The 121,896-nt window shown below is 38.8% G+C and overlaps 1 protein-coding gene across 3 annotated transcripts; it reads left to right on the top strand.

Annotated features, from left to right (window-relative positions):
• Positions 1–6,215: 6,215 nt before the first annotated feature.
• On the top strand, positions 6,216–108,091 carry COL12A1 (collagen type XII alpha 1 chain). Of its 3 annotated transcripts, XM_086743766.1 has the most exons (66): positions 6,216–6,663; positions 9,145–9,252; positions 17,583–17,699; positions 18,445–18,588; positions 19,489–19,545; positions 20,254–20,517; positions 20,631–20,795; positions 21,264–21,437; positions 22,274–22,564; positions 22,790–23,392; positions 24,780–25,052; positions 27,341–27,613; positions 28,562–28,834; positions 40,073–40,342; positions 42,677–42,943; positions 45,282–45,474; positions 46,190–46,311; positions 48,971–49,120; positions 49,208–49,327; positions 49,883–50,047; positions 50,238–50,384; positions 51,028–51,167; positions 52,377–52,506; positions 53,551–53,696; positions 53,975–54,104; positions 54,925–55,064; positions 55,822–55,951; positions 57,390–57,529; positions 57,772–57,904; positions 58,005–58,031; positions 58,341–58,483; positions 59,695–59,824; positions 60,696–60,835; positions 61,916–62,045; positions 62,759–62,901; positions 63,828–63,957; positions 64,889–65,031; positions 66,575–66,704; positions 66,882–67,001; positions 67,642–67,788; positions 68,603–68,719; positions 69,175–69,321; positions 69,522–69,596; positions 70,147–70,286; positions 71,785–71,908; positions 72,112–72,255; positions 74,497–74,661; positions 75,545–75,583; positions 75,677–75,815; positions 77,952–78,094; positions 78,478–78,587; positions 84,643–84,792; positions 85,979–86,056; positions 86,687–86,773; positions 87,651–87,704; positions 88,233–88,328; positions 90,280–90,333; positions 91,585–91,638; positions 92,879–92,932; positions 94,055–94,126; positions 100,331–100,366; positions 100,476–100,542; positions 102,076–102,264; positions 103,351–103,419; positions 104,468–104,638; positions 107,007–108,091. In XM_086743766.1, the coding sequence occupies exons 2-66, from the start codon at positions 9,180–9,182 to the stop codon at positions 107,186–107,188; spliced, it is 9,369 nt and encodes a 3,122-aa protein (XP_086599892.1). In that variant the 5' UTR covers positions 6,216–6,663; positions 9,145–9,179; the 3' UTR covers positions 107,189–108,091. The 3 variants fall into 3 exon arrangements, with proteins under 3 accessions (XP_086599892.1, XP_086599891.1, XP_086599890.1); XM_086743765.1 differs by lacking the exons at positions 17,583–17,699; positions 18,445–18,588; positions 19,489–19,545; ... (10 more) ...; positions 45,282–45,474; positions 46,190–46,311 and adding an exon at positions 7,339–7,488; XM_086743764.1 differs by lacking the exons at positions 17,583–17,699; positions 18,445–18,588; positions 19,489–19,545; ... (10 more) ...; positions 45,282–45,474; positions 46,190–46,311.
• Positions 108,092–121,896: the final 13,805 nt, after the last annotated feature.

Genomic DNA, 121,896 nt, shown 5'->3' with positions numbered 1-121,896 from the left:
AAGAAGCCATTCCTCATTATAAGAGGTCAGACTAGTGCTGCTCTCTGAATACCAGCTCTGAAATGAAATTATCTGAATAAATAAATACCAGACTGAGTTCTTCTCGTGCCACCGACTGGAAATCTCTCAGAGAAGGCAAGGCTTGGAGGAAGCCATTTGCTGTGTTTTGTCCTTCTGCATTTTGTGGTGGATGCAGATATAATCCTGTGCAATATTAGCTTTACGGCTAATTTAATAGGGAATAAAAAATACACTGGAAAGGCTGTCCTTTGTGCTGTGAGGAACAAATGGGCCTCCTAAATTACTGTACTAAGACAATGTCTAATTTAAATATGCTGTAGTGATAGACTGACCGGCAAAGTAGATCCTGGGTAGACGTAGTTAAGTCACTGGTAGCAGCACAGTTTTGCCTGTATAACAGCATTTAATGCTGAATCTATCTGTTGTTTAACATTCAAAGAGCTGACACTTGTTTTCATTCTTCCTTTATGTAAAGCATATACACAAATATATGTATATACACATATGAGTAAGGCATTTACAATTTTCATATGTAAAGCAGATGCAGCTAACCGTCAGGAAGCCACAGAGGCCAAATCGAGTGTGATATCCACATAGAAAATGATATTCAAGGTTGACAGTGCTGAAACGCAGAACGTCCTGTTTTATTCTGCCCTGGCAATGAAGCCTGAGGAAACAAAAAAAGGGTGCCAGAAGCACAAAATATCTTGCATTACTCTAGACCCAAAACTAGTTCAAAATTTCTAAGACATTCCTGGCTACCTGCAATATTACTATCACATACCTACACCAAAATATACAATATTATTAAAAGCATAAATAGGAATTAAAATCTTGATTTGAATCTTGATTTTTGTATTTGAATTTGTCACTGTTTCAATTTATCCAGCTTACATAGCACAGAAAATTGCAGAGCTGGAGTGCATGGTCCTAATGTGTTTAACACTTGTCTAAGAAACAAGCAGACAGGAGAGTGTTAGTAAATGTTTATGCATTTCAGAAATGCCTTCTGCATCACACATTATGTACTCAGACTATGAATGTACATAGCAACAGAGCTGATTAAAAACAACTTGTTTAATTACTGTGATGTACGGAAGCACACACTCTAAGTGCAATTTGTTGGTGTATTTTATGTGTAAAAGATCTTTGGAGGAACATGGTTAGAATGGTTAGAACAAAGAGTTAAGAATGAAATCCTGCTGCCCTTAGAGTCAATGAATTGAATTGAATCTTGGGTCAAGATTAGAGGATGGGGACGGACAGGGGGCGTTACGGTGGGGGTCTGTTACAGGCTGCCTGGCCAGGAGGACAGAGCAGATGAAGTGCTCTATAGGCAGATAGGAGCAGCCTCACGGTCACAGGCCCTGGTTCTCATGGGGGACTTCAACCACCCTGACATCTGTTGGAGAGACAACACAGCAGGGCACAGGCAGTCCAGGAGGTTCCTGGAATGCGTGGATGACAACTTCCTCCTGCAGGTGATAGAGGAGCCGACAAGGAGGGGTGCCATGCTCGACCTTGTGCTCACCAACAGGGAGGGGCTGGTGGGGGATGTGAAACTAAAGGACAGCCTTGGCTGCAGCGACCATGACATGGTGGAGTTCAAGATCCACAAGGCAGCAAGGAAACTACATGGCAAGCTCTCTGCCCTAGACTTCAGGAAGGTGGACTTCGGCCTCTTCAGGGACCTGATGGGCCAAGTGCCATGGGAGGCGGCCCTGGAGGGAAGAGGGGCCCAGGAAAGTTGGTCCATATTCAACGAGCACTTCCTCCAAGCTCAGCAGAAGTGCATCCCAACGAAGAACAAGTCGGGCAAAAAGGCCAGGAGGCCGGCGTGGATGAGCAAGGAGCTCCTGGACCAACTGAAAGTAAAAAAGGAAGCCTATAGAGGGTGGAAGTGGGGACAGGTAGCCTGGGAGGACTACAAAGAGGCTGCGCGAGTGGCCAGGGATAAGGTAAGGAAGGCCAAAGCCCTGGCAGAATTGAATCTGGCCAGGGATATAAAATGCAACAAGAAGAGCTTTTGTAGGTACATAGGGGACAAAAGAAAGTCCAGGGAAAATGTAGGCCCCCTCCGGAAGGGAACTGGTGTCCTGGTTACCCAGGACATGGAGAAGGCTGAGGTACTCAATGACTTTTTTGCCTCAGTCTTCACGGACAAGAGTTCCTGTCCAACCGCCCAAGCTGTAGAAGGTGCAAGCAGGGACTGGGAGGATGAAGAACTGCCCATTGTACTCGAAGAGCAGGTTTGGGATCATCTGAGGAACTAGAAGGTGCACAAGTCCATGGGACCTGATGAGATCCATCCGCGGGTCCTGAGGGAACTGGTGGATGAAGTTGCCAAGCCACTGGCTATCGTATTTGAGAAGTCGTGGCGGTCTGGTGAGGTCCCCGATGACTGGAAGAGAGGGAACATAACCCCAATTTTTAAAAAGGGGAATAAGGAAGACCCAGGTAACTACAGGCTGGTCAGCCTCACCTCTGTGCCTGGCAAGGTCATGGAGCAGATTCTCCTGGAAACCATGCTAAGGCACATGGAGAGCAAGGAGGTGGTTGGTGACAGCCAACATGGCTTCACCAAGGGCAGATCATGCCTGACCAATTTGGTGGCCTTCTATGACGGGGTGATGGCATCAGTGGACAAGGGACGAGCAACTGACATCATTTACCTGGACTTGTGCAAAGCTTTTGACACTGTCCCGCACGACATCCTTCTCTCTAAACTAGAGAGACATGGGTTTGATGGACGGACCACTCGGTGGATAAGGACTTGGCTGGATGGCCGCACTCAGAGAGTGGTGGTCAACGGCTCAATGTCCATGTGGAGACTGAGTGGCGTCCCTCAGGGGTCCGTGCTGGGCCCGGCCCTGTTCAACATCTTTGTCTGCGACATGGACAGTGGGATAGAGTGCACCCTCAGCAAGTTTGCCGAAGACACCAAGCTGTGTGGTGCCGTTGACACGCTGGAAGGGAGGGATGCCATCCAGAGGGACCTTGACAGGCTGGAGAGCTGGGCCCGTGCCAACCTCATGAAGTTCAACCAGGCCAAGTGCAAGGTCCTGCACATGGGTCATGGCAATCCCAGGCACAAATACAGGCTGGGCGGGGAATGGATTGAGAGCAGCCCTGAGGAGAAGGACTTGGGAGTGCTGGTGGACGAGAAGCTCAACATGAGCAGGCAATGCGCCCTTGCGGCCCAGAAGGCCAACCGCATCCTGGGCTGCATCAAGAGGAGCGTGGCCAGCAGGTGGAGGGAGGTGATTCTCCCCCTCTACTCTGCCCTGGTGAGACCCCACCTGGAGTACTGTGTCCAGTTCTGGAGCCCCCAACACAAGAAGGACATGGACCAGTTGGAGAAGATCCAGAGGAGGGCCACGAAGATGATAAGAGGGCTGGAGCACCTCTCTTGTGAGGACAAGGCTGAGAGAGTTGGGGCTGTTCAGCCTGGAGAAGAGGAGGCTCCGAGGAGACCTGATAGCGGTCTTTGAGTACCTCAAGGGGGCCTACAAGAAAGATGGGGAGAGGCTGTTTAGTAGGGCCTGTTGCAATAGGATGAGAGGTAATGTTTTTAAAATAGAGGGGGTAGATTTAGATTAGAAATTAGGAAAAAATTTTTTACAATGCGAGTTATAGAACACTGGAACAGGTTGCCCAGAAAGGTGGTGGAGGCCCCATCCCTGGAAACATTCAAGGCCAGGCTGGATGAGGCTCTGAGCAACCTGATCTAGTCAGGGATGTCCCTTCTCCTTGCAGGGGGGTTGGACTAGATGACCTTTGAAGGTCCCTTCCAACCCTAACCATTCTATGATTCTATAATTATTTGCTTTCGCCAGCTCTGAATCTTTTTTCACGTCAGGGAATTAAGCAAAGCTGGTCAGCTGAGAAGAGCGGGAGCTGGTCCCCTCAGCAGCACCTAAGTCTGTGTGAGAGAGCCTACGAGATTCTTGCAGCCCTGCAAGACCCATTGGTTTCAAAGTCCCTGCTCATGTAAATCTAATTGTAGATACAGTACCAAATTATTTAAATATTTTAAAATAATTGTTCTGAGTGATTTAACTTTTAAATAGAATAATACATATTTTCTTCCCTCCTCATTATATGTATTAATTGATTTTAACTATTAACATAAAGACTCAGTTGTCCTATGATGAAAAAATCCACAGTACATTGTAAAAAAATACCATTGCAGAGCACAAGTGATAAAAGTGCCTCATTTGCATTAAATCACTTCCTATGGAAGGGTATTTCATTGTGATCCCTGATGTCCATTCTTCTGAAACTATTGTTCGCACCACACTTGTACCGGTGCTCTTGGTGTGTTCACTCCGGAAATTAAATTACAGTTTTAAAAAAGTATTAGTTCTTAGAAATATTGCTTTTATAGATCGGATCTGACTAGGAAGAAATTAAATTCCTTATGCTAAAATACCAGAGGAGAAAATCCAACTCAACAGCTGGGCAAGGGGGTTAACAGGTCAAGAGTATCTGAAAGGTTATCAGTGGAGGAGATACTGCTTTTGGAAAATGCATTTTATCAATACCAGACAGCTGAAGCTGCGGCATGTCCCTAAGAGCAGCTGACTCACTTCCAAAGTGTCTGGAAATGTCAGCGCACATCTTCTGGTTATCACTTTCTTTTCAGCATTTGGGTTCTCCTGCAGATAACTGGACTGTGACAGAGATGAAGACAACCCGGTTCAGCTCAGGAGAGGCGAGTCCTGCTGTCGACATGTCCTTGCTCTCCCAATCCTGTGGAAAAGTGCCCAGGAGCCGTCCCCAGATAAACTATGAATCTCCACTTGCAGGCACTTCCACCCTGGCTGGAACGCATCCTGAGATCACTCCGAAATTCATGCTTGTGCAAAAAGCTGACACGGGGACAAGATGCCCTGAAACCTTTACCGACTTCTCCAACCCGCGGGATGCCAACCTCCGCACGGAGGGTTTGCCCCTGCCTTTCCCCCTCCTCAGCCCTCCGGGTCTTTTTTTTTTTTTTGTTTTGTTTTTTTTTGGTTTTTTTTTTTGGTTTTTTTTTTTTGTTTGTTTTTTGTGTTGTTGTTTTTTGTTGCCTTCTCGTCCCTTCACCCTGTTACGTTGCTTTCTAACGGCAGCGGCCCCCGGGGGGGGCCGGGGGGGGGCCGCGGAAGCCTTGGCGTCGGGGCGGTGGGACGGCAGCCGGCACGACTCCGTTGGGCTCCGCGCCCACCCCTACCCGCCGCCGGGGGGCGCCCCCGCACCGCGAATGGCCCCGCTCCGCTCCCGCGCGGGGCTGACGGGAGGGAGACGGCGGCGCCGCGGCCGTCGGGGATCCGCGGCCGTGAGGGGCGCGCAGCCGCTCTTCTCTTTCACCGTTCAGCCCAGCGCCTCGCCCATCTCTGTTCCCTCTCCGCCTCCCGAGTTTGCCGACCCTCTCCGACGGCCCTGTATTTTAGCCCGAAGGGGTCCCGGAGGAGCCTCTTCCGAGAAGGTTACCGGGGCTGCCGGTCCCGACGGGTGCGGGAGCGAACCCCCGCCTGGCCCGGGCCGCTTCCCCCAGCAGGAAAGGGGCTGTGTATCCCGCCGTGTCACCCGCTGGGACGCGCGAGGTGCCACAGGCAGACTCCCGGCAGCAAGAGACAGGAGACCCTGGCGCAGCCTCTTGCCCGATTTCGGAAGGTGCCGCTTCTTTTGAAGGCACCCGGTGTCAGGCAGGGACCAGGGGCACGGGCTTGCTTGCAGGAGGAGGTGGGGACCGTGCGCCCCGTCCCCGCGGAGCCCCAGGCAGCAGCCGGTAGCGGCGGCCCTTTATGCCCGAAGCAGAACATCTGCGTGGCGAGGGAGGCAGTTTGATCTATGTCGGCTGTGCAGGGTGGAGGCCAGACACACCTGAACTGTGTTAAAATGACTGTATTCTCTGTGCCCCTGAGGATCCCGGACGCGGCACCGGGGCTGCCCGCTCCCCTCTGCAAGGCTGCCCCAGGGACCGGCCCCGGGGGGGCGAGCGGGCCCTCAGCGGGGTGGGTGCGGGAACTGCGTGGAAACCTCCCCGCGGGGACACCCTCCGCACGCGCCGCCGTGTCCGGGGACTCAGATTTTCCACTGCCCTCCCGTATGTGTCCCCCTCTCGCCCCCGCCTGGTTTGTGAAGCCGAGGGGAGGGAGGGGGCGGCGGGCCGGGCCCCTGCCCCCGGGCGCGCTGCCGCGGCGGCCGCCCGCCTCATGCCGCAGGAATGCGCCAGTTTCCAGAAGCGGATTCCCTTCTTTGCTGGAAGCCCGGCAGCGCATATATCACCCGGTGGCAGCAGTCCACCTTCCCTGCAGTTTCGTAACCGCTTACGAGGGTAAATTGAGAGTTGGGAACAGCCCTCTATTAAGTAGCAGATTGAGAAGAGGCTCTTCCCACTTGGAGAAGGCAAGTCTTCCCCGACGGACGCCTCGCACCGGGAGCTACAGGAATCGAGGCGCCTCCTCCGCTCCTCGGCTATTGCCGCTGCTTCTGCTCCTCCTTCGCCGCCGCTGCTACTTGCTGCTCCCTCCACAAGGTGCCCCCGGAGCTTCATCCTTTCTCCTTCTCCTCCCTTTATCCAGGTCCGACGGCTGCGGCTCCTGCTGCAGGCACCGCCGGAGGAGCTGCCCCGCCACCCTGCAGCCGCCCCCCAAGGTCTGTGCCCGCGCGGGAGCGGGGATTCCCTGGTCCCCCTCACGTCCCCTCCCCGCTGCCTGCCCGTACGCACCCACGCACGCAGCCCCTTCTGACGATGCTTTTTAGACTGAGATGCGCTGGGCTGAGGGGCTGCCACTGGAAGGGGGAAAGAGCGTGTGCGTGTGTGCGCGTTGGGCACGGCAGAGCCGGCTCTGGCAGGCGTGGGGCCGAAAGGGTGGAGGAGCGGGGATCCCCGAGGGGCTGCGGGCAGCCAGGGCACGGGGAAGGCACGCACGAGGGAGGCGGTGGTCCCGGTGCGGGTGTCCCGGTGCCGGTGGCTCCCTGCGGCCGCAGGCTCCAGGCGGAGGCCGGTGCCAGCGCCCGACGCGCCTGCCCGCACCGTACCGCTGCGGCTTTGGCAGGAGCCGTCGCTTCCCTCCCTTGTGCCTGCAGCTGCCGGTGATGCTTCCTCCTATTTCCATTTTGGTTTTTTAATGCCTTTGATAGCTCGTGGATTTTCCCAGTGGTTTTTTTTTTTTTTTTTATGCTTAGATTAGTTTTTCTTTTTGGAAGTGGTAAATACCATGCACTGCACGCTTTGGAAATGCTTTAGCTAAGGTTTTGTAGGTTGAATTAGCGTGAGATTGGACTGGCAGTGGTGACAGCCTGTTGGGTTTTTTTTTTTTTCTGAAGTGGTCTCTAAAGATCAGCGAGAAAACCTCTAGTCCTGAAACAAAGTCTGCTTGTGTTCCTGCTGAGCCAGCGAGAGGACCTTTCCTCCGCCACCTCCAGGCTTTCTGTCTAACTCCTAAGTTTGCGAGAAGGAAACAGAAGTGTTTCTAGGTGGGCAAATGAATGCTTTGGCTGAGATGTTTAATTTCGTGAAAGAAAAATGTGTATCAGGAGTGGCAGACTCGCAGCAGTAGCGAACTCCTAGATGCCTTTGTGAGATGATTAATTTCTGTTGGTCTTCAAAAGGATCAAAAGATGGCACTCCAAGCCCAAACAAGATTGCCGTTTCCGATGCAGAGCAGTGATATGATTTCGGAGCTTTCAGGACAATTTAATGCTAACCTTGGTCTTTCTTATGTTAGTATCAGCGAGTCGTTATGGTCAATATTAATCCTCTGTTTACCCGCTGGAGGTACCATTGGACTGAAACCATTGTTTAGTTTTTCTTTGATCTCGGTATTTTTATGTGCAGTAAAGGCATTTGGCGAAGGCAAGTATATACAGCTGCCTGGCAGAAGCCTGTTAAGTTCAGTGTCAGTAACTGGGAAATTCCTGGATCTCCATAGTGTCTACCCACTAAATGTGCCTTGCTGGTTAGTTCTCTAGATGGTGGAAGAATATTTTCGCCTTTAGCTGTTTCTGCAGGCTAATGATTTATGCATTTTTCTTTTGTTTTGCTCTTGGCACCTTCCTGATAGAATCTGTTGCCGAATTGCTTTTTCCAGCCTAATTATGATATATGATGCAGTTATGAGTTTATTCAAACAACTTACCCCTCCCCTACTTCCCGAGCTAGAAAAACCCAAACTTTAGAAACACTTACGTGCATATATGCTGAGGATTGTTCATATTAGCCTTTACTTAGACAAGGAAATAATTTGGAAGTTTTGCTGGAGTAATTTGGAGTAATTCGATGTGACCCAGAGCATATAGTTATGAAGGTATAGCTGTTTGCAATTAGGGACCATTAATTTGGCCTAATCCCACTGATTTTGTTAGACAACCTGCAGTGTCTGCGAGACTCTTTCACTTGCCTGCTTTTTATTGTGTATTTTAAATCTATTTTCTCTCAGGACATGTAAATGAATTATCAGATGTTGAAACATCATGGCTAGACAGACGTGTCAGGTTTCAGTTGTGTGTTAAACACACTTCTGTATAATCTATTTCAGACCTTCAAGAAATGAAGAATAGCACATTTGTAGGCAGAACCTCTCAAAAAAAGTTTTATTACAGTTTCCAAACTGCCTTGAGACCACTAAAACACAGCTAACTAAGTGCTTCAACAGTTATGAAAAAGGAGCTGAATAAAATCCCCAGCTGAAAGAGGCATTTAGTTGATCCAAGGCAGGAATGACCTCTGAATTAGCTATCATCACACTTGGCGATGAAGTCATGGAGCTCCCTCCTGGCTCCTGCCCGTGCGGAGGCACAGATCTTCACCGTGCTTCCCTGATCAAATTAACCCCAACTAGGTTAAAGCCGCGTGTGCTTACCGTGATTGGAAAGGGTTCAGCAACAAAAGGCACTTTATTGCAAGACGAGACTCTACAGTTAGTCATGCAGATCTGTCATCGTCTTGGACGGCTTTCAAGTCTAGGGGTTTCAACCTGGTCCCGTGGGTGGGGGCTGGGGATAAGGGAACAAAGTGAAATCCACAGTTCGTCTTTTTTATGTTTCGTGAATACACCCACGCAATCCTCTAATCCACGCGTATCATTTCCTTCTCCTTTCTCCCTTCCTCCCCCCCCACTCCCGTCACTGCAGATTCATTCATGTTGTTGTGATCTGAAAGGGCAGAAATGAAGACAGCGCTGTGCTCGGCAGTCGCTGCTCTGTGTGCAGCCGCCCTCCTCTCCTCCATCGAGGCTGAAGGTAACCTTCCCCTCCCTGCCCCCTTGCCCCTGGTGCCTTGCTGACCGGCAAACCTCCCAACCAGCCTTGAGCTACCAGCTCTCTCCCTCTTTGTTTTTGAGTGTAACTACTTCGCCTTCTCTCTTTCTCTCCTTCAGAGAAATGCCTCTCCTTTCTTGCTCAGCTCCTTCTGTGCTCTGTTTCTCCTGGCTAGTCAGCCGGACCGTAGCGCTCTCTCTCTCTGTCTCTCTGGTGTGCTGTCCACACCACCCCAAAGGCAGGACGTGGGCCAGCCGGCATGGCCACCCGGGTGCAATGGCCCGAGGAGCCCCACTGCCGCTGCCGGCGAGCAGCCCAGCATGGCCGGGGCCTGTGGTGCTGCCCCGCTGACTGACTGACAACGGCTGGGCTCTGTGCTGTAGAGTCTCATTTAGTTATGTTGAGAGAGGAAATGAAAAACCCACCACCCAACAACCCACAGCTTTGAAATAAAATGCTCCAACAGAGTCTGGTTCTCTGCGCCTGTGTGTTTTGTCCGAGCCGGACCCCTCGCCTCTGTCCCGCCGGCCTGCCGGCACACTGGCCTCCTCAGCTCGGCGGGGCGACCCCCGGCCAAGCCTTGGGGGAGCCAGACTCTCCCTTGGCAATACTTTGGCCTGCGTGGCGGGTCTGACCTGGGGGACACCCCTGGGGAGATGCTGCCACCTCCATGATATGTGCCCCGGGCACCACTGAAGAGTGGCTGGGCCTTGCTGTGGTGGCCAGGGCCACAAGGCTCTGACACGCATGTGGCGCCGTCACCCTCAAAGAGGCCTTTCTTCTCCTCATCCTCCTCATGGGGCCCTGGCCCAGCCTCAGTGGAGGTTGAGGTCCCTGTTAACCCATGGCAATGTCCTGCCTTCAGCTGCAGGGACAAAGACCTGGGGAGACCCATCGTGGCTACCATACTGGCCAGGGTGTGGCTCAAAATGGCCTGGCCCTGGCCCATTTACCTCCGTGGTGGATTAACAGCAAGTGTGGGGGCAACCTCCCCTATCACCCTCTGCATGACCTGAGCAGCTTTGGTTGTAGTAACAGTATTTCTGCCAGCAGTGGCTGCCAAGGGAAATAGAGATGCTGAATGTTCTTCACTGAAATGACTTGATCTGACCTCTGGGACCTGACTCCATCGCAGGGTGAACCGAACCGCTGGGTGTGATCTCCCTTGGATGTACTGGAAAAAAAAACAGAAGCCAGCATCTAATAATTCGGTTTCTTTCCCTTCCTTCTCTTTATGTTTTGAGTTGAAACAAATTCTCTGATTGTGGCCTGCCGCAAGCTCCTGTGTCTGGACCTGGTCACCTTGGCTGATGGCTACTAAAAGCATGGTGTTTCAGAGATGCCTCCGGAGCGTTTGCCCCCTTCCAGCAGCAGTGCTTGCTTGGGGCATGCAGATGTAAAGTACACTGGCTTTCTGGAAAAATACGACATTTCTGCCAGTAGTGCAACATCTGGTCACCCTAGGAGAGAATCAGTCTGCTGCCTCCCTCTTGCGCTGCATTGTTGTTGGCTGAGGAACCAAAAAAGGTCATTTGAAGTCATTTCAGGGTTGCATTTGAAATACAGGACTGCCGTGCCAGAGAAAGCAGAGAAAGTGTACAGTTTTGATGGAGGGAGTTGGATGTGTTTGTGTGTTCTTCCGTGTCTTAGGAGGGAGCTCACTTGAAGCTGGAGTAACTTTGCTGTTGTCCTGCACCACGGATTGCATGTACGGAGTAGGTTATTTAGAAATATAAGTGAAGGTGTTTTATTTAGCTATAGTGTGGACTAAACCAGTCATAGTTTGAGTAGTGTTAATGAAAGCTACAAAAATGTATTTGGAGAAGGACACAGTTATTTCATAATAGCGAAACTAGATGCCTTGCCAGACAAGCTGGCCAAGCTTGTTTAGATCTCATGTTGAAGGATGCGCCATTGCTAAGCGAAAGAGCAGCCAAAGCCTGATCTTATGAGTTGTAGAGTGCTCCTGGCCAGGACTTACATTACTCTGCATTCAAAAATGTGTATTAAATAAAATACTTAGTTTACAGTGATCAGGTTTCTAAGAGAAACTTCTAGAGAACTTCTCCAGAGTTTTGAAGTAAGAGAGAAAAGTTTATTGAATAGGAAGTGCAATGAGAAATAGTGGTGCTGAAAATGGAAGTTCAAATCTAGGAGTACCTTAGGACTTGCTCTGGTGGGAACTGCTTTCATAGAGCTTTTTGCAGTTTGTTTTTTATTTGTACTTTACTGGTCATCCTTCTGCACTGCTTTAATTTTGTGCTTCAATTTTGCATCATCTTGTAAATTGCACGTTAGATCTTATTTACTTTAGTTCTGCTATCATTACAACTTAAATCCTATCTGCTGAAGGAAGACTTTCTCCTGTGGACATTTGTCCTTTGGTCTCTTTTTCCAACTTTGATGTAGCATTGTGGCAAAGGTTTACCCCCTCCACCCTCATCAGTCAGTCCTTTTTTTTTTTTTTTTTTTTTTGTTTGTTCCTTTGGCTCTCCCTGTGGTGTTTGCAAGAGCTCAAGAGATGTAATTTGAATTTTCTTTCCCTGGGGTGTGAGTAGACTCTTGGTGGGATGAAAGAGTGAGAGGAGGATAAGGAAAAGGGCCATTTTATGTGGTAAAGATTGTTGATATGGGGAGGGGAGATGGAGTGAAAGCAGAAGGAAGGAAAAGCTTTGTTCTATTTTTCTGCCTTCCTTCAGCTTTCATTTTTCAGTCTCCCCTGGGAATAGATTTGGTGTTTATCTGATACTGCTGTTCATAGATTCCTAAATCTTCCAGGATGGTTCCTCATCAGCATCACAGCTGCTCTGTGCATCCTTCGTGAGAGCTATGTTCTGTTGCTGTTGGCAAGGCAGTGAGCTGCAGTAATGGTGTTAGAGCTTTTCTACAGAGATACAGCAATGCAGGGGTTTGTAGTTGGATGTTCACTGTAGCAGTAGAGGGGGTAAAACCAACATATAGTCTAAATGCATTCATGGCATTTCACTGTGGAAGTTTGTTTACCCTGGAAAAGGAAGCAAATCTGGTTTGATGCTCAGCGTTTTTGCTCATCTTTTACAGTGAAATTCTTGGTTTATTTTGCAATTCTTATGACCTCTCTCTCAGCTTAAACTTCTTGTGCATGATGCTGATGCTATATTTTATGCTCAGTTTCAGTTGTTTCTTGCCTTTTTAGTCCAGCACTGCAACGTTCTAGTGCATTCCCTGTGTCCTCCTGTCAGATTTCTTTCTGTCACAGTATATTTTCCATCTGTGATCACAAAGAGCCAGGGGGAAATCTATGTCCTCTGAATAGACAAGAATTTTTTCCATCATTTTAGTCATAGCTAAACCAAATAGATTAGTATGTGAATAACCTGTTAGTTATAATATCAAGGTAATGCTGTGATGATGTCATGGCTTGTGCAGTGTGTTGTGTTTCCTAATACAGAGGGATTTTCAAAGGCATAGGAAAGGAATGGGGAAATCCTTGGTTCTATGTGACCTCATTGAGCATATGAAGGTGCTGACTTTTCAATATTTCAGGAACCGGTTTGAAACTAGAAAAGTCTGTTTTCTGGGCTGGATGTAGAGAGGGGGGCCATCAATAAGCCAAGGACGGGACTTTTGTTTAGTGCTGAAAAAATCTGTCTCCAGGACATGCAATTCAGTAAGTGACAAATAATTGCAGCACAGCAGTTACAGAGGATTAGAAAGTTTCTCATGTAATAAAGCTTGTGTTGAGTACATTAGTTTTCATTGACTGAATGGTTTAGAGATGACCCTGAATAGCAGAAACTTTTAAAGTTAACCACCTATTCAGCTTTGGAACTGGTTGGTGGGACCATTATTTTATTATCTTCTGACGTGTGATTTCTGTCTTTTGAGATAGAAAGATTTTGCCGGTTTCCAAGTTTCTAAAGAGACAACCATGTAGATTGATCTGTGAAACTGAAATTTGTATATATGGGAAGGTGACTACAACTCCTGTTTTTCCTACTGCTAATCAGAAGCAAAATGTACATTTGTGTATATATATGCATGCACATACATATATATGCATAAACATATGTAAAATTTGGTAAATATTTATGCACGCAATGTGCGTATATATACACAGTTATGTTTAATTACATACATCTTTATATGTATAGGTATGTATTTAAATGTTTTTTTTTCAAAATACACTTATAAGCTACTTGTATTTTGAAGAAGTTTCAAATACATGTGTAAAACAACAAAAAAATGCAAACAGACAGGTGGCAATGTTTCTGTGTTGTGATTGGAAATGAATATCTAACAGGGCTGAGAAGCTGCTCTTTACCGCACTGCTAGGCTATAGCTCGTTCTTTCTCCCATTCACATTGGCAATGATGACTTCAAAGGAGCTTGTCTGAGGTCATAATCTGATTAGTTGTGTCAAATCCATGCCATATATGAAGAAAATAGTAAAAGAGGAGTTTTGGCCTCTTCCAGCCTCAGCAGGGCTTATCTCAGTGAGAGCAAGGCTGAGCTTATTTTTCAGCTTCCATGGCCTGTATGTTATTTTAACATGGGCTAACATGTTATTTCACATGCTAATTATTGTGACTCTTTTCCAGTGATGGAATTACAGGTTTTGTTTCACACAGGGATTGTGGATGGCAGCTACTTCCAAGTTCTATCACTTTTAAGTCTGGTTCTATGTTTAAATTGCTTAATCTTCTGATTATATTTCACTTCTGTCTGGTTAAGATATTCATTGAAATCCTCTAGCAGGCAGATTGTGTTATCTGTAAAAAGCTGTAGACTTTTGTCTACCTGTTAGGTAATACAAGATAGTATAAGACATACATAGCATGGGTAAGACGCCTTGCTCTGTATTTTTGTTTCAGAAAATACACTGTTATTATACATGTATATAAGACAGAGTGGCAATGAATTAAGTATATTATGTCTTATTATTTTTTTTTTTCTTTTGTGGTGCATGTGATAGGATATCTGATCAAGAAAGTTATCATATCATAGTTCTAAGAGTGGTGGAAATTAACACTGTGTAAACATTATTGTCATACAGCAAGTTATTTTTTTACTAGGCTGGAAACCTGTAGGGGAGCCATACATTTCTGTGCACCAACAGTGGAATCCCTGTATTAAGGCAATACTGTAGTACCATCACGTCTTATGGTCATGATCCTGTACCTTGACAAGCCAGTGGGAGGTCTGGCATGGATTTTCATAGACACAGGATCAAACTGATCCACAGCGTCACTACACTGTAAGCATATGTGAAACTCCACTTACGCAAGTAGCCTGACAGCAAGACTGCTTGAGTAAAGCTGTGCTTACACACAAGTCTTTGTTCAGTGGAGCTTTAAGGTTTGTCCCTGTAATGGGACAAACTCGCAACACAATCAGGGGCATTTTGTCCCTAGAAGTCTGATCTGATTCCATAGTGAAGCTGTATTGTTTTTGCAGTGGTGAATTTCCTTCTGGGAGAAGGATCTTAATAAGGTGGAGTAACAGTTAATCTGATTATCGCAATAAGGTTTTTATAATCTACACATTTTGCTGTACTTCAGGTCAATTTACTGCTCTCAGTCATACCCCACAGCTGGTTTCACATGGGTGAAATCTGACCCATGGGAAGGTCCATGGATATTCTGGATGTTCTGTTTGAGTATCAAAAGCTCACAGGCCATCCAGAAGACATTTTGGCAACATTGGATCCAAACTGGCTTTTTTTTTTCACTCAAGTAAGGTTCCCTTTTGGATTTCAGTGGGAAAAGCATTCAATGCCCGAGTTGGATAAGCCAGCCACAGGTTGAGAATGAATGGATGTGAAGTGCAGCAACGAAGACTGGGGTTAGGTGTCAGGAATAACTATGATGATAAAGGGAGTGAGGTGTTGGAATGATTTTATGGGAAGCTGACAGTCTTGCCTGCAGTGGAGGTCTTTAAAAATGATCTGAGCAAACATATCAGGAATGACATGGGGTGGCTGATCGTGTCTTGGCCATGGGATGGATGAGGGGAGTCTCTGAGGTCCCCTGCAATGCCGTTGCTCTAAAAGGCTATGAACACCTGGATGAACTGACACGTCATTTATGTATTGATGTGCTATTCTTGTTACCTGCCAAGATCCACTTCTGAATCTTCACAAAATGGATTGAAATCATTTAAAATGTTAAAGACTTTTCCTCACAGTCAATTTTTTCAGTTTATCTGGAATCCGGTCATTTGGATATCAACAAGTTGGGCTGCTGCTGTCCTTCAGCAGTTAAAGCCTAAAGTCTCTGCTGCAACATGCCAATTTACGTGCAAGGTTGGTGGTGCTATTTTTTCCATGTACTGAATTTTTTTAAAAAGCATGCTCAGGTCAGTTGTCTCTGCCTTTGCATTAAATTTGTCCTGAGCCATTGCTACTGAAACAATATTTTATAATGATATTCTTATCACCTAGATGTATTTTACTATTAACACGTGTTGCATGATTTTGATACTAAGTAACTACTCTGCTGTCTCTAGCATTGTGATACTCATAAACTGAATGATGAATAAACTATGCATGCAGGTTAATGGTCTAATCTCACTGCCTGTGTATGGACAATAGGAAAAATAACATTTACTTCAGTACTAGCGTATCTATTGTATCAGTATTACAAAGCCATATTATCCTATGGTTGGAAATGACAGTAAATTAAAAGGAAAAAAATGCCTACACAATTGCTTGCCAGGTTTTTTGAGCTCAGTATTGCTTATTGCAATTGGACAATGTCTTTTCATAAGTATACATTCTAGCATTTATTTCTTTATCTGCTCTTTAAATTATGTTCAAAACTGAAACAAAATGTGACATATGCTGGAGATCTTCCATGAAAGAGAAGATCTGTCTATTAAAAATGCCTGCAAAATGGTCTCACAAGTAGTTAAGGAAAGTATGGCTGAATCTAATCTTACTTTGTAGACCTATTTAAACAATAATATATATGCACCTACCATGCACTGACAGTGAGTCAGTAAAATACTGCATGAATAAGCATGACAAGTTTACAAAGAGAATATCATTATAAAATATTTATGAAACGTCTTTGTGTAATGAACCTTGTACATGGAGGCTTTTGTCCATCGTGGGAAGCTAAAAAAAAAATAATCAACATTTCATTTACATATGCATGATGCTGCAAAATAGCGTATGTAAACTATTTCTTCCTGTACTGTTCAGTTACTTCTGTCATCAGCTCCTACAAGTTTTATTTGCAGTCATTTATTCAGATCACTGGTGCCCTCTTTGCTGTTTTCTATAAATTCTGTAAAATAAATGTCCATAAATATACTTTGATGTTGTCTTTTCATAATTAACCATTGTGTTATTTGGAACCATACTGGCATTTTATGTTAAAATGCCACTACCAGTATGGGTACACCTGCTGCAAAGGGAACACGAAAGGAATGGTTTACACCTTTGAAATTGTACAGCAATCTGGTGTAAACAGGTAGAATCTTATTTTTGTGAACTTTTGCATCAGCTCAAATATTTTGGCAAATTGCAACGATTACTAACCCCATTTATTATCCCCTTAGTTTCTGAATCTTTTGCAGCCATATGCAAAGTACGTCACTTTAGTGGCTTCTGGGAACAAAGGGGTGGAGCTTGCTATATTTTGAAAAAAAAAAGATACATCAGTGTATCATTATTACTGATATACATTTCACATGTATATTTGTATCTAGACCCTAACATAATTTGTTTTACTGAACATTAAATGCCCAGTCTTTTCCTGTATTCTTTTAAATATTTTTTTCTCTGCCAAGTTTCTAGATTCAGTCAAATTGATAAGAAATATGACAATGCAGAGACTATATTAAAAATCTGATCAATCCTTTGATGTCTAATTAAGAAGAGTACTGTGTTCTCAATGTCCTAAATGATCTCATGATACTGTAAGCAGGTTGTGATTTGGCATGCTTGTACGGATTGCACCCAGCATGTAAAAAATTTCCTTTAATTGTTATGTGAAATGTTTGCATATGTGGTGGTTATCTGTGAACTCATTGTACATGTATCCAAATGTGTTTTCTATTGTGCTTGATTTTGCTGGCCATTCTTGAATGTCTTGGCAACTCAAGAGACATATGTTCTGTGCTGTCCTCTGTAATGCGTATACTCTTTGATGTTTGTCATATTTTGTCAGCTTTATTTTACTCTTTTTCCAACAACATATCCTTATATTTGTTGGAAACAAATTTATGCAAAGACAATTTTAGTAAGCTTTGCTCAACATTATTTTATTTATTCATTTGCCAAAGCTTGTTCAACTTTTAAACATCCACCTGGTATAAATCTTTTGCAGTTAATCCACCGTCAGACTTGAATTTTACAATTATAGATGAACATAATGTTCAAATGTCATGGAAAAGGCCACCAGATGCAATAGTGGGTTACAGGATAACTGTGGTTCCAACAAATGGTGAGTTCTGTAAAATTTTGTTATGTCATTGAATTTTTTTTAAAGCTTGGGTTTATTTTCACTCTCATACTTAGGTATGAGAGTAGCTATTAACATCTTTCTGACGTTTGTGATCAAGACTGGGTAGCAGCAAAGGGCATACAGGAAGGAGCAGTGATTATTCCAGCCATAGTATTTACCCTTTGGGGACTGCAAGTCATAAGTTTTAGATGCCTTTCCTTTGCAAGGAGCAAAAAGAAGGTAGAACCATCACTCTGCTCCTCTTCTATGCTTTTATCTTAAAGTCAGAGAATTGTGTTGTACTTCATTCAAGTACTTCTCCCAGGGGAAATATTGCGTGTGGCAGGTAATGATGCAGTGATATCATGTAACTTCCTCATAATGGCTGTGTAAGATGTCCATTATTGTATTTCACTTTGAGAAATAATCAGTGTAAAAATGACATTGAATCAGAACTGGACCATGATTTGTTAGATGATAGTACATTTTGTATGTGCATTTTAAGTTTCAAATTTCCTGGAATTTATTAAACCCTTCAGTAATTTTGTCCACTGCTGAAAACAAGCTAGTTTGAAGTTTCATGTTTCAAAATTCATACTTCAGGAAAAAAGAAAGTGTATCATTTTAAAATTATAATTGTTTTTTAGATAGATTATTCTCTGTTTCATATTTTTTTTATTATCAACTTGTCATTGATATTACTGGGTTTAAAGGCTGCATTAACTGTTTTATATATTTATTGCAGATGGGCCTACTAAAGAATTTACTCTTTCACCTAGCACTACTCAAACTGTTTTATCAGATCTTACACCTGATATAGAGTATGTTGTATCAATAGCTTCATATGATGAAAGAGAGGAGAGCTTACCTGTTTTTGGCCAACTGACAAGTAAGTACCTGTAATACAATTAGAAAACCAAGTAAGAAAACTGAGTAGTCATTCACAAAACCTGGCTTTGTTCCAGTTCCTCAACAAAATTGCCACATTCCTAAACTCTGATCACATTTAGCTGCTTGAACAGCCTTTTCCCATTAACCATAATTCCTAGTAGAAGCAGAGATAAATTGCAAGAGATAAGAGGAGACTAACATGGATATGTCGTGTCTGACAGCCCTTATAGAATTCTTTGCAGGAGGCCACTGGTTCTTTTGAGGTAAACCTATGTCCTATAAACTGCATCAGCTGAAGTTAAGGGGAAGACTCATTGACCTCAGTAACAAATGAATCCGACTGGCTTCCTGTGAGCCGGGGGAAAAAAAAGCTAACTACTTTCATCAAACAATAAAATATGACACAATATATCTATATGCATAATAGAATATGTAATTTATTTTATAAATATTTTATATTTACTAATTAATTCAAGCATAAAATTCATTCAAGTAAATAAAAATATCAAGCACACCAGACTATCTTCTGTGACGCATTTTGTCACATGTCTGAGGCTTCCCAAACACCCACAGGAAAATTGCTTATGATGAGTTCCCCTGTGTGTTAGAGAGGGATAATGTTATTTCATCCATGGATGTTAATTTTCAGGAAATTACTGTACAAGGTGTACAAATACAGCAGATTCTTAACTATTTGCATTTTCTGTATTTTATGTTGCCCTGAATGCTATGTTGTAAAAATCTGTAAGTACCAGTGATGTATTCATAACTTGCATTTATGACTTCATGTTCTGAGGCTTGTCAGATTTGTCTCTGGTTTCCTATATGCTTTTCTTTGATATTAACAAGTTTAACCTGATTTTCTCTGTTAATTTTCTTGATTTTGTGCTCTGTGCAGTTCAGACAGGTGGTCCAGGGATACCAGAGGAAAAGAAGGTTGAGGCTCAATTACAAAGTAAGATGTTTTGTCTCTCAACTTCTCTGACATTTTAGAGATAAGTGACATCTAGCTCTATGGCCCCATAAAGTTAAACTGTGTCCCTGTATTACCTAGCAATAAAGTTAACTTGTAAAAATGTTGAGAGTTAAGAAAGCTCGAGAAGGTACTGGGATGGAAGGAATTTATAGTTGCATTGAAAGAATAACATGCAAAGTTGGTACTGAAACCAGGAATTTCATGCGGCTAATCTGAGTAAGTCCGTGAATGTCTTAGTCCTATTAACAAAACACATTGTGCTGTGAATAAAAGAAGAAAGAACCTGTGCAGCTATTATGGGGAGGTAAAGATGCAAAGCTGAAGTGCTAACAAAACAAAATGCTTCTGTAACATCGAACTGTTGCAAGCCAGGTTTTTTTTTACATGTGAGTTTTCATCTGCTGTGGCATAACAGATCTTGTGGAATAGTGTGGGAGGTGTCTCAAAACTGAGTATCTAGGTGACAGTTCCCTTTTGGTAATGGCAGATAGAGGGCTCGTTCATTTATGTGAATAATGCTTCCCCAAGTAAGATATTCCAGATAATAATATCAGTCTATTAAATATCTCTTTTGGTTTTCACCTACTATGTTTCTGTCAGACATTTCTCACTTTTGTAAAAATGCCACTGCTCATTTGCTAACAGAGTTTTGTTATTTATTTTATCTTTTTATTATGTGTGTTCCAGGATGCTCCATAAGTGCAATGACAGATTTAGTTTTCCTGGTAGATGGTTCATGGAGTGTAGGGAGAAGTAACTTTGGGTATATTCTGGACTTCATGGTTGCTCTTGTATCAGCTTTTGACATTGGTGAAGAAAAGACAAGAGTTGGAGTTGTTCAGTACAGTTCAGATACAAGAACAGAGTTCAATTTAAATCAGTATTTCAGAAGAAGTGATCTTATTGATGCAATTAAAAGGATACCTTACAAAGGTGGCAACACAATGACAGGTACAGATTTCCCATATATGTGTTTATTCAGCATTTCTTGTTATAATTCAAATTTCCTTTAAATGCTAGTTCATTCAAGCCTAATAAAACACAACTTGTGGTGTTGGTTTTAGGTGAGGCTATTAATTACCTGGTTCAAAACACCTTCACTGAGTTTGCTGGAGCAAGAAAAGGCTTTCCCAAAGTAGCAATTGTCATTACGGATGGAAAAGCTCAAGATGAAGTTGAAATTCCTGCAAGAGAGCTTCGCAACATAGGAGTTGAAGTGTTTTCTTTGGGTATGTTGAGTTTTTCTAATGACTGAGAGATTAACATTCTTAAAGAAGCAAGTTACATGTTTTACAGATTCTGTGTTTCAAGAATTTTACTATGCCACTCATTCCGTGTGTATGCCCTGTATTTCCGTGTGTATGCCCAATGGGTTGTTTGTGCCCTCCAGAATGGAACATGCTAGTGTTAATTTGTTAGTAATTCCGTAGCTCCTACATGGAGATTAAGATGATTGATAAGCATAGTTTCAACCTTGGTCTTATTGAAAACACTACATTATTTTCTCAGGTTGAAAATGGAGTATATCACCTCATTACATTTATCATTATTTTGTAGTTTGATTACTGATAATGACAGAAGGCAGAAATGAACTAAATTCAGCTTTACCCCAGGATGTTCTGATACTTTATGAATACATTAATGAGTGTCTGTATTTTGTGGCCACTTAATGCAGTCCTGTCTATTGCAAATCCTAGGAATCAAAGCAGCAGATGCAAAGGAACTCAAGCTAATTGCATCGCAGCCTTCACTGAAGCATGTGTTCAATGTAGCTAATTTTGATGGAATTGTGGATATACAGAATGAAATTATCTTGCAAGTGTGTTCCGGTGTTGATGAACAACTAGGTGAACTGGTTAGTGGAGAAGAAGGTGAGATACTTTATAGAATATATTTATTGACTTCAATTTATTCTGATGCATATTTAAGGGACTATCCCTACCTCCTTTGCTTTATTTCTGGAGTTTGATCCATTGCCTCATTTAGTAAGCGTGGAAAACAGGTCTCAGCTTTCTGCATTTAAGAGCAGGAGAACAGAACATGTGACACAGTAGATTTGGAATAGCTCCATCATTCCATAGTTTCAAGGGTAACACAATCACGTGCAGTTGTCAGAATCTCATACAGTCAATTTGGACACAGGCATCACTCCTACAGAAAAAAATGTAGTAAAGGGAAAAAAAGCTTGATGAAGAGGCAGAATGTGTAATAGATTAAGAAACAAGGAATGAAAACTGGAGAATGCCGAGAAAAAAAAACAGACGTCAAGCTGTATCATTGCAGCTTTCTGGCCCTGTAAGATTCTAACTAATTAGTTATTCTTTGACCAAAATGGCAGCAGAGATGACTCCACTGTCATGCTGCTCTGCTCAGCTCTGCATTTGTTCACACTCTCTACTATGTTTCTATGGGTGTAGCTTTCACTTCTGGTTGAAACAGTATTAAAGCAAGGCAACGTTTCTTCTGGAACTTCTATTATACCCAGGGGACTACAAATGTATTGTTCATATTTCTGCCCTTTCACTGATGCCCCATTTGGAACGTCCTGTAATCCACTTCTGTTTACTTATGCTAAAAAACAATGTGATTTTTTTTTTTAGTAAAGATTAAGCAAAGATGACTAAATTTATTCCAGAGATAAAAGCCTGCAAGAAAATATGTTTATAATTGTAATTAATATTCTGAGTTAGCTTTTGATTTCTTTCAGTGGTGGAGCCTCCTTCAAATCTGGTAGCCACTCAGATCTCCTCAAAATCTGTTAGGATCACTTGGGATCCATCCACAAGCCAAATAACTGGCTATCGGCTGCAGTTCATTCCAATGATAGCTGGTGGAAAACAACATGTACTGAGTGTGGGTCCTCAGACTACTGCTCTGAATGTTAAAGATCTCTCTCCAGACACAGAGTATCAAATTAATGTTTATGCAATGAAAGGACTGACCCCCAGTGAGCCAATAACGATAATGGAAAAAACACAACAAGTGAAAGTTCAAGTGGGTGAGTTAGGATCTACTATGTTATTTTCACACAGTAGCTTTTTATTATTTAAACCTCTGATGCTTGTTTTAATATCACACCTTTATTATTTATGAGAAACAGCTTTACTCAGAATGGTTTCTTTCCTTTATAAGCAACCGGGTATGATAAATGAACTTCAGGATGTAATTGTAATGCTGTGGGTATTGAATATCCGTTGATAGTGTTAATTCTTTTTCCTTACAGAATGCTCACGTGGTGTGGATGTAAAAGCTGATGTTGTGTTTTTAGTGGATGGTTCCTACAGCATTGGTATCGCCAATTTTGTTAAAGTAAGAGCCTTTTTGGAAGTTTTAGTTAAAAGCTTTGAGATATCGCCTCGAAAAGTACAGATAAGTCTTGTCCAGTACAGCAGAGATCCCCATATGGAGTTTTCTTTGAACAGATACAACAGAGTGGAAGACATAATTCAGGCTATTAACACCTTCCCCTACAGAGGTGGATCTACCAACACAGGCAAAGCAATGACATATGTGAGGGAGAAAGTATTTGTTACCAGCAAAGGATCAAGACCAAATGTGCCAAGAGTCATGATTCTTATTACTGATGGAAAATCATCAGATGCTTTTAAAGAACCCGCAATAAAGCTGAGGGATGCAGATGTAGAAATATTTGCAGTTGGTGTGAAGGATGCAGTGCGTACAGAGTTAGAAGCAATTGCATCACCTCCTGCTGAAACCCACGTTTACACAGTGGAAGATTTTGATGCTTTTCAAAGAATATCATTTGAACTTACACAGTCAGTCTGCCTACGGATTGAGCAGGAACTGGCTGCTATAAGGAAAAAATGTAAGTAACTACTATTACTTAGAGAAATGTAGAAAATGCAATGAAAAAAGATCTGAACCAATGTTTTGTGCTTGTAGTTACCTAAAGAACTGATATTAATGAAATTGTCCATATACAAATGATAATTTAATAACTAGAGATTTTGTTCTCATTTTCAAACATGTTAAAAGCAATGAAGGAAATTAATGGAGAAATGTAGATGAAAAAATTATTAGAGAAATGTTTTTTTTTTCCCTCCCCTCCTAGGTACCTAGAAAGATATCAAAGTGTGTGTCTATCTGGAATGACCTTAGTGGATGTGCTCTGCTTTTACAGTCAATGTCTTAAGCAAAACAATTACGTACTAGGGCCATTCTTCTTTAGCTGTCCAAAATGAGGTAGCTAGTCTAAGCTTGTCTTTTAGAATTTCAAAGGCAATGGAGCAATGCCAACACCTCCAGAGGGTGATGTGATTAATTTTTAGGGTAAAATGAATGGCTCTCTGAAATGGGTTTAGATGAGACAATTTGAGACAGCAGATGCTAGGTGATATTAAACTCAATCTAACTGTAAAGAGTGAAATGAAATAGCCCATGAAAATCTTCACATGCATCCAAATTTGTCGAGCTTGGATAATGTTTAATATTTAAAAGATTTCTAAATGACCAACTTTTCGTCAGCTAAAGTTACTTATGATTAGTTGCAGCCTCAGTGTGCCCACCTATGTTTAGTAGAACACTAAGACTGAATAGTTCCCAGCATTGAAAACCCCACTGTCTTTAAAAATAAGCCTTTTGTTTCAGGATAGCTTTGAGGAACAAACCAGCAAAGCAGTCCTTGTTTTAGAGGGCTCAAGCAGTCTTAACATCCCCACTGTTAGGCTGAGTAGGCCAACCAAAACAAGCCCAGGACGTCAGGTTTGTGTTTGTGCCTCATGTCAAGTTCCTTGTTTCCCCTTTGACTCCGTTCCTGGAAAAATACTGGGATTTATTTTGTCCTATTTCTAATCTAGATCTGAAAAAACCCAAGGATTCTTAGTTCTCATTGAGGGAATAATGTTATTGCTGTTCATGGGACATGTGAAAGAGGGAAGCCAATGTGATCATCAGATTCTGACTTAAGTTTTCATAAGTACATTTTTTAGATGTTCTACTCTCGTTTGATCTAGAAATCACAAAGTTGGTGCTTCTACTCATTGTTGTATGATTTGAGACAACCTAGATATGCTCTTAATGAAATTTGATAGCTATAAGCAAGTATGGAAAACACTGTTGCATGTGCAACAAAACATCTGTTCAATTAGAATAAATCGAATTACTGAGGGACATTTTAAATTTATTTTAGAGATTTTGTGTTAAGAAGTATTCTAGCAAGTATGTCTCATCTGTGCATTTTTATTTCCACACAGCTTATGTACCTGCAAAGAATATGGTCTTTTCTGATGTGACGTCTGACAGTTTCAAAGTGAGCTGGTCTCCAGCTGGATCTGAGGTTTTGTCCTATCTCATTAAATACAAAGTAGCAGTTGGTGGAGATGAATTCATTGTTTCAGTACCAGCTTCAAGTACTAGCTCAGTTCTCACCAACTTGCTACCTGAAACTACTTACGCAGTCAGTGTGATTTCTGAATATGAAGATGGTGATGGCCCTCCCTTGGATGGGGAGGAAACCACCTTAGAAGGTAGGCTTCCCATTATTCTCAGACACGAAGAGTTGTATGTTCAAATAAGAATTTGCTTTGAGAGAATGGATGTATGTGGAGCAGCCAGCTGAGGCTGAGAAGCTGTAGTGGTAGGCAGGATGAGAATAAACATTGTTGTCTTTCAATGTATTTACTAAAGATATAAAATTCCAATAATAGGCCAACATTAAATTGTTATGAATTTATTTATTTTCCCTGAAAGTTGGATGGATGCTGTGTTTCTCTGCAGTGGCCTATTTTTGGATGAAGTGGTGTGTTGTCAATAATAAATTCATTGGCATGTATTAATCTTAATACACCCTTAAGTTGGACTAGATGATCAGTGTAGGTCCCTTCCAACTGAACTATTCTATTCTATTTAATAATTATGACTCTCCTGCAGGAATGCATGTTGACTTTAATACATTTCAAGTCAAGCATGTACCTAGGTAATTGACTGTCTATATCTAACTTGTATTAATAGAAATTCAGTTCAATATACCGTAAGCTTAAAGGGAGCTGAGTTTTCAGTCAGCTGTTTATCATCACAACTTCATGGGGCTGATCCAATAACACTGATTCAGAACTTCCACTGATGTCAGTGTGAGTTCATGTGATCAATGGCTGTAAATTTAAGCATGGTAGCTGTACTTTTTCTTAATAGAGTTGCCACGATGCATTTCCACTGATTTATAGGAGAAAGAAGACAGTAAATTTGCTTTGCTGTTCCAGTAGTTGAATACTCAGTCTAGCCTAAGTCATACTTTTTAAAATGTTGATCCACTCTTTTTCATTATTCCATGCTGTCATTTGTGACCTTTGGTGATGTAAATGGTTCCAAGGCAGCAAAAGAAACAGCATGGAAAATTGTTAATTGCTCTTTCCTCTTGGGAATGATAGAAATACATATTTATACAATAGCTTAGTTTGGATGTTAAGTTTGGAAGATACAGGTTTCACTGTTGGTGTGCCTATTTCCATGACAGTACCAGTCAGAATGTTTTGGCCACACATAACTTTCCCGTAGGAAAACAGACAACATTTTGGCTGATAGAATATGTAGCTTGTGAGCATAAGGGACAGAAGAAGGAATAGCTTTAATAAAAATAACCAGTGTTCCCATGCTGTAACTGATACTGCCTTAAATAATTGTCAGTGTCTTGATCTGATGAAATCCCAACATGTCTGAGAAGACAGAGTTCTTCTGCAATCATGTAAACATCAGCAGCTCTTCCTGCAGATCTAGCTAACAATTTGGGCCAGACAGCTTTCTTGGCAACTAACTTTGGTTTCAGCCTTTTAAAGAATTTGAAATGGAGTATTGTGTTTCTGATTAGTAGAAAACAAGTTTGTTTCTTTAAAACTAAGATTGTTAATTGCTCTGCTCTTAACAGATCTGTTACTTAACAGTGAAGAACAACGCTTTTGGCATATAATGTTCCAGTTGAATTATACTTTAGATAGCAAACAATAAAAACCCAAACTTTTTTTTTTGCCTAAATGACAATGCTGCATCCTTCTAGGCAACTTGCAGTACAATTGATCTTAACGTATGTCAGAAAAGTCAAGTCCTTCTTTGGTGTGCCTACTGAGTTCATATGAAATGACCTGAGCTGCTGTATTTTTTGTCAAGGAGCAGGCTAGATTGAATTATTCACCACAGTTTCTCCTTAATTTCTGGGATAACAAGCTATTTCTTGTCTTAGAGACTTAATTCAGAAGCCTTTTTAAAACATTAGATGCCACTCATAGTGCAATTAATGCATTTTTTTTTGTTGTGAAAATCTAACTTAAAGAAATAGAATTGTTTTGGTTTTTTTTTTTTTTTCTCGTTGCATTTACCTTGATCATTTAGTTAAAATAAGAGAGCTGCCTGTATGTAGTCAGGTGTATCCGAACAACTATCTGTAAATGGAGGTAGTGCAGAAGCAAATGGGCATGGGAAAGAAACCAGTATGATTTGTTGCGTTAAGAAATTTCCCCACTATGCCCAAATGTCCCTGACACAATTCAGTTCTACTGTTGCTGCTAAACACAGTAAGACAGCCTTAAGTTTCAGGAGCGGTTGTATAAACTGGGATTAGTGTACTTTTGGGGACAAATTTGTTACACTGTTGATAGTAACTCTGGCCCTAACTTTTCAGAAATGACTAGTGGTAAAAGGGTAATATAAGCTGCTGTTTTGATAAATTACATGAGTTAACAGAACAGTTGGAATGGTTTCACTTCGGTTTCTACTTGATTAAAAGCAAATATTTACAAATTATATCCGTATATTTTTTTTATAGTTAAAGGTGCTCCTCGAAACTTAAGGATAACAGATGAAACTACTGATAGCTTTGTAGTTGGCTGGACTGCAGCTCCAGGGAATGTCCTACGGTACAGGCTTGTATACAGACCACTTGCTGGAGGAGAAAGGAGACAAGTGACTGTCTCAGCAAATGAAAGATCAACTACTCTGCAGAACTTGATCCAAGATACAAGATACGAAGTGTCTGTTATTCCTGAGTATCAGTCTGGGCCTGGGAATTCGCTGCAGGGATATGCAAAAACTGATGAAGGTACATGATCAATGCTGTGAATGTAGTAAGCTTGAGAAGAGCTCCCTGCATGCTGACATATTCATGCTGAAAAGAGAATAACCCACATTGCCCATATGTATTATCCCAGATGAAAAGAGGATTACAAAATTATTCAAGCCTAGTTGAGAGGTAGTTTAAGACAATACAATTTACCAAAATTGTAATACTTTTTAAAAATAATAGTATATTGAACCTGCAACACCTAATACAGCAAGGTAACTTGAGTGAAGAATCTACCTGTGCATTTAGTTAATTGTCCTCATGATTCTTCATATTGTCAATGTTATAAATTGTATTTCTTTTCACCAAATTCAGACCTTGTTTGCACTTTGTTCTTAATGGCTAGAATGAATGAAACATTTAATTTACTAAAGTTATCATTGTAGCCTTAACTTGTGTGAAAATCTATGATCCTTTAACAGGCGCCATGCCGTATTAAACAAAATTTGAAGAGTACAGAGACATTAAGAATGTCCTGATCACTGGTGAAACTTCATAGAGATTTAAAATATTAGAAACTAGAAAAACTATCACCAACAAAACTCTGTAGGCAACCATAATATGTTAATTTCACATTTCATTGGTGATCTTTGACTTGATTCTGCAGACAGGGACTTCAACATGGATCTTGGAGAGTTGAAGTTGAGCATGTGTTCAGGTGCTAGTATGTGTAAGTGTCCCAAGATTGAGCCTGTAGTTTTAATAGCAAAAAAAATAGGAGCAAAAAGACTTTATTTTTGCCTAAGGAGAATGGGGACAGAATTGTGTAATCCTGATTACAGTAAAGTTATACTGTAGCAGTGTTAGTGCAGGCCATTCAAGAATTATTTTTTTTCAGCATTAAGTTCTACATTGTGGTAACTTAAAAAATAAACCAAGAATCGAAGCTTGCTTCAATTTGTTTTCAACATCTTTTGACATGTGCAGTCCGAGGAAATCCAAGAAATTTGAGAGTTTCTGACGCTACAACATCAACAATGAGGCTCTCTTGGAGCGCTGCTCCTGGCAAAGTGCAGCAGTACTTCATAACGTACACTCCAGTCACAGGAGGTGAAACTAAGGAAGTGACTGTGAGAGGTGACACTACCTCTGAAGTCCTGAGAGGCTTAGATCAAGCCACGAGGTATGCATTGACTGTGTCTGCCTTGTATGCCTCTGGAGCAGGAGAAGCCCTTTCTGGAGAGGGAGAAACACTTGAAGGTAATTATTTATTGTTTCTGTACAGTCATTCGTTTATTTGATTGATGTTTAAGGTGTCTTAAAGTGTACTGTCTTCCTGAGTTTTCTGTAGAAATAAATATGTGAATAAAAAATAGGCATAAAGACATTCTCCTACTTTACAGGGATTTTCCACTGGTTGTGGAGGGGACCCTGAGTCTCTTGAAAGAGGTATTGCCAGAAATACCAACCAAAACTGACTGTAACCAGCCTATTTTGTCTTGTAACTCCCAACTTCCGAGCAGTTTTAGTGGCAGGTTGTTCTTAATGTAATGAGATTAATTAATGTGATTAAAGTATCTCATCCATTTGAAAATTTGCAGAGTTTCTACTGTACTGAGACTGAAAGATGTTTAGGGACCATTTTTGCATTAGAGAAGCAACTTCAAGTCTGGGCATAGGAATAATGAATCATATCCTGCTTTTAACTAATAGGAGTAAGAACCTGGAGCTGAGCATTAACAGAATGCTGTCAAAAGCATAAGTTGAAGCCAAAGACTTTCTTACAAGGAGGGGAGGCTGCTCTCGCTCTGCCTTCGAATGGAGAATTTCCCACATGACTTCTCCATGAGCATTCTCAGTGTCGTCTGTTAATTGTCAGAGGACAGGGAAAGCTGCCTCCTAGGCCATGAAAGGAAGTGTGACTGTGCTCTGTGCTGGCCAAGTATGTATTGCTAAAGTCTGGCATTGCAGCTGTGTAGCACGGCACTTGAAAACATCTTACAGATGAATTATGGGGAATTAAAACTTGTCCATTGACGCTAATGGAGTTATAGTAGTGATATACTTGGCTCTTGGTTTCTCCATCAGTTTAACTTTTTGTTTATGACATAGGTTAGGAAACAAACCAGAAAACCTATTTTAAATAGGAAATGGTAAAAAAACCCCCCATATATATATTCCAGTGATTCACCGCTGAGCCGAATTTGTCCCACTAAAATTTAGGCACTTACTTGAACACTGCAGTTTGCAGCATGGACTCTCTAGGATTCTCCTGTGATTGATGAAGAAAGGCAGATACTTCCAGAAGGCTGGTAGTCCATTGGATATCTCATTTTTCCTTCAAAGGAACATTCTTCTGTCCATTGACTATAGAAGGAGCAACTGAGAGTTAGGCATCAACCCACTGCCTGCCCCACTACCTAAATCTCAGGCAACAATCCAATCTGCCTGCTTACACTGAGACAAGGTGCAGCCATCAGAGTATCATAGAACATCTAGTCCAACCCCCCTGCAAGGAGCAGGGACCTCTTCAACTAGATCAGGTTGCTCAGAGCCCCATCCAACCTGACCTTGAATGTTTCCAGGGATGGGGCATCTACCACCTCTCTGTGCAATCTGTTATAGTGTTTCACTACCCCCATTGTAAAAAATTTCTTCCTTATGTCTAATCTAAATCTACCCTCTTTTAGTTTAAAACCATCAGGCATCTTGCAGTTTATGCTGAAAGCTCCCCAACTCCCTTGCTTTTGCTACCCATGAAAGATCCAAAATGCTCTTTTTGTAGGAGAAAACAATCTGTCTCCTGCCCATAACACTACTGAAACCCATGTAAAGGAGAACAGGTAGCTGGATTCTGCCCATATCCTCTAAAGGGGGATAAGGATAAGAAGTGATCAGGACTTCATGAACTTTTCTGTTGGTGGTGGCGCTGCCACTTTCTTTTGTATAGTATTCTACTAGGTCTAATGCTTTTTTTTGGCGGGGGTGGGGGGAAGAGGGAGCATGGACATGTAGGCTTTACTCAGTCTGGGAGAGTTTGAATTCACATCTCCACATCCCAGCAGATTCACAAGGCTGCAGTGGCTGCTGAGCAATAGTCTTCTTTACTCTTTCCATTGAACCTGAGCCACTGTACATCCAGGAATGCAAATTTCACTCTGAGAACAAGAGCAGACTGGATCCCAAGTGGACAGAGGAGCCTGACATCCCCGCTTTTTTCTCTGTGCTGTCAGTGGAGAGAGGAATGCCCCGGTCTTCCTTTGCAAATCTTGAGAAGCCTCTGTCTCTCTGTTAAACAGACTGAATTGTCTACTTCCTTATGGAGGTGCCTCAAATTTTAGTGAAGAGTTGGCTAAGTTAATTGTTTACATTTGGTGGAAAGATTTTCATTGAGTATCTTTGTAGTAAAACCACGGGAGACCTTTTATTAACATGGTGCTCTGGAGAGATCAAATGTGTTTCAAATTCATAAAATAAGCTTAGCTTTTCACCCTGTCAAAAAAACTTGAGCAATAGAAAAGTCTTCTAAGGCATTGTCTAGAACTTCGGTTAAAACACATTCTAAATAGAGAGAGCAGTGAATGAAATACAGCAGAATCAAAAAGACAGTGTCATTAGAAAACCAGAACTCAGTCTCAGGTGGACTCTTGTCCTTTCAGTGCTCCCCGCCACAGGAGGGCTCTGATTCTGATTTGGTCTTTCTGCAGTGATAAATTGTCAATAAGAAGAGTCAAAGAATTTAAAGGCATAGTTGACTATAGCTCAGGGATAGGTTTATATGTAACCAGGTGGAGTTTAAAATGGATGTTGCACTTAAAAGGACAGAGGAGCATTCCTGTAAGAGTTTTTATTCTAAGCAACTGAATTAAAACCTTATGTCAAAAATTCTGTGACAGATTTTGTCTTGTGATAAATATGAATAAATGAGCATCCTGTCACTTAACTAAATCAACTTTTAATTCAGTTGCTCAGCTGAAAGAAAGGCAAATTAAAAATTACTTTTATTATTTTGACAGGTATAGCTTTGTGACTCAAATGCATATTCTTTGAACAGTCAGCTGGATTTGAAAATCCTATCAGGGTGCACTCCAGAAAACATTATGCTTAGCATTAAAGCTGTCTATTAAATTTTTCTTGGTCGGAAAAAATGTTAGAGCGTATACAGATGTCAGTCATTACTGAGTGATCAAAGGTAAAGAATAGAATACAAATTTCTGTTTGCATGATAGCAGGGGTCTAAATCATGATGTTTCTTCATGGAACATCCACTGTGTATTTCAGTAATCAGCATATCTGCAGTTTCATGGGCTAATAAAAATACTTGAATTAGGCCAAAACTCTTTGGACATGGTCCATAGATACTTTAAAAGACTCTCTGGTGAACGGTATGAAAGGTTCTCAGAATATCTGATGAAGTACATACAAGACAATATTTCACTGAATGGTACTGTCTTACCTCATTTCCTTTGAGGAAAAGCAGACAATTAAGAATAAAAGGGTTGCAATTTTGGAATTGAAAGGTAACATTCCAACATGAAAACCTAGTATAGAAGTTTACTTGAAAAAAGAAGTCACACTGCCAGTGAAGCTGAAATAAATATGATTGGACTCGCCTGAAAAGTTACCCAGGTCAGTGAAGCAAATACTTGACCAGCTATTAGCTGAAATAACTTGTCTGACTGAGGCTGGGAATGGGACAGATCTTAACTCCTGGAGAAATAAACTTATCAACAGTAATGACAAAAAAGCTGTGAAAGGAAGCATAAAAAAGTGTTTAGTATTTCAGCTAGTTTTTTTTCCGTGAGCCTTAGTGTCTGAAAACAAAATAGTGTGGTGTGTGTTTTTCATTGCCAACAGCACTGAAGGACTGAGCACTTTAGTATTTTCCTGTATCAGGAATCCCAGTGGGGCTTACTTGATGTCTTCACCATATGAATTTTCACCAAACCTATTAAGTCAGTGATGCCATAGTTGCTGGCCACTTCAGTTCATCATCATATCAAGAGCTAGGCTTGAGATTGCCTTTCAAACTGGGACAGTTGTTAGTTTATGGTATTGCTATGTGGTCTAAGAGAAATCAGTTCCGGTGTAATGAACACTTCAGCACTAATAGGAAAGTGAGAAAAGAAGAGCTGGATACAGTAGCTTCTCCAGCTACTGTATAGTCAAGTGGCAGGAAATGAAAAACCCAAGCTCTCAGATGTTTATGAAATTTTACTGAGTCACTAAGTGGTCCCCCGTGACTAAGTGTGTAAGACAAACATTCTTTCTGCCTTTGGGAACAATTTACTTTGCTCTGCATGTAAGTAGGAGAACTCACATGGGCAGTTATGGTATCTCGGTTGCAAGGGTATCCTTCAGCAGAGAGAGGAAAACTGATAATTTTTTACACTGCTCTAACATGATTTTCAAGAGCATGTCTGCCCAGGCAGACTGAAGGTCTTCTTCAGTTATGTATGTTATCTCCGAAGTATTTTGGAGCGGTTCCAAATTGCTCTTGGAAGTTCCCCCTCTTCCTCTGCACAGCAGTTTCTCAGTGTTTAGAAGTGGCTCATTTGTTTCAGCATACTCGGGGAAAATCACTCCTCACAAACCCACGATCGTTCTGTGTACTTGATATCATTCACCAGCTGGGGAGTCTGTGCTTCTCCTTTTGTTTTTCTTTTTGCTAAGTATATGCTTACACTTATTATTTCTCCGCATAAGACAGAGAGGGCAAATATTCTCCCAAATAACTGTAGATAGTACCTTCTATAAACTGTTTGCATAGCTCTCTGGTCCAGCCCACAGATAAACGCATGCCAGAGGATCAGAATTTTATGAACTGTTCACAGACAACATGATATAGAGAGTTTAGCAAATGAGTAATCAGAAAATTACTCATTTCTGAAGGTACTGTTCCATACGGTACATGTAATTGTTATTCAGAGAGAATGGGTTTCTTTCTTTCTTGTGTTTGCGGAGCGGGAAGAGGGAATCAATATTTTTGCCCTTTGTTGAAGGAGTGTGTTTTCCTTCTTCAGTAACCCAGATTTTAGGAAATTTATAGTGCTATGATCTTTTATACAGCCTTTTTCAGTCACTGGCTGATTTTTTTCTGCAGTTATGAAGTACCATCCAGAGGTGAAAATTCTGGAGCCTTATATTTCGTACTGCATTAAACATAACTGCGTGTGCAAAATATGTGCTGTAGAAAACTCTTGATTTTTATCCTCTCACTTTCAAAAGTGCATGGTGATCCATCAGCAGGCAGCTTTGGTTGGAGCTCTTCTATAAAGGTGCCATGGAAAAATTTTCCTGAGACACATTTTGTTGGCTGTGATTTGCCTCAGCTCACACAAAGTCATTGAAACCGCTAAAGTAAGTTAAATCAGTGTAGGCTGCCATTTGCCGTGTGATGGAACAAGGCTTGTGATGACTGGAGGAACTAAACAAATTAGCACTGATGATTATATTTGATGATACATAATGTAGATTGAAGAACAAACAAGAAACACCCACAGGAATGCCTTAGGGAAAAGTCTCCCTGTTATCTCCAGACACCCCAAACAAACCATTTAGCTTTCAGTTTTTTGGGGGATCGTATGATCTTACCCAAGTCATCATACACCAGCAAGTGAAATACAATGATAAATATGGTGAGGACAGCGAGTGTAAATGCAACAGACAGCGAGCAGTTTGTGAGAGCTACTGTTTTTCTAATCTGTTTTTTTTTAATAAGAGAGGTGGTTGCAAGTCTGGCAAGAATTTGGTTTCCTGCCCAAACGCATGCTGTCAGATGAAAAGAACATGCTGTACATTAGCTGCTAAATAGCTTAACTTTTGTAATTTCCAGTTGTTTTAAAGATAAACAACTTCATTGCTAGATTAAGCAATCTACAGTGAAGTTCATAGGCTAGAAACACTGTTGGTAAAAATGGACATAGTTATTTCAAAATAAATGAGACTGTTAGCCTACATTAGCAGAAATGTCAATCCATTTTAGTTCTTACCTTTGTACATTTTAGAATAAACAGCAAGAAATGTAGTGTATATTCAGGAGATAAATCTGAGAGATAATCACGTGATAGTTTTTTTTTCCTCTTTAGAAAGAGAATCTTTATGTTTCAGTGATATAGGGCCTAATCCTGCCATGCCATTTGACGGTTAGCTATTTGTGCTGTGTGAATTAAGCTCTACTAAAGTAAGATATTAAAAAAAAGTTGTCATGACTGAGTCGCTTCTCAGTTTTAATTTATTTTCTGTTGTATAAATTTCTTAGAGCTTAGGTTTGGAGATTTTGGGGGAGGGCTCTTTTTTTTTTTTCAGAAAATGGATAGTAGTTCTTTGGTAAATAAATGATTTATTTTTGCTGTTTCTATAGTAACATAAGAATGCTTTAGAAATGAATGGCCTCCTACAGGCAGAATAGTACAAATTCAAGTGACATTTTCTTACAATGAGGTTTTTAGCATATCACAGGGACTTTACGTAATGTTCAGACTGCGTAGTGCTGCTTCCGTCCTGACAGAAACAAGGACTCAGTGTCCTCAGGAGATTTAATGCTGTTTCATGCATTTTTAAAATTATACATTCCAAGATTTTTGAGTCTGACATTTGAAACCGACTTTTGATAATCTGTGGAAAATTTCCATAGTTTTATATAGGAAATTAAATATATATCAGAAAAAAATTAACACAGGGGAGAGCTGAATGAGTAATAAGAATGTATTTATAGACAGTTGAGAGTAGTGTTAACTGATTAACTGTTGGAAAAGACAGATAAAATATTAAAAGGACTGAGTATGAATTCCTGTTGCCTTTATCCTAGAGCAGGGACTCAGGAGTTCTCTGGCCAAAGTCCCTCTGTTTTGAGTCAGAACTCTTCTGGTGTGCATCTTCTTACCTTTCTGCATTCCTAGAAGCAGAAGAGCAAGAAACCTGCTCTAACAGGGCCAAGTGAACATTCCCTTTGGGTAGCAAGTCCTTGGCTCTCCCTTGCACCATCTCCACATTCCCCCTCTACATGCCTAGGGGCTGGTGCTCCAGGAATAATCAACTACTTTATGGCTCGAAGGGGAGGATATCAGCCAACCAAAGTGACTACTTCCTCCAATGCTGAGGAGAGTTTGGCCATTAGAGTAAAAACTTAAAGTGATTCTGCTACCATCTCATCTGACACATGGACTTGGATCCCTGGCTTGCAGCGACCTAGCCAGCTGACTTAATGGGCTACTCCTGATGTATCCCATTGTAAACAAGGCAGGACTCAGGCCATAACATTTAGGTATATGCCTCTGCAAGAGAAGGCTTATTTATTTAGTTGATTCTGACCTTTTAGGATGCTGGTTTAGATCAATCTTATGTTTAACTTAAGTGAAACATGGCTCTGCATGAAATCTACCACTGCAGGCCGATTTTGAAAGCTAGATTTAAGAGCACATACAGAAAATTGTTTACACTTTGGGCCCAAACTGTGTATACAACTCCCACTGAAATCAGCTGGAGTTGTGTAAGTGTTTCTGAGTGGAAAGACTTTTTTAATAAGGCCATTTGATTTTTATGAATGTCAACATTTTAATTTTAGCTGATTCACAGTCTTGTGTTCAATAACAACAGTGATTGCTGGAGAACTAGGAGAAGTGAGCCAAATGGACACAGGGGAACTGCTTTAATGTTATATCGTGTCTCTGGCATACTATAGTGCAAAAACTTAGTATGGGAACGGGACATTGCAGATGTCCATAACTGGGTGTAAAAGCACCTGACTGAAAGCTACCAAGTTAATTTTTGAGAGTGTGTCTGCACTGAGCCATGGTAGAGATGTACAAGAGACTGTAGGCAGACTGCAGCTCTGAGCTAAAGATGGTTGAAGAGAATCTTACAGCCCGAAACTGGTGACTGGCTTGCTCGACCAGGCAGGGGCTTGACGTCCGTGCAAGCACTTTGTTTTGCTGTGTACATACCAACCATGGCTTACAGCTGTGCTTACACTAGCTGGTTTGGTGCTCCAGAGCATTATAGGACTTAACGCCCATTAGGGGATAATTTTGAAAAAAAACAACTGCTTCCTCACTCGCTGATGACTTCAGTGCTGTATGAAGTGATGGGCATAATTTAACTTCCATTTCAAGTCAGGAAAAAGCGGGAATCTTTTGACTTAACCACTTGTGAGCCAGTCAGCTAGCACTTTTCTTTCTCACAGTGTGCCTTGTCTTTCCACGCTCCTTATCCATCCTGTTTAAACAAGCTATCAAGAAGCAAGCATTTCTGAACATGTGGACCAAAGAACAGATTAATTACTTAAGTGTTACAGTTGTAGATTTTGTTTTTTGTTTTTTTTTTTTTTTCCTGTGAGATGTAAGCAAGGTAACTAGGTACTTTGTTTAATCCAAGGGAAAAATGTCTCATAGGTCTAATTGTATGTTTGCTAGTCACTACATTATACTAATGTTATTGTGGAGCATAAATATGTTTCTTGACTCTGAGTGTAGCACCTTAGATAAAGCCAGATGCAATCCTAATAATTTAAGGCTTACAGTTGGACTGCATCTTAAACACAGCTGCTCCCCTAATACAAAAACACTTGAGGGAGATTCAGTGAAGCAGAAAAAAAAGCTGTCAGTGAACTTCCACCTCACACATGAGGTGTAAATCAAGTTAGTGTGTTATGTTAAAGAAATGTTCTCGGTTGCAATGTAACATATAAAAAGTCTAATTTCCTTTAGTAGGTAAGTTGTCTTGTCAGCAGTTTCCAACTATTTGAAGTAAAAATTTTCCATTTAGTTCTAGTGGTTTGGTAGGAATCCCAGTCCCTTTTCCCTCTCTTACCTTGCCTTATAAAAAAGACATTTAGTTCCAAAGGATATTTCTTTCAGAACCAACGTATTACACTAACTGGTGTTCATTACCGTCCATTCCAAACAAATTATTTTCCTCTGTTATTTAATAACTTCAATAATGACTTAATCGAGAATGGTTTTAAATATGCAGTTATTTTTGCAGTGTTTCCAACATATATCATTATCTGTAGCATTCAAGAGTAGACTTGCAAAAAATTGTGCTGTGGTAGCAGATACTTTAATACTGAAATCATGTTGTGGCAGAGCCATGTTTTAAAGTAGCCAAAATAAAGTGACTTGTATATTTATATTACATTAAAATACGGAAAGAAAGTTTTTTATTGTGAGACATCTGTGCATCCTATCAAGTTAGGTTTTCCATATTTTTTCCATTTGTATTGCCTTATTATTTTTTTTTTTTTATTGTATGAAAAAGCCAAGATTTGGGAGTAGAAGCTTAAGAGCAGGCAGAAAAATTGCTGTAACTTACTTTTGAAGGCAAATCTTTTTTCATTCTTCCAGGAAAATTGGGTCTTTGGAGTTTAGATTCTATCCTGGCTTTCATTTACTGCAGTCACTGAATTTAGTGAGACTGCATAAAACATGAGCTGAATCAGGCCTTTTCACTAGAACTTTTTCACTATATGCAACTGCTATTGTTATGAAATGATAAACAAGTGAACTTTACCAAAACCTCTGTATCTTAACCTGGTAAGGCACTGGAACGGCCTGCCCAGGGAGATGGTGGTCCCTGGCAGTGTTCAAGAGGCGGCTTGATGAGAAGCTACAGGATATGGTTTAGTAGCTGTGGCAGCAATGGTAGTGGGAAGACGGTTGGACTAGATGATCTTATAGGTCCCATCCAACCATGTGATTCTATGATTCTATGATTCTTTTTTTGAAGAGATGCCATAAAATGTGATGATTTGTATTGTGAGGCTAAAAGTTGGTTTGAAGAGTAAAATTGTAAGAACTGATGCAGAGTTAGGATGGAAAAAAAGAATTGCTTCCAGAAGAACGTGATGGGATGTCCCAAGAGTGTGAATTAAAATCAGAAAAACCCTACAACACAAAGGAATTCCATTAGGTGCTCTGTTAGCTATATTTGAGAGTCAGCTTTGTGATTGGAGTGATACCCTCTGATTCTGTAATCCGTGTAGCTGATGAATCTTTATTTTACTGTAAGCATTGTTTCCAGATAGGTTGATATTAATTTCCATTCATCATTAAGCCAAGTGAGATTCATAGGCTGTTTTAATGAAGTTATGCTGGCAATGAGGTATTTCCGAAATGAAGCCTTTCTACAGGTAGTTCTGTTTGCTCCTGTGGGGTTATGTTTGGAAATGTTGCAGATTTGTGGTGGACGTGAAAGACAAACGAATATGAAAAGTGCGAACACAGTATATGACTTTGAGCAACTTGTTGCTCAGTCTTGGGCTGAAACTGGTTCAGGCTTCGACAACAGTGAGGTCTGTTCTTGCAATGAGCCTAAGCCGTGGAAACTGGATAGGGAGTGAATTTCTCTGTATTCAAAGAATTTTGACTCTGGACCTGTGGTTGCTGTGGTATGGTATAGGGATATATTTTTATCAGTGCAGGTAAAACTTAACTGTGATGCTGTGAGGCCACCTCAAGTGTTTAAGTCCTCATGCTAAGCAGTCTCTCAGGAATGGGCAGTAGGCCACAGAGAATGCACGCCAAAGAACTCAGTGCTTCTGTGCGTATGTGGATTTGATTTTGTAGATCCCTTTTGCAGATTTTGCTGCAGTGAGGCCGTTGCATTAAACCCACCAGTCAGCCCTTCTTTCCTGCCATCAAAAGCCAGCCACTGCAATAGGAAAATTGAACATATGTTATAAACGTATGTTAAACATTAAACACAAGCACTCCTTTCCCTCCACCACGTCAGACCAATGAGCTCCATTTTTAAGCAGTGGAATTACTCTTGTGTATTAGGTGAGACTCATGCATCCAGCTGACAACTAGATTTCACAGACGAACGAACTGTTTCCTTCATTCCAAGCTGGAACAGACTACAGTGAGGAAAGAGGTACAAGTCTTATGAGTGGAAAGATAGAGACTGTTTTCTGTAACTGTAGCATAAAGTAAACACACTACAAATTAGTTGTAAACATAAAATGAAATCGCTGATAGATCTGGTAAGCGGTACTCTGGGAGATAAGAATAGTACTATTTAATAAGAAGATATGGTTGCCAGAGAAAGAACTATTTCACTCAGGTAAAAGTCTCCTTTATTTAGCCCCGCCACCCCCACACCCCAGAAAGAAGTTACACACATGAGGATGAAGATGAATGAATGAAATACAATTATTTACTTGAGAGTTAAAACCTACCTAAAAGAGCTGCAGCACATTTAAGCACTGGCTTCATGCCAAGTCTTTGATTAATGCCATTTTTATTTTGCATATTTTACAGCATAACTGCTAAGTATCTTGCATGGTAAAGGATAAGATCATTCATAGTCTTAAGTTAGCTTTAAGCATTTTGTTGAAAAATTAATCCATTTTCTCTCAGAACTACGAATGTATGTTATTGAAACTAATATTGATGGGAAAAGTTTGATTTTTCTCTGATGATTATTTTACTTTTCAATTTACACTTTGCTAACTTTTATTATTAGTATTTTAGAGACAATTTGCTGTTTTCTTTCTTGCAGAACGTGGTTCACCACGTAATTTAATTACCACCGATATAACTGACACTACAGTTGGGTTATCATGGACGCCAGCTCCAGGAGCAGTTAATGATTACAGGATAGTATGGAAATCACTTTATGATGATACAATGGGAGAGAAGAGAGTCCCTGGAAATACAGTGGATGCTGTGCTGGACGGCTTGGAGCCAGAGACTAAATACAGGATTTCAGTATATGCAACCTACAGCAGTGGAGAAGGAGATCCAGTGGAGGGAGAGGCTTTTACTGATGGTGAGTGTAGTACAATGTTACCACTACTTGTAACATTCTGTTCTTAATGATCATATTTTAAGACAACAGACCTTATTTTTCTTCTTTTTTTTTTTTTCTGAAAAGTCCCCTCAAACCAAAATGCCTCCTCACATCAGTCAATTCTGGCTTTTTGTTTGACCATTAAAAAGAAGTGTCATGTAGGTTTGGATTCAGCAAGAATTACTTCCAACTTAAGTTATGATTTTTGTCTGCAAATTACTCTGAAGCCAGCCTTGCATAGGTTTGGTGTGACTGCAGGAAATCAGGTGGAAGAAACATTTTGGATAGAGTAAGGAGGAAGGGTAGGGTAAATTCCTGCAGAATCAATGAATTTCCTTTCCAAGCTATTGCCTTATCCAGTCTTTACAGTCCTCAAGCTGAGGCTCACTGGGTGATTTTGATGTTTGTGATTTACCTTTCCTGAGTGTTGCGGAAACTCACAAAAATTAAATTAGATGAAGTGATACACTGAAATTGGATTTATTTCTAACAAATTCAAACTTAGCTCTACTTTAACCAAAATTGCTTTAAGACTCCGATATCACAGGTTGAAAATGTCACTCAGGTATTAATACTACACTCAGGAATTACAGTGATCCAAAATGTGCAATCACCTAAAAAACGGAAAGCTTTCAACCTCCAGCTCTTTCCTTAGGTGGTGTCCCAGCCTAAGGGGAGAGTCCCCAACTGCTGACCTGTTGCTCCAAAGAGGACGAGCTCAAGCTTGCCCTCTGGTGAGGGCTCCATTTATACCCTGGTTGAATCTGATCTGTGGTCATACATGGTCATATCGGTTCTCATTGGCTGAAGACTCCACTTTACAACAGCCACATGGTTCTATAAGCTTCCTAGGTTAGGGCGGGTATACTTGCCACACTGAGGCTCTTCTTTTTTTCTTATTTGATAAACATTATTTACTATTGGTCAAAGCAGGCACAAGCCTCTCCTGCAATGTAGGCAAACTAAAAAACATTGAAAGGCCAGGGATAGCTTGTTGCTGTATAGGAAGAACTGGCAAGTAGAGGAGACAGAATGAATTAAGAGATGCCCTGGATGTTTCTATTGTTTGCCTAAAGTGGCCATGTGAAGACAAAACCTGAGGGAGTGCTCTGGGCAAGCGTCATATGTGTTTACACGTTCTTGTACTGTTTCCCAAGCATCTGTTTTGACTGCTGTTGGACATAGGCTGCTGAACTGTGTTCACCTTTGTCCTTGACCCAGTTGCTCTTAAAGTCTCACTAAAGCAGTGGTGGCTGCCATTGGTGAAAGTTGACCCCCCAGAGTCAAAGCAGACTGCTGTCCCACATCTTCCCTCTTTCTTCAAGAACAGCAGTATTAGTTGTCCAATGTTTTCCAGGTTAAGCATGCAGCTTAGCCATATCATTTGTTGCTTCTCTTAATGCCTGAGTGATCTTGCTATCTGGCCTATCCGTAGACCCAGACCCGAGACTAACTAATATTGCATCTTTCTGTTGCAAACACAATTAGAAATTCTCAGTTCCTAGGATGGGGAGAGGATACAGTAGCTTGCAAAGCCTACCTTACCATGTGATGAAATACTGACTGATTCTGGCATGCCAAGAAGGTTCTGTTTTGCCAAAACTTAGATGACTTATTCCAGTTGACAGCCAGCATTACATACCTTTCAGTTCACTTCAGATCATTTGTACAGTCTGGAAAATATCTCTTAGAAGTCGAGTGCTGCAATTTGTAGAGAAAATGCTTTATTAGTCTATGTTCTTATTTCGGCATATATACTGTCCTGCAAATGGTGGTGAGTGATTTTCCAAGCATTTGGAAAGTCACTCGCACTATTTGCAGGATAGTTTGTATGGGGCCCAACAGCCAGCGGTTTAGGTAGTTACCAGTACCTTATCAGATCTGTAAACTAGAAACTTAGAAAATCTTCACTCTGTGGGACATTGTGTTCTTAAAAAAAATTAAAAAAAGTCTTTATAATTTATCATTTTCATTTGGGAGTGCTGAACCCATTACTTAACAGATTACTGAAAAGTGTGACTAAATAAAACTTCCAATTACACTGTGTCATCATGTATTTTATACTTTCCTCTTTTTTTTTTTTTCTCTGTAGTGGAAAGTACATTTATGTTTGTTTAGTCCATTACAGTTAAAAAATAATTTAACAATGTTCTGTTAGATTTCCCTGTGTCTTCCCCACAATCAAATACTGTAATTTTAAAGAGGGCAATTTTTTTTTTTTTTAAATACAGCAGAATGAATTTTGTAGGTGTGCATTTGAACATGTGTTTATGTGACAAAGTAAACGTTTATCTGTATTTTTACACTGAAAAGTGTCACCAAATGCCAGGACTGTGACAGTAGACAATGAGACGGAAAACACAATGAGAGTTACGTGGCAACCTTCACCTGGGAAAGTCTTATCATATCGTGTGTACTACCGACCACGCAGTGGAGGAAGGCAGATGTTTGGAAGAGTAAATGCTCCTGCCACAAGCATAGTGTTAAAGCGACTTAAGCCGAGAACTACATATGACCTCAGTGTTGTTCCAATTTATGATTTTGGGCAAGGAAAATCAAGAAAAGCAGAAGGAACAACAGGTATGTATCACAAGCTTGTACAGGATTTGATAATTAAAGTATTGTGCTTAAAGTTAGTAGTCACTATATGTAGAAAAGTAGAGTCTGCCAAGATCATGAATTAACAGGAAAATTGAAGAAAATGTTAGCAGTTGAGAAAAGAATTTGATTTGTTGGAAACTGCATTATGGCATAGCCTGAGCACAGCTTTTTGCTGTTAATATTGAGGGTATAAATATGGTGTAAAATCTGGTTGAAAATACTGGACTTGTTTTGAAACACTGTAATCAGAAGTTATAACAAGGTGGTTTTTGAGCAAGACAGTATATCAACAGATGACTTAATCAAGTGTTGTCAGTTGTTTAATAATTAGCCTTTTGATCCTGAGTATTCATTAAATAGCTACCCAGGATCCTGTTACTTACATTTGTCTTCTTTGGTCACTGTATTTCTGCGGAAAACCTGCGGCAATAAAAAGGGGCAGCAGAAGATTTTGAAGAGTTGTCAGTGGAAGCCTGACCTTGAAGACCATAGTCTTTTAGACAAGTTATCTTCTCTCTCAGAAGCTGAAACTGTAAAACATTTATTAAGTCCTGGTGAGGGAATCTTTGCAGTAAAAGCAAAACTTATTTTCTATTCTGCCTTTAGTATATCTCTGATGCTGATCTTCCGTTTTGTAAAGAAATGTTTTCTTGCTATCCAGATCAAGTTGACCGGATTTAGAGTCAATTTTTTGCTTTCATAGATAAAGAGCCATTATCAAAAGATAATTTTTTTCAAGATATTTCTGCCCATGTGGTACACTGTAAATACTTCATGCCATTCTCTGTTCTCTGAACATATGTCGTACTGAATGATGACAGGAAGTAAGAAGCAAGTCTCCTAACAGTGGAGATATTGGCACCTCAGCTACTGAAGGAAGATTAAAATGTGGTTGATGTAGAGGAGCCATGAAAACTTGATCAGCTCTTGACCAGAACCTAGTTTTTCAGTCTTAAAAATTATACTGAGATAAATCTCACATCATCCAGCTGCTTTTGATTTTTGACCTATTCATCTTTATATGGATATTCCTGTGTGTTTTCAGTGTAAATAATTGTGGTGGTAATCACTCTTTGGAAGCAAGTGGAGCTTGAGTGATCTTGTTAGTTGAAGCTGTCATGATAATTCAGGGAGGAATATCATGGGAGATGAGACAGGCTGTATTTTTCCTTATGAGTCAGAGTGTATCTACTGTTTCTTAGCAGAATTCACAATCTGAGGACATTTCTGGTCTTTCAGCTATAGTTAGACAATTGCATAAGCACAAGAATAAGACAAACACTTTTTGCCATCCACCTTTTCACTCCAAAGCTATAGTGGTGAATTTCTGTTTACTTCAATTCTTGTTTTTGCAATTTTGAGATTACACTGCTGCAGTATTTTCTGCGACTGCACTTTAGATTTACACAAAAGCAAAAGTGATGCAGAAGCTAGCAGCAGGCTTGTTAACCACTCTGTCTGTCTGTGAGTATTGACCTCCCCTGGGTAGCCATTAGTCTTCAGAGGAAGTTGCTCTTGATCTAAAAACCTCAAGCTGTTTGTCTGGCACTCCTCTGAAGAATTTTTTTTTTACATACTGCCACACCCTTGGTTGATGAAGTTGCTTGAGCTGCCGGGCCCTGAGCACATGAAGGGTGGGGACTGTTAGCAGGACCTTTTCTACAAAAGGGTCCTTGCTTCCACTCACTCCATGCTCTGACCTGTGGGACCCAGAGCTCTGAGGAAGCAGCTTGAGAAGTATTGGTGATAGAGTACTGGTTGGGTGTGACTTTTGCCTGCAGCAAATTCTGATTCTTCCAGTGTTGCTTTGAGAGGAAGCTGCTTCCATTTATCTCTTTTGGTCTGTATGGGTTGTTGTCATTTAAAACAGAGAGAGCTAGTCTAAGCTAGTCATCTAGTCTTTCTCTGTCGTTCATTGTCATAGTTCCCCCACCTTAGGCCCCCCCCTCACTAAACAAAACCACAACATTCATAGAGAGAAAGACTGATGGTGGTTAGTCTACCTATTATCAACATTTATTGTAAGATCAGATGGATGTTTAAGATAGGTGAGATGAATTGCTATCTATCCCTCAGTCCATTGACTGTAGAAGGAGCCTTGATAACAAACTTAGCTATTGGTTAGATAGCTAAAGTTAGGTGAAATTAATCTAATCTTTCACCTCTTGATACTTGTTTTTATGTCAAAGGAAAGGCACAAAAAGTCTAGGGCTGCCACTAATACTGGATTTGCATATAGTTTTTTACATAAAAACGTATTTGTTGAGTTTTTACCGTAACCAGACCTGATTTAAATCCTTTCTTTCTGTCCTTGCAGCCTCTCCCTTTAAGCCACCTCGAAATCTGAGAACTTCTGATTCAACTATGTCAAGTTTTCGAGTAACCTGGGAGCCGGCCCCAGGGCGAGTGAAGGGGTACAAAGTAACTTTCCACCCTACTGAAGATGATGGGAGTCTTGGAGAATTAATAGTGGGGCCATACGACAGCACAGTGGTATTGGAGGAGCTTAGGTATGGATAATAATGTTGGTTTGTGTTGTTTTATTTTTAATAACTTTAGCTTTGAATTTTGTTTAATCATGGTCTGAGATTGAAATGCCTGGCAAAATCTACTGTAAGAAAGAAAGTAATTTTGTCAATAAGCTACAAGGAACTTGTTATGCAGTCTCTGAAAGGCACCTGGCAAGGCTCTTTCTAAGATTATTTACATCACTTGTGGTCTCACAGGAACTGAAGGAGGCAAAGATGTGGGCAGAGGCTGTGTTCTGTATTTCGCATATACGAAAACTAATAGGACACTGGAGAAAGTTGAGATTTCTAGTTTCCTCCCAAAAGTTCCTTACATCATGTTGAAAAAAGCCTAGTTTAGTTCTTGATTTATTTTCTCAGAGACTTGGATTTATAAAGTAGGCTTCAGGCCACGTCAAAATCTGTTCTGCAAATACATGAAATATATTAAAAATAGAATCATTAATTAATTATGAGATCAGTCTTCATTAGTCTTCAATTACTTGAATGAAGAAGGCTATAAATTTAAATATAGAATCTAGAATCAGCTTTTAAATTGTCAAAACTTCACTGTCTTGTGGAAGAGTTAGTCTTTAGGCTTTGCGTTTTAGCACCTTTTCCATGGGAAATTTTTTTCTGTGAGGATTTCACAAGTGAAGTGTCAGCATTTTGCTAGCCAAATGACTTCAGTTACAGTACATTTGTTTAACTATTGCAGGGCAGGAACTACCTATAAGGTGAATGTTTTTGGAATGTTTGATGGAGGAGAGAGCAGCCCCCTGGTTGGACAAGAGATGACCACCCTTTCAGATACTACTTCGGAGCCATTTTTATCTAGAGGTAAACACGATTGAATTGAAGAAAAGGCAGCCTTGGCTTATGGATAAAAAAAGACCAAAAGTTTACCAATGTTTCCTTATAATTTTTCTAATGCACATAAATATTTATCTTTGGGATTCTGTATACTCCCTACTCTGATGACATAACCTCTGGTCTGAAATGACCGCTAAGTATGCCCTAGTTCAGGATTCTAGTCCCTGCACCCTTTAGATGATCTTACAAAGATGATAACTTAGGCAACCCATGTTTTGCTCATTACTCAAAGCCATCTGCATTGCATTTTCAAGTCATCCACATCTGTGTTAAATTACATAAGGTCAAATTCTTGAACAGAGATCATAGCTCATCTACAGGGGTGTTCACAGGAGTAGAACAAAGAATTTTAAGCAGATCTTTAGCCCTTAGCTTCTCCTTATGTGGTGACTTTCCCTTTTAAGACTAAGGTGGTATCTTTGAACAAAGATCTGATAGTTGGGAATGTCTAACCAATGTGTTATTGTGTATTATTTAAGTTATATGCAACATAACCATTATTTAGTATTTTTTTTTTAATTATAGAAGGAGGAGACTTAGTTCAGAAATACAATTGCTGAGTGCTCTCCAATATCTGTTTGGGAGTTTCTTCCTGTGTAGTTAAACCTTCCAGTCAAAGTTTCTATGAATGTTATTGTAGCAGGCAGCTCCCTTGGTGTGGTTAGCAGGCCTCTGCATGCTAATAGTTGTTCCTCGTGCCCATCATACTCTCAGTTAATACTGGATGAAGAGAACTTCAGGGCTCAGTCCTTCTTCATGGAAAGCATAAAGAAGGAGGCTGTTGCTTCTTAATAGTTAAGTATACATGTAGTAAAAGTAAAAACTTTTCCCCTCTGCCATTTCAAGACTTGCATAACCATCAGAGAATTTGGTGAGGAGAAAAAACCTAACTACGAAGGCCTTCAAGAGTTAAGTAAATAAAAAAAAAATTATAGCAGTTGACTCTATGTTCTTTCCGCTTAACCTCTTTGATGCCTGGTTTCCACACTGGGCTGTGTAAAAAATATTCACCTCGTGTAATTTTATTGACAACATTTTTAGAAACTTCTTAATTAGTTCCTGTCCCACTCTGTCTAATATAAGAGTATAAAACTGAGAAAAACTGTAATAGGCCATCAGTGACATTAGAGTAAAGCTGTAATAAGTCTGGCAGAAAAATAATAGCAGCAAGAGTGGTTTGCTACTTTTTATTACAGCAGCGGTCATTTCTGTCTCCATTAGTTTTACTAATGCATGGATTTGAGTCATGGTTAATGTGAAAAATGAATTTTATATCTGGGACTGCAAATGTAATAGTATATTATTTAAAAATGGGGAGGGGGTGGAAATCACTCTAGGTCTGGTGCCTTTGCTAGAATTTTCCATGCGGGGAACTACAGTAGTTGGAAGAAAAATAGAAGTCAAAATAGTTTAACTTTTATTTTGTACATAAAGCTAACTTTAACGTCCATATTAAAGTTATGCATGCAAGTTTTTGAACTAACATGGTTTTGCTTAAACCCTACTCCCAACTGATTTTATTGTCCTGACTAAAGACTAGATCTATATTTTCTATGCAGAAGAGGATCATGCTTTTAACCCCCAGGTACATGGAATAGTTATATTCATGAGTCTACAGTGTTGGATCAATTATGTGGAACATACATGAAATCACAATATCTTTCAACTGTGATGAGTGTGGCTGATTTTTCTCAATGGGATTTCTTCCATATAAAGACCAGAAGCTCTGATGGCAGGAAGCCAGAAAATTTGCAGCTGGTAACACAAGCTACAGGAAAAGAGAGACAGCGAGGATTTTTTTTTTTTTTTCTTGGAAATGGCTGCAGATAAAATCATTGTGTCTGTCTGTTTTGTATAAATATTTTGTGATTTTCCTTGTGATGAAAACAATATGATGCATATTTTATTCTTTAATTTGTAAAATGAAGATATCCAAAATAACTTCCTACCTTTTCAGAACGTTGCAGCTTTATATAAATGTTTGTTCTTGTCCCCTCTCTATTTCTTCACCTGTGTTTATGTTTGTGTGACTTCTTTAAATTTTGTTTTTTCTTTCCTGGATGTGCCAACTTCTATACCTCCTGTGTTACTATGTATTTTTCCCCTGAAAATTCAGAAATGCTATTTATTTGGAAGTGTTTGTAATATATGCTATTAATTCCACCATTGCATAGTTGAAAATTAAACAGTAGTTTAGCCAGTCATGGCAGACTAAAATACTGGACATTTGGATAATCTGCTAATGCTCACTGCCATGTCAGTGGTTAGCTTAGTAGTCTTTCACTCTGAAATCAAGTTATTAACTGTCCTTAAAGACCAAACCAGATAATGTCATGACAATAGAGAAGAGCACTGGCCTTAACATTTTTGAAGTCTTATTTAAAAAAGGAAACATACATGAAGAAATTTATACAGCTTTTGCCATTGAACCAGTGACTAGTATGAATAACGCTCACAAAGAGGTCATACTTGAGAGTGCCAGTGAATAAAACTAGAGCTATTTTGGAAGCTAACTCATGACATATATCATATAAAAGGATGTGGAAAGAAAGCTATCATGCTAAGGATATCTTTTCTGGTTGAAAGCTGTCATACTAAGGTTATATTTTTCTGGTTGACATGGCAGGTTTAGAGTGTAGAACCAGAGCGGAAGCTGATATTGTGCTGCTGGTGGATGGCTCATGGAGTATCGGACGGCCAAATTTTAAAACTATCAGGAACTTCATTGCCCGTATTGTTGAAGTTTTTGATATCGGTCCTGACAAAGTTCAGATTGGTAAGTCCTCATATGCTGGAGGGAAAATGAGGCATAACTACTACACAGCCACATAATAACTGAGTAATTATGGCTTTTTTTTTCCAGGTCTTGCACAGTATAGTGGAGATCCCAGGACAGAATGGAATCTCAATGCTTACCGAACCAAACAGGCTTTGTTAGAGGCTGTAGCCAACTTACCATACAAAGGAGGCAATACTCTAACAGGTATGTCGTGCTACCAGGATTTTCCTTAAGTTCGAATAAAATTAGTTCTAGTAGCTGACCCCAGTATTGTTCAGTAAGCTCCAATTTGTCCATGATGAAAAGGACTTACAGTTCAATTCAGTATGTTTGGAAAAGAACAGGCATAGCATGTAGACATATAAACTCAGTGGAACTCTGGAGAAAAGCGGTGGAAGAGAGCTTTGATGATGAAGAGCTTGGGTTGCTATTGAGCATATTAAGAGGGAGAAAAGGCAGTTCCATGTCAGAGCTGGGATGAAGAAAAAGTGAGAACCCAGAAGGGAGGCTAGGGGAGATCAGATCGGAGGATGATACATAAAAGGTAAGAGATCAGAAACTTTGAGAGGGCTGAAATAGTATCAGTTACTGATAAGTCTTGATGATGGGCTACAACTAAGTTCCGAGCACTTCTAGAAGGAACTAAATTGTGGAATGATGTTATCAGAGTGAAATCACTAGGATGAAATACTCTCCTTTACCATGACTGCTATATGGAAATAGTTTATAGTGATGGTTATCTTCTGTGTATCATGCTAGGAATGGCCTTGGATTTCATTTTAAAAAACAACTTCAAACAAGATGCAGGCTTAAGGCCGAGAGCTCGCAAAATTGGTGTTCTCATCACTGATGGCAAATCTCAAGATGATGTAGTCACCCCTTCAAGAAGACTCAGAGATGAGGGAGTGGAACTTTATGCAATTGGTAAGTATTATTTGAAGAGGTGACCTGCACTAGCCACCTCCTGCCCATCTGCTAAATGCACAGAGAAGAGGCCACATACATAAGTGTCTAAAAGGGTATTCAAAGAATGTCTTTAGGGACTTAAGTTCATGGCATTATGTTTCATGGCCATAATTTCTAATAAGTTTTGTTTTCATGTCTTCTCTGTAAGGTATTAAAAATGCAGATGAAAATGAATTGAAGCAGATTGCAACGGATCCAGATGAGATGCATGCTTACAATGTTGCAGATTTCTCCTTCCTGTCTAGCATTCTTGATGATGTAACCACAAATCTGTGTAACAGTGTGAAAGGCCCAGGTACATCGCATTTTCAGTCTAATTCATTCATTTTCAATTTACATGCTTGCACTGCTAATTCCTTTCTATTACTTATTGGGAACACTGTGTAGCCCTGGGCTGTTTTTTCAGCTGCTGGTGAGAGGAAGTTGAGCAGACCACCTGGACTACCCTGCAGGGGTTCTTCCTTTCCTTTCAACAATGACTGTGTTATACCTAACACAGCATGACATGGCTGGACATGTCTTCTTTTCTCCCAGGAAAATACGTTGCTCAGTGTGTCACTTGTTTGCTCATTGTGGCAGATTCTTTGATGATACTCATCCAACAAGGAAAATTTCAGCAGCCTTGCTCTTTTCAAGTATTTATTTCTGATAGCCCAAAAGCAAAGCCAAGCATGGAAAACTAGTAATGTTAGCTGATGATTCTCCAGTGAAATGTTGGCGTTTAAGGTGAAGTAGAAATTATAGGGAGCTTCATGGTCTTGAGGTGTGATGGTGAGCTATCTCTTCACACAGTTGTTTTAAAAATTCCTGAGGAAACAGAAACATAAGCAAATACGTAAAGAGGTGTTTTTTTTTTTTCCCTGAGAAATATTTTTTTTGGTTTTATTCCTGATGATATAAGACAAATTAATAATTTTTTAATTTGCTTCTACTTGTAGGTGATTTACCACCTCCCTCTAACCTAGTTATTTCAGAAGTGACACCTCGTTCTTTCAGACTGAGATGGAGTCCACCTCCTGAGAGTGTTGATAGATACAGAGTTGAATATTACCCCACCTCTGGAGGTAGCCCTCAACAGGTTAGTAGTGTATGTTTATCTCTGACATTGTCCATAGTAACCTTGGACTTCCACGTCACAGTAAGGTCATTCTGAAGTTTATGCTGTGTATGGCGTAACAGTAAATGAAAAAAGGCTCCCAAGGTCAAGAATACCATGCCTTGATAAATGATACACAAAATTACAAAAAGTAGGAGCATAAAGATGACTTTGGTTGTCTTAAAATCATAAATTCAGGAGTAAAACGTATTTCTTGAAAACAGTTGACTGATATTTCTAGTAATTCTTTTCTGTTCATATTCCATTATCATATATTGGTTTAAATAAGTCTGCAGTATAAATTTTCTGAGCATACTCATTGGTAGGTTCACGGTGCTTTTAGTACATTTTCTTGTTAATAGAACAAAAGACAGTGGGTGCTACAGGTTGTGAGATAGTGCTTAGATTAACAGTGTATGACGGTATTTTGAATCTGTGCCTAAGCATATCTTCCAAACTGTTTAATGCACAGGGTCAAACTCATCTTGTGATTATTTTCTACACAGAGAGCCAGTAACTGGCCACCCTTGGTTCTAGGCAACTTGAATTGCTCATCACTCTCTTCAACTAGGCAGAAGAGTATTTTGGAGAATGAAGTTAGGCACCTCTGTGTAGCTAGCTCTGAACTTCCCATCTCTGAATGTGGCTTTTAAATCTTATCTCAGATTTGACTCATGGAGAATTTAATCTTAATAAATTATAACCCCAGGATTTGGCCTTTGTTTAGGGTTGAAACATCCAGTCCAGTGCACGCTGACTTTGCAGCTTGACTGCTTGCTGACATTTCTGTTCTGCAAGGTGTTGCTAATGCATGTGCTGTAACCAGCTAGATTATTCTGGATGTTTAAAACTTTTTTTTCTGAAGTGGTAACATATATCTCTGTCACTTTCTTTATGTTGCTGAGTAATATAGAAGTGTAAACCATGTGTGAAAGTAGGATGCACAGTGAGTACTGCTAGATATATGCAGCTCTATTGAAAAGTGTCTATCTGAGGTTTTCCTACAACTTGCTTTGCAAAAATGATGGTATACTGTCAGACAAAATATGTAGAAGTTTAACTCCATACTTATTTTTAGTTCTGTACCATTGATTTCTGAAGAGTTTCACAAGGAATGATTTATTTTTCTTAGAGACAAGATTACAAATGCATTTGTTGTGCGGTGGTTAACACTGCTTCTCTTTTATGTAGTTTTATGTAAGTAGGATGGAAACGACGACAGTTCTGAAAGATCTGAAACCTGAAACAGAATATGTTGTTAACGTGTTTTCTGTGGTAGAAGATGAAAGCAGTGAACCTCTAATCGGCAGAGAAACAACTTGTAAGTTAGAAATGGAACTTGAATAACATGTTAACAGCCAGCTTGGCATATGGAGAACTGTCCAGTAGAACTTTTATCACTATGGGCTTTCTTCTTAGAGGAAACAAAATTTTTAATTTGAATGACCAAAATGTGTTATCTTACACTGATTGTTCAGATCTTGCCTGAAGAACTTCAACAAAGTGAAACTGCATTGTGGTAAAAAATGTTTGTCTCAGGCTTTGTGAGCTCTTTCCAGGCTCGTAAAGCACGGCTGTACAAGACTTGAACAACAGACGTGAATTACAAGATAGGGTTTATAAACTCCTGAAATCTGATTGTATACAAACACATGCTCCTTCGTTTTTATGCTAGATAATTAATTCCTGCTACTGGCAGCCAGAATACTATAGAAATTCATTCTAATTTCATAAGATTAACAAAAAGCCTGTTCAAGAAAATTACATCACTTCTATGAGACATAACTTAGCCATTATGTTTCTACTATTAGCTGGATGATCGATTTTAGGTGTATTTGTCCATAATGCAACATAGGAATGACTTTCCTGCCTCTAAGTATATTGAATGTTAGAAATTTATTTCACTTCTTTGATTGTTTCGCCTTAGGCTTGTCATAAAACCTTGAAGTATGTACATGACTTTTATGAAGTCTGTGGTATTTTTTAATGTTTATTTAATAATTTGAGAAATAGAGAAAAAAATAAGAAAGTACAAAAAATCCTTTTATAAGTATAGATCCCAAACCAGTCATGTTCTGTTTCATATTAGAGCATTCATGTGAGTTAATGTTGCTTTTTAGAATATTCAAGTGTTTCAGTGAAGACTTGTTAGATAGTTTTAGCTGCATGTAGCAAATCTGTAGCACATTCAAAATGTGATGACCATAACCTCATTCTTAAACTAAGCACCACTTAAAATACCACTGCTTATAGATCACCTTTCTGCTACCCGTAATGTAGCCTTATACCCATGTACCTGTGATGTGAAATGTGAAAGGTGAAGAAGGTGAAGGAAATAAATTAATATATATCTTTTATTTGGTAGTGCCTATCTCTTCAGTTAGAAACCTGAATGTTTATGACATTGGATCAACTTCCATGCGAGTGAGATGGGAACCTCTCAATGGAGCTACTGGTTATTTGTTAACATATGAACCTGTGAATGCCACAGTCCCAACCACAGAGAAAGAGGTAAGAGAATTCATCTTCACTTCCTGTGCTCTGCCCGAAATAAATTAAGAAAAACTGATAGATTTTCTTGATATATCATAATAGTTGAAAGACACTGGCATGTGCTTTTCGAAGTGCATTGAACTTACTGGGATACTGTATACAATGACATCAGTCAGGAAACTGTAAATATACTGTGAACCTCACAAACAAAATTCTGTTGAAGTTAAGTCATTGGTTGCTTTTCTGCCATTGCTTTCTTCAGTTTTTAAACATGGTGTGTTATTTTTCATGTGCAGATGCGTGTTGGACCATCAGTTAATGAGGTTCAGCTGGTAGATCTCATCCCCAATACGGCATACACTTTAACAGCTTACGTAATGTTTGGTGATATCACCAGTGACCCACTCACCACCCAGGAAGTGACATGTATGGACGCCTTCATTTTTGCATTTTTGCTTTGTTGTTATTGCTTCAAGAACATTTAACTTTCATTTTATTTAATGCAACAGTTTTTATATATTCTGTTTTACTTAGACGACCATCTTTTCAATGTTTTATGCACTTTCTAACACTCATACATTTCCAAAAGATCTTAAAGGCAATTTCAATGAAAAGGGACCAGCTATTAAAAGAGGAGCAAAAGGTTTTTTTTCCTTGAATAATGAAGGGAGTTGGCTTGACAATCTGAGGTTATAGTGTTTTTAAAAGGTCTCAATTTTGCTTGTGTTAACTTAGAAACCATGTTTCCAAATTCAGATATTCTCTTAAGTATAGACAATGCCAAGGAAACATGCCATACCAAGAAAAACATTGATCTAAACATGGATTCCTTTTTTAAACCTTTCAGTAAACCTCTTTCCTTAAACATTTCCTATCGGCAGAGGCATGTTTCTGGGCTAGATGCATGCAGTATGGTTATTCTTGTGTTCCTAAACATGTTAAACCCTGAATTGTACACTAAAAATGACTGTTATCACCAAAAGTTATGATCGTAAGCCCTGATACTTCTAAAAGCATTGTGCTCATAATGTATAACGGTGAAGCCACTGTAGTTTATAGTTGTTTTGCTCATTGCTGAGCATAAGATCTTATACTGTCTCATCTACTGGCCAGAGCAATGAACTTCACAGAAAGTTATTGCCTCTCTTTCAGTGAAATGCATAAAAAGAATTTAATTCCTTCTGTAAGAGACCTATAACTCTGTCATGAATAGCATTTTCACTTACTACTGTCATTATTTTTACAGTACCTCTGCCTGGACCCAGAGGATTAGCAATTCAGGATGTTACTCACAGCAGCATGAACGTCCTTTGGGATCCTGCCCCAGGGAAAGTTCGAAAATATATCCTAAGATACAAAATAGCTGATGAAGCTGACATAAAGGAGGTAAATGACAGGAAAATTTTTGAAAGTGTTAGAAGACAGTTTTATTTTGAGGAGCCATGTTACTAAAATAATAGTAAAAGCAGTATTATAAGACACTATTGAAAATAAAGAACATAAGTTCACGGTGATTGCAGAGAGGAAAGGGTACTGATTTATTGGAAACTGAATAAGCATGAGAGATTTCTTTGTGCAGTCTCCTCTTCCTCCTCCTCCAGAGAGGAAAAATCCTCAAACTAACTGGAGAACTTTCCTGTGCTTTGATCAATAGCCATTTCTACTCTCTGCCTAATAGTTATCTTGCCAAGCTCTAACAACAGCTTACAATTAGGACAGGATTGTGGAATAAAGGTATGTTAGCTCCTTTTCCCACTGTCAGAACATGTGTGAGCTGTTAGAGTTGTCTTTGAGTTATGCGAGAGCTTTCCGTAATTCACTGCTAGGCATGAATCAGCTCTTGGAGGATTAAATGTGTTTTGGTAAGGGAATAAGAATTTTCTGGAGATGCAGTCTGCATCCTCATTTCTGAAAGAATGAAGCAGTCAAAGATCCATAAGAAGTACTGGTATCTGAGACAATATGCTTTGCAAGGGAGTTAGCAGATAGCACTCAATATTCAGACGTAAATTTAGGGCTAAATGCCAAAATTTAGTGTGGAATACTTTTCTGGTTTTCATTATAGGAGTTTCTGCCCTGTAATCAAATACAGAGTTGGAAATAGAGCAATTTACAATTCTTAAGTCACTATTTTTACTCTTAGGTTGAAATCGACAGACTCAAAACCAGCACTACTCTCTCTGACCTTAGCTCTCAGACCCTGTATAATGTAAAAGTTGTTGCTGTATATGATGAAGGAGAATCCCTACCAATAAATGCTGAAGCTGTCACTCGTAAGTTTTCCTAATAACTTTTCTTGTGGTTATTTTTGCCTTATGTTCCACTTAAGCTGTGTGTGTTGCGATATATATTACTGACTTTAGCTGTAACTGTGATTTAATCTATCAGAGAAAAATTTTGCTTGCATTTGTAGCCTTATTTGCAATGTAATAAACCCTGGGAATCTTAGATGAGTTCAATGTTTTACTGCAGTAAACACCAAGCCTGTAGATTGCAGAGAGGTGACAGACCAGCAACTGAAGAAAAATTACTTGTATTTAGAAGTTGAAGGAGAACTGTAGGGGTAGAATTACTAAGAAAGTATGAAGGCAGAGGAAAGGTTTGGCAAGTCTATGCAGGAATCCAGGAAAATGACTAGGAAGCTGGGGCATATGCTAAAGGATTAGAGAGACGTGATCTTGCTTCTGATCCAAGAGAGTTTTTGTACCATGGAACACTAAACCAGTCTGTACTTTTAGAGAATCGTAAAGGCAGCGTTTGAGTAATCTCAACAAATAGAGGCAAGGAAACGGTGTTGCGCAAACAGTAAGAGCCGATCTCCATACAAGAGAGGTGACAGACTGAAACGAGAAAACTGATATCAGGGAAGCCCTCACCCTGATCTAGGCTTATGATTTAAGAAGACAGCTAACCAGAAGAGCTAGAATAGAAATGAGCAATGTTACGTTATCTCTGCCCCTGACTCTAATGTGAAAAAAAAAAAGAGAAAAAACATGCACATGCTCACATGCTCTCTCTCTCTCTCTCTCTTTTTTTTTCTTTTGATTTTTTGATTTTGTAGCCTGGTGTATTTAAAAATGTTTGTGAGATTTTTTTTTGCTTGCTTTTGTGCTAACCTTTCTTCTGTAGCTGTGGTTTTGTGGGAATGTGTGTGTAAGGGAAAAGAGGAAAGCTCTACCAAATAAACTATTTTGAGTTTAATTCTCTGGTTTTACCTATTTACTAATTTCTTCCAGTGGCTATAATATTTTTCCTTCTTAACCTACAGTTAACCTCAATTAATTTTCTAAATAAGTGACATAAATCAGTCATGACTTATTTGGCTTATATAAAGAATTTTAAGATCTGGGAGAAACTCATGCAGGAGCTTGACCTTTCTGTGTGGGAGTTCAAAATCACTCTTTTAAACTCCAAAATGTAAGAACTAGAATTTCAATTGTTGTGAATAGGCGTGTGAGTTGTGACTTCTACTGAGGTCACTAGAGCTGTGTCTGTTTTATCAGGTGATGAACCGGTGATGTGACCTTATGAAGGATGATTTGCTTAGTTTAGGTGGGCTGGGTTATACTGCAACATTTTATCATAGTCATTAGAAGTCACTGAGAGATGAATTTTCTACATAGTCTTCTAAATGTCTGAGTAATTCCTTGGTTTAACTGTATTTATTTTGTAGTTACATTTTGTGGAATACTTTTCCATTTCTCATAACAGAGCCTGTGCCAGCACCAGTCAATCTCAGAATCACAGATGTAACCCCAAATAGTTTCAGAGGAACTTGGGATCATGGAGCTCCAGATGTCTCTCTATACAGAATAACCTGGGGACCCTATGGAAGACCGGAAAAACAGGAGGTAAGAATAGGTAGTCACCATAAGATTTTGTGGGCAGCCTCTCAGAGGGTATATTTTAAAAACAAGAAATGTAATTAATAAATTGCCTGTAACTTGCAAGTCCTTCTGTTGCACTCAGTGGAAATTTAGCCACTTATAGTGATGTTGCTGTGTAAAAAGTTACTCAGTTATATCCCACTCTCTGTTTGCTTTTGTTTTGTTTTGGTTTTTTATTACTTTTTTTTTTTTAATTTTTCCACAAGACTATCTTAAATGGGGATGAGAATAGTTTGGTCTTCGAAAATTTGAATCCAGATACATTATATGACATCTCAGTTACTGCCATCTATCCTGATGAGGCAGAAAGTGATGACCTCATTGGCAGTGAAAGAACATGTAAGTAAATTAAGGGTTTCTGCATGTTGTTATTCAGAGTTATTAAATTAGAAGGCATATAAGTACAAGAATTCTGAAAACTCTTTCTACTTTTTTTTAGTACCCTTGGTACCTATCACCACACAAGGTAAGAATCTGAATTTCCAGGTATGGTATTGTTAAAGAAAACTCATAGCTATCTTTTTCTAAACTGTGAGGAATGTTGACATTAAAAAGCTGAGATAATTTAACAAATGTTATTGTGTATTTAGAAGAATACTAAACACTAGGTTAACACGTTTATTATTTTACAAACAGTACAGTTTATTTTGTCTTGTACTTAACACATTCTGCTCTTGATCAGGCATTCATGCAGCCCTAGAAGTATGAATGAAGTGTTTGTCCCTGCTTTTTGCTTGAATTAAGTATTTATTATTTTCTTTATTATGTTTCTCAGCCCCAAAGAGTGGCCCACGAAACCTTCAGGTGTACAATGCAACTTCACACAGTTTGACAGTGAAGTGGGATCCTGCCAGTGGTCGAGTGCAGAGATACAGGATCATTTACCAGCCTATCAGTGGGGATGGCCCTGAACAGTCGGTAACTCATTTTGAAGTGCTATTGTTATTTGACCGTAAATGATAATTCTGCAAAGTAAGCCATTAGAATAATTTATTTTCAAAGCACAACTTTTTCTTTCCCTTTTCAAATCCATGATAGAATGATCTTTATGAAGTAAAAATAGGTTTGGATGTAGCCCACTTTCTTGAAAAATCACATACTCTATAGATATAACTAGAATAAAGTTAAAATGTGTTGAGGAACAAGTCAATCAGCACATGAGACTACAAGTCACAGATATATAGTTATCACAACAATTAATAATATGAACTACCATGACTACTTCCATAGTCCAGAGTTTCCCATTGTTTTATAGTGTCTGTCATTCATGTGCTGTCAGAGGAACTTTGCTGTGGAACATACTGTGGACAGTTGAGACTCACTCTTACCACTCTAGGGACAGAGTAACCAGCCAGTAGCAGTAGTTGCAGAAATGAATCCATGCAAAACATACACTAGGGAAGTGTTTAAGGCATTTTAGTGTCTTTTAATGTGATTGAGCAGCTGTAATGGTAGGGAAAGCCAGTACTGTATGATCAGCCAGTTTTCCCTGCATCCTCAGCAAGAGTGATGTTGACTACTGGCAGCCTACGCAACACAGCCTGGGAATGGTAATTCAGTCAGCCTGTTTATCAGAAATGTTTGCTACTTAAAAATGCCCTATTCTGCAGTGGGAGGCTGTTGTGGTTACTGCCAAATGACTCAGAAGAACAGTCTCAAATGAAAACCACACTCATTTAGCTTGTTCCTGTAATCGGAGATAACACATGTTCAGAAGCGTATCTAGGGATGTTTACTTTAGAATTTGTTGAATACTTACTCACTCATTTTTGCTCTCTTCTGAACAACATGAATTTGAGTTGAGGTAATTGAACTGTTGAATGAATTGAGTAGTTGAATGCAAAAAAGAATTACAGGCATTCCGTTGAAAATTGTGCAAAGAATAGACTGAATAATAGACTTAATTATTCACGACTGGATAGAGTCCAGGAGTGGCAGTTGGAGAAGACACCTCTTTTTGAGGAGACCAGACAGAACACTGTCAGTGTCAATCACAAGAACATTTGCAGCATATGATATATGATAGCGTTTCCCACTGTGCATCAAATGCTTACATTCTTCACTGTAACAATAAGCATAAAAGGATCAACATAAAAGGAATTTTAATCTTTTCTTTTGCTTTACTGCAGACTATGGTTGGAGGGCGGCAGAACAGTGTGGTGATCCAGAAGCTGCAGCCTGACACACCATATGCTATTACTGTGTCATCAATGTATGCAGATGGTGAAGGGGGACGAATGACGGGGCGAGGCAGAACAAGTAAGTAACTTCTTGAGATCTTATTAAGCACAAAACTGTACTTATGCATTGCTTTTCAAATTAGCTGAGAAAAAAATCTTGTGGTGAAATTCATCCCATCTGTATTTTCTGTTTGTCCTTTGATGGGTTTCAAGTATCTAAAGTAAGAAGGCTTGTCAGTCTACTGGCTGTAGAGAAACCCTGGACCACCACCTTAGCCTGGATGCCCAGCGTTTAAGGCTGAGAGAAACTCTAATGCTGCTATGGAACTTCCTCATTTTAATCTGTTTAATTGTGTTATGCCACAATTTAGTAAACACCTTAAAGCATCTGAAGGCATATGAGTCTCATATAAGTGCTTTTAAGTATAAGGTTGAAATTTCCTGTCAGCACTTTCAGTTGAGAGGCTGACCTTTACAGTGTGTGGTTTCAGACTCTACCATTCTATGTTGATAGCATTGTCTTGATCCTGCTATAGAAAGAACTGAGTGATTTGCTAGCAGAGGCACTTCAGGCTTAAAAACCAATTCACTATTTTAAATTAATTAATTATTGAACTATAAATTTATTAATAAATTTATTAATTCATTTATACATAATTTACTTTTGAGCCTGTAATGGAAAGTCAGACATAGTAATGTGTTTGGTGAGGAACGAGGAGAAATATCCTAACGAACTCATTGTGTAATTCTAAAACAGTGTCCAGAAAGAAATTTTTCTTACTACATTTAGCCTTCCTTGGATGGGGCTGAGGTGTTTTGGTTAATGAAGACAAACAACATTTAACATGAACTATTTAAATTTCCTAATGATACGTTACTTACACATGATCTGACAGCAGAGGTGAGAGAACATTGTTCCACATTTCTGACAGCTCATTGATCTGTTTCAGAACCTCTCACTACAGTGAAGAACTTGCTAGTTTATGATCCAACCACCAGTACTCTGAACGTTCGATGGGATCATGCAGAAGGAAATCCTCGCCAGTATAAAGTGTTTTATGGACCTACAGCTGGAGGTGCAGAAGAAATGGTGAGTACTTTGTGTGGATCTCGCTAACCGTCTCTGATAAATTGCACCTCATGCTGCTAGTAAGAGAAATACTGCTGGATGAAGTGAGTTTTGTTTGCCTATGCACTGGCTTTTTTTTGTGTTCATAGCTACCCTGGAGAAAATGCAGAGCACTTCCATGAAAGTCAGTTACTCCCATATGTATTACAGATGTTTCTTTTTATATATTAGGCCTTCAGTGATTAGTTCTTAGCACAGGGATTTAATACCACATGCAATTTTTTGTTTGTTTGTTCTTAGGGCAGTGCATGTGAATGTAAAGCTGACTTCAGGGCTATAAAGTCAGCAGACTCTGTTTCTACCCGTTTTTAATGCTAAGAAGTCACGTCAATGTAGGCAGTCAGCCAGGATGATATTTCTGAAAGCAGAAAAATCCACATAGGTGTCTTATTCTAATATCTTAAAATTACTTAATTGCTAAAGAGCTGAAACAATCTTGAAAATAGGAACCCTTAACGCAGATTTGGAAAATATTATTCTTTTCTACTTGTGTTTCTTTTTCCACACCTGTGCAATATGGTGTGCCTGTAAAATGAAGAGTACATGAATTGCCACTGTTTCAATAGCATCTAGAGAGCTACTGATGATAAATATTCTTAAATACTGTGGAGTTTTACTTTCTGACATGAGCTGCTCATTACTTCATGTCATTAGCATGTTGTAGTGTTTATTTTAATGCTTTTTTTATTATTTCAAAAGTAACCTTTTAATGCCTTTGAGCTGCTAAATAGTTGTCATTAAAAAGATCACTAGATTCTGCCACTGTAACTAGTAGAACAGGATCTGGACTCAAAGGTGAAGATAACTGTAAGGGATTGTATAGGAGAGCACAGGACTTAGCAACAATTTTTATGTCCAAGACAGAACCTTCTTGAAAGGCAATTCCAGAAGATACCATGAACCTTCACCTTTTGTAAAGATTTTATCACATCCAGTCTAGAAATGAGATGTGGTGGAGGACTAAGGGAGACACAAAGAAGCTTAAACTTTTTGTATATTTATGTAAATGTCATGCCGCTACCTTTCTTTTTAAATTTGTAGACCACTGTACCGGGGAACACAAACTATGTAATCCTGAGGACTCTTGAACCCAACACACCTTACACTGTGACTGTGGTTCCAGTTTTCCCGGAAGGGGATGGAGGACGTGTCTCTGACACCGGAAGAACTTGTAAGTAAAATAGTTCTTTTCAAGAAAATGTTAGAATTTTTTGTGTGAGTGGCTTAGATCACTGGAAATTGATTTTACATCAGATGAAGAAGTTTATTTTCCCCAAAGCTAAAACATAAGTGTCAGAAGCTCTGTTTACCTGCTTAGTTATGGTTGCAGCTATGTAACTTATTCCATTTTTGTTGCCTATTTGGGTGGAGGTTTTCAGTCCACTGATCTCAGGCAAGCTCAGCCCTTATGCTTGTGCAGCAAATTTACTGTTTAATTTCACACAATAATGAAATCTTAATTATAGTGTCAGTAGCAATGCTGGTGAACAAATGGCAAATATTGGTCTTAATCCATGCTAATGTCTATACCATGCACTTAAAATTTTCCAGGGAGTTTGGACTCCTAATATCAGTATGAGCTAAAATGTGTAGTTTGTGGCTACTTTTCATACCTATCTGATCAACTATAGGGTAACAAAGTGTTATGATCATACCTTCAATTTGCAGTATAAACATATGTACTTTGCTACCTGACAGGCATGTTTGTAAAGACTAATCACTGAGATTCTTAGATTTTTACATTTTGGGGAAATAAAAGTAAGATGTTTATCTTGGGCTGATGTGCTTTTCGGCTTTCTTTGAGCACTGTTGTAAATTCAGGTAGAACTAGAACTTACATAAGCAACTTAAATTTAAACTTAATTTAAATTATCCTTGATCTAGTGGAGAGAGGAACACCAAGAAACATTCAAGTTTACAATCCTACACCAAACAGCATGAATGTCCGATGGGAACCTGCTCCAGGACCAGTACAGCAATACAGAATTAATTACTCTCCACTGTCTGGCCCAAGGCCATCAGAATCTGTAAGTAATTTAGTTTTTATATTATTCCTTAAAGGTGTGTGGAGAATATTGCTTCCTTCAATAATAAACTCAGGCCAATTGTCTGCCCAGGAGTGTCCCTGCTGATAACACTGTGTCTACAGGAATTTAGTCTGCTGTTAATAAATGCTTAATTTGGTGAAATAAAAGAAATGAGAAATAAGACTCTCCCTTTTTAAAAAAGAGAGAAGGAAAACCAACAAATATTTACTAGGAAATTTTAAATTATGAAACCAGATGCCAAGTTTATGTGATTTTAGCAGTAAACCATCTGTTTACGCCAAATCATTAGTGTTTAAGTAGGTCTTGGTGAGCAGTGAAGTCTTGATATGTGTAAAAATTTACCCTCCAGATGTGAAGTAAGAGTTCTTGGATTTGTGTAGAAATAGGTGCAGGTTTAGAGCTAAACCTGCAAATGTACTCACACCAGATGTACACGCATATTGCACAGGTGCAGATGAATATGTTGTTATGTAAGGACATGTAAGAATTTTAAATGAAAATTAAAAGTGAACTGCTGTAAAGTGAAACTGCATATTACTTCACACATGAGTGGGAACCTGTCTATTAGTACCTGTTAGAAAATATCCTTTATATGTCAGTAAAACATGACAGAGTTTACCTTTTTTGTTTTCTATTCCTGAATGTTTCTTCTTTTTTTTTTTTCTGAACTACTTTCACATAAAAGATAAAAAATAACAATTCCGTTTGTAGAATAAGAGCTCCTTCTCTATCTGTCTTCTTCTTTTTTTTTTTTTTCAGCTGCTCTTGAATTTTTATCAATATTATTTGGTATTTTAAACTTTTATTTCCCAGTTTCTCTATACTTCCTTCAAATTGTTCATTCTAACAAGACATGGTATAAATGGAAGCCTTTTTTATATAGGTGCCTTTTGTTTCTGTTTTAGATTGTGGTACCAGGCAACACTCGTGATGTGATGCTGGAGCGCTTGACTCCTGACACTCCTTACTCAATAAATGTGATAGCTCTGTATGCAGATGGAGAAGGAAATCCAAGCCAAGCACAGGGAAGAACATGTAAGAGGCAGTCAGTACTTGCTTTGTGAAATATGTCAAAATTAGTGTGTGAAGAATTTATAAAATTGGTTACAATTACAAATAGTGTAATCTATTCAATGCAACTCTGAGATCAATGCATCTGAGTTATGGCTGAAGCAGTTATAGGCCTCCATGGAGGGGAGCTTTTGCTATGTTGTCTGGCAGTTGTGGTACATGCATTATCACCAAAGCAATTTTAACCTGTGAAATAAGCCCAATTTGAATGTTTAAGAGTTTAAAAGCTGTTCTTTAAAATGTGATTACAAATAAATAGCAATTTGGCTTTTGAAAAAAAAACCAAACACATTAAGATGGGTAGATTTTTCAGTCAGCAGAAAAAAATGTGCTTAATGTTCTGTATCTTACATAGTAGTATATGTCAGTCTCCCAGATGTTTGCTTTTTGCTGGAGATGCCTAAACACCAAAACCTCCTTGTTACAACTTAGCTTGTGGGATTTTGGTTGGCTTATGCTTGGCTCCTTTAAAATTAATTCTAGAAATAACATGTCAAGAAACTGTCTGTGGCAATAATAGTTCACCTCTCTTTTGCTGCTTCTATGCTTTCTCTGTTAAATCCCCATATTAATCTAAAACTTGCAGATGTGACGGGCTGTAGTTATACTTGTCTGCAAGAGTCTGTGGAGAATGTATGTAGATGCTCACTTTGCACATCCCTCTGATGTTCTCTCCTGTCCATACTGCTCCAGTTCCTCCATTTAGGGCCCTATTTCTATTTAAGACTTTCAGGCACTGCTGTATTGTCATTGACTAAATCTACCTGTGTATGTTTATTCAGGTTTTCAGGGAGGGCCCTTAGCTTTGACTTCAGGGCAGCATTTGAATCAGTGAGAGTATCACTGAACTGGAAGAATCATGCTCTGTACAACCTTCCGTATTTTCTTTCTTTAGTGCCTCGCAGTGGTCCAAGGAATGTGAGAGTGTTCGATGAGACCACAAACAGCCTTTCTGTACAATGGGACCATGCTGATGGGCCAGTCCAGCAGTATAGAATCATTTATTCACCCACTATGGGAGACCCTATTGATGAATATGTAAGTTATGTAATTCCTTAGTAAGCACTGAGGTGTTTTCAGTTGATTCTTTAGGCTACCAAAAAAAACCAAAGACATCTGTTCAAGATGTAGTACACTTTGTATGCTCTATGGGTTCTTTGCTCATTGTTGTCAGTGCTGAGAAGCCATAGTTTGTATGAAACAGGTGGATTTTTTCCACAAAGTTGCAGAACATATACGGTTTAATGAACCAACTTGTGTGTAAAGTAATTTTAAACATGTGAGTCACACATTAATCAGAAGATTCTGAGCAGAACCTGTTTCCTGACATTTAGTTCAAATATTGTGCTACAGTGAATAGCCATCTATTACTTCATACTCTATTCATTATGAAGTCAATGTGCTAAGATACAGAATAAACATAGCTCTGCATTTTATAAATTGAAGACAGTTGGCAGAGTTTAATAAGAAAGCAATGGTAACTTTGATTCAGCATCTAACTTGCTTTTGTAAGGTTCAGTGTGAATTACAAGTGTTTGTGTTTAATTTCCTGAAGCTTAATGATAGCACAAGTTAATCTGATGCTTATAAAAATTCTCTGAGTGTTTGTAGAAAAGCCAAACTCAGATACTACAGAAGTCAACGGCAGAATTCCTGCTGATTGCCACCAGCCAAAATGTAAGATGTATAGAGCGCTATTTAAATACTATTACTGCTTATATATTATTGTATAGCGCATGCTGAAAATTCAGTGGTTGAAAATTCCCTACTGGACATGTTAATCAGAACACATATATTTTTCAATACACATATCTTTTTTTGCAGAAAATATCGGACATTTAATAAAAATAGCACGTCTCAAACAAATGAAAATTTTTATCAAGTTATAGTGAAAAATGTTGACAAGGACATACTTTTGAGATAGATACCTCAAGTTACTTTCTGTAGTTTCAGTGCTTTATGGCCATTTTATGTAGCAGTGCCACTTTTTGAATTATACCTACCTTTTCATTAGAAGAGAGCAATAGTGCATGGCTGCACCAGAAGCTGAGGAGATTGAGGAATGCATAAACAGCCACGCTTTTATGTATCAAAATATTTAGAGCTTCCTTCTCAGACTAATTGTTGTTTCTGCCAAGAAAATGATATCCTAAGCTGAGGATAATGAAAAGGTAGAAATGAAACTGATGAATAGCGTGAATGACTTTGGCTTCTGTTCCCATTTTAGAAGCTTTTTCCTCTTTTCTGTCTCCAAACACATAATCATGACTTTTTCCTTTCTATGAGGGAACAGTATTGAAATCTTGGTGACGAACTGCAACATCTCAGTCTGATGTGAGGGCAGGGATTGAAGAGTCTATTTGATTTATCTTTCTGTGCTGACCATAGTGATTTATAATTTAAAATAACAAATACTAATAATCATTTGTCACCTTAAGATATCCCAAATGACTTTATCTACAGTGGACATAAAAAAGTGCGCCAAGTGTCAATCCAATTTTTTTTTTGGTTCTAGTTACTGTCATTACTGAGCAGTTACAGAACTGTGAGTTTGTTTAACTCTGTTTCTTTTGTGTTCTAGACAACAGTTCCTGGGATAAGGAATAACGTGATACTTCAACCACTGCAATCAGATACACCATATAAAATAACTGTTGTGGCTGTGTATGAAGATGGAGATGGTGGACAACTGTCTGGAAATGGCAGAACTGGTAATTAGTTTTAATATTACATATTCTTTTTTAAATTTAAGACAGATATTACTTAGGCACTCCAACATTGTTAATTACATCTTTGACTTGATTATTACCTGACAGAGTTACAATGTAAGTTTCTAGAAGCTGAAAAACAGTCACTAATCTAATTGGAGTATTTTTCTTTCTTTTTAGTTGGCCTGCTTCCTCCTCAAAATATGTATATAACAGATGAATGGTATACACGATTCAGAGTTTCCTGGGATCCTTCACCATCCCCTGTTCTTGGCTATAAAATTGTATACAAACCTGTGGGTAAGAAAACATGTTCATTTTGAGTATAGCACTTTCAGAATAGGGAGTGCCTAATGGGAGATCAGAATAGAAATCATATGCATCACGAAATATTTCTATTAAAGGATTTATTATTTCCTTTGTTTACTGATGTTGATGGAAGCTTAAGCCTTGTTATCAGTATTTTACAAGAAGCACAAATTATCAAATACAGTGTTTCATACATTCAATTTGAGAGATTGAATTGCATAGTTGAAATTTAATACAGTGACTAGATAAAGTCCTGGACCAGACTTGGTTTTCCTCACTTTAATACCTCTTTTCCTTCTCAGGATATGAACTGGTGTATGTGAGATGAGTATTGGATAGGTATTTAGGTACTAATGTCCTTCAGAACCTTTGTTTTATGTGACAGTAAAACAATATACATACCTTTCTATAAGTTAAACACAAGCATTGCACAATACCTTGTGAAGCTATGTGTATGTTCTGTTTACAGCAGTATAATATGCTAAAATTTAAGAAATTAGTATGTTTTCTTTTCAAAAAAATGACATTAACAATTAATGACATGTAAAAGATGGCAGATAGTGTTGTAGCTCATCTAATCATGAATCTTCCTCTCTCTGTGTACTTTCTTAATGCTTCCTTTCACTTCAAGGTTCAAATGAGCCCATGGAGGTTTTTGTGGGAGAAGTGACATCCTACACCTTGCATAATCTGTCTCCCAGTACTACTTACGATGTGAATGTTTATGCCCAGTATGATTCTGGAATGAGCATACCTTTGACAGATCAAGGCACTACATGTAAGTCAAAATAATGTAGTCATGATAGACACATACACTAATCTGAGATAATGTTGGTTAACAAAGGTTTTTTAAGGCTGGTGGTTAGAAAGTCTGAATATCCGCTCATGGAGAATACTTATCATCTGTCCATGATGTCGATCTTAAAAACATTAACCTTGGGAACACTAATGGCAATATAGTTTTAAGTAATGATTTCATGATATAAAATTTTCTAGTCTGCTTCCTAAAATTTGATCCAGCTATAGTTGGAATAAATCTTTAATTATCTCCAGGGTGGTATAGAATATAACAATACCAAGCAGGTCTAGTCTTTTTGCTACTCTGCCTCTATCTCACAGGAATGTCCAGTGACTGAAACTTCAGCTTTTTGGAAGGACATGATTTTGTTCATGGCCTTAGCTAAGAAACTGCAAAAAATTTATTTAAGATGAATCAAGTCTCCTGAGTTTTGTGGTCTCAGTACATTCTTTTAATCCTGCCATATATATGAGTCACGTTCCAATTTTTGGAAGTTTCTTATAAAGAACTCAACTTAGTTCATGTGAAAACTCATAAAATGGGCTGTTACTCAATATGGGAAAGGTATCAGATTTTGGACCTTTGTAAGTAGCTAGGCTGGGATCTCTAGGATGTAACAGAAATGAAGAGATTTGACTAGAACTGCTTTTTCCTTATGTGAGTATTTAAAAAAAAAAAAACCAAACAAGTTCTGGACCAACACTGCTAATATAATTTCCCTTTGATTTGGTTCATTTAACATCCAATACATACTATTTTCCAGAGAGTAATTTGTGTCTTTCTCTGTGCACAGTATACTTGAATGTCACTGACCTAACAAGTTACAAAGTGGGTTGGGATACTTTCTGTATCCGGTGGTCACCTCATAGGTCAGCAACTTCCTACAGACTGAAGCTAAACCCAACTGATGGTAAGGACATTTTACTTTTTGCATGTTCTGGAATAATTGTCTTATTTCAGTGACAGCACCACTTATTTTGCATGGTCGCCAGCCTCCACCAGAAGCCATGATGCCTCTGGTTAAGCTTTAAAGCTCTGAACATAACCTGTTTTTCCAGACTGGTGAAAAAGCTGCAAAGAGGGAGTGCTGCTTATTATCAAGTTAACTTTCATTAGTGGGAATGTGCTAGTTACCTGGATTTCAGTTGTACACTGGAATGTGCTTACTCTCCTGTATGCCACAAGGTGCAGAATCACAACATAATCTTGGTCTAGAAAATCTTTTACAGGACAAGAATAAGACTACTGTCCTGTCCACTCCACCCTCCCCCTGCAAGAGGTCTCTAATTTCTATACTTATTTGCACACATATTAAAAGGGAATAGCGGGTTCTAACTTTCTTTCCCTTGGTCTTTGTTTTGACAGGTTCCAGAGGACAGGAAATCACAGTACGTGGATCAGAAACGAGCCATTGTTTTACTGGCCTCTCACCAGACACAGAATACAATGCTACCGTCTTTGTTCAGACCCCTAACCTAGAGGGACCTCCAGTCTCTATAAGGGAGCATACAGGTAGGTAATAGATATTGTGAACCTTAATTTTTGGCTATAGAACTTGTCTTGTTTCAGCTGTAGAATTTTTCTTGCTCCTAAATGGCTTTCAATATCTCTTCTATGTGATATTCTGTATGATAATATAATACATAATATACTTTTTTTTTGTTGAATTAAATAATTTATATGGAGTAAAAAAAAAAATTATTTTATTTCAGTCTTCAAACCTACAGAGGCACCAACGCCACCACCTACACCTCCTCCACCTCCTACAATCCCTCCAGCTCGAGATGGTATGTTTATTTGTAGATTTATTCAGTGTTTTTACACAGTTGTTGCATTGCTTCAGGGTTTAATTATATTTTTTCCTAAGTTTAAATAGACTGAAAATTAGAACAGCATTTTAGGGAAATGAAGTTTGAGATCAGTTTCCTAATGCCATCCGGTTGCTGTTGAGCTTTACCGGACTCCAAAATTTCCTGGTTTAGGACAGCAAGGTGCAAACATTTGGGGAAATAATAATGATATTCTATAGCTCTGCAGCAAGACTGTGAGCCTGGCCCTCAGCAGACAGCTTATGTTTTATGGTAAATGCTCAGGAAAGAAATATATTTTAAAACATTTTTTTTTTTATTATTGAGCTCTTCCTCAGTTATTGCACTTTTCTTTGAAAAATTTTAATAAGTGGTTTTGTTGAGCATAAACCATCTGCCTGGTTGACTGTGGTAATAGAAGTTTGTTGAATATTTATCATTCTTGAGTTTTCAAATTTTGAAGTAATGGTCTTTATTTGACAGTAGTATGAAAGATGTGTTTTAAGTGTTCCTTTTCTTGGTCTTTCAGTATGCAGAGGTGCCAAAGCAGACATAGTATTCTTGACTGATGCTTCCTGGAGTATTGGTGATGATAACTTCAACAAAGTAGTGAAATTTGTTTTTAATACAGTAGGAGCCTTTGACTTGATTAATCCTGCTGGAATCCAGGTAGGTTTCTGATTTCCATTGTGTACATTTTGGAGGGAAACTGAAGATGAAGCTGAATTACTGAAGTTACATCTGATTTTTCGTTTCTTTCAGAATGCTGTAATTCTGGTTTTTTTTTGGTATTAGCCTGTTGTACATGTGTGCATGTATAATAACTTCTGAAATTATTGGGCATTTTGTAAATACAAAGGGAATCCACTCTATCCTGAGAGGTTGCTATTCTGAAAGACAAAAGTTGTAGTGTGTGGGAATCCACCAGGCAGAGAAACTGGGGTGATGTATGGTCAATGTATGGTTAATTTTATATTTTTGCTTCTTTATATAGGACATGTACACCTGGCACACTGCCTAGTTGTTATATGCTAGGTTTTGTCTGTGTCATATCAGAAGTCTTTTTTGGGGACAGTCTGACTGTTGAGTGAGGGTTATGTTTTAATTTCTCAGTGCAAGAAGAGAGTCTTGTGCATGCAAAGAGTCCAGCTGGCTTGGCATTAGCCTTGTCTGGTTGACCTGCCTAGAATCCCACTGCAGTAAGGAGGCAGAATCTCTTTTAGGGAGGCATTTCCAGAGGTCTCTTCATCCCATCCTAAAGACAGATAATGTGCGTCCACATCACAGTGGGCATAGTGAAAGTATGAAAAGGTGAAAAGTTAGTCCTCACCATGAATTAATGCATCTTTAAAGACTGAAATGTAATAGCTAATGAGGAACAGACTTTCAGGATTTCTAGGCTGATCATGGTTATGTCAGAGACATTTCCTGTTAGACTTACTGTAAGCCTTTGCACCATTATTGATTTTCTCCTGCGTGTGGGAAGCCAGATAGATCACTGCCCAGGTTCCCATAACCATTTCTCTTTCACTAGATGAATTGGATGACATGAGAGAGTTTCACACAAGGTATTTCTGGTGCATTGCAATGACCTGCAAGTGCAGGTCTGCTCAGCATCAAATTAGTATACTATAATACTGCAATTTCACAGAATATATAAAGGAAGCAAAATTAAATATATATACATGTATAATATTTAAATTTGAAGACGATTTCAGAATAAACATTCAGGGATTGTATTTCAGTATTTAAGGCAACAGAGTACACAATTTTTTATATATCCAACTTTATTGACATTTTATTGCCAAGCTTTTTTTGTATTTCCTAAAAAAACTGGAAGAGGTTTTTTAGATACTGTACATCTGCTCAAAAGCAGAGAATAGGCACTATATACACTGCATCATAGTAATAACAGTAATTTTATCATATGTATTTAAGATCACATCACATTTCTTACAGGAAAGAGAAATTAAAATGTGTGTAATTGCTGTGATGATATCTGTGTTTGTAAATATGTATGTGTGTGCATAATCATACATACATGAAAAGGATTTTTCAGTTATTTAATGCTTACTAAAATACCACAATACATATTTCAATGGAGAGAGCTGAATATTTCAATGGAGTGCAGGTACTAGACTGAACGGTGTGATATATTCCATTTCAGGTTTCGTTTGTGCAGTACAGTGATGAGGCAAAATCTGAATTTAAACTGAATACATTTGATGACAAGGCCCAGGCCCTGGGAGCTCTTCAAAATATTCAGTACAGAGGAGGAAACACAAGGACAGGTAATTCTGAGCAGTAATTATATTTCTTTAAGATAAAATGTTTTCAGAAACTGACTCATTATCCTAATATTGCATGACTGAAGTATTAGGTATTTATGTTCTTCTGTTTCAGTTGTGTGGCTGTTGCCCTTTCAAAGTAAAATGAAATATTTCTTTTCTTGTGGATAATATGGCTGACTCCTCATTCATTGTGCACTTTGCAGGCAAAGCCCTAACATTTATCAAAGAAAAGGTTTTGACTTGGGAGAGTGGCATGAGGCGAGGTGTTCCCAAGGTACTTGTTGTTGTCACAGATGGTCGGTCTCAGGATGAAGTGAGGAAAGCAGCAACAGTCATACAGCACTCTGGTAAGTGATTCACAGTACCTAGCTGTTTCATTTCCTTATTTGTTAAGCAATGCAATTATAAGTGGTGCTTCAATTATCTGGGAATCCTTTACTTATAATTTATAGACTGCGAAATGTGTTCTGAGTGTTTGGGAAAAACTCAAAACTATTTAAAGAATTTAGACTCTCAGGGCTAGACTTACTTTTTCTTTCTCTAGCCTTCTCTCTGGGGAAGGATGTGGCTTCCCAAGGCTTTCAAGTAATTCCTCATGTGTATCTCTTCATAGACAGGACTTCTAGTTACTTGTTTCTCTCCTTGCTGGAGGGACCCCAGGGATCATTGTGATATGTACTCCATTCTAGTGATTTTGATGTAAGCCTGGCTTTTTGAGCTTTATATTTTATCTGGTATAAACCAGTGGATCTCCAGTTAAAGTAACTGCTCTTGCTGGAGCTGGGTCTGAATTAACTCCTTCATTGCCTTGTGAGCTGAGAAGCACTGCATTTGAATTCAGATTTGCTGAATGCGGCTTATGTGAGTTCAATAATCTATTCCTGTCCCTGCACCCAGCAGTTTTGCACTTCAGTGCATGAACCACCTGGAGTCCTGTTCCCTTCCTTATGGAAGTCATTGGCATGTAAACCACAACTGATCATCTTCTCTGTCTGTGTGATCTAGAGGAATCAGCTGTGTCTAGATGGTTTCTAAAGATGTTTGTCTAACTTGTTCATAAAAATCTCTACAGTCACCCTGGATAACCTTCTTCGGTGCTTAACTACCGTAGTAGTTGGAAAGCTTTGCCTCACATTTCACCTCAGTGTTTCTTCAGGCTAATGAAACTATTGTCTTCTTTTCATTTACCTAGTTAGCCAGGAAAGAAATGGATCCCTGTCCACAGTAATGGGCCTTCATATCTGAAGCCTGTTGTCATTTCCTCTTTCTGTCTTCTCTTTTCTAGACTAAACAAACCCATTTCCTTCAATCTCCTATTGATCATGTTTTCCAAACCTCTTATCATTTCTGCTCTCCTCTCTACTTGGTTTGGTTCCTTTGCATGTTAAATGTTGTGCTCGAAGCTGGACAGAGTATTTTAGCCAAAGCTTCACCAGAACTGGCTACAGAGGAATAATTATCTCCCATTTCTTTTTGAAAAATTAGAAATAAAGATAGCTTTATCATTTGCAATAAATGTGAATTCTGCTCTCAGCCTCTAACCAGCATTTCCATTGTCTGTGCAGTTGCTTGTCAATAACATTTTGTGGAAGATTTTTTTTCTATATAGTATTGAATTGTTTGGTGACTTTTTTTTCTTCCTCGATTTCTGGTACGGCAAAGAGAGGTCGAATTGTCACATGAAGGCTTAGGTGGGAGAAGGGAAAGGAAGAAATGAGACAGAGACAGAATTCTGTAAAGGCTAGGAGACAGTAGGAAACAAAAACTTGACATAGAAGGCAAGGAGACAATAATTTAAGGATTTGAAGAGCACGATCACCCTAACAAAGAAGGATATTATGCTTTTACACCTAGTGATATGAATAATTCTAGGGTCTGGGTTCTTCTCATTTGACTTAAGCCATCTAACAACTAAATGTCTAGTCTAAGATCGTCATGTAGGGTCCTTTAATGGGTAGTGAAGAGAGCAACAGATAGGCACCTATAGACCATGACTTCTTCTGTCTTGAAGTTATTATCTTAGGGAGGTGAGATGAATTGCATTCTGAATCTTCCTATGTCTTTCTGTTGATTGTAGAGGAAGGCTAGACAACTAGGTTAGACTTGTTGCGAACTTGGAAAGTAAAAAATTGTGAGATTAATACCAACCTAAGGAAGCGAAAGGGAAACTGAGAAGCATGAAACGCAGGACATGGCGACACATAGAGAACTGGATAACTAATAATGTGTATGGGGATTTTTGGACACAGAACAGATTTAAGATACTGTAGAGTTGAGAGGGTTGTATGTTTTGTAAGAAAGAGTGAGGGGACCGTGTATCCAAGGCTGTGTGAGATTGGATAATGCCCAACAAAAATCAATGAAAGAAGGAGGACAAAGTTTTGAAAGAAAGATGCAAAAATCAGTTTAATCCCTTCTGAGCTTTGATAGGGTGAAAGGATGTCCAGAATGTATGCTCATAATGAAGGCCAGGTAAAAGATGAGGCAGAGCCTGAGAAATCAATGATAGAGATAGTTTGTGAAATATTGATTTGAAAAATGGTGGTGTATGTTTAATACATTTCAAGCAACAAGTGTTATTTTCACAGGTTTCAGTGTTTTTGTGGTTGGTGTGGCTGATGTAGATTACAATGAGCTGGCCAAGATTGCCAGCAAACCCAGCGAGCGTCATGTATTTATTGTTGATGACTTTGATGCCTTTGAAAAGATTCAAGATAACCTTGTCACCTTTGTGTGTGAGACAGCTACCTCAAGTGAGTAGAAGACATTGTTTTCCCTTTTCCCATATTAACACATTTGCTTATGTACTGCTGCAGTTGCCATTCCATTTAAGGTACATCAAAAGAAATGTTCATATATAAAAAATAGGTTTCATAATAACTAGGCATAGTTTAAGGGAGCAAGTTACCTTTTCAAAATTTTGAAGTAGATATTATTTGAATTAGGTCTTTTATATAATCTTGTCTATCATCTCAAAAGTACTGGTGTAACAAAAAGAGAATAACAATCAGTGACAGCTACTGCTCTTTAAGAGGAAGTAGTATGATACCTAATGTGAACTGGGAGACACAAGAGGTCTTTTACTTACCAGTGGTCTAGGGGTGCTGAAGCGGTGCAGCTGTAGTGTGTCATGCTGGTTTAAAATTATCTAGAATCCGATGTTTACGCAAGTGAGATCCTTCTATGGCAAAATAGAGAAATTCTCAGGCCTGTCATATGCAACTGTGTACTCCCTAACTGCCTCATCTGCTGGCTCATGAGAAGCCATATAAATCTGCAGTTTTTCCTTGTGAATCTGACAGCTGTTATGCAGCCTGACTCATGTCTTAAATATTCATGGAAAGACTGTGTCATTGTGCTCCTTTCTTCTTATGAATTAGACTCTTAAAATATTTGGGGGGTTCATTTGTTATTCCATACAATTTGTCACAATAGAAATATCCTTCTACAAGTAACAAGTAAAGACTTTAACAGTACTTCTACCACAGAGCAGAACACAGTATGAAAAATGTAACAAAAGTCAACTGATAATTAATAATAGCACAGACTTTTTCATAATAAAACTTCCTGAAGCTTATACATGTTCATATCCAGTCAGTTTTTATAGTTTTGAATTGTGTGTTTTATGTCTTTTAGCTTGTCCTCTTATTTACTTGGAGGGATACACTTCACCTGGTAAGTAACTGTCTAACATTTTAGCATGGGTTCATTTGTATCTTTTACAGCTCTACAGTGTTTTTATTTTTTATTTTCTCTCTGGATTTAAAGGTTTCAAGATGCTGGAATCATATAATCTAACAGAGAAGCATTTTGCTTCTGTACAAGGTGTATCACTGGAATCAGGCTCTTTCCCAAGCTATGTAGCATATAGGCTCCACAAAAATGCCTTTGTCAGCCAGCCAATACGGTAAGTAAACCTGAAAGACTCACATTTAGAGCAAGCAGCTAAGGAAAGATTAACAGCATTTACAGATGATAGCATTAGTATCTTAAGAAACATGCATTTGTTTGATGTTCTTTTTACTGAACTCCAAGAAATATACTTCAAAGGACATCTATCATTGTTCTTACTAAATACTAATCTATTTCTTCTGTTGCAATCTTTTCACTATTTATCCATTTGCTTATCGTTCTTTTTTTTTTTTGAGAATGTGCTTCTTAACCATTCGAGTTACATACAATTCACAGTTTGTCCTTAGGCAGTTGAACAACCTGCTTAAGACAAGCTCCACGTTGCCAGAGGGAAATGGTTTCAGTATGGAGGGATGGGCACCACTTTTTGCAGGGGTGTCAATCATACTGCAGTAGGCAGCACATGAATGCCATTGACTTGGGGTGGTTTCTCCTCTAATTGAATTGCTGTATTTGGCAAATGGAGTGGAGTTTTCAAGGGCCTGTGGTCTTAGAGCTTGGTTATGGAGGACTAATATAAGGTCATTCTTTACAGTGTTTCTTCACACACCAAAAAGACTTAGTTAGCAGTTAGTTTTACTAAGAGGAGAACGGTACCTCTCTTTTTCTTTTTACATTTGTTTCTATTCCATCTATTTAAGGAAGTTTCAAAAAAGTCATTCTGACTCAGAGGAGATAGCTAAACGTAACCCACTTCTTTTCATACAAGCCTTTGAAATCTACAATCCTGCCAGACTGGGTAAAGATCAGATCAAAGGCACAAGAGCTGAGGTTTATGAAGAAATAATTTCTTTTTGCTAGGCTTCTCAGCTCACAACTTTAAAAGAGGAGGACTTGAGGGCTTTTTGAGTTCATTGACGTGCATTATAGCTATGGGGGTGATAGATCTCTGACAAGTCTGCATTTTTATGGTCTAGGGAAGTACAGATAATCCCAGTCACTAGGTTCTTGTTTTGCAACTCTCTTACATTAAGATTAGACTTACATTTGGCAGGATAAGATGATAAAAAGAAAATTAAAAGACAGACTTCCTATTTATTTAATTTTTTTTTAGAATGTTGTAATATACAGTCTGTTATCTGCTGTAAGAGGTGTAGTAGAATTGCCAGAGTATTTTGGCTACTTATTTTTCATGAGAAGCCAGAAAATAAAGCTCACTTTAGACTGAGTCAGCAAAGCAATAAAAGCATCCTGATCCTAGTGGCATAGTTGTTTCCATATCTGACATAACTTGATATCCAAGTTATAAATAGTGTTGCTGTATCTACTTTAATATTTTCTTTCTTGCACTATGCTGTGTGGCACTGTTGATCTAGTGATTGTGCTGTTATTGCAGAGTGTCCATAATTGTATGTGTACATGAGCTTTGCCTAGAATACAGAGCAGCTTCTCTCTTCATTTTAAGGTTTCTATATTTATGTTCATGAGGCCAAATCCCCTTCTCAATTCCCGTATAAAGGTTAAGGAGAAGCAGAAGTTATGTCCTTTCTTACAGATATCTTCCTGCATTCCCTCTCTTCCCCTTCAGAAAATGCTGGAGGCCATTTAATACGTGTTTTTATTTACTTTAGGGTTTCTGTTTTTTTAATGTCTAACAGTCTGAACATCGCAAATCTAAACCTCAGCCACTGCTGAAAGAGGTGGAGCCCAAATATGCCACCAACTGCAGGGAATACATTAAATACAGTCTTCATTTTATCTGTGCCTGAAGGGCACCAATAGTTAAGTGCTGTTTTCTATTCCTGTCTAAAACAAGCCAGATGAAAAAAGAATAAAGCTACGGTCCTATTTTCTGTACTTATTGTCAAGAGATTTAAAATATGTGTAGTTTATGCAGAATCTTGCCACAGGAATACATCTCCATGAGTTCTTGGTCATATTCTGTCTTCCTCCAGAACCATGGTGCCTGGACCAAATGAAGACAGGCTGAGTTCCTCTTAACAAATCACACAATTATTTTTATCATAACGTTCTTTTCTACTTGAGAGAGTGGTTAAAATGCTCAATTCCATTGAATGCTGTGGTTTCCCTGTTACTTTAATGCCTTTTCTTTGAAAAAGAGTAGATGATGAAGATTTTATTTTCCTCATGTGTTTCCATATGAAAAAATGTCCTCATATTGTCTTAACAGGGAGATTCACCCAGAGGGATTGCCACAGGCATACACTATCATTCTGTTATTCCGTCTACTGCCTGAGTCCCCCAACGAGCCTTTTGCAATTTGGCAGATTACAGACAGAGATTACAAACCACAAGTTGGAGTTGTGCTTGATCGTAAGCATGGTTTTGCTTATTGTGTAGATAATTTATATATTACATTACTTTGCGTGCATTCTTCCTAAATGTTTCCAAACCCAAGGCATTCTTATATGGTAAAAGGATTATATATTTTTAGTTTTAAAATATTTTTTTCACTTTGTACATAAATTATTTTTTTTCAACTAAGAGTAATTCAACTAAGCTACTTTTCTACTTTGGTATTACCTCTCTCTAAAACCAAAGAAATATATATTTACATACTTAGGCATCAGTAAGGCCATCTATAATCTATGTTTACCTGTTTAAGTAGTATACTACATTCTAGCCATAAGTGTATTTTAGGATGATGGTTTCAGTACTACATGTAAAATGAAATGTATGATTTTCATTTATTGCAGCTGCCAGCAAAGTACTGTCATTCTTTAACAAGGATACAAGGGGAGAAGTTCAAACTGTAACTTTTGATAATGATGAAGTAAAGAAAATATTTTATGGAAGCTTCCACAAGGTAAAAGATCGAAATTATAAGTGTTACTTTCAAGCACGCAGAAGTCATTGTCAGTTATATCCAGTCTTTGTACAGTACTGTGAGTTGACATACGGACTTACAGATGATGTAAAACAAGATCTCTGAAGTTACAGCTCTTCATTTTTTTTATTGAGTTAAAAGCCTACTTTGAATCAATGTAAGAGATTTGTCAAGATCTCATCAAGAATGTGTCAAGATTGTGTAAGTGGAGGGATATATCTGAACAAAAGATGATAGCTTGATTCCTGGCACATGAAAGAGAAAGAATAAAAGATAATCTGGAAAAAAAAAAAAGAAGGAAGTTGTCATGAGAAAAGATTGGGGGGCACTGTAGTGATTTGGAATCATTCAGAAAAGAAGAACATATAGCCACAGAAAGTAAGTAGCTATTGAATGACAGAAAAAGGCAGAGAACTAATTTTGGTAGGTGAATAGCATATTGAGTAAGATTCATATGCTTAACAAACATAATACATGTGTGTATATATATTTTGTGTGTATTGGTGTATTTTTGGATTAAATTCACTGGGCCCAAAATATTCCAAAGTAGTATTAACTGAGGAAGCAACGATACTGACAGAGTGCCCATAAAAGATCATATAATCTATTTGCAATTTAGAAATAAACTCATGTTTTCTGAGTTGTCAAAATTACTGCTGAAGTCCTTACATGTTACTGCATCTACCTTCAGTTGTGATCATTTTGTGCTCGCTTTTCTAACTTTATGCACTGAATTATGAAAACTTCATCCTGCCAGGCTTCCTTACCTCTAGTCATCAGGAGGTGTTTAACTCAGGGTACCTATATATATAAAACACAATTTAAAAAATATTTTTCCACTGTGTTAAGCATATATGTTTATGACATGAAAGTGAGTTGCAATTGCAACATTTTTGGTCAGCTGAAATGCACGTGCTCATCTCCCTTCTGTTTAGTTTAGTTTTTTCTGATGACTAAATATGGCTGGAGTATAACATTTGTTTTCTTTATGATACCCTCTCCTGCATGACTAGTCACTACTGCATTCTGTCAAGGATACAGATAAGAGGTTGCCTCTGTCAATTTGCTGATACTGGAGACCACTTTGTCAACCTAGCCCTGCTAGGCTGAAAGAAGGGAAAGCTAGCTGGTGCCAGCATTGTTTTGTGACTTTATCTGTTTAAAACATGGACGACTACAATAATAACATAGTACTATAAAAGCTATTGGTTTCCCCAGATTTTGACAGACAATCATTTCCCAAACTGCTTCTATGTCATATCCAATTATTCTTATGTTTATAATTTGTTTAATGGCTAATTATTTTTGCATCTATGACACCAAGTTGTGTGGTGCCGTCGACACGCTGGAAGGGAGGGATGCCATCCAGAGGGACCTTGACAGGCTGGAGAGGTGGGCCCATGCCAACCTCATGAAGTTCAACCAGGCCAAGTGCAAGGTCCTGCACCTGGGTCATGGCAATCCCAGGCACAAATACAGGCTGGGCAGAGAATGTATTGAGAGCAGCCCTGAGGAGAAGGACTTGGGAGTGCTGGTGGACGAGAAGCTTAACATGAGCAGGCAATGCGCCTTTGCGGCCCAGAAGGCCAACCGCATCCTGGGCTGCATCAAGAGGAGCATGGCCAGCAGGTGGAGGGAGGTGATTCTCCCCCTCTACTCTGCCCTGGTGAGACCCCGCCTGGAGTACTGTGTCCAGTTCTGGAGTCCCCAACACAAGAAGGACATGGACCAGTTGGAGAAGGTCCAGAGGAGGGCCACGAAGATGATAAGAGGGCTGGAGCACCTCTCTTATGAGGACAGGCTGAGAGTTGGGGCTGTTCAGCCTGGAGAAGAGGAGGCTCCGGGGAGACCTGATAGCGGTCTTTGAGTACCTCAAGGGGGCCTACAAGAAAGATGGGGAGAGGCTGTTTAGTAGGGCCTGTTGCAATAGGATGAGAGGTAATGTTTTTAAAATAGAGGGGGGTAGATTTAGATTAGAAATTAGGAAAAAATTTTTTATGATGCGAGTTATAGAACACTGGAACAGGTTGCCCAGAAAGGTGGTGGAGGCCCCATCCCTGGAAACGTTCAAGGCCAGGCTGGATGAGGCTCTGAGCAACCTGATCTAGTCGGGTATGTCCCTGCTCCTTGCAGGGGGGTTCGACTACAAGACCTTTGAAGGTCCCTTCCAACCCTAACCATTCTATGATTCTATGATTCTAGAAGTTTACGTCACTGGCTTTGTGACTGATACATACAAGTAGGCTTGGATCACACTTGCGTTAGGCAGCCTCTATTTTATCCTTGCTATTTGACTTCTTGCCTGCCTTTTTTTTTTTTTTTTGATAGCTTACTGGGACAACTGGATTTTAAAGAACTGTATTAATCTAGTTGAGTGAGAAAAACTGTCAGTAAAGGCTAGGATAGATATTGCAACTGTAAAAGTTGAGTCATTGTATCACCAAGAAGTACTGTTAAAATACAGAATGTGTGTTCATGCCTCACTTTAGATACTAGTGTGAGAGTTGAGACTTCCCTTCTCCAGGTCAGTAGTGCGAAGCTCCCTACATGCTGTCCTGCCAGCAGTCTGTTTTGAGTGTCTGCTGCTAATTTAATTGATATTTGGAGTCATGTTTTTCCTTGCAGTTCCTCTAAATGTGATAGAGCTGAGCAGAATTATCTAACAGCACTTGCAGTCAATCTCTGCTCATTTATTAGAGCAAATGGAGAGCAACCAGCAATCCCAGCAACACTAGCAGTTATGTGTAACTATTTATTACACTTGCTGGTGAAAAACAATTATAGGGGAAATAAAAATCCAGCATTTTGTATTATTTTAATAGTTAAATACTCTCATACATATGAACAGCAAACAATCCTAAGATGCCAAATGATGTACAGGAGTAAAAGCAATTTGCAAATTATCTTCAGCTCTGAAACTAAGAATTCTTGCTTGTGAGACTATTTCTTAAGCCAAATCAACCACGTATCAGTTATGTAGTGCAGTGTGTCATTCCCCATCTTTTTTTCCCAGAAAGGAAACAAAAGTTTGGATTTTGATAGTATTTAAAGTAACCGGATAGTAGCCTTGATTTGAAGAGCTTTATTTGGGATTTTTCACCATATAACTGAGCTGACCCCTCTGGATTCTCTCCAGTATGATGACTGAGATTGCTAGATGAGTCAGGTTGTTAATGATAGCATCATGGGATTCCCCAGCTCATGTGCTGGGAAAGCCTTATGTATTAGCCATGTTGATTATCTCCTAATAAAGGATAGCAGTAGTTTCAGCTGGATGAAGGAAGCAAAGTAAGATTAACACATTTCAAAAGGTACTTTTGCAATTTCTCCTGCCAGTTTCAAAGAAATGCCAAATCTTCAGAATGCAAGAAGATGTTTTCCAAAATATCAAACATTTTTTAATATTCATTCGATGACTTACTGGCTCATTCAGTGAAGCACAGTTAACTACACCTAACGGTGCAGGGAAATTTACTTTGGCATACTTGAATGCTTTGTGTAGCATAGCTATGGTGAAAGCTGTTCAATCTGGCAAGTTCCACAGGAAAAATCCTGACTGCCTGAGACAGTCATTAAATTTGTAACTGAGTGTTTTGGAGAGACAGACGACTTCTATTTTCTTATTCTTACCACACTAGACTTCCTTTTAGATTGCAGTTTTGCAGTAGTTAGCCACAGGAAATTTGATAATGAGTGTATGTTTTTTCTGCTGATGTACATACGGTATAATAGTTTGCTTAGCTTATTGATGTGGTTCATTTAGCAGTAGATCAGAACACCATCAAACTTTATCTTAGACGGCATCCAGAGAGAAAGATTAAAGTGTGTTTTCTTTCTTAAAACCTCAATGCCTTCTGGCACTGGAAATGGTCAGAAGTGATGTTTTATGTTGGTATGTTACAAATTGAAGAGAATGCCTCTGTTAACAATTTGTTCAAAACAAAATGTAGTACGATTGAATACAGAGATGTTTTATTTACTGTAAACACTAGATGAGTACTTTTGTTAGATTTATGACTGGGACATGAGATTCAGGCTGGAATTCAGAGCTGGCATTAAATCAGCAGTGAGCTGAGTCAATGACCTGGGGGAGCCCTGCTTACTTTTGACAGCTGAGGTCACTTCTTCTTTGGATAGACAGTGCTCAGCAGTCATTGCTGTTTGAACACTTTCAAATTGGTGACTCCATTCAGCATTCTGATGTAGATTTACCTCTCTGAAGTTTTGTGTGCAAATGAAAATACAGTCATATGATTCACTATGCAGATGTCATTTGATTTATTTAACTTGTGACAAATACTTATTCCAGTAGAAGGACTTGCAAGTTAGATACCTTTCAGAATTAGTAAATTACATCTGTGATGAGTTTAAACTGTTTGATGTATTAGTTAACCTGTTAAATTTAGTCATATAATCAAATAACTGAGTACATGATTTATAAATTATAATGAATGTAAAGTTTTGGCATGGTGCTTATTTTATTTTGTGGAAAGTTTGGTATGTAATACCAAAATATTATTTGGAAACACTCGGTTATCTTTCCACTATTTTTTTATTTGGTCAATGAACAACATTGGAAATGTTAATTAAAAACTTGCATACAAAGCCCTGAGAATTAAACTGTGATGCCAACTGAATCTCAGATGACAAAAAATGAGAGTGTTTTTTTCCAAAAGTCTTAATTTCAATTATATAAACATAATGTTTAAAGAGTTTTAGATAAGCTATGCTAATGCATTGGCGACGGCTCCACATGGGAAAATATTTAATATGGAAAAAAAGAACAAATTCTCAGGAGATAATTCAGGCATTTGTTGACTCAAGACATTTAAGGGAATCTCTGCTACAACTTTATGCCAGTTTTTTTAAGCAGTCATCAAATAGCAATATGTTTCTGAAGAGTTATGTTCTGTGATAACAGAAGCTTTAAAACATAAATACATACTTCAAGGTTTATTTGCTGCTTATGTTACTACGGTGATATTTTAAAAATTACGTAGATGTTATAAAGATGCATATAAAATACACACAGTATATAAGGTATATAAAGACATTGAAACCTTTCTGTTGCCTTGAGATTTTCTTCCATCAAATACATATTAGATTTATTAAAATGTCAGACCGTTGTTTCTTTTTTGGAAACTCCTGAATGTCTTCTGTTTTCATAGATATGTAGGAAATTCACTTGCATAAAATTCACCATATGTACTATAAATTTTTTGAAAGGTAACCTTTGCTTCAATTTTGTTTGTTTTTCTGTTTAAGTTTTACTGTGTTTTCCCCAAGCACTTCATTCTCTTCTCCTGGTAAACTTACCCTCCCTGTGTTAGAATAATTCTTTTCTCCCTCCTAAGTTTCCCTTATTTCCAATGATTAATCTCTTCCTCTTCTTCCCTGTTTCTCCTTATTTTGGTATATGTTTTTGTAGCCAAATTTCTCACATGGAAATTACTCTCTTGCATCTTCTGTGTTTTGTCATTTCTGGGCAGGCTTTTCTGCTCACTTCCTGTATACTCAATGCAACTAATGCCTCTGGTTGAGTCATCTGTGGAAACTGAACCCTGGATCTTTGGATCTGAAACAACCTACTCTGTGAGCTACAGACAGAGCCTATTAGCCAGTGGGAAGTCACAGACTCATAAACCTCTTGTGTGGTCCCAGCCATCAGAAGAGGACAAGAGGAGCTTATATTAACTTCCTCTCAAAAATTCTTTTTATTTTTTAGTTTTATGCCATCTTAAATCAATTTCCAGGCAAGCTTTTAAAAATAGATTATTGTAATTCAACTATTATATTAAATAGTACGTCTTAGCTGTGCTTACATGTTCATCTTACTGACCTTCAACACATTTTAAAGGGGCTACTAATGTCATAGACTTTCCTTGAGTTTGAATTTTTCCACCAGTTGAAAGTAAAGCAGGATTACTAGGAAGAAAATTTAAACCAGTATTACCTAAACTGTGAAATACTGTTAAAGTATTAAAGTAAATATGCCTATGTGCTTTTTCTAAATATTATGTTAAACTTTTTTCAGGTTCATATTGTTGTAACTTCATCAAATGTTAAGATTTACATTGACTGCAGTGAAATATTGGAAAAACCAGTCAAGGAGGCTGGGAACATCACAACTGATGGCTATGAAATACTTGGGAAACTTCTGAAAGGCGATCGGAGATCAGCAACAGTAAGCAATAAGCGTTAATCTATTCATTAATGCAAGCCTTTGACATTTTCTGAGGAAAGAGATTAGAGATTAAGGACTGCTTAGAAACCAGTATTGCACCCAAAGGTTTCAAGTGTCTGTACTGCAAGACCCAATATACTTAACTGAGAAGTTTGGTCTTTACAGCTTCTCATTCTAGCAGGATTGCAAGAAGAAAAATCTAATAGCTGAAAGTTGCAATCAGGTAAATTCAAACAAGAGCAGAATTTTTTTTTTCTTGTAATAGGGGGAGCAGTTAGTCATTGGAACCATTTACTGTGGATTCTTTATCATTGGGAATCTTTAAATGAAGATTATTTTGTTTTTATAAAAGACATACTCTAAAGAACAGCTTTTAATTCTGGCAAGTCCTGTGGTCTCGCTTGTACTGGGTGATCAGAGTAATCCCCACTGGCTTTATGATCTATAAATCTATAATGAAAAAATGGCTGCTGCTGCTGTGAAGGGCACATGAACTGTCTTGATGGATTAACTATAGTTAAAATGCAATCAATGCTATTACCTGGGCTTCACATTAGATGATTTAAGTCTTCAATCAGACCCATGTGTGCAAACCCTAACACCTGAAGATGATTCTTGGTGCTCAGGACCAAATGTTTGGTTGTATATATCAAACTACAAGATCATAGGTCTTGGGGTGAAAAAAGAGAGGAAACTGCTTTTACCATACGGTCTAACTAAGGTTCTTCAGCCTTTCTGCAGAACTTTTCTCTGCTAATGTAAGTGGAAAGTTCCATACATGAATCTGAATTAATGTATGACTCAAGAACCACAGTCCTTAGAGCTGGTCCAAAAGTTTTTCAGCCAGATTTCATGTTGAAGTGCAGACACTGAGCTGATGTAGAAGTTCATCAGTATTATTAATTAAGTACTGCAAAGTGTTGCTTGAGTCACTTTATTTGGTTACCTTTTGCTCCAGAACAAGACCAAGCATCAGTGCTTGAAGTCCTTGTAGCCTTATGTAAGCTTGGTTTAAAATTTGTTATTATTTTAAAGTAATTTTTCTGTTAGTGTCAGAGGTGAAAGTCTGAATGATGCTAACTACATTAGAAATAAATTGTTTGAGGAGTCATTTTTAATGATAATGCCACTAGATTTCATAAATAACATCTCTAGTATCTTTCAAGAGTCCTCTTTTGTTTTACAGTTAGAGATCCAGAATTTTGACATCGTATGCAGTCCAGTCTGGACCAGCAGAGACAGATGCTGTGATCTTCCTTCTATGGTAAGTATAAATGAACAAGAGGCTGTTCAGAAAACTGTTATTAACAGCAAATTTAACAATATAACTATTAGCCTGGTATTATACCTTGTACTGACAGCACATCTGAATCACAGTTGTCAGAGCAGTGAGCAACGCTGCATTTAAAAGTTTTGTGTCTGAGGGAGAAAGATTGTCATGTGATAGAATTGAGTCCCTTAAGAATTGTGGAAAAAATATCAGTTATATTTTGTATTTCAGTGATAATTAAGATCCTACGTATTATGAATGGAATAGCTATATTTTTTTTTATTTGAAAAGTTCTTAGATTGTCATTCAAAAAGTAACTAGTTTATTCTTTGTCAGTGCAAGCTGATTGTCTAATGGATATAAATATTAGAACAACAGAACTTGCATATGAATTTGATTTTGCCTATGCCTCTGTTTTTAGAGTCTTGTATAGCTTGCAGAGAAAATTAACTGAAAATATGAAAGGTCCTGTAGAAATACTTGGAAACCATTGTTTAGCTGTGAATTTTACTTGTAGTTGAAAACAGGTTAATAGAGAATCTTGCTGTTATTTTTGCAGAAAAATACACTGCCACCAAGTACTTTTCTTTAAAAGGATAGTAATCGTTGTGATTGAATTTTCAGAGAGATGAAGCAAAATGCCCAGCTCTTCCAAATGCTTGTACCTGTACTCAAGACAGCGTGGGACCTCCAGGACCCCCTGGACCAGCTGTAAGGAACTATTAACAACAGACAGATTTTCTGATTTTTAAATTTATGGAAGTAGTTTTGTGTTCATTTTGTGAAACAAGGATTAATCACAGAGATAGTTTCTATCAGCATGTCCATAACATTATGGTAATCTATTCCCCTTTCATCTTAGTTTAAAATAGAGTTGGGCAGCTCCTACCACCTCTACTTGTTTATATAATAATCCTTTTCCCGTATTTCCAATGTGATCACTATGAATAGCTTTTTATTGTTTTATAGGTTGAAAGAATTTGGCCCTATCTCAGCCGTCTTGCACTTCATGTACAAGATATTTTTTAATGGACTGTGCAAATATTTTTCCTAAATACAGAGTCCGGATTTCTGTCCAAGGAAAGATTCTTTACTCTGTCGGGGAAATCAATTAGTTGTTACGTTTTTTTTTTTTATGTGGAGAGATAGTAATCTATGGAATGGGTATGCTCCTACAATTGCTTTGAATATAAGAGAGTTATACTCAGCCCAGTAGTCCTACTTTGAAACTATCGAAAATGCTGCATGAGGAATCTGAAGCCCAGTTAAGCTGTCTGGCAGTCTCCTAGAGAGGTATCCAGAGATTTTGATGAATATAAATTGAAGAAGTTTATATCTGCAGAGACAAAAACGACAATAATTTTTCATAGCCTGAATTGGCAAGGCTGAAGCTGATGTGGTTTGCTTGAGATTCTGATGCATCTTCTCTTCTAGTACTCTTTTTAAGCAGTGTGATCTATAAACTTCAGAACTTTGGGCTTTCACGTAAGAGTTTGATAAAGAGGATTCATAACGCGCAGCAGTGTAATGTACCTTTGCTTTCCCTGTATGTATGAAATACTTTTTTCTTTCCAAATATTCAATTTAGGGTGGCCCAGGTGCAAAAGGTCCCAGAGGTGAAAGGGGTTTGACTGGATCATCTGTAAGTATCTTCCTGGAATGCATCTGTATTATTGCTACATGCTTACCTGTATGGAAATTTGTATACTTAGTTCTATGTCGAACTAAGAATAGAGATTAAAAATTTAATTGGAGATATGCCCATATGTTATTTATGCACAGCCTGACTATTTGAGACTATATATACAAGCTTATGTATATATGTAGCCTCAAAGGCATTGACAACACATCAGGAAACTAGAGTACATGCATCAGGGTGTTAATACACACTCTGCAGCATTGTTGTCCTTACTTCTGTACAGAGGAGACAGCTATACTTCTAATTAACACTGCCAGAAGGTGTGTATTGGCCTGAGACCACGAACATGAATGACAGAATAGCTTATGAAAGGATATACCACTTGGATAACTGTTACCACGGTTGTTCTGACCTATTAAATGTGTCTCCAGGCTTCTGACTTACCCTAAGTGTCTGGCCCAAAGGATTTTGCAGTTAGAGATCTAAGAAGGGGTTGTAATTTACAATCATGGTTTAATTTTCTGCTTTAAGGGACCACCTGGTCCTCGTGGTGAGACAGGTCCTCCTGGCCCTCAAGGTCCCCCAGGTCCACAGGGCCCCAACGGGCTGTCAATCCCAGGAGAACCGGTGAGTGGCTGTTCTGAGTGTGGGTGGCCCTGTGTGTGGAGAGCTGTCCATGGGGGTGGTGGTTTTGGGAAGAGGGTGGCAGCTTTGCCCTGACATTTGTTTTTTCCCTGTAAAGCAGTAGTATCATGAAACAAGTCTCTTTCCGAAACAAGTCTTTTCCAATGCAATAGCATTTTTTGTCCTGAATGTTACACATGCTTATGGGATGTCTGTGAAGGGACAGAGTCTAAGCATTGTAATGTACATTGTGCTACTGTGTTTTTTTTCTCTTATAGCTTTTCTGTAGAGTTGCTAGGCCTTCAAGTTCTAGGACTCAAAACTACCAAACTGTTATGCAGGAAAATTAAGGATCCAATATTACTCTGAAGCCTTTCTCACAGATTTACGTGCCCAACTTCTATTTTCTAGGCTTAAATCAGTAGCTGAGAGTTCAGAGAGGCAAATGGGTGCCTAGATCTAGGCATACAAAATAACCCTTCATTCTTAGGAGGCTATCTTGTCAACAGCATGAATATTTTAGCAAGGGGCTACTTCTGATTTCATGTACATGCTTTCAAATCCAGAGTAACTCTGTTAACATCAATGAAGTTTCACCAGATTCTGTTTTTCAGAGCAGATAGCATTGGTAACCCTTTGTCTACATTCTAAATCTACGAAGACTGCTTTTGCCGTATTTTTCATAAGTAATCACTCCAAAAGCAGGAATATAATTATGATGTTTCCTGTTTAGAAATAGCTTAAATTTTAGTGTAATCAGGAGATTTTTGTATGAAGCCTTTGATTAAAATATAGCATTTATGAAAACAAATAATAAAATTGGTCTCTGATTGTGCACTGTCTCATTTTGCATTTGAAACCAGGTTACCTTCTTAGTCTGTAATGTAATTTGGAAAATGGAAAACAAAATGTGCTTTAATATTAGGTACACCTTCTGTTTCATAAGGGCAAAATTGTAAAATTTTGTTAACCAATTTAGATCTTTTCAGTTTTTTGTTATATAGTGGGAGGAAAAACTTCATCAAGATGGCCTGGAGGTGCCAAGCAGCACGGAAGGCCAAACACATTCCTTTTACATGTGGAATACAATACATACTCTTATTTGTCCCATTCAGTTTGAAAAGCTTTGAAGAATGAAAGCACTAACAAAACCAACATAATTCTTGGAACTTCTCATTATTTAACAATGTTAGAATGCCACTTTTGAGTCATGTAATTTCATTTTTTTGTATCAACTGCAATTCACCTTGGCAGGCTATGCTTACAAATTTTTTGATTATTTGTGTTTCATCAACAGTTATTAATGCTGGATTATCATGCAAGCCATTGTGGAAAATAAATCTTGTAGTGTCAAATTTAGCTCATGTGGGTTTAGACTGTGCATTTATACTACAGTGCTGTAGTATATGTGGAATGCAAGGAAGCTGTGAAAGGCAATATGTTGCTTCTTTATGTTCTTGTGTCCCAGAAGTTTGTAATGCCTTTTAAACCATGGGTTAGAGAAAAATAGTGATACTTTAAAAAGACTGAGCTTTTATCTTTCATGAGTGTGGACAGGTCAATTCACCAGTTGAGAAAGATAGGGGAGATTGGGAGAAAACGCGTAACCCTTCCCTGCTTTCCTGCTTATGAAGACGTAGATATCAATCTCTCTTACTGAAAAGTCCGTGTCACTTCATTATCGAAGTATGTTCCCCCTCCAGATGTCTGCTTGCCTATGTTTTTAATATGTCAGCCAGTCATCTTGCATTTGCCACTGTTTGTGAGGTGATCAGTATTGCTTCAGTTAAGAGGTATATGTGTCTTGATTTATTCCATGATACATAGTTGTTTTATGGATTCCTTAGTTTAAATATCTTGCAGGAAACATTTTGTGTCCATTTACACAAATTAATTATTTTGCTGATCTCTTCTGTAATTCAGAATCTCTAACAATCATTTATGAAAATTATAGGGTCGTCAAGGAATGAAAGGTGATGCTGGCCAGCCTGGACTACCAGGGCGATCTGTAAGTTGACACTTAGACAAGATAATATCATTTTACACTATTCTTGATGCCATTTGGCTGCTGAACAGCTGTCTTTGACATCACTAGGAGCCATGGGCTCTTCTCATACCTTCCTAAGCAATAGTTTTGGAAACATAATTATCTTACACTTAGGAATTTGAAATGTAGGAAATAGTAAACCATTCAAAACAGCAAAAGTGAAAGAACAGCTGTGCTGACTCAAGCCAAATGTCCATCTGGACAGTTGTGAATGCACAGGGACAGATCATTGGATTAGGAAAAGTACACTGATAAGTCCCCAGGAAGGTCCCTCAACTTCTGACCACCTGCAGTTAAATGTCTTCCTGATATAAAAATTGCAGAACCTTTGTCAAATGCCTCTTCAGGAACGTTGTCTAATTGCTTTCTACTTTTGGAAGTCAAATGATCTTGGGACATTAATTGTATGCTTTCTGAAAGAAGAAAGCAATATTAAATTTCACTTTCTTGCAGATTTCTGTATTGGAAACTAGGATTAGGTTTTAAGGAGAAAACACTAAGGGGTTTTTTTTTTGGATAATGAACCAGATTTGGATAATCTAAGGTCATTGATCTGCACATGTGGTGACATAACTAATATTCCTTGGTTACTATATTGTCCTTGATTTTACTATAGGAGGTGCCTAAATGTTGTTGTGGATTTAGTTTCATAGATCAGATAAGGTCAGTTGTGGACCAAGGGCCTTGTATTCTTTACCTATTTTATTAGTCGTTATAATTCTGAGTAATATACATTTAGGGAGTAGTAATCCTATAGAAAGCAATGCTACATCTTGGTGTACAGTGAGATTAGACAGAAGAGGGGGAAGAACATGACAACATGATACAAAACTGTTCAATATCCAGTTCCTTTAACAGTGGTTCTGATCCTACAGAGTGTTGAATGAAATTATTGCTGAGCATCCTCTAATGTAGCCTGACTGATTAATTTTAGGGTTTATTCTCTACTCAGAAACTACAAGGAACAGAAACAGAGAATTTAGAATGTGCACAATAAAGCAGCAGAATATTAAAAAATAGGACAATAGCGGGAAAAGAATAATAAAGGAAGAGTCTAATTTTTCTTTCTTTAGATACCCTGTGATGTAAATGCTAAAAAGCAACAATGAAAAAAGTTAAATATTTAAATGTGTGCATATATACTGGGATGATTAGCATAGCAAGGATGTTTGTTCTGTCATGGATACAGTTTATTATTCCTTTTCCCTCTAGGGAACTCCAGGTTTACCTGGTCCACCTGGCCCAATGGGACCTCCAGGAGAAAGGGTAAGGTTTCCTCAGTTTATCTTCTGAAAAGACCAAGTAATGTACTGTTTTTCCCTTCTTTATCATATCTTTCTATTTTCAAATGCTTTTTCAAAAGGAGTCCTTTTATCAGTATCCAACCTGGAGTGGTAAAAGGAGAAGGACTGAAAAAACCTAGGGGTGAAAATCTCCCCAGATAGCCATAGAGTAGACAGACAGTTTGTGTAAAAATTGCACTGCTCACTCTCCTGACCAGGTCCTCAGATGCCTGCATTGATAGAGCAGTATGTCCACTGAGCAGGGCTCTGATGAGGTACCTAGCCCTGCTGTCTTCCACACGCTGTTGCTGCTGCAGGGGATCCCTTTGAAACTCTACTTGTCTCAATATCTGGGAGATGTCATATCCGTAGAGAATCTATCTGTGCTATTCTTACTGTGAAGGTCAAGTTTATTCCTTAACCTTTGACCATCTGGAGCTAATAACTTTTCTTTGTCTTGGGAGATTCTGAAATGTCTTCATTATGAAGGGCATGCACACAGATATTTCATTGTGGAGTTGCTGCAATCCCTTTCTTCTAATTTGAGGTCAACTAAGCAAATCTCTTTTGTCTTTACAGTGACGTATCACCTTTGAGATGACAAAACAATGAATTACTTTTACAGACAAAATTAATAGCAGATATATGCATTTAAAGTTATCCTTTAGGGTGAGTTGATAGCTGGAAATCAAAACAGACTGCCATGTGATAGCCAGTTGCCAAAGAACATGCTATGGGATTGATGGCTCGTGGTGGGCCATAGACCATCAATGTTAATTCGTGAATGCTTTGTTAGATTATTGAAATGCGGTTTCACAGCAACTCTTCTTACAGGTGAAGTGTCTGAGAGGAATGTTCTTTTTCATTTAAGTAGAAATCTCAGATTTTCCAGCTAATCTGTGAGTGAGAGAACAGCAAAAAGGGAAATCTTGTTCCTCTAGGATAGAGCAATGATTCCTTTTCTTAAAAATGTTGAGAGAGGCTCATTCCATCTTCAGTTAATCAACAGCTGCTGAACATCTTCTAAATTGGCTGAAGCTCATTGCTCCATAGCCTTCTCCAGCATTAGTTGTGATAGCTATTTTTATAATTTACATTGTGGATAGGTTTTAAAATGCATGCTGGTAGTAATCAGGAATATAGCAATTACATAATCTTAAAGACCGTTTTAATCAGGCTGCAATCTTAGGTTAATCTCTAACCATGCTTTTGTTTTTGAATAGGGTTTCACAGGAAAAGATGGTCCCACAGGTCCCAGAGGCCCACCAGGACCAGCGGTAAATATAATTTTGTCTTTGCTATACTCTGAAATAAGAGACCTCAGCCAAGAGAAAGCCACATTGATATTTTCAGTTTCTGTCAAATATGAAATGGATCCTTTGTTTAATATCCTGAATGGATCTGGGAAACTCTCAGTAAAAGGTGAGCAGACAGCTGTGTAAAGCATGTCTTCACAAACATTCATAAGAGTGGTTTTGAAACTGATTTCTGCCAGTGTAAATAAGGGAAGAATCAGTTTACTTGGTTCTTTAGGCAAGATCTTTAAATGCATAGCTAGGTCTACTGAAACCAATCAGCTTATTACTTGTAGTCTGGTGAAAACAAATGCTGTTAATACAAGTTCTTCTTGTCAAGAGTATTTGAGGATTAGTTTTTGCTTCAAAAGCTACCTCAATGTGTCTTGTGGGACCATGTTAGAAAAGGTGCTTCTTGTCAGAGAAAAAGATACCATGTTGGATCAGACAGCCCGAGATAGGCAAGTTGCTGCAGTTCCATGTTACCAGGTCCAGCCAGTAGCAAGGCGGAAGATGTATTCCCAGTAGGCACATGCACACATTTACACCACGTGTATTTATATAGACGGGGTCTCTAGGGCAGGGTATTATTTGAGATGCCTCTGCTCCCCCATGATTGTCTTTCTGGTGCTCCTTTGTAAATGTGCAGATAAGCTTTTATCATATAACCTAACATTGGTCTTTTATTTATTGATATTTATGTAGTATCATTAGAATGACTTTTAGGGACTTGTTGTGGACTTTTATATGGATCATAGGCTTGCTAGATGAAGTTAGAAGGCCAAACTTTTGCACTCCTTTATGAAACTGTTACTAAGAGTGATACCAAAACATATAGAGACTCTCTGCATATTTAGATTCAGAAATGCCAGTTAAACTGTGGTATTATGTAAAAGGACACATTTCCATGAAGAAACAAACTATTTTTTTTTGGAGGAAAGTTTTCAAGCCTTGTATGTACCTAACAGCAAAAAAAAAAACAAAACCCACAATGATAGGAGCCATTTTCAGTATTGCTTTGCACTCCATACAGTAATGGATTTCTTATTGGCACATAGGCTGTTGTGGATTTCCACAATTCACTTTACATATTTTCTGCTGTAGGGTGCCCCAGGAGTTCCAGGAGTTGCTGGCCCAAGTGGAAAACCAGGGAAACCAGGAGATCGTGGGACACCAGTAAGATAATGATACACTTATAGTATCAGATTTAAAATTACAGTCTGTTGATGAATATAAGACTTCTTGCTTTAGATACTTGTCTTGCACTTATGACAGTGGTTAATACAGTGGAGCTGACCTAAGACCACAAGCCTTTTTTTCAAACAATTTTATTTTTACAGTATGTCATTTTTCTGAATTTAATAGCTGGGGCTGGAAATTGTGGTCTCTGGTTTCCACTAAAAAGATCGTAGGCTATTATATGTGCCAAGACATATATTCCTACACTGCATAAGCATGAAGAACTGGGTCAGCAAAATGAGTGGAAAGTCTTTATATTTGTGTGTGTGTGTAGTAAAAAAGTGGTACACTGCTGAAGGTGGACAGTCTTTGATAATATTATATAATCACTTCTATTTTGCAAATATTTTATGTTTTTTTACAATGTGATTTTGAAATTATTTGGAGGTGGTTCCTGTGGGTTCTGTTCAAACCTGTAAAGTTAAAGTGCATCCTGAATAGGGAGAAAGAGCAGGAGGTACTGCCTCCTACGAGCAATTCCAGGAAAAACTTGAATTGATTCATTTATAGGATCTCTGAGAAATTATACTTGAGTCAGAAGTGGAGATAGCCATTGAAACAGGAAGACATTAATTGCTAGTACCTTAATGTAATCAGCCAGAATTTTCCATCCCGCTTCAATGTCATTGTGTATATGACAGCTGGCTAATTTGGAAGAATATATAGTAGGCTGGGCAGCTTGATGGTTATGAAGTGGAAATTCACAGGAGCACCTGGAAGCTGAGTCATTTTCTCATGCACATGTTGAATTCAGTCTGCATTTGCCAGCCTATAAATCCAGTTTCTTCTTGCAGTAGAGGACATTGAGTGTCTTAGGAAAGCACCGAAGCTTTCGTGCCTTTAGAAATACATTGTTAATGTGATATTCCTGCCATGCCAGATACTTGATAGGCATAGCTGAGGCACAAGGTGCTGTGGTTTGTTCACAAATGAGTATCAAGCTACCAGGTGTAACTGAATTTTCCTTCACCTGGGACACTGAATAGCTGACCCAGTTCAGCAACAAAGATCTTCAGCAGGTCAATAATGTGCATAGAAGGAAATTTGGCTATAAGCCCAGTTTCAGTGCTTTTGCAAAGCAAAGCAATCAACTCTTGTCCAAGCACCATATGTAAGTTCTCCTGCACTCTAATCTTGAGTTCCTTTCAGTTAGGAATACATTTTTTTTCCCCCAGTTATTGCACTTGCTTGTAATGGGACACTGTGCATCATATTTACCATTTCTTATGTTTCTAGAACAGATCCCAGCAGGAATTCTGGCTTGCACCTTGCACAGATGTTTTATCAGACTCCTGGTGGACAGAATTTCAACTCTTTCCTTTTTGTCCAGTATTAAAATTGCCAAAGGTGCAGCCTAACGGCCAAATGCAACGTGCAGTCTCCTGAATCGTAGTTCAGGCCTGTCTGAATTTGTAACTTCCTGTCCTAAAGAAATATAACAAGGCTTCACATTGCCTCTGGTAAATACAAAGAGTAAATAATTTTCAAAGAGATCCTGACATTTTTTCTTCGAGCTGAACAATCTGTATTGTTGGTACGATACAGCACAAGTCAAGTGATAGACCCCTACAAGGAAAGGAACATTACATCCCAGGCAAAAGATACAGTTACAGGCACATTTTGGTGTCACGAAGACATTTCTAGTGAACGCAGTCACTTGGAGCTCTTTCCTAATGTGTTAAGTACCACTGATGATGTGCTAAGCTGAGGCAGATCACACCACAAACGTGCCTGTAAACATTTCTCTAGCTCCATGGGTACTTACATTAGAACAAGTTGATCCTTGAAATGTTAATGGATTTTTCACGGAAATAGGAAATTTGACTTTATAATCTGCTTATAAGTATTTCCAGTAGAAACTGATGTATTTTTTTTCAGTCTACTAACAAAAGCAAGAAAGGAACAGTAAGAACACAAATGAGTCAGTAAATCTATTGAGAACTGAGCACTGACTATCCTAGAGGAAACTAATATATCTGTCCTCTATGTGTCTGGTCGAACAGAGTGAGAATTTGGTATTAGTCCATACGTATATCATAGAATAACAGCCAGCAAGGGTAAGAAAGAGTCATTAAGCTAAAAGAGGATATTGGCTCAAGAAGAAACAGATATACATTTTCTGTGAATAAATGTAACAGGAAATAGAAGAACTTGGACTATCAGAGAAGAGTTCCAGTACTGTTGTGCTGTAAGTACAAGAGTGAAAATGCTAATGGTGGGTAGGCAGACTAAGTCATCTTAAGGTGGAGCTGTCTTGTTTATAAAACAAACTGTGACACGGAGGTCTAACTTTGTTGATCTAGAAGGTCTGCAGGAAATAGTGCAAGGCATTTATGTTTTATCTATAAGGTGCTATTAGACTGATGCCTCCAGGACTAAACACCGTGTGAAAACCTTTAGAGGGTAATTCCAAGCATGTAAGGGAGATGTTTGCTGTGAGTCAAATGCAGTTTTTGAGTATTCTCCATTCTCTGCTGCTGTGTATTCACTGTGTGAATACCTCATTGTGTCCATGTGTGTAGAAAAATATCCTTGATGAGATTCTCCATGTGTGTAGAAATATCCTTGATTGAGACCTGCTTTGGGAGCTGCTTTGGGAGCAGCGAACTGGTGGTTCTTGTGAGGAGCAAACATTCTTTTGGGGAAAACAATTGAGCACATTATGAAAGTAAAAATAGCAAAACTTCCTTTGTTTTGTCCTCCTTCAGCCATAAACTTTGCTGTGGCCCCAGCCTTCATCCCACAGCTCAGAAAAATCCCACATGCAGCATAAACTAGCTTTTCCTCACACTGACCCCAAGTAACTCCCTCATTGCAGGATATCAACAAACAGAATGTCAGCAGCTGCTGCTTCTCAAAATGCTGGCAAGGAGTTAGCTAAATTACACGTTTTTGTCTATTAAAATAAAATAAACTGAAATTTAAGAAGGATATAACCAAGTGGGAGGAAGATGCAGATAGCAACTCAGTAACTGCACTTGTAATTATTTTTTGGAAATCATATTTCTAAAATATCCAGGTGGAAAATGAACTTTGTTATTAACATAGCCAGTCATCCTCTAATCTTTAAATTTTAAAATAAGTTTGGAGTAGCCTAAAGGTCACAAATTGAAGAATGAGGCTCATTTGATTTCAGTGAATTGTAAAACTGGCTGTATATTGCTTGTAATTAAGGAATGGGCTTAGCGTTTTTCTAGCTGGGGGACCTCAATGTTGTGCTTTTGTTACCGGAGCACCTTCCTGTCTTACCAATATGCCTTGTAGCTGAAGACAGCCTGAAGAACTTTTCTTGACCAGTTAGAAAAAATACTTCCAGAAATAGTGTAAAGGGTTTTAACATTTTAAGTTTGCTTTGTTTTTTTTTTTTTTTCTCTCCTGTGTATCGTTCTGGTGTGTGACTGCTCTGGCAAATGAATTCATTGGAACAAAGCACTTAAAGTGATTATTAGAATATTGCTGGGATAATAGACCAGAGATTTCTAATGCTTGTACTTACCTAGTGAATAAACAAGAAGATGTACTGCATGATTTGCTTTCGGTCAAAACAACACGAGGTTGTACTATGAAAGCCTTAGAAAGAATGAGAATACAGTGAATAGGTATTATAAATATGTACTCAGCAGATAATTTCAAATGAATATGCTTTCAGAAAATAGCAAAAATTACCAAGTTTCAAACAGAAAAAGAAGCACCAAATAACTTGTTAATATTTTTTCCCCCAGATTTTCATAATATAGACCTGTGCAAGTGAAAAACCTGTAATTCTATTCAATGAATATTTCAGATAAATGTGATAATTTTTGACTGACATGTTAATGTCTGTTGAATTCAGAGTGAAATTACATGAGGCTGTGCTAAGCTAAAACTAAAAGACAGACCTTTTCCCTGAGAACTTCACAGAGTAAGAAAAGATATAGGTATAAAAAGTGAAGGACAGAAGGGAAAGTTTGGTGGGTATATTGTGTACATGTTAGTAACTATCTCATTGGTCGCATAATTTATTCCGGTGACACATTTATGGTGTCTCCATTCTAAATCTTTAATTTGAGTCTGTACAATTAATTTTGCATGAATGATCTCTTATGTATGATGCAAATGTATTGTATGCCAACTACTTAACTCACTGATGGATGACCTGCCTCATATTTTCTGTGGCATGTCACGGAGTAGGTGTATGCAACACTTCTGCAGTGAAGCTCAGATAGTGTACTAAGTTCACATCCTGACCTACCCTGTGGGAATTTGCCCCAAATCTTGATGGAATTCTATGAAACAGTGCCACCGCATTTGAATTGTATCCTCTCTGACCTCAGTGGAATGATTTGTTGTCTCATGTTATTTAAACTAATTGTGGGTACTGTAGGAATGTTATGAAAAACAGCTGCAGCCCACACTTAGCCTTTGCTTTGTTAATGGTGATAAACAGGCTTCTTAAAGAAATACTATGATGTAAAAAGCAGTAATAGTCAGGATGTATGTGTAAGTGTGTGGAGAGCCATGCAGAGCAGAGAATGACCAAACTGGTCTTTCAACTTTGAAAAGTGCCTTACGTTCAAACAGTACTTTAGGCTATGAGTGAAAATCGACTTGAACTCATACTAGCCCCTTTTTGCTTGACTAACAAAGCTCAGGTGCTCTCTGGTCACATTCCAGCAGATGAATTTACAATAGATTTTTAGAAGGACTTAGCTGTGGCCTGACTCTGCATCCACTGAAGTCACCTGTAAAACTCACACTAGCCACTTCAGGAGCTGTAGTTTAGGGCAAAATTTTGTTCGTACTGCCCTGGAATTTGGCACACATAGCATTTGTCACAATGAGTACTCAAGAGCATTGGAAGGGCTATTCATGACGGCTTCCTAAGCAGGTCTTGCAGTAAATGCATTTTTGTTCTCTTTTTTTTTTTTTTTTTTTTTTGTATTTTGGTGTCAAAATTAAACAAATAGTTTTAAAACACTTTGCAGATTTTTAGATTTTACAAAGGAAGATCTAGTGGCTAAAACAAATGACTGTGAATCAATTTTTTGTCTTTTTTAAATGAGCATCCGCAATTTCTTCGGTGGCCAAAATATGTCAAATAGACCAAAGCAAGTTATAAACACCCTTCTGAGGTCACTGCTGTGTATTTTGAAAATCTTTTTAAGTCCATCATACCAAGCACTGTAATTACATTTTCTTTGGAAAGTACGGTTTGCTTTCTCTTGATGCTTTTATTTGCTAGCAGTGGAATGCAAACATAACTCTAAAATCTCAAAATGTTGTGTGAGAGATGCAGAGTAGATTGTGCATGCGTATCTCCAGTTCAGCATTTAAAAACATCTTTACAGCATACCTGAAGTTTTTCCAGCTGTAGAGACATTCATAGATAAAAAACAGAACCAGTCCTTCTGGTTGGCTTCTTACATAGCAGTCTTGAAAATCAAAGACCCCACAATAACTAGAGTATCAAAAGGCAAATGGGAAATTGCTGTTAGACAAAAGTTAACTCTTGGCAAATGTCAACAATTATATAGCAGCTCAAGCTAAGACTTCTATGAGACTATTGTAAGACTAGAAATGGTTAAGAATTAACAGGGAAGCTGTTGTTATAAATAGAATAAGCACTTAATGGCGTCTCTCTCCTTCTTATGTGTCATCTCTTCATAGCACTTTTTTGCTTAACACAGAGTCTGTTTCTTGTGGATTCAAGGAGACAGCTACCCTTCCTAGACATATGTTACTCTTGCTAGCTTACCTTCTTTAATGATGAGTTGAGTTAAGACTTAAAATTAAACAGTCATATATAACTCATACAAGACTATTCACCATTTGCAGAAATGTGATGCTAGACATTCAACTTTCAATTTGCCAGTGTGGTTCCAGTGTCAGAATACATCAGTTTCTTTGGCCCTAGTTTGATTTTCCTTCAGATTTTTTTTCTTCTGCATCTGTCAGTGTGTTTGATCATATAGAAAAGATCATTGCTTGTCCAGTCTTTTCAGGAGTCTACTTTAACATCCCTGAAATGAAAAGTTCAAGGAAGACCAGGTCTATCTTCTTACAGGAGTCAAAATATTTTCTAAAATTGCATGTCTCAAACCTATAGGTGGGGTGGAATAACATAATCCTTCGGTTGTTTAATTTTTACTGTATTTATTTTAGGGTACACCTGGAATGAAGGGAGAAAAAGGTGACAGAGTAAGTCTGGTTTAAAGTCAGTTTTTCTCAGATTTCTAAATTAAACACTATGTCTTTAAAAGCACAGACACTTACTAATAAAGTATTTGTTTTGGTTTTGATCAATTAGGGTGACATTGCTTCTCAGAACATGATGCGAGCAGTTGCAAGACAAGTTTGTGAACAACTGATAAATGGTAAACAGTGCTGCTTGCTTTGTTTCTCTTACTAGTAATTTACTACTTGGCTTGTTAAAAGAGGAAACAATGGTTTAAATTTGAGATGAAGGATCTTGGCCACAGAGCAAGAGCTTGAGTATCTGATAGCTATCCAGTGTCAATGATTTGGTGGAAGGAAATGTAGCACTAAATTTTTGCCATATCCAAATAACTAACTTGATCATGAACTGATCTGTGACCTTTGGAAATAAACATGCAAGCCTAATATTTTGTACAAGGAAGGTGACTTTCCTTTTGTCAGTCTGGTCCAAAATTACCTTATCTTTGTCATAAAATCAGTATAAATTTTCTCTTTAAACATGTTTTATCTTCAAGAGGAGGGAATTGGTGAGAAAAAGGATCCTTACCATAGGTACTTCGCTAGCAGGAAAGGACAGATGAGTGTTGGGTAAATACTGTGTGGAGAATCAGCTGTGCTACGCAAGTAAAAATGATATTTATTTGGATAAGGACTCCAAATTTAATTTCAGTCCTCTACTGCCACACAGTGCAGCTCTGCAGCCCATGAAAGTGTCCTCTACAGAGCTTTCCCTCTGTCCCCACAACAGTGCTTTTGCTATCAGTAGACCTGCTGAGGAGGACAGAGACAAATCTGCTCATGAACTGTTCTTAATATTGTTTCTATGACAAGGGCAGTGCTGATTGAGGTAAACAGATATACCTTTTGGATCATTAAGAGGGCTTGTGTACAGGGAGGGGCACAGTATGTCCTTTAAAATGTCTATGGCGGCTGCTACTTAAAATGTGTCTGTAAGTTAGCCGTCACAGAGGAAGAAAAGTACATTCATGAATGTATTAGGCTTATGAATAAAGATTTGTTTTCTGAGATATTGTAGCATCCTTTTTTGAACATCCCTGGCTTATTTTTTTCCATATTCAGCTCATCTCTTCACGGTTATGCTAGGATTGGCACATTACACTATTCAGGTAGGGCTAGATGTAGCCCACCATTAAGGGCTTCTTTCTGCATAGCTACACAATGCTGTTGCTTTTGTTCCTTTCTTTGGAAATTAAATTTGTCTATATGCAGAAGCCTATAGACAGCAGAAATCTATATGCAGAAGCCTATATTCGTCTATATGTACAAGCCTGCAGGCTTAAGAAAATGACTTAATAGACCGAGTGCTGCTAGCTCTACATGTGAATAATATATGCTATGTTTGTCATAACTTCAGAGCTCTGAAAGTATGTAGAAATGTGATACTTCACCTTTTGAAGTGTAACGAGTCATTTCTGTCCTTCAGAGTAGAAGCTCAAATTAGAGCCCTTACCTTTCTTTCCTCCCTCCTCCATTTATGTTCAGCCTTCTTACCAGATACTTATCCGAAGTCTTCCTAATTTATCTGTACCAGACCACTGCTAATTCATTGAATGGGAACAAGAATAGGATTTATTGAAGAGATGAAGAGAGAGAATTTGTTTTTCCTGCCCACTCTGACACTTTCACTCATTTCACATGGTTTATTGAACCTTTTTTATTACCTTTTGAAGGTCAGATGAGCCGGTTCAATCAAATGCTGAATCAAATCCCCAATGATTATTATTCAAACCGTAACCAGCCAGGGCCACCAGGACCACCTGGTCCCCCGGGAGCTGCTGGGACAAGAGGAGAGCCTGGGCCTGGAGGAAGACCAGGATTCCCAGGACCTCCTGGGGTCCAAGGACCACCTGGTGAAAGAGGTGAGTAAATTCCAAGGCAGCTGTCTATTTCACAGTGGACATAGTGCAGAGGCTGCCAGAGGAGCAGTCTGATCCCGTTGCTATGTCAGACTAGGAAGCCCACACCCAGCAGTAGCCTGTTAGGTCAGTTGGATTGCCTGAAGGGACATTGATGTTCTGGAGGACGGAGGATGAGGTTAATTACATCAGTCCTTTCCTCTGTCTCTCCCTTGCTCATTTTTCATGAAACACAAGTTGGTATAACACTTCTGGTTGCTGTCTCAGGCTTCCACATGATATCCCAGGAAAGTGAATGTTCTTAGAACTATTCTGGCACTAAACAACTGCATTTTGAAAGGCTGTTTGGAGTAACACAGCTTTTTGCAGAGCAGAACTCTGATTAAGAGAGAAAATGAGTCATTACCAAGAATAAAAAGTAGGAGTTGAAAGAATTAGGTCTACATCCTTTGTTGTTTGCAGTACTCTGAGAGAGGAAGGCAACTCTGAACTGAGTTTGAACGTATGGGTAAACCTGTTTTGTGGCTATCTTGAATCCTTGCAGTGACATGGAGTGTCTGTACTGTACTATGTTGTGGCCTTGGCTTATTCTACTGTAGCATAGACTCACTACTGTGTTTTCTAGCATGTATTTTAGTATAATCTTTAAAAAAGACTAGGAAAAAATCAAGGAAGTACGAATTTCTGAATTCTGCTCTTATATCATCATAACTGTTATGAAGAAAGTGTAAAGCATCCTTTATAGCAGAATTATGCAAGCTTGAAAATACCTTCCTGTTTGTATTTTAAAATAATAAGGTTCTGTGGTGTTTTAAGTATCTCAAAGACTTTTCTATGTTTGAGAAAGTTTATTCACACTAAATTACTCTGCATCCTTCTTTATTTTTAGGTTAATATATTTATATGCAAATTACATTCCCAAATGCACATTTGGACATGTGTACAAAATAATGTTTGACCAACCTTGTTACATTAAATAATAGCAACTAAATATTAATATCAATGAGAGAGCATGAAGAAATATTTGTCAATGTGGTTTTCTTCCTTTGACTTTTATTGCTTTTTTTTTTTTTTTTTTTAATTCTGTAGGCATGCCTGGAGAGAAAGGCGAAAGAGGGACTGGATCTCAAGGACCACGAGGTTTGCCGGGACCACCTGGTAAATGTTTCTTGTTTTATCAGATTACAAAAAGTGGGAGAAAAAGATAACATTTCTTCAGAGGGAATCAGGCTACCTACGGTGAATGAACATGCTTTACTCTGCCCACTTCATGTTTTTGACATGTATTAGAGTTTAATGGAAACCCCTGCAAAAAAGAGCAATTTAGAAAGATTTTTGGGTGTGACTAATATATATTTATCTTTATCTTGTAATTTACTCATCTGACGTACTTGCTCGTGTGAAAATATATTTCATGAAAATACATTGTCCAAATATTTGATGGATATTTTCATAAGTGTTATCAGATGATACTTTTGCACTATCTAGTTCCATTTTAACTTGTGATTACAGAACTGTCCCCAGACTACAAAATACTCCCACATGCAGAGTTACGAGATGATAGAGTCAGATGACTTGACCATTGGCTTTGCTCGTTGTATCATGCAATTTTCTTCACTGATGCCTTGGCAGAAATCAACTGCATCATTTGTTTCTGCTTGTAGTTTACCAGGCTAAACATGGCTTTTCATTACAGAACTTGTAAGATGCTTGCAGCAAATTGTAGCCTCAGTTACTTGAAGCTTTACTTTTCTGCTAACCATAATAAGACCAGTTCCAAATAAAACATTACCTCATCTATCCTGGGGCTACAGAGTAGCAGAATTAATGTACTCCAATATTTTAAGTGAAATCCAGTGTGCTTGTCTAATCTAGTAGCTTCCCTTGAGATCTTCGTATCTTACATGGAGGGGAAATAAACCAGAGAATTCATTGATGTTTCGTACTTGGCTGAAACCTTACTAAATCAGTGTCTGTGAATAAATCCCTAAATAAGCCACACACAGGGAAGCAACTAATGATGAGTCACACTTCTAGTTTTCCTTTGTTTTTCTTTCTGTTGACCCCCATATAGCAACAAAGTGCAAGTGTTTTCTCACCAAAGACATAGCCTAGTCTGTGTAGTCTAGACAGCAGTAATGTTAGCTGTTTTATCAAGCTGGCTCTTAAAGAAAACAACCCCTCAACCTTTCAATTCTAAAATTAGGTCCACAAGGAGAATCTAGAGCTGGTCCACCAGGCTCCACAGGATCACGAGGACCACCAGGGCCGCCAGGTCGTCCTGGAAATGCGGGTATTCGAGGTCCCCCAGGGCCACCAGGATATTGTGATTCATCCCAGTGTGCTAGCATCCCTTACAACGGCCAAGGATTCCCAGGTATGTTATGAACAACTTGCCTTAAATAGTCTTCACAGATGTGGCTGTTCATATTGAGCTGCTTTACATGAGACAGCCCTGCTAGACTGAATTAGGAGGAGAAAATTGCAATGAGCAGGCCTGCCTCGTTGTAGTGTGCAGTCATTTGGACTTTGGTGCAGATATACTTGATGTTAGGTGTGATTTGCTTTAAACAGGAAGTAGTAACTAAATATTTTAGTCTTTTTTTTTTAATATAGATGGTTAGTAGTTGATAATGTTGCTCATAGGATTTAAGTGACGATTTTCTTCTTCTTCTTTTTCCCCCCCTATCCCCACCCCTTCCAACTGTCTTCAGAACAAGGTTGAATTCTCCATGTTTCTCTTAAAAAATAAAAAGAATGCTGTGGTTGGCAATTTCCGTGTGTCTCTTCTTGAGCAATGTCAGGATTATTTGTACAAAATTGATACCTGAAATAAAAATTTTCCACAAAGAAAATGCATTGATTGATACAGTGCAAACAACTGGAAAACAACACTGTCCTACAATTTCTACAAAGTTAAATACCATGGAGTGTCTGATTAGCCCCGAGTAATGTCAGCCTTCCACTCTGTGATGTAGGTCAAAACAATAGGCTGCTTCTGGAATGAAAATAAAGGGTTACAGTGGCCACCAATTTCTGACTGGAAAGATTCTTATATATTTTAACATGAGGATCCTGCAGGACCACAGTATTTTTAACAAATTAATGTGTATGCATTCCGACATCTCAAAATTAGTGTATGTGATACTACTATTGGATACGGTTTGCTGTTACATTGTGCATGTACCCATGAAAAGGAAAAAAAAAAAAAAGAAAAAAATATATATATATGTACACATTTGCAGACTCTGTACTGCTGGTTCAAAAGCCAAGTGATTGTGCAGATCTCACACAAAATTCTTGTTTAAATGAAAAAGGAAGAAAATTGTACCTGTGACTCAGCAGTGTTCTCCTTTCTAGTGACTGTCTATGTATACATATATAAATATATGCCTATGACTTAACTGTTATGTATTTACTTGGATGAAAGTATGTTTTTGCACATTGGATGGACTTTTTAAAAGACTAACATCATCTTTGACCTGTTTCAGGTTTCGGCTAACACATTTTCTAAGTCGCCAGTGCTGCTTACAGTTTGAATACATGAAAATCCTGTTTCTGAGATGTTTGCGCACGTGCTTATTAGAAAATGAGTCCGTATGGATATTTCACCACGGATATGGTTTTTGAACCATGTTGGCCTCATAAAATGGGGAGATTCTTTTTACTAACACAACTCGTGAATGAGATAAAGGACAGTGATGTCAATTCCTTAAGCCTGTTGCATTTCAATAATAAAATAGACAGTCTTTCTTTTTTTTTAAAAAAGACCCAGACCGTCAAAAGCCTCAGTGGTGAAGGAGGCTTATAAAACTACTAACCAGCAAAGGTAATGCCATTAGAGGAGACAGATTTAACCTGGGAAATGAGAAATGACTTATGTAAATAGTAAACTAATTGTGGCTTGTAAATGATTTGTATGGGACCGTATCCACTAAAATCTGTTAACAACTCTACATGATGCTTTTGCATAAAAGCCTGCTGCTGCTTGCTATATGCCGGAATAACATCTTTGACGACTTATGAAACCTGTCTGTTGCTTGTTACCAAAATGTCTGAATCTGGGCATGTGCCTTTTTTTAATATGTAATCTTGTTGGATTCTGTAACTGCAGTTATAAATACCAAAGTTTTATAATTATTTTTCTTCTGTTTTGCTGTAGTTTTTGGTGTTCCTGAAGCACCAGCTGTAACTCGGTTTGTTACGAGGAACAGCACGAGAAAATGACATGTACTGTATATTGCCGCTGGTGATAGTTTTGTGTACACTTACTTTCCCATTCTCAGAGAAAATTAGTGTATGCCAAACCCACTTGTTCATTTTACCTACTCCATGTCTTCTACTAATTACGCAGTCTAAAATAAAGTCCAGTGCTTGGATTTAGTGAAGTAGCTGTAAAATATGATTTTTATTTTATTTGCTGTGGTTTGTTTTTTTTGGTTTTTTTTTTTGTTTTTGTCTTTTACAGTAATTGGTCCCTTGCATAATTTAAGACTCTTTCTGCAATGTTTTCTGTATTATAAATACAAAGCCTTTCAAAACTAATTTTAAACTTCTTATTGTTTTACTGCCAAAAAGTATTCATGAACAACACTGAAAAATACCCCCAGTGAACTATTAATTTATATATTTATTATATGGAAATAAGATCAGACTAACACCATGTAGACTAACTTTCATTGTATTTATGGATTCAAAGACATGTGATAACTATTATGTTCCATCGGACAACTATTTTCAACCAGAACCATACGTGCCTGAAAGTGGACCCTATCAACCTGAAGGTGAACCCTTTATAGTACCTATGGAGTCAGAAAGGAGAGAGGACGAGTATGAGGACTATGGAGTTGAAATGCATTCACCAGAATACCCTGAGCACATGCGCTGGAAAAGATCCCTATCAAGAGAAGCAAAAACAAAGCCATAAAAGATCTGTGTCTTGTTTTGGTTTTTTTGGTTGGTGGTTTTTGGTTTTGCTATACTTGCATTTGCAGATACGCACAGGGAGAGTGCATAATTTCTTTTGCAATATAGCTTTCTGGCCTTTTCATATCAGACGCACCCCTGGTTTGTATCTTGCTTATGTGGGGATAGCAATGTGCGTACCGAGAGACTTCATATTTCTCTGGAAATGCTTGTAAAATACTTTTGCTTATAAGTGGCTGCGTACTGGTTAATATATGCATTCAGTTATCCCAATGCTGCCTTTTCATTAAAATAATGTAAAAACAAATAAATAAAAAAAAAGAAAACCAAAAAACCAAAACAAAAATAACCACAGAGCTGCTGCAAATTTTCTGAGGACTGTCTGCTTTAGCACTACATTTGTCTTCTTTTTCAAATGCATGTTTGCAGTTCAGTCGGATCATAGGTCTGCAGTATCTAGCTAAAAAAGAAAAGAAACAAAAAATTCCCTCTCCTTGCAATATCATTGTCATTTTCTTCTATTCTTAGTTACACTTTGCAGAACATATACTGCTCTTATACATCTCCTTTAAACACCACAAAGATTAAGTAGCTGAAAACATTGTATCAACTGGATACAGTTTAATAATGCCTGAAATCTCCTTCTTTGTAGACACAGTAACTTTTATGCCAAATTGCAGTCAATCCTGCAGAGATGGAATTGCATGTTTATGTTGTATATTTAGTATGGAATTTTTTTTTTTCAGAATACAATGTTTCTTAGTTATCAAAAGCAGTTGGAAATTGTTTGCAAGACTATGGATATAGAATTGCTGCTTTTATATTTTAACTGCAAATTGTGAATTTCACTGCCTTATATTATTTATTTCTGAAATGAAAGAGGCATTTTTCAATAAAACTACTGAAAATTAATATGTGTCTATTCATTTCTTGAAAGGCACAGTGAGACTGATGTGTGTGTATTCTGTTAGTGTTATCTGCTCAATCATTTGGAAATTCCAGGTACCAGAAATCAGCTAGAATGGGAGCAGTCTTAAAATAGGTATTTGGGCTGTGCTGTCTAAAGGTGGGTGGATAAAAGCAGGAGAGACTTCCTCTGTCTGGGGTATGAATGAGACTTTAAACAAATTAATTCTACAAAGCTTTTGGTGAAGAAAACAAAAGAAGCTCTGAGCTTCAGTTGCTGTCCTTTTGGGGGGTTTCTGATGGATGGCTGTTGCAGAGACAGACAGAGTCCTTTCCAGCTGAGGAATACTTGGACTGCAGTGAGTACCTAAAACCACATAAACTTTTAATTCCTCATGTGCTGGGAGCATTGCAGCCATGGCAGCACTGAGTTCAGTATTAGCAAAAAGCTTGCTTGAGGAAGTGGGTGTCTGGTGTTTGCTGACCTACATCCTCCTGGTACTGTACTGGCTACTATCTGCTCAGGGGATCGTCTGTATCTGCACAAGCTTTGCTCACAGATGGCTGTGATGTAACTTTATCTAGAGAGGATTACAAGGATGATTTGGAAAAGAACAACAAAAATGCAGTGGACTAGAAGAATCACTTACTAACTGAGGAGGAGAGAGTGTACTGGTGGTGATCCTTCCTATCCATGGTATCTTAACCAACGTCTGTCTTAGAAGTAGAAATGTCTTACTCCATAGGACCTGGAGCAAAGCCTTTTGACTTCATTGGGGAAGCTGGAATGCCATTTCTTAAGCTCATGCAAGACGTCTGTCACAGAACTGAAGCTAGATATGCAGGCTGGCTTCCTGATCACTGAATTTTACTCTTCATTGGAAGCTATATGACAAATTTTATTGTCCACAAATGGAAATTGTGTAACAAGTCCATAGACTGCCATACTGGGTATCAGTGAAATGAAATTAAAAGAAACAGGATTTTAAAGAGTAATCCAGATTACAGCCATATGCCTTTTAGACTGTAAGAAAATAATTCTGGACTGAACTGAGGAACATTAAAGGAGAACCAAAGCCATTTATTATTTATGTTTTCTTCTAACTGCAGAGAGTAAAGTATCAAAAATATGTCCTGCAGCTTCATGTCCAATAAAGAGATGCATGTGTCTGGCAGAAAAAAAGATGCTAGTAGAAATTTGGAAAAGTCATTAAAATGTTTCTCTGAATTGTATTTAAAAGTAACGACGTCTTGTATTGATCTCTCATCTGTCTTTTTTTTCTGGCATTAAGTGTGTCCCTAGGACAAGCTTAACCAGATGCCCATATCTTCATTAAAAAGATTCCTTTCTGTTCTCCAAACAGAAAGTTTTACCTTCTTTAAATCATATATTTTAAATTATTTTTCTGTTTCTTCCCAAAGTGCACCTAATGCCTGCCAACCATGCCTTGTACTCTTTGTATTCTTTATTAATATCAATCTTAATAGAGATGCTGCTATTTGATTGTCTGGTGGCCTGAAATATTCAATAAAATCTAAGCTTATTGGTGGCTAGTACATATTAACAACAAAATTCTACTCATAGATCTACAAGATGGATACAAGCTCTAGGATGTGTACTTCCTATAGGCACAGAATTACAAAGTATGAGTCATGACCATCTCTAAACTTGAGATCAGTGGTGATAAGCATTTGCACTTCATTAAAAAATCTCCAGAATTGCCAAACCTGGTTAACACTTCTTTCACCTGTGCCACAGTGTTTGACAGAGCCAGACTTCTTCTGACAGTGCATTTTGAAGTAAAAAAGGATGTTCACTGGCTCATCCAAAATATGGAGAAAATACTTGAAATGTTTGGACATCATATAAATGAGTGTTTACTGACGGAGGCCAACAAGGAAGAACAACTCATTTCCAGGAATTCTCTTGGGAATGACTCTCAGGGGGCAGGAGGGTACTGACGACTCTTCTGGGAAAGCTGTTGCAAAGCTGAGCCAAGCAAATCCTGGAGAAATACAGATGCAAAGCAAATGCAAACAAGTTCGAATTCCTGAATAGCTCATGCACAACTGAGTAGTTTACATAGTCTGGCAGTTTTAAAGAAGGAAATTGTTTAAAAGCTTAATTTTAATTGTATATGCATTTCCTCCCATTTTGGCAAAAACTGTGGATATGAACAAGCAGATGGCAAAAGGCTGCAGCTTGTTTGAAAATAGGACTTGAGCGTTGCAGAGAGGACCTTAATGAAGACAGTTCTTCTGTGTCTTGCAACGTTTGCTCAGAGAGCAAGTTTTTCGCATTCCTGGTAGTATTGGATAGGAAAAATGCACAAATACCTGGGCAGTGTTAACGGTTTTATGAAGGCTAAATATTATCGTAATGCATCATTGCTGAGATCTCTGTACAATAATAGGCAAAAAAGGAGTAAAGGAAAGCATGTGAAGAGCCTTATTTGAAAGAGTACTGCCCTTCATCTTTTTCTTCTGTTGTGGTTTTGTCTTTTGAATGCCCTAACACTGACTGCACGCAAATGCTTATAAAAGAAGAAGATAATGGGACAGTAATTAATTTTGCTAGATGTGAAGAGTTTCCACCAACAGCATAAGCATCATTGTTCCCAAGAGGGCCCCTTTTGGTATTAAAAAATGGTATCAAGTCTTAAATGCAGTAATTCTTGTTTGCAAATTTCGAAAATAGATTCCACTGTGGAAAACACATTAAAGGAATTACATAGTCCTTGAGGTTGTCTGTTACCTTTATGAAGTGAAAGAGTGTGTTGATATTTTTTGACTATAACTCAGACCAAAGTTACAAAAGGGAAAAGATTTTGGGAAGAGGTTGTACTGTGAGAACACTATTTCTGTGTCAGCTTTTTAATATAAGAATGAGTACCTTTTGTGTCATTTTACTTTAGATGCCCCATTGAACATACTGATATGAAGGTAGTTGTATTTCTGGTCTTCAGCATCAAAAAGATCAGATCAACTTATAGCCATCAAAAAGACACAACTTCTAATGAAGACTTTTCTTCCTTCAATATTCTTCAGAAAACCTCAAACTTTTACCTTGACCAGCTAGTTAAAAGATGTCATGCTCTAGAAAAAGAGATGGGAATGAAAGGAAATTCTTTTGAAGGCTTCTCCGTATCTGAACATTTCCTAGATCACATTTAGTGAAAAAGAACACTCAGACAGGGATTTTAGTGCTGATACACTACTGGCCTCTGAAAAGAAATGCTCAGTCGCATTTTCATTGAGCTATTTCCTTGTCCTGTTTGTTTAATATGTTTCCATCTCATTGCTTTTGTTTCTTTGTGTCATGCACGAGCTAATTGTGACAAACTGCACCTCAGAGAGTGATTCTGAAATGCAAAGTGAAATCTTGCCTCCTGTAACATCAACTACATTTTGCCACTGAATTTAGTGAGACTGAATTTATAGTCTTGCCTTCATTCAACAAATCTGTTCTTGGAGACGTAGAAAGCCCTTAGCAATAAATTATTGGGGTTTTTTTTTTTTGGTGAGGAAAAGCAGCAAGATCAGTTGGAGCTGTGACCCAAATGCTGCTCTCAGTTTCATTTTTGGGCCAGCCTTGTTGTTCTAAATTTCTTCATCCTTGAAACCTCTTGTTTGTTTCTGAACTGTTCTTACTGAATAGTTTAGTGCCCAATTTGATTTCCAATGGCTTTCATTCCTGTCTAGACCGTCCAGGATGTCTTGAAGGTTTAGTTCATGACCACTGTACCTTTTCTTTGTGCAACCCATATTTACTCCTCCCTGGAGTGGTGCAAGCTAATCACTGGATTTTCAAGAGCTGCTAAAGATTTGGGAACATGACATTTCTGGATGCTCACTTTGAGACACCCATTGATCTCTTAGTTTCAGAATGCAATATGCCTCTAATAACTTGACCTCTTTAATGAGCCTCAAGTTAACTTCTGAGTCACTACCAAGATGGTATGTATAACATTAAATATTAAAACAATAAAAATAGGACAGAGAAGAGGTAAGATACTTTCTGTCTCTCATTTTCATAGCATGTTATCCCTGCAAAGTTCTTAAGTTAAAAATACTGAAGGAGATGGATTTTCTTCCTTCAGCTATAATGAAAGTAGAAAAGCTTCAGATGCTCAGGAAATACCAGAAAGGAGAAAACAAAAACTGTATTTTTTTTCCATTAGAGATGGCACCTATCCAGAGAGTTCTGCCATAAACTTCACCAGAATTATTGGTCTCTGAGCAAAGTACAGACATTTTAAAGTTACCAGAACTCCAGAACTGATCATGAAACAAATGTTCCTGTCTGGGATAAGCAGAAATATATAAAAATGATAAGTGCCTTAAGTAATACTGTTTTTACAGCTGCCAAACTGAAGCAAATGTGAGACATTTATCAGTTATAATGGCCTGCTGTTCATGTTTCATAGCAACCACCACTGGAAAATTGCAACACATTATTTAATGTTTGCAGCTTTGAGCTCTGCTCATGAAAATGGATAGAACAAATTAATTAAAATTACTGTACAGTAATGGTTTCTTTTTATCAGTTATGCCAACATGTCATGGCCTGCATAGTCTTCCTTCCCTTCTTCCATGCCCCCTTTCCTTCCTGAAGCTAGTGTGCTATTCTATTCCCCTCTATTCAGCCTGTCCTTGGAGACAAGGACTTGTTGGAGCAAGTCCAGCTGAGGATCACCAAGGTGGCTGGTGAGCTGGAGCACCTGGAGATTGCAAGAGTTGGGCTTGTTTAGCCTTGCAAGGAAAAGTCTGACAAGGAGGGATCCCTCTGCTGTCCTCAACTCCCTTTGCCTTCCTGCTATTCAAAGAACTTGTTTTCTCTTTACTTTTATGGCAATATATGAACAAAAGATTAACAAAGTTCCCAGGATTCCTGGATCATGCACTCCATGTGACTTGCATTTTGCTATTGCCTGTCTTGCATCCAAAACTGTAAAGCAGGGTTTTGGGAACAGAGTTTTAGGGTTCCTTATTGTTGACACTTGCGTAAGTGTCAACATATATAAAGCCTCTTCAAGTCTCTCTGTATCTTTGTGAATTGCTAGTCCTCTTCCTACTTTTATATTACTCTTGTAATAGATTAACAAGTAGGAAGTCTTCTGGGTAGATTTTATTTTTTTCATCTTTTATGTAGCTACAAGTGTCATTACCAATTGAGACAGTTCAAGATATGTTTTTAACCCAAATCTATTCCTTCTGTGTAATTACAAGAAACAAAACACTGAAAGACAGTAAAAAAAATACTCTTTTAACTGCAATGGCTTTTAATTTTAACTTTAATTTACGTTATGAGTAAGTAACCAAAGTTACAAAACCATAACCAAGGTTTGAAATAGAAAGAAAAGCAATCTTAAAAATGGTATAAATAAGTCATGTGTATACACACCCACTTACAGATAAGGGATGTCTTTTTGTTCAAAGGCCAACGTTTTTTCTGTAATTACTGAATTTTGGCTGATTTCAATAGATTTAGGATTTTTCCCTAAAAAGCCGAAAAGGAATCCTGGCCCAGTATCCATCCTTAGATGTTTATCCTTAAGTTGTCAGTTCTAGAAACTCTGTTGATGTGAGAAATGTCAACATAACATCAAATAAAGGGTAATCTGCAGACTTGTTTTCTTTGGCAGTTCCTCAGAATACCAAGAACACTCTCTGTTGATATTTGGCAATGCCCTTGAGTACAGTATATCTGACAGAAAATGCCTGTACACTGTAAAATCCCAGCCAGCACATCCTCCAAGGTAGTATTCTGAGGTTATATTTCTCAGTCTCCCTAGCTGATTTATTTTCAGTAGCAACAGAACTCAAAACACGACCAAACATTTCATATATCTGTCCCATTTCTCAAAGACATATCTGAAAGATGTGGTTTTCCCTCAGCAGCACTTGCTTCCCCAAAAATGAGCCCAGAAATTTACTAGTGAAATAGGTGAAGCTTTCAGAAATTTGAAGAGAAAATGTTTTAAATGTACAGTAAAGATTAAAAGCTTTACTTTAGACAGTAGCATAAAATTAAACTGTTTCCATGATTCGGCAACATCAACAGTGGGATAGAGTGCACCCTCAGCAAGTTTGCTAATGACACCAAACTGTGTGGTATAGCCAACATGCTGGAGGGGAAGGAGACCATCCAGAGGGACCTTGACAGGCTGGAGAGGTGTGCCTGTGCAAACCTCATGAAGTTCAACCAGGCCAAGTGCAAGGTCCTGCACCTGGGTCATGGCAATCCCAGGCACAAATACAGGCTGGGCGGGGAATGGATGGAGAGCAGCCCTGAGGAGAAGGGTGATGGTGGATGAGAAGCTCAACATGAGCAGGGAATGTGCCCTTGCAGCCCAGAAGGTGAACTGCATGCTGGGCTGCATCAAGAGGAGCGTGGCCAGCAGGTTGAGGGAGGTGATTCTGCCCCTCTGCTCTGGTGAGACCCTACCTGTAGTACTGCATCCAGCTGTGGAGCCCCCAACATAAGAAAAATGTAGACCTGTTGGAGTGAGTCCAGAGGAGGGCCACAAAGATGATCAGAAGGCTGGAGCACCTCTCCTATGAGGACAGGCTGAGAGAGTTGGGGCTGTTCAGCCTGGAGAAGAGGAGGCTCTGCAGGGTGGGGAGGACCCAGTGGAGGTCTGGCAGGAACAGTCAGGTTGAGTACTGCCCTCAAGTCTCTGAAAATACTATTTTCTGCTCATATAGTATTTTACAATATTTACCTTGAGAAATCCTTAAATAGTCATCATTGGGGCTGCTTATTCACCAAGCTGGATGGTAAAATTGTACAAAATATGTCCCTTATGAGACCTAATATGGGCTGTTTCTACAAAGGCTGGAGATGTGCTATGAGAGACAATGACTGTTGACATTGGAGGATGACTTGTCAATGCAGCACAGTCTTGCTGAAGGGATGGAAGAAAATTAATGTTGTCACTAAATAAAGACAACGAGGCCTCTGCTGAAAACAGAGAAGTGGAATAAATTAAGAACCCAGGTATTAGGCATATAATACTTGGACTACAGACACTAACAGATGCAAAATTTAAGAAAACCTAAGTTTTGCTCACAAATCCTCATGCTCTTATTTAAGGCAATGCTATTCTGTGATTCATTGAGATCTACTGGGGAAAAACTATTAATATTATAGCTGATAGTTTATACAAATATAAAAACAGAAAGTCAGAGGCCTACACTTTTACATAAATGTACTCATCATCCCCTTCTGGCAGAAGATAGATACCATTTCAGCATATTCTAAAAATACAGTCCTTTGAAGCAGAAGTTGAATAATATTTTTTTTTTCAAAAAAGAGTGTGTTCAGAAATGTAATAATGATTGCTATATCCTACTTTATGCACCAGTACATAGAAATAGTAACTAGAAAGGTACAGTGAATAAGAGCTACAGCCAGCTATTTATAAATAGACATTTTAGGGAATTCTCTTTGGAATTTAGCTCTAGATGGAAAGACATTAAAATGGAGACATCGACAATAATCTTTCAGCCAAGCACCGGCTGCCTCAGACGCAACATTAAACATTTCCTGAAATAAAGGTTTTCTTCAACAATCCTGCATGTGATAATTCATTCAGTTGTGTGACTCTGACTCAGTTCATTCGTGATATGTCTCAACTTCAGTCTGACTGCATTACTCAGACTTGCAACTTATAATTTTAAATTCCTGCCTTAAATGAAAAAATTCTCCTTTCACGTTTCTGAATCATTCTATGTCTCTTACTGAAAGCTGAATGGGTAATATTACAGCCATATATAGCTAGGTATCACAAGAATAGCTTTTCCCATTTTCTGCGTAGCAATATCGTGCGCTTTTAATAGATCCATCTTGCATATTAGACTAAATGAAGAGTTCATGATATCTCAAAGGAAAACATATTATCTATGCCTTCTTAGAAGTGCTTCTAAAACGGCCTTATAAAATGTGATAGGGTTCAACATGAAGTTAGAGGTGTTAGAGAGAATAAAGTATCTGGATGGGCATATGCAAGGATAGTTTCATTTCAGATCAAGGTATAGATCTTATGCAGAAGTGCTTGGAAAAGGCAGATCTCTATTTTTATTACCTCTTAACAGTCTTTATCAGACTTTCTGCATGTATTGTAATGCTTCACAAATATATGTAAGTCAGAGTACAGCACATTGGTTTCATGGTAACTTACAGCACTAAAAGTTTCACTAAAATATTTTTCAGTATGAAAGAATGCTCCTGGGATACTTAGATACTATACTACATGATCAGTTAAGAAAGTCCAGTCAACTGTGCTTTCAGAACCCTAAAAGATCAAAATAGCTTGTATTGCTCATGTAGAATGACTTTTTTTCCCCCTTGTTTTGCATTCTGTGTAAAAAGTGTGAACAGAATGAGGTACAGAATGTTTGTGTTTCATAAGATATATATTCACTGTCATGTCTGGGTGTGATACATATTTAATGTATTTACTCTGTTCTACTTTTGCAGTTTTAAGAATGACTCCAATTACAACACTTGGGAAGTTCTTACTGCAATACCAATATTGTATAACATTTTGTTCCATTTTAAAGTTCACCCAGCTTTATCTGCTACATCTGATTTTACTCTTGCTCTTCTTTCCCCAGAATCATCACCTACACAAAATGCTGCAAAATTATATATATTTTTAAAGCTGTGTGAATCAATTCAGCTTTGTCAGTCAAAATTTACAACCAACAATTCTCACTTTCTTAGTATGTAGTCTTTTGGCACATTACATTGGACTATGGTTATCCTGTAACATTAGTAGCATTGTGCATCGTACTGTAGGAAAAGCCGCATCGCAGTGTGGTGGAAATTCCGATGGAGGAAGAAATAGTTCCTTCCAAACCAGTTGGGTTTCACCTTTAATAAACTCTTTGGAAATGGATCAGTATTGAATTTCATGAGTTACGGCCACGTTTTCAATAAGTCTCAGTAATCTGAGTTAAGCCTAGTTTTTTTTTTCCAGAAAATTCAACTTCTGTTTAGGCACTGAGTCTAGTTACACTCTGGGTTCAGATGTGAACCACCTTTTTAAAGGAGGCTGCTTAGCTACTCTGTTATGGTGCTGAGCCCTAGCTAGCAAGATCTGCTGAGAGGATGCACTTTTTGCTGAGGTTCAATGCCAAACTAGCATATCTACATAGCTCCTGATTTGGAGGTGGCTTGTAACAACCTGTCTTCAAATGCAGGTGGGGTTTACATGTGCCTGTCTTAAAGCGACTATGTAGCCTTAATTTAAACAAAATGGTCACGTTTTCAAGAATGTCTAGTATGTAATAACTCATTGTCTTGTTTCAATAAACATGAACGTAGAAAACAGTATCAGAGGAAAATCAGACAAAAAAAAAAAGTTAGTGAGTGTCTTTGGCATCCAAAGTGCATAGACTAAAGGCCAGATGACAGAGTGGAATTGGTTCGTGGTGGTAGCTCAAGGGGCGCAGTGGCGTGAGATGGCAGAAGTAGCGAGATGAAGAAGGTGCCTACAGAAAGACGGACAGCCAAGAGTTAAAGTGTGAAGTCTTTTGCTAAAAACTTTTCTTCCCTGGTTAGCCAACCAGGCCATTTAGGAGATGACTGCATAGTGAGTGCTCCATAGTGGGGGTCCCAGGCTTAGATTCTGTTTTAGGTTAGGGACATCATTCCCTGTTGAGCTTCACTAAGCATGAGACTGGGAAAATATCAACTTTGGGTGAATTTGAATCTCCCAACTGAGTATGCTACTAATACTGTATAAAAGTAAAATGCAGAACAATATTCTTGTGGGCTATTTTTAGGGTAGAAACTAGAAAATGCTCTAGGGGGAAAGTAAAGAAGAGAATTGTCTCTCCCATATTAAAAATATCCATCCATCTCTCCTAATAGGTCAGACACATAAATGGCACATCTGCTAAAAATATATGCCACTGAACAGAAGCATATGAGCTAGGTTATATAAAAGCCTAGTTGTTTTAACAAATGATGAATAAAAATGAAATTAGTTTCGTAATTCCTATACGTCTCTCTGTTATCATGTATATTTAAAAGAATTGTAGGTAGTTGGACAAGGATAAATTAAAAAAAAAAACCTAACAATTTATCTCAGTCTAGTTTCTCTTGCACTTTAAAAACACTTATATTTTCATAGGTTTCTACCCATTCAATCACAACTTCATGGGTATTGAAAAATGAGGCAAATCTTAGTGGTGCTCTCAGTCAGCTTATTACAGATTGATCATTTTTTACTCACTCCTCACCTCCACATTTTGCTGGAGTAGACCAGTATGGATGACATTGTAATGAGTGTCTGCTATGGACTACCTGACTGGGAAGAACAAGTGGATGAAGCCTTCTACAGACAGGTAGAAGTAGCCTCATGTTTGCAGGCCTTGGTCTTCATAGGGACTTTAATGATGGAGATAACTTCTGGAGGGACAGCACAGCAGATCATAAGCAATCCAGGAGGTTCCTGGATTGTATTGACGCCTTTTTGACCCGAATGATAGAGAAGCCAACAAGAAGACACTCTCTGCTGGATCTCATACTTACAAAGAAGGAAGGGCTCACTCATCTGGGATGTGAAGGTCAAAGGCAGCCTTGGCTGCAGTGACCATGAGATGGGGGAGTTCATGATCCTGAGAGGAGGAGGACGGTAAAAAGCAAGCTCATAACCCTGGACTTCAGGAGAGCAGACTTTGACCTCTTCAGAGATCTACTTGAAAGAATTCAGTGATATAAGGTGCTAGAGGGAAGAGGGGCCCAAGAAAGCTGATCCGTAATGTTCAAGGATCACCTCCTCCAAGCTTAGGAAAAACCATCCCAATGGGCAGAATGTCAAGCAAAGATGCCAGGAGGCTTGCATGGGTGAACAAGGAGCTCTTGGCAAAACTCAGACAGAAATATGGAATACACAGGAGGCAGAAGCAGGGACAGGTGTCCTGGGAGGAATATAGAAACACCGTCTGAGCATGAAAAGATGTAATGAGGAAAGCCAAAGTCCACCTGGATTTGAAGCTGGCTGGGGATATCAAAGAAAACAAGGACTTCTATAAGCAGCAAAAGAGCAGGGAAAAGGTGGGTTTGTTGCTGACAAACAAGGGCTGTGTTGCTGGCACAAGGGCTGTGGTGACACAGGACATGGAAAAGAACGAGGTTCTGAAAATCTTTTTTGTTTCAGTCTTTACTAGTAAAAATGGTCTTTAGGAATCCCAGATCTCTGAGAGCAGAGGGAAAGTCTGAAACAAAGAAGACACACCCTTGGTGGAAGATGATCAGTTCAGGGAATAATTAAGCAAACTGTACACACAGAAGTTCATGAGCCTTGATGGGATCATGAGTGCCCTGAGAACTGTCTGGTGTCATGAGAACACTCTTGACTATCTTTGAATTATCGTGGTGAATGGGAGAAGTGCCTGAGAACTGGAGGAAAGCAATGCCACTCTTATCTTCAAGAAGCACAAGAAGGAGGACACATGGAACTTAGGCCAGTTAGCTTCACCTCTATCCCTGCAAAGGTGATGGAACAACTGTCTTGGAAACCATTTCCAGGCAAAAGAAGGACATGAAGGTGATTGAGAGTAGTCAGTGCGGATTCACAAAATAGATGTCATGTTTGACCAGCCTGACAACCTTCTATGATGAAACAGCTGCCTTGGAGTGCAATGAATGTTATCTACTTGGACTTCAGGAAGTCTTTTGACACTATGTCCTGTAGACTTTTTATAGAGAAGCTGATGAAGTATGGACTGGATGAAGAAACCGTGAGGGGGATTGAAAACTGGCTGAATGGCTGAGTCCAAAGCATTGTGATCAGTGATACAAGGTCTAGTTGGAGGTCAGTAACTAGTGGTGTACCCCAGGGGTCAGCCCTGTTCAACACTTTCATTCATGATCTTGATGATGGTGCGGAGTGTACTCTCTGAAAGTTTGCTGCTGACACAAAACTGGAAGGAGTGGCTGAAACACCAGAGGGTTGTGCTGCCATTCAGAGGGACCTCAATAGGCTGGAGAAACGGGCTGACAGGAACCTCATGAAGTTTGACAGGGGAAAGTGTAAGGTGCTGTACCTGGCAAGGAACAACCTCATGCATCTATGCTGGGAGCCACCTAACTAGAAAGCTTTGCAGAAAAAGACCTGGTGGTCCTGGTGGACATCAAGTTGAACATAGGCCAGTAATGTGCTGCTGCAACAAAGAAGGCTAATGATATCCTGGGCTGCATTAGAAGGAGTGTTGCCAGCAGACTGAGGGAGGTGATCCTTCTCCTCTACTTGGTAATGATGAGGCTACACCTGGAGTATTGTGTCCAGTTCTGGGATCAGCAGTAAAAGACAGATATGCACAGATTGGAGAAAGCCTGGCAGAGGGCCACTGAAATGACTAAGGTGCCAAAGCGTCTCTCCTGTGAGAAGAGGCTGAGAGAGCTGGGACTGTTCAGCCTGGAGAAAAGAAGGCTTACAATGGATCTCACCAATGTATGTAAATACCTGATGGGGATAGTAAAGAGGACATAACCAGTCTTTCTTCAGTGGTGTCCAGTGACAGGACCAGAGGCAATGGGCACAAACTGAAACACAGCAGGCTCTACCTGAGCATCAGGAAAAAACTTTTTAATTGTGAGGGTAAATGAGCACTGATATAGGTTGTCCAGAGAGGCTGTGGAGTCTCCATCCTTGAATATACATTAAAAAATTGTCTGGACATAATCCTGGGCAGCCGGCTCTAAGTGGCCCTGATTGAGCAGTGAGATTGGACAAGATGACCTCCAGAGGTCCCTTCCAGCCTCAACATTTCTGTGATTCTGTGATTCAGTAACTGGCTCTTCCTTAACTCCTGCAATGCAAAGTGGATCATACCTGCATGCAAAACACTTGGGTAAGCATAATAAAATGAATTTAATTTGAATTTCTGGCACAATTTCTCATGCTGTAAAAATAACATTGAGGTAAGGTATGAAGATGCTATTAGCAGTGTGTCATGATCTCAAATTTTGAGGTCTTGCCAGTCTAGCCTTCCCCCGCAGCTCCCACTGCAACCTTATCTTAAAGAAATGTTGAGTATCCACCATTAGCATAGCAAGTTTCCAAGTATTGTGACATGAGTCATGTAAATTTATGCAGTCACTGTCAAAGTATTTAAAACAGAGGCTTATTTTCAGAAGTGAGCACTTAGAGAGGACAACATTTTTATGTAAACAAATGACAAAACACTGAATAGTGGCTGCAGTTTTGGAAGAGGATGAGAGCCTGATGTGTGCAGAGATGGGTTCTAAGCATCTCTGCTGGGTCCTCCATGACCTACTTGACCTACTGGTGTTCCAGGACCAGCATAGTTTCCCACTCCAGGTTGTCTGGCACTTCATAGCTTTGATCTCACATACAGCAGATCTATGTGCTTTGTCTCAGAGGTCAACTTCTACCATGGTTTGAAAAGCTACAGTTCTGAGTTGTTTTCAGGCAGACCTGAATTTGAACCAGAACAGTCACTCTGTTAATGTGTAGAATTGAAAATTAAGGCAATTAATCCTATGGAAAAGGCTTTAGGGAAAGAGTTGTCCCAGGACTGATGAAGGGCAATGGAATGGGGAGGTCATAAAATAGCTGATTTCTGACTGTGCTCATCTAATTCCTTTTCTTAACCTTTTCCCAGCACCTTGCAAAATAAATAATTGTAGTCAGGATGGGAAGCAAGGTTTTTACAAGACTTTTTTTTAGACTAAAAAAGTAAGACAATAATGAATTCAACTCTTTCTGTCCTTTTTTTTCCTCCTTCCTCATTACAAGGGACTAAAAGCAATGGAGGACCAACCTC

Source organism: Chlamydotis macqueenii, chromosome 3 (assembly GCF_036417535.1).
Source record: "Chlamydotis macqueenii isolate bChlMac1 chromosome 3, bChlMac1.mat, whole genome shotgun sequence".
NCBI classification, from domain to species: Eukaryota; Metazoa; Chordata; class Aves; order Otidiformes; family Otididae; genus Chlamydotis; species Chlamydotis macqueenii.
Note: the sequence above shows the minus strand (reverse complement) of the source record. Positions and strands in the feature narration are given on the sequence as shown.

Bases quoted from the DNA above. Each gene is read 5' to 3' on its own strand.
- COL12A1 (XM_086743766.1), top strand. From the start codon at position 9,180: ATGAAGACAGCGCTGTGCTCGGCAGTCGCTGCTCTGTGTGCAGCCGCC. The intron at 9,253-17,582 runs GTAACCTTCCCC...AATCTTTTGCAG, and splicing joins CTCCTCCATCGAGGCTGAAG to TTAATCCACCGTCAGACTTG. The intron at 20,796-21,263 runs GTATGTTGAGTT...TGCAAATCCTAG, and splicing joins AGTTGAAGTGTTTTCTTTGG to GAATCAAAGCAGCAGATGCA.